Below are 144,179 nucleotides of genomic sequence, written 5' to 3'. Positions count from 1 at the left end.
ACATGTATTTGCAATGTTTTGGCACCCTAACCACTATGGTGCTTGTATTAAAGGGTTTTGGCATTTAGCTAAGGGGATCCTTCTGTGTTTGTGACATGGTGGCATAGTCACTAATTTGTGTGGGCCATCTAGTGTGGATTTTGGGTGGGGCATTCACTCCCAAGCACACAATTAGAGAGATTATGGTATAGCATGTGTATGTGGTTTCTCTATTGTGTTTTACATTGTGCAAGTCATAATTTTCAAGGTTTCTATGGCCCCTCATAAATATCCATAAAAGAAGGCAGAACCTATGCATGATCATGGGTTACAATACATGAGAATTTGATGTGAAATTAGTGAGGGGGCCACTTCTAAGGCTCTAGTAGCTGCCCCTTGGCCCATGTCTAGTGTCACAAGAGCCTCTAGTGAATGCATAGCTCATTCCACAAGAGTCGCTAGGGCCCCCACTAATCAACATTTGGAAATACTCCTTGTCAAGAGGATGCATGCCCATCTCACGCAATAGATATAAAGGGTGTCACGCATTCAAGTCTCTAAGGTGGGCATGACTAGCATCCCTATTGGCACACCACATCATGATAGGTTGATTGGAAAAGAACTAGAGTTGGACATATTATAGGATGTCGTTGATACATTTATGGTGAGGTAGAAATCCAAGCCTCCATTGATGCCATTGTGAATATTAGTGCCAATGAGGTCATAAGGGTTGTGGGTGTGCAAGTTTAGAAGTTCAAGGATGTGTTTGACCCTCTTGGACAGGAGATCTCTCTGGAGTCTCCCCTACTTTTTCTTCCCTTTCCATCTCTCCCTTGACTTCATGGATAATGGCCATCAGAACCCCTCCAAGCCCTATCATGGATGCTTTTAATGCTTGCATTTTCCAGTCCAATTTGGTTGTGGTCCAATTTGCACGTCTTTGGCTCGATGATAATGCACTGTGGTGGCTGATGATTCAATCGTTTTCTAGACGTAGGCATTCAAATTTATTTCATCTAGGATCTTTGCTACAATACTTTCAAGCATCAACACTAAGATCTAGGCCATGAGGGTGTTGTATCAATGACTAGAGGATAGGGCGTGCACCATCTTTGCCTGATGCAATTAGACGGCAGGGTCACGGATGTCTGCTAGACTAATCCCATCATTGGTGTGCATCTTTGTCTTTAGCATCTTTAGCATGCCATAAACGTCCCTCTTCCATCTCTTTCCCTATGTGTTGGCCAATCCTAAACCCTTCTCCACTATTTCAAGGCTAAGCATAACTTCTATCCTTTTGGGTAAGCCTTCCTGACGGTTACCATGCCACTATTCTTTCTTGCATCGAAAGTTCTCAAAAACTCTATGCACCTCACCTTCAGTGGTCAACCAACCTTCTCTATGTATCTGTGGAGATTGTATTGATTGACTATTTGTCTCACCCTATCTTCCTTGTTGACCAACTCTCCCGAATTGCTGGCACTACAATACTTTAACTAGTTGTAGACTTATGTCTCAATGGTGGCCAATTGATACATGTTCTGCTCTTCCTCTCTAAGAACGGAATTTTTCTTGTCATCTCGAGTTCCTATTATGGCACAAAAACTTACAATTAGTTCCTTCGAGAGTACCTTTTGCAAAAAATGAAAAATTTTAAGAACAAATGCTATGGAATGATTCAATGCTCCAATGTGGAATTGAAATTTTTTATACTTTGAGAAATCCACACATTCCAAGCACGAATTCCATTTAAAAACATTCTTCAAGTATAAGTTCCCTTTATTCGTCCTTTTTTGGTTTTGAAGTTCAATTTGAGATTCTAAAGTTCAAGTTCTTTTCCACCTCACCCCCTCCCCTTTGGGAATGATGAAGATCCTTCCTAGGATTGGAGGATGAAGGGTTAAGGGCATTAAGCACCTACTTGTTGTGCTTTATTTCGTCATGAGACAAGCATAGAACTGTGGGTTATACTCTAAATGGATGTGACGGTCCATATTTTGAGGCCTAATGCCTATGTATGTAATGTAGGTCAAGACATCGGTAAGGAAGTCACTAGAGTTCATCCTACTAGAGACATGCACTTCTTCCTTGGTTAGGAGTTGATCCAAATAGGGATGGGCCATAACATGCTCTTCTAAAGGTGGATTGTGCATGATGGCCAATACTCTGAATGAGGTAAGAGCCACCTAGGTTGGATCGTACTCACAAGTTTTGATTGCGCATCTTTGCTTAGTGTTGGTCATAATTTGGTAGCCCTCTTACTTCCATTGAACGTGGAGAGAGTACCATTTTTGCATAAAGAAAGAGTCAAACTTGGCCATCTGTTTCAACTCTTCTAGTTCATGGGTTGTTGCAAAGACTTTGCTCTTGCTATAGGAGGTGAGCAACCGCTATTTGAGAGCTTGCTCTCAAGAAATCTTATTTGGCAATCAAGTCCTCGGCTACCTCAAGGATCTTGACCAACATAAATTCATATTTCTCCCAAGTGCAAGGCAAGGAACATACTTCATTGCTAATGGCTTGTCAAGGAGGCCTAAATCCAACCATTCGTAGCTTTTAGCAAATGTGGTGAAGGTAGTGTCTAAGCATCTGAAGCAGGTGACCAGGTTGTCCCCCATATTCACTACTAGGTCTGAGGCCAAAGTAAGGATAGATCTCCACTTATACGAGGGTCTAAGGCCTACAAGAGGTTGGCGCTTAGTTGGACTGGAAAGCTTAGCTATTGAGGCCTGCCTCATGGACAGTTTCATGGGGTGTTGTGCAATGGACTAGTCTTGCCACTTAGTTGATGTGTTGCTCTCTGCTTGTGGAGCAATTGGAATCGTAGATGTGTCAGGTTGAGTTGGTCGGATGCAATGGGCCGCGGTTTGTGGATAGACCTATTGAGACTTGATGGGTTTGGTTCCTTTTGGGTCAATTCATTTCTTATACCTAGTTGGCTTACAATCTTGTGGAGATGGATTAGAGGGCGGTGGTTGAGAGACACACATGCCACATGGTCTTGGGCAACCAAATCCAAGTATTGCCTTCGTCATAGCCTTGAGTGCACAATAGGGCTTTGGGCACCCATCGTAGCTTGATCATTTCATGGGTTCTTGTAGTGCCAACTGTGTCTCCTAGGCCTAGGGTGTGAGGTTCTAAGATTATGAGTTCATGTGGAAGGTGGATGCAATTATTGTTTTGGAACCCATTTGAGTTGTTATTTAGTGGTTTTGGGTGCACTTGTTGGTGGTTGCAACCAGTTTGTTGTGGTGGATCAAGATAAGTTATGACCCCCCTCCCTAGGCTTGGCACTAAGTTGCTCTACCATGTCAAGAATCGCGTGGTGGGGAGACTTGCTTGAGCTGCTGCACCAAACACACACTGTATGCACAAGAGAAAGCTCACTCAAGAACACAAGAAGAGAGACGGAGGCCAAAAACGTTTTCTTGTTGGTTTCTTCTTCTTCTTCAATACACTATACAATGTACACAAAGTATAGATAAGATACAACATAAAGGAAAGTGGCCTACTAAGTCAAACAGTGCATAACCGACTACACAAATCGACTGGCGTTATGTCCTTGCTAGTTGTAGATAGGTGTAACAAACTAAATATAATAAGTGATAAGTCAATGGCCATGTGAGTATCATAATGATCACCAATGTGCTAAGTGTAGACGTGCGGACTCATCTAGCCAAGCGGTCCATCATCAATGTCTGCACTTGTTGAGCTTGCCATCTCAACACTCCCCCTCAAGCTCAATTCTATCTTTGCAACTCCAAGTAAGCTTCGAAACTTTCGAAGCTTCTCTATACCCAATGCCTTTGTGAAAATGTTAGCTATCTGATCCTATGTGCTGACATATACCAAGTCAATCTCGTGCAAGTATCTTCTCTCTCACAAAGTGGTAGTGCACCTCAATGTGTTTTGTCCTAGCATGGAACACTGGATTCCTAGCTAGCTGTATACTGCTCATGTTGTCACAATGAATGACAATTGGACCATCTCCCTGCATGTCCAAATCACCTAATAACTTTTGCATCCATACCACCTCACATACTGCCATAGCAGCACCTTTATACTCAACCTCTGTACTCGATAAAGCAACTATAGGTTGCTTTTTGCTGCTCCATGTAACTGTTGCACTACTAAGGGAAAACACGAATCCACTTGTAGATCTTCTGTCTGACATTCTACTAGCCCAATCTGCATCTGTGTATCCAAAGACCTATACGTCCTTACCTACCTCATAAAAAAGTCCATAATGTAAAGTGGACTTCACATGCCTCAATATACATCTAGCGGCATCTAAATGAGGCTTTCTAGGCATCTGCATAAACTGATTGACAAGGCCAACAGCATAGCTCAAGTCTGGCCTTGTGATAGTCATGTAGATCAAACTCCCTACTATCCTCCTAAACATAGTAGGGTTTTATATCTCAACCCCAACATCAACACTCAACTTCACATTTTGCTCCAATGGTACTAAAAGAGGCTTACATGCTGTCATACCATACTTGGATAACATATCCAAGCCATACGGCCTTTGCGATAGCCATATATCCTCATCACGTCTGATCACCTCAATACCAAGAAAGTATCTCAGCTCACCCAAATCCTTCATCTCAAACTTCTTCTTCAAGAAGTCCTTAACTTTAGCAATCCCATTGTCACTGTCACCTGTAATAATCAAGTCATCCACATAGATGACTATGATGACCAAACCTACATCTCCCTTTCTCACATAAAGTGGGTGATCAGCATCAGAAATACAAAATCTAATATTTACAAGATACTCTCCAATCTTGTTAGACCATGCTCTAGGTGCTTGCTTCAGCCCATAGAGTGCCTTCTTTAACCTGCACACATATGTGGAATGCTCTAAATCCTCATAACCTGCTAGCTGCTCCATATACACTTCTTCTTGCAATTCACCATGCAAGAAGGCATTCTTAACATCCATCTGCTGCAAACTCCAACCTTTGGCTGCTGCCAAGGCAATCACATATCTAACAGTTGCCATCCTAGCAACTAGACCGAATGTCTCTTCATAATCTATGCCATATGTTTGAGCATAGCCTTTTGCAACTAGCCTAGCTTTATACCTGCTAACTGAACCATCTGCATTATGCTTGACTTTGTAAACCCACTTACAACCAATATCTTTCTTACCCTTAGGTAAGGGTACCAAATCCCAAGTCTTATTAGCTTCTAATGCAGTCATCTCCTCATCCATTGCTGCATCCCAATGAGCATAACTAACAACATCCTCAAAACAAGTGGGCTCAAAATCCTCAATTAGTTTCACCATATAAGCATAATGGTGAGCTGCATAACCTTCAAAACCAAATCTTTCAACAGGGTATTTGACCCTACTAGATCTGCATACCACCGAATCACTCAATGTAGCCTTTATATTACTATGAGCTCTCTATACACCTAGTGTCCTAAATGAAGGAATGCCAAGCTCATCATCCAAACTCTCCGAACCACTAGAATCTCCATCAAATCCCAAATGACTGGTAGATGCATCGTTACCATCCAGCACTTTCTTCTTTCCTTTGTCCTTCCCTGCAACACTTATAGATCCACCTGAAGATGTGGGACTACTCCTTAGTCTCCCAGACCAAGGGCTCACTATAGGTACAGTACCAAATGATGTTTCTGGTCCACTAAGACTCTGTGATTCTTGTTTTTCTTTTTGCACATAGCTGTCCTGATCATTATCATCATCTAATACATCACCAGTAGGTGCATACCAACTGCCCATCTCATCAAAGATAACATCCCTACTCACTCTGAACTCGCCTATGGCAGGGTTATAACAGCAATACCCTTTCTGCTCTAAAGAGTACCCAATAAAAATATATTTTCTAGCCTTTGGATCAAGCTTCTTCCGTAGCTCATCTGGCACATGAACATATGCAACACATCCGAATACCTTCAAGTGCAATACATCGGGTTTCTTGCTAGTAAAGCACTCTTCAGGAGTCATCCCATGAGCTGCAGCTGTGGGAGTTCTATTCATAATGTCGATAGCAATATGGACAGTCTCAGACCAAAAATGTTTGGGCATATTCTTTTCAGCCATTAATGCCCGTGCAACTTCTGCAATATGCATGTTTTTTCTTTCTGCAACACCATTTTGCTATGGGGTATACCTGTAAGTAAATTGCCTCTTTATCCGATGAGTCCTCAAGCAGCCCCACTGAACTCATTAGAGAGGTACTCTCCCCCTCCATTTGATCTCAAGCACTTCACTTTTAAGCATGTTTCTGTTTCAATAGCTCCCTTAAAAGATTTGAAGTGCTCAAACACATCACTCTTTTCCTTCATGAAGTATACCCATAGCTTCCTTGAACAGTCATCAATAAATGTGACAAAGTATTTGATGCCACCAAGAGATACATTCTGTGTAGGCCCCTAAACATCTGTATGTACTACATCAAGTATGTTTCTGCTCACTTCTCTATCATGCGAGAAGGGTTGTCTCACCTGCTTACCAAACTGGCATGCTTCACAAACTTTATGCAATTCTGTAACTCTAAAAGAAGGCAACCCTGTAACCAATCCTCTGGACTGCATTAATTTTAGCCTTTGCATATTTGCATGTCCAATATGTTTATGCCATATTTCAATATCTGTAACTACTCCTTTTCCTTTAGCATACATAGCAACATCCATTGTAGGAATTCCAGCATCTAAAGTGAACATTCGGCCAACTCTACTTCCTTTTGTGACCAACCTGCACTTATCATTAAAGTCTTCTACAAAACAGCCTTTTGCATTGAATCAGACCTACAACCCTTGCTCTACCATTTGGCCAACAGATACTAGATTCTTTGTAATTGATAGTGTAATGTCCCACACCATGTATACGGCACAACTTAAATTTTGTTTTGATAACTACATCGAATAGTACTCTAAAGTTATACATTAGTAAGTTAGTTATGTTAGTAATTCCTTTATAAGTTAGTAAGTGAGTTAGAACTCTAAGGTTAGTGATAGATTAGTAATATAGTGGTTAGTAAGGTAGAATGGATAGGTTAGTAAATATTTTTTAAAAATAAAGAAAACAAAAGAAAAGAAAAAGATAAAACTTACCTGGTCGTCGCCTCACCACCAGCCGCAACGACAACTCGACGTGCTTCCTCCCATCATCACGGACGTCACAAGCATTGACATGACCATCATCATCATCATCATCATCATCATGCACATCCTGTCGTCACAGTCGGCTCACCAAACACTTGGCCATCATGTGGTTGTAGGCCGACCACCTGGCAGACCTGCAAAGATGATGCAAAGAGAGAAAGTGAGGGGATTACCCCCCCCCCCCCCCCCAAAGCCTATATAAGGTAATGATCCCCCTCCCCAAAACCACACTATGATCAAGGTCATCATCATGGCGAGCAGATGGAGAGAGAGGGAGAGGGAGAGTGGGAAGGTGGATGAAAGAGAGAGAAGAGGGATAATCATAGGGAGAAAGGTAGAGGAAGAGAGAGAGAGAGAGAGATGTGATTAGTCAAAGGCCTTGCTGCATTTTGGAGAGAGAGAGAGAGAGGGAGGGAGGGAGGTTGAGAAAGGGTGGAGCTGAAGAAGAATAAGATCTTGGCGGATTTCTCCACGATGGCATCAAAGCCAAGTATTGCGACGAGTCTCGATCATAAGTGGAGCCAGAGACATGAGAGATGCAGACGGAGAGGCAAGCATCAACTATGCCCCTACTCCTGCGAATCAAGTCCAGATTCCTCAAACTCTTGTTTTCTCTAGATGTTTATATCATCACACTTAAAATATGTAGACTCATTAACGTTGCACATAGCTTGCCATAGGAGTTGTACAATACCATCATTGAATATTTTAGATAATATCAATTTCATAAAGAAAACACATGAGGGATGGGCATGCCTTAAGGGATTATTGCAATCACCTTATCCATTGAGTGTTGTACTCAAGAGTTGCAAACATTACTTGGAAAGCTCACATGAAATAATAGAATAATGAATTTTGCCTAGGTTTATGCCACATGAAATGATAAGGTTTCCATAATAATTTACATAAAATGACGGACTTTCATCTAGTTTAGTGTGTGGTTAGTTGGTAAGACTCATCGTTTGCATCCGTGATTAAACTAAACACATGAAATGATAGTTTCTATTCACATGATGCATTTCCACTGATGCAGGGAAACTTGGGCTATACAAGTACCTGCATATTAGGGTTAATTACTCATTGACTAAATGTGAAAAGAGTTAAAGATCACGGATTGTATTAATGCATTAAGAATCCCAAGTGCGAGTAAGATGAGTCTGATTGGAAAATTCTGCATAGTATCGCACTAGGAAAAGTGTAAAGATCACATACATGTAGAACTTAGGTGGCTTGTAACTTGAAGCTCTACTTGTACGAAAAATAAGGATGACTAGTAAGATTACTAAGGGTGTTAGCTTTACTGGTTAGAGAAAGAGGTGTAAGGGATTGGGGGGTAAAACCCAAGGGGAAGAGCAAGTCAAAATAAGTTAACTTACCAAGAACATTTACTTGCATGATCTTGTTTGAGATTATTGGGATCTTGCCAAGTCGCAAACGATCCACGATCAGATGCTGGGAGCATCCGAGAAAAAGGAATCACACCTTAGCAGTTGGTCGTACAAACGGCCTCCGAAATGATCGTGATTGTACACTTAGGTACATTGTTTGAACTTCTTTGCTCAAGGAACTAATTCAAGGCAAAATACTTAACGCTTCAGGTTAAAAGCCTGGAGGGAGAGGCAGGTTTAGTTACCTCTGACTGTTTGCCTAGCCCTATCCAAGGGGGTTGTTAGCCGCACCGGGTATATGGACCTAACCCACCGCGAGAGATCTCTCCATGGGTGTTGCTTGGAGCGGGAGGCCTCTTGGGTGCCAAGGGAGGCTTTGGCTGTAAATTCCTTGTCTCCGGATCCCGCACAAGAGGCCGACGTGACTCGAGATGGGATCTCGAGACCCGTGTACTAGTCTACGGGTGGAACTTGGAGCAGCAATCCTATAGATTGCTGGGATAGCCTTTGGGCAGGATACTTGATGTATTCCAAGACTATGATAAATAAAGGTCAGATATTTGAAAAAGGAACTTACTTGACATTGTTTTTGTATCAATGCCTAAGTTACGCAAAGGAACCTGTGAATAAATTGATTAATTAAGGAAGCTACTTTTGCATGTCAAACATAATGTGGTAGGTAATTAGATAACTAAGCAAACCGAGGAAAGTGCAGTGGACATGACTTGGGTCCCCTATGGAAGGGTGGTCCCGGTTAGCTGAGAATTTTTCTCAAAAGATGTGATAACGAGACTATGAAGACCTAGAGTCAGTAGAGTTAGGATCTCGATTTATGCTGTTTTAGGGGAATGGAATGGGACTATGCCTTATGGGCAAAGAGGTTGAGCTTCGCATCCCTCTCGTTTCTCATTCTCCATGAACCAAGTGCAGCATAAATCCGCTTCGACTCTATTGTCCCTACGCAAAGTGGTTCATCTGGAGCTTGACACTAGCTACTCCCTAGAGACTTTACTGAAAGGAAAGAAACACTGATTTCAAGTCGATCTTAAGTGGAAACAGCCGAACACTTCCGCTCGGGGCAGACTCAGGAAGACCTAGATCGCAAACCCTGTGACATTCCTTACGAGTGCCAGGCGGTGCTTTCTAGACTCTCTTCCCGATGGGCTGCTAAGACGTGTCCCACAAGTGGACGAGCAGACACGTTGCAGATGGCACATGTAATACATCTGTTAGACTCTTTATCTAGTCGTCATACAAGGACAAGCGAACCTTTCCAATGTGTGAAATTGGGTGGCATGATGAATCATCACCCGTCTGCACATAACCCGGGTTTTGTAAGTCGTGCATCTCTCCAAACCATTCAACATGACTGGTCATATGATTAGATGCACCTGAATCGACATACCATACATCATCATGTGTCCCCTTTCCTATAACTGCATTCATCATATGCTGCATAACAAACAGATGCTCATTTTTGTCTTCATTCTGTCGTAAAGACGATACATAGTTTCCTTGCTGCAATTTACCACTGCGAATATCATCCTTCTTTGCATAGCAATGGGCACAATATGGCATGTTTTGCCACAATAATGGAAAACAATAGCAGAATTTTCAGAACGTCTATTTTGCCATCCACCTCTTCCTCTAGAGCTCTCCTTTCCTCTAAAGTTCCCTCTGCCTCCAGAAACTTGCATTTCACCAAACAGTTGATTGAACCTGTTTTGTTGGTTATCACCAACACATCCCATACCACGGCCTCTCAAAGAGGATCTACCACGTCTCCTTCTTGAACTCGAGTAAAATGCTTGAACATGTTCACCATTCCTTGTGCACTTTAAGTGGTTATGTGATGAAGTGTGTGAATTCAATCACAATCAACGCTGATCACACTCCCCTCGATTAATTTCAGCTAATGCTAGCTCTCCTATACAAGTGGCGGCCACTCGTACTAGTCCAACCTAGGTCCCTGCTGCTACATGATTGACGCATGGTCTAGAAGGTAATGGGTTCAGGTTGTCAATCTGGGCTGCCTCAATTGTGGTATGGTTAGTAAGGACCACAGTCATGCTCTATCAGGTATCAAGTATTGAGTCAATCAGCTCTATTACCCTATTCACTCACATAGGGATCTACTAGGGTGTCCTACAACTAGGGCTTGGCCCCTACAAGGTTTGCGAAGGTCAAAATTTACCAAAAATTGATGTCAATTTTCTTATCTGATTTACAGATTTTTGGTTCAATTCCCAAAATCAGATGTCCAATTCTGGGCTGTCTGATTCTGGACCGTGCCTAAGTCTGATTCATCCGAATTAGACAATCAAGGTTGTCTAATTCTAGACTAGTCAAGGTTTGTTCGATCGGACAATCCGATCCGGTCTAATTATGAAAATCAACAAATTTGGGGCAATCAAACGGTCCAATTTTGGGAATCAAACGATACGATTGTGGCAGCAAAAACAGGTATCAACTTGGTAAAAATCTGGCGCAATGCTCACAATGCTCCCTCTCAACCTCTAGCAAGCTCTAGGATCAAATAATAAGGAGTTAGCAATCAAACCAACTCACCTATAGCTCTTGAATGTGTTCAATTGCATCAATTGAAGCCCTCCTTGCCTCCCTATTGACCTACAATAACCTGTCCATCTCTCTCTCTCTCTCTCTCTCTCTCTCTCTCTCTCTCTCTCTCTCTCTCTCTCTCTCTCTCTCTCTCTCTCTCTCTCTCTCTCTCTCTCTCTCAAGCTCTGAATATAGGAATGAGCTCAATTTTCTCTCTATGTCTCTTAAGCCCCTTGTTCTTGAGTTTTCCACTTCCCTTCCTCTTAAACCCCTTGTTCTTCTAGTCTTCCACTCCCCTTCTACTCTCTTTTCTCTCTCAATGCATTGAAGCCCCTTTTTCGCCCTATTTTACCATATTTACAGCAATAACCCTATTGGTTGTTTCTCTATTTTTCCTGAGTTTTCCCTACCTAAATGCATCCAAATCACAAACAAAAACTCAAGCTAATCCAACCTACTTGCCTAAATCTTTTAAACCAAAAACTTACCTACAAAAGAGATCGGTGCTATCCAACTCACTTCCTACTTATCTCAAACATTGGTTCAGGGTAAACCCTACTCCAATGCTTGATTTGGAGCGCGTAAGTGCTCAAAGCTTGAATCTGTTGGTCCCGACAATGGAACCAAAATGTGAGAGCTCTCACTCAACTGCCAAGACTCATGAACCACTTGTTTCAAGCATTTCAAGCCAAGTGCAATGGAACCAAAATGTGAGAGCTCTCACTCAACCACCAAGACTCACGGACCACTTGTTGTTTCAAGCATTTCAAGCCAAGTCCAATGGCTACCTCTTACATAGCCATGCACCCTCTCACACCTGTGCGTATAATGAGCTTACCTTTATGCCCCATCAAGCTGCCTCCTCCCTCAAGCTCTTCGATAGCTCCATGATCCAAGGGGCAAGCTCAAGCAAGCTTGATCCTCAAGCTCCAAGCTCCAAGCTCCATTACTGCATGGAAGGCAAGAGAAGAGAAAAGAATGGAAGAAGAAGAAGAGAGAAGAAGATGGAGAGCTTCTCCACCACCATAGTCCCTCACCCTCACAGACTCACTCCCTCAATCCCTCACACTCCCTCTCTCAAGGACAAGCACAAGCAAGAACAAAAAGAGGAAGAAGAGAAAAACTAGTTTTTTGCCACATACAAGAATGAGCTTCTTCATTCACTTTTTGTCTTTTTATACATGCCCTACTCCTTTTGGGCACTCATCCCTTTTTTACATGACTGGCCATATTAGCCTAGGTCTTATTTCCCTATTCCCTTCCTATTTACATTGTTCCTTCACCCATGCCCATCTACCTTTACAAATTGCATAAGAGGGAGCTTGGCATTCTTTTACAAGGATTTAGGATGTGCTTTTATATTAAAAATGTGCATTTCTCCTTTTGCACTTGCCTTGGACTTTTAAGTTTGCTTCTTGTGCTTTTGGCTCTTTTTCTCCTATTTTTTCATTGGGCCACCTTTTTTAACTTTGTCCTGCATCTTTTTAATTTTCTTTGCATCGGGGTTAACATTACTGGGGTTAATAAGCATCCATACATTCAAGATCCATAGAGCATACATTTGGTGGTATAAAACCCAATATATACTCTTCACGCCCATAATAGCAAGGATAGAAGAAATAGAAGCATAAAATCAAAATAGAGCCTCAAGTGTCACCATAAGCATATCCAAGCCCATACATTAGTGCCAAGTATGTATATTAGCATTTATCGAACCCGAGAATCATATAAGCCTTCAATGCATAAAGCTTTCAAGTGAAATACTTACTATCCACTACAAACCTGCCTCAAACTTAGCAAAGAATGCTCAAACCTATCCAAGCAACATCTCTACATCAATGTGTAGGTATATGAGCATCAATGAAGCTCAAACAATGAACTAATGGACTGCTCCTATTTGTATTACAACAAACTATCCTAAATGTATAGGCAATTGCTAAGGTATGCAATTGCAAAGGAGGCTCCATTGGGTCCCAAACAATGCCCAGAGAGGTGCTAAACCTTTGTCAAATGATGTAGGAGCTACAAAGCTGCCAATGTTTGCAATAGTGCAAGGCATAGGAGTTGGAAAACTGGCATAAATCATGTTGATGATACTGCTAGTCATGTTTCTTGCAATGATTGCTATTGACCACTCACTGAGGCTCAAGCTCTAGAACAAGGCTCGATTGGAGGGAGCAATCGGGGAAGAAGCAGAAGAAATATTCATACCTTGGGAAGAAGAGGGCTGAACTACCATGGAGCCTTCAAGTTGAAGTGTTTTCTCAAGCTGAAGTAAATTGAAGGGAAGAACTCCTCAATTCCAATGCAATGGCTTTGATACTAGTTAAAGGGAGTGAGCCCTGAAGTGGAAGCACGGAGTGGAATTAAGAGTTATGGTGGAAGGAGCAAGAGCGAGAGAAAGAGACATAAGATGTGGGAACTCCAACAATTACAATGTGTAATCGACCTTCCCTTTATTCAAATGTCACTGAAAGAATAAAGAACGAAGTGATAGTGATGGGCGCCCACCAACCTACAAGGTACACATGTGCAAATAACTAATACACAGTGCAAGTACTGACAATCTAACTAATACACAAGTAGCTAGGCAGCACAGGTGCCTTTACCCCCAACAATGAATACATGAACTCTTTTATTTGATATGATGAAGAAGGGCACCCAATCCTTATGGATTACAAACACATTCCAATCATAATGTTAGGACAAGGCCACAGGCAAGGGCCAACATTCACTAGAGACCCTATTGCTTATTGGATGTGTGGGCAAGTGGGACATATCTCCTCAAGATACCAATTGAGTCAAGAGTAAGCCAAGGGAAATGAAGTGGATCAACACTATTTGGAATGCAAAATTACACACATGTATTTCAATTGTCCACATCGCAAGGCAAATAGGCCAAGAAATGAAGAAGGCAAGCTTAATTTAAACTCAAGAGCAAAGGCCTCTCCTCGATTCCACAAATTACTTCAGTGTCTCTAATGTAGAAAGTGCCACCACAACATTGCAAACTACCAAGGACACTATGGCAAATAATCATGCTTACCTTGACCCCATTTACTTGTTAGCTACTGTTGAGAAAGTCAAGAATGGATAAAAGCAACATAAGATGAGTTACACAGAGCTAAAATCGATGAGATAATCAACCTATCTCACATGCCCAATGCAACTATTCGAGCAAAGATATAGCAATGAGATGAGATTACGATTGAGCCACAAACTAAGCCACAACCCATGGAATAAGATGCTTCTCTTCTCATGATGCAAGTTGATCGCAATACCTCTATGGAAACTTTAAACCCTCCATATATGCTACACTCACATCAACCCCAGGTTAATACTCCACTCGAAACCCCACTTAAAGGTAGTCCCATGATTTGGCAAGGATTGAAAGTTTAGGTAGAAGTCACAAATCATGGTCGATCCCACCATGTTCCAAAGTCTCGTCTTAGTGCACCTCCAACCTTGAGTACTTTAAGGGTCAACACATTCTAGGAAGGAGTTGAGTGGCATGCATGCCTCTTGTGGAGACCCTTGGAGACACCACGCATTGAGGCATTATAGTAGACACATGAGCTAGCGTGAGCATAGTTAACCATAGCATACTCCAAGCTTGGGGCAACCCACCTATTGAGCCAATGCACTTCAGAATAACTATAGCTAATGAATTCAAGGCTCGACTAAGAGATTAGCTAATCAAAATTGTTAGAGTGTTGTTCAAGGTCAACTTCATCATTATGAAAGGAGTAGACTACACTTACTGCTCAGCCAACCATGGATGCACAATGTGTGTCTCATCTGGGGCAATGGTCTAGCCTTTTTAGGCAATTAGAAGAAGGCCATTATCGCATTGAAATGAAATCTTAGAAAACAATCCTTGTTGACCTGAATACAATCTCAACACTATTAAAAGGTGATTCTAATGACCCTTCAACTGCCTACCATTGGCAAGATATATTCCCTCTCACGAGGATGAGCAAGATTGGATGCATATTCTCACTATCTTAGAATTGCCATTTATAGAAGACTTGGAATAACAATCAACACATGAGCGCATGAGTCTGAGAGATGCACTAGAATCTACAATCCTTACACTTGAACCATCCATGGGACCCATTTTAGTGCCTCTCTTCATGATGGCCCCTAACTTAGCAGACTCACCATATTCTGGGGCTATCCAATCCCAATAGATTCGACTTGCATTGCATAAGATCCTAAGCCAATGGAGGCATGTTTTCACAAGTGATCCGATGCTAATTTGACTATCTTCAAAGACCTTCTAAACAACCCCATATGGCAATGGACATATTTTGCACCAAGTCTTATTTCATTTTCACAACAACCTCTTCATGTTTGCCAATGCAAGAGCAAGGCATAGATGTTGAAGAGGCAAGTGACTCTAAGGATTATTTATAAATTCAGAATAATGAAGACTCTAATTCAAACTCTATGGATTATGACACCAATGGCCACACTATTGAGCAAATGTGTTTAGATCATACACCCTCACAAGTTGAAACATTTCTCATTGATACCGAAATCATGAGAGTGACGTCTGAATTGTAATTGCTAGATTATCTCAAAATTCGCAATTACAAACAAAATGGGCATTAGAGTGATAGATTATGTCCTAACCCCAAGGTGTTCCAACCAAATATGACTAAGAGAAAGTCCAAGAATATACTACTACTAACTTTGATTCTAATTTAGAAGGAGATCATGATTCTGACCTAGAAATTCCACAACCACCACAAACTCTAAAATCTAAAACTAAACTTCCAATCCATTTGAGAGGAAAACACTTGAGGTATGATGCACGTAATGATAAAGCATAATCTCCGATAGAAGAAACCATGTGACTTATCACCTCACTTCACGAAATTTACTAAAAGTAATTGACTAATTGCATTACTTGGAGCTAAGTGCGAAGGTATGTCCAATGAACCTATTAAGGGACCAGTGAAAGCCATAGAGGTGAATATCACCAAGCTTGAGGAATCCCCCAAACCCATATATATTGCTAAAGACCTCAGTGAAGAGGATGAGGCATGGCTTGTAGAATTGTTGAAAGAAGATTAAGATGTCCTCACGTAGAGCTACTTTGACCTTAAGGATGTACCAGTACAAGTCCTTACACACAGGATTCCACTCAAGCTTGATGCCAAGCCTTGCAAAAAAAAGACCCTATTCCATGGATCCTCTCTATATCCATCATGTCAAGGAAGAGATTGAGAAATTACAAAAACCAAGATTTATCTATGAAATCGAGCATACAAACTAGGTATCCTTAATTGTTGTGGTACTCAAGAAAAATGGAAATAAAAAGCTGAATACTGCAAATTTATGAGACCATTATCCCCTACCCTACATAGATCAAATGATTGAGTGAGTGGCAAGGAAGGGATCTTATAGCTTCTTAAATGGATTTTTAGGATATAATCAGATACAAGTCCACCTAGATGACAAACCAAAAACCACCTTTGCTATGGAGTGGGGAGTCTTTGCATACATTGTCTTGTTGTTTGGACTAACTAATGCACCTACAACTTTTCAAAGGCTCCTATGCACTATTTTTTAAGGCATGCTTAGGAAATGGCTCGAGGTGTTCATGGATGATTTTCACATCCATTCCAGTTTGGGAGGAGTACCTTAAGAAACTCAGGCTTGTCTTTGAGACATGTCAATAGTATGACTTGTCCCTAATCCTCTAAAATGTCAATTTTGGGTAAAGCATGACATCATCTTGGGTATATTATATCCACAAATGGAATTTCCACTAACATCATCAAGGTCAAGGTTATTATGAACCTTTGTCCACCCATTAATCCAAAGGGGATACAATGTTTTCTTGGCCATATTCGGTACTATTGTTGCTTTTGCTCAACTATGCCACAATCGCTTAACCACTTTATAAGTGACTAGTCACCCAGGCATGGACCAAGGAATGACAAGCCTCTTATGGAGCATTGAAGAAGGCTCTCATGAGACAGCACCCATTTCAAGAGCCCAAATTGTACAATCACATTTCATGTACACATTAATGCTTTGAGGATTGGAATTGGAGGAGTGTTGTGCCAACTCGATGAATACAACATGGATTTCCATGTCACATTTGCCAATTGATAGCTCATCGAGAATGAGATAAATTGCTCGACCACAAAATGACAAGGTTTAGCAATGGTTTATAATGTCAATAATATTTGTCATTATTTACTTGCTATGCCCTTCACCTTCTTTATGGACCATCAAGAATTGCTTTATCTTGTAAACAAGCCTTGCTTTGCAACTAGACACATTGCTCGTTGGCTCCTCTTACTGTTGGAGTTTGACTTTTTTGTTATTGTATGAAAGGGTGTCTAGTTTTTCTTTCTATGATTCCATTTTGTTATGGGGTACACCTCTATAGATAAATTGTCGCTTTATCCCATGAGATCTTAAAAAATCACTCAACTCATTAGAGAGGTATTCTCCCCTCCATCTAATCTCAAGCACTTAACTTTCAAGCTTCTTTCTGTTTTAATAATAGCCTTGAAAGTTTTGAAGTGCTCAAAACATTCACTCCTTTCTTTCATGAAATACACCTAGAATTTTCTAAAGAAATCATCAATGAATGCAAAAAGATACTTATTGCCACCAAGAGATACATTTTGGGTAGGCCCCCAAACATTTGTATGCACAATATCAAGTAAATTCTTGCTTACATATTTGTTGTATGAAAATGGTTGCTTTGCCTATTTCCCAAACTGACATGCTTCCTAAACTTTATGTAATTCTGCAACTCTGAATATAGGTAAACTTGTAACTAACCCTTTGAATTGCATTAATTTTAGCCCTTATAGATTTGCATGTCCAATATGTGTGTGCCATCTTTCAATATTTGCAACCACACCTTTTATTCTAGGATACATAACAACATTTATAGCAAAGAATTCTAGCATCCAAGATAAGTATGCAATCAAGTGTACTTCCTTTTGCAACCAACTTACACTTATAGCAACATAACAACATTATACCAAATAATTCTAGCATCCAAGGTAAGTATGCGACCAACTGTACTTCCTTTTGCAACCAACTTACACTTATAGCAACATAACTGGTGCACAAATCGAATGATATATGTGCGCGTAGTGAGCATCAAAAGGTCCCCAAGAACAAAAGAACTCTACTTTTGCACAAAAAACAAGAGAGAAGACTTGCACGACATGAAGCAAAATACTAATTGGGTACAATCTCCCCCATGCCTCGCATGAGCGCTCCACAAAGCATGTATTTGATATATTATTCATCTCCAATCTCAAAAAAGAGCCCAATTTACAATTAGCACGCTTTAGCTTTTGTGTTTGCTTTTGTCACACTAAAGAATTAAAGCTATTGGACGTCCAAAGAGTCGGGATGTGCCCAAATACAATGTCCAATGACAAATATTTAAATCGTGCGTCCATGCGCATACAAAATAATAAATAAATGTCAAGCGCTTCAATAAATAAGCGCGTCATAATAAATATTGGTGCCACGCCTAAGATGCGCGCCCATCAAAAATGATAATTTTTTCTAAATAACTTGAATACACATTATTGCCCACCAGTGCTTCCCAATGCCACCACTGCCTGCTCTACACATCAACTGAAGCATTCACAATTGTTAGAAAATAATAAAATTAAATCGACAAAAGTGAAACCTAGCAGTCTTCAACTACAAAATAAATAAATTGGTTAGAACTCAATCCTAACCTTAATTTATTATGAGTGCGCACTCTAAACTCATAAACATCCATTAATTTAAATATGTATTTTATGGAATCACCCGCTATGGAATCACCCACTTGCACATTAAATTAACAAGACGCCCGAAAAGGACAGGCGTCCCCATTAACTTTTCGCACAAGGAATCCACCTTGCGTATGAGCCCCGGCAATCTACCACAAAACCTCACAGAATCCACTGTGGAATATACTTGTTTGCTAAACCTATTGACAATAGTCCAAATCATGTTATGATTAGCTTTAGTGTTAGGCAAACCAGTGATAAAATCCATTGAGATCTGTTCCCATGGTCGTTCTGGAATTGGTAAAGGCATTAATAAACCATATTGTTTACCATAGTGTTGTTTAACTCTTTGGCAAATTAAGCATTCAGATACGAAGTTAGATACATCAGATTCCATGTGTGGCCAATAAAAATCTTCAATCAGTGTATGCAAAGTAGAAATAATTCCTCTATGGCCTTGATATGGGGGACAATGAATTTCATGTAAAACAAATGATCGAAATGGAACAGTTACACATAATCTTTTTTCATAAAACATAAATCCATCAGTGTAAGACAATGAATCAATGGGAATCCAGTTATTTGCAACTAATTTATTCCAATCATCTTGAAAACTAGGGTCTTGGTCATAAGTATCTTTCATAGGAAGAAGAGAGTCAAAAGATATCACAGAAATATTATGGATAGTCTGTCTTCTACTTAAAGCATTAGCAACAGCATTCTCTTTTCTAGGTTGATATTTTATGAGTGAATGAAAACTTTGAATAAAAGCAGCCCATTTAATGTGTCGGTCAGATATTTGTGATTGACTAAGGAGATGTTTGATGCTTTGTTAGTCAGTTTTAATCATGAATTCAGATCCCATTAAATAGTGTTTCCATTGACATAAAGCCTGTACTACATCTAGCAATTCCTTATCATAGGTAGAATACTTAAGTTTAGAGGATTTAAGTTTGCAGCTAGAGTAGGCTATGGGATGAGAATCTTGCATAAGGACTGCTCCTATTCCAGATCCACTAGCATCAATGACTACTAGGAAAAATGGTCTATTGAAGTCAGGTAATTGCAATACAGGAGCATGAGTTAAAGCATGTTTTAGTAAATCAAAAGACTTTTGTTGATTGTCGGACCAATGATACACAATGCCTTTCTTTAATAATTTTGTCAAAGGTAATGCAAGCAATGAAAAATTTCTCACAAATTTTTTGTAAAAGCTAGCAAGACCTAAGAAAGAACGTAATTCGTGTACATTTTTAAGTATCGGCCACTTCAAAATTACTTCTATCTTTTTAGGGTCAACTTTAATACCTTCAAATGAAACAATATGTCCTAGGTATTCAATTTGTGTTTGGAAAAAATCACTCTTTTCCAAATTAGCATATAATTGATTCTCTTTCAATAATTTGAAAACCAAAGATAAATGTTCATAATGCTCGTTCTCATTCTTACTGAAAACTAAGATGTTATCAAAGAAAACAATGACACAATGCTGATGCTTCAAAAATATGTGATTCATCATACGACTAAATGTGGCTGGTGCATTAGTTAAACCAAAAGGCATAACAAGGAATTCATAGTGTCCAAATTGTGTTCTAAATGTAGTTTTGAATATATCATATGTGTCCAATCTTACTTAATAGTATCCAAATTTAAGATCTATCTTGCTAAATATTGCAGATCCTTGTAGCTTGTCCATAAGATCATCTACCCTACGAATCAAATATCTATCCTTAACAATGATCTTATTTAGGGCATGATAATTGATGCACATGCGATATGTATTGTTTTTCTTCTTCACTAATAGGACTGGTGCACCAAATGGAGAACTACTAGGTCTAATGAGTCCTCGGGTTAACAATTCTTCAACTTGGGCTTGAATTTATTTCTATTCAATTTGGTTATGTCTATATGGTGCTTTACATGGTGGTTGTGAGATCCAAGAATTAGGTCTATTTTGTGATCTTTGGGACATATAGGTGGTAAGCCAAGTGGTAAGTCAGTAGCAAAACAATCTTGAAATTGTGAAAAAAATTTAAGATGCATCTAATTTTCTTTAACTTCAATTTCATTCGCCCATATTAAATAGGATTTGCTACCTTTTCGTAATGCACGTTTAGTCTATGTATGACTAAGCAATGGAAAATTATCGAAAGTGCGTATACCATGCAATATGATTTGTTTTCCATTAGAATGAATCTTCATTGAATGCGTGGAATAATCTATATCGGGATTGTACAGATGACGCCAAGGCATTCCTAAGATAATGTCACTAGATTGCAAAGGCACAACTAAGAAATTTCTACGTTTAACATAATTACCAATTGTAATTTCTAAGTCATGCACTTCTTGTGTTCCATTGTATCTAGTGCCTAGGAATGCAGCCTTGATGCGATAATGTGTAGAAACACTATGTAAATTCAATTCTTTGACCAATTTTGAAGAAATAAAGTCGTGTGTGCTCCCATCATCATGTAAAACAGTCTTTTTCTTTACCATGCACAAGACATTTCCTCGTTAATAAAGAATAGGGATTTGGCATATCTGGTAAATTATCTGAAGTAGTACCGATATCGTCATCGTCTTCCGTGAAATCTGACATTTCTTCATGTTCTTCATCTTCTGTCACTCCCAAATAATTGATGTGTACAGTTTTTTGGATTGACAATTGGCCTCTAGATGTCCAAGTTGATGACATTTGTAACAAACTATGGGTTTGGCTTTAGACACATTATTGGTAATAGCGGGAAGTTTAAGAATGTTGGGATTTTGCTGGAAAGATGGATTAGAGTTTGGATTTGTGTTTGATGGTACAGCAAGGGATCGTGTCCAAGATTTACGGAATGAAGATGGAAGGAAATGGTTTTGATTGAATCTTCGAAAATTTGAATTGAATTGTTTTGAACCAAAGTTACCATTAGTTTGAAATTATTGTGGTCGCTTCTCTCGTCCTCGAATTTTGTTTTCAATGTCATGGGCCAAGGAAATTGTATCTTCAAGAGTCGTTGGCTTGAACATGTTGATCTCTGCATAAAAATGTCCAAGTAAGCCAGACATAAACTTGCGTTTATGGGTTTCCTTAGGTACATCTTCAAGCATTCATAGTTACAATAAAGCATTCCAAAAACGCTCGGTATACTGTGAAATAGGCTCACAATCCCTCTGGTGTTGCAGAAGTTCCCATTGTTTGATTGCTTTTTTGTGGAATTGGGGTGGAAGGAAATTCTGCAAAAATTTCTTTTGAAAAGTCTCCCAAGTAGTAGGGCAATCAATGCTCTTGCAGACAATATTCCACCACCATAGGGATGCTCTATCCACTAGATGATTAGTGACACACTTAATTTTATCTTTCTCAACATACTATTCTTCATGGAAATAATCATCAAATTGACTTATAAAAGCAAATACAATCTTTTCATCGCGTGACCCATTGAAAGTATGAAATTTGAAATTTCTTTTACTTATCTTTGTTTCTTTTCGAATAGATTGCACTTCAAGTGTTATATTGATCGTACGTTGTATAAGATCTTCAGATTGCGATCCATCTTGGTCGGCGGTAGATCATTGCAGATTGGCCAATTGAGCTTGCAAAGTTTGACGTGCTCTTCATTCCTCTTGAAGCTGCATCATAATCAAATCTAGTTTTTGCTCCATCATTGGTTTGGGTAGGTCACCTTTAGTCATAAAATCTTCCATGGTTTGATCGGAACATCTTGCAAAATTCCAAAAGGTCTCACACACTCGAAATCTTTTTAGCGGGACGAGCGTAGCTCAAAGTCAGGTTTACAAGGCTTATTTCTTCTTCTTTTTTAATGGCTTTTTGTAGTATTTCTTCTATGCGGATGCGGAATTTGATATCATGCTTGTCTTCCAAGAAGATAATTCATGCATGCAGACTGCATATAGTAATCTGTTTGTTGGAATTTGACTCTGTCAATCCACATGTGTGAACAGGGGCTTTGATGTAAGTCAAAACCCATCCAGGACTAACTATATACGAACAGTCGCTATGGGAGAGGTTGAATCTTGAGATTTTAACCTTTGTGACTTAGTAGACTTGAAGCTTTAGTAAGCTTAAAGCTTTAAAGCTTTAACTTTTTTGAAAAGAAGCTACGCCGAGACGAGAGTATGTTGACGTCGACGTCGCCAGCGAATACAACCTTAAGCTTTTTATTAAGCTTAATAAGCTTTGTAATCTCAATTGAATAGAAGTTACTTATCTCATTTTCTTTGAGAAAAAAACGTTTTGCAAAGGAACTTCCCGAGTGGTCCTCTGCCTGTAGAGGCCGGTCCTTCGCGATCCAACAACATAGCAGGGGGTTCTTCATTGCCAAGAACACGTTGGTATTAATGGATTGCCACGAGATTGACTGTAGAGCTCGATCGTTCCATGAGCTCTGCCTTCGCGTGAGATGGTAAGCGATTGAAAGCTCTCGATTTCAGCTTTGCTTTGATACCACTGGTGCACAGATCGGATGTTGTATGCGCACGTAGTGAGCGCCGGAAGGTCCCCAAGAACAAAAGAACTCTACTTTTGCACAAAAAACAAGAGAGAAGACTTGCACGACATAAAGCAAATAACTTATTTGATATATTATTCATCTCCAAGCTCAAAAAATAGCCCAATTTACAATAAGTGCGCTTTAGCTTTTGTGTTTGCTTTTGTCCCACTAAAGAATTAAAGCTATTGGGCATCTAAAGAGTCGGATTGTGCCCAAATACAATGTCCAATAACAAATATTTAAATCGTGCATCCATGCGCATACAAAATAATAAATAAATATCAGACACTTCAATAAATAAGTACGTCAAAGTAAATATTGGCCCTAAGATGCGCGCCCATCAAAAATGATAATTTATTCTAAATAACTTGAATACATACTATCGCCCAATGCTTCCCAACGCCAACGCTGCCTGCTCTACACATCAATTGAAGCATTCACAATTGTTAGAAAATAATAAAATTAAATTGACAAAAGTGAATACCTAGCAGTCTTTAGCTACAAAATAAATAAAATTGTTAGAACTCAATCCTAACCTTAATTTAATACGAGTGTGCACTCTAAACTCATAAACGTCCATTAATTTAAATATGTATTTTGCGAAATCACCCGCTATGGAATCACCCACTTGCACATTAAATTAACAAGACAATCGAAAAGAACAGGCGTCCCATCGACTTTTCGCACAAGGAATCCACCTTGTGTATGAGCCCCAGCAATAAAATATCATTTTACGAAATCCACCGCAAAACCTCACAGAATCCACCGTGGAATATGCCTCTTGGCATCAATAACAATATTTATAGACTTCCTTTTGCAACCAACTTACACTTATTATTGAGGTCTTCAACAAAACATCCATTTGCGTTAAATCTAACGTGCAGCTCTACCAACTGATACTAAAATCTTTGTGATGGATGGTACATGTAAAATATTTGACAAAACATTTGGCAAACACTTTATCTAACTATCATGCAAGGATAAATAAATATTTATAATATGTAAAATTGGATGATACAAATTATCACCCATCTCTACATAACCTAAACTTTGTAAATCTTACATCTTCCCAATTGATTCAACACGGTTGGTCATATGATTAGATGCACCTGAATCATCATACCATACATCATCATATGTCCCCTTTCTTATAAGAGCATATGCTACATGACAAATAAACATTCATCTTTGTCATCATTTTGTTTTGAAGACGATGCATAATTTTCTTGCTACAACTTGCCATTGTGAATATCAATCTTCTTATCAAAACAATGGTCTAATATTCGATAATAATGATAGATAATACCAAAATTGCTAGAACCTTTGTTTTTCCATCCACCTCTTCGTCTATAGCTTCCCATTCCTCTAGAACTACAAGGCCTCCCAAAAATTTTCATGTCACCAAGTTGTTGATTGAATCTATTTTACTGGTCACTACCAATATGACCCATACCATGACATCTTGAAGAGGATTTACCATGTCCCCTTCTTGAACTCGAGTAATTCACCACTTCTTTTAGATGATTCATGCTACATCTTGATCTCTTCAGTGATCATGAGAGAGATCAACTCACCAAAACCTAGAAGCATATACCGTACATACACAAAAGTAATAAAAAATCTCTAAGGTTCTCATTATTAAGGCCACAAAAAGTAGATAAATTTAAATCATCATCATTAGGCATTGCATCAACAGCTGTTAAGGTATCTACAATGCTTTTCACCTTCAAAATATACTCACTTACAAACAACTTCCATTTCTTCAAGATATTCAACTCTTGGTTGAGTTGAATTTTCTGTACTTTTGTATTTACTAAAAACATAATCTCGAAGATTGTCCAAGCTACATGTGAAGTTTTTGCATTTTTTATATGCCTTAACATAGTGTTATCATTGATTGTAGATAACCAATACATTGCCTTTTTGTCTTTTGCATTATATTCTTTTCATGACTTTAATTATTCTATAATCTCACAAGATTGCTTAGCTCTGGTTTGTTTTCTTCACATGAAACAAACTCATAGAGATCTTTTCCAATAAGGAAGTTCATTAGATGGAAAGTCTATAATGGGTAGTTGTTCTTATGTAGCTTCTCAAAAATTGGATTTCTATTGTTCTTAACCATTATAATACAACTGAGTACCGAACAACAAGCAAAGCATCTATAACTATTCATAAGATGTGCATAGCAAAAACTGGGTAGCTTTTTCACTAACTACTCAATAATAAATACAATCTGCAACTTGTTTAAAGATAAACCTTGTGCTTTCTTCTTGATAGATACCTTAGAACTTCTAGATTTGAAATGTGTAACATGTGTACTAGAGAACGATTAAAACAACTAAAATTACAGTATAATCTAAACTTGTTGTCTACAATTTAATGGAGCTAAAAGTGGGTTCAAAATGCTTAAAAATGTTCGCAGATAGCCAAAAACACAATGTGAAAATCCTAAATGGCAAATTTATAGAATATACAACGTTCTACTTGCTCACCAAATCTCACAATAATTTAAGATTTTTGTTTGGCCTTGCTTCTGGTGTCTCCATAAGTATTATCTAAAGTAAAGAGAGAAAGAATGGGAGAGCTTCTTACCAATTGCTTGCTTGCTTAAATCCTTGCTGATCCTCCTTCACTTCAACCTTCAAATTTAGCCTCTATTTGTGGCCCTGCTTTAATACCATGTCACAAATTGTGTGGTGGGGGGACTTACTTGAGATATTGCAGCGTATAAGACACATAAGAGGAAGCTTACTTAAGAACACAAGAAAGAGAGATGGAGATTAAAATGTTTTCTTGCTAGTTTTTCTTCCTTCTTCCATACACAATGCAATGTACACAAAGTATAGATAAGATACAATATAAAGAAAAGCGGTCTACTAAGTTAAATAGTGTATGACTAACTATACTAATCGATTGGCACTATAACTATGCTAGTTGAAAGTAGCTATAACTAACCAAATATAATAAGTGATAAGTTAGTAGCCATGTGAGGATCATAATGACCACTAATGTGCTAAGTGTAGACGTGTGGAACTATCTAACTAGGTGGTTCTCATCAATATTCACATGTGTTGAGCTTGCCATCTCAAAATTAACACGCTACATTTATTTGTATTCCAAAATATCAAATACTTGTCATTTGATTTAAAAATCCCTCTAAAATTTTGAGTTAAGGTTTTCATATGTGCTACTGAAAATGTTTTATGTGCTTGCAACATATTGATTTTCGTGGGGGCTTTGGGGAGGGGATTTAAGGATCTTTCCAAAACCCATGAAACTCTCTTGTCACATAGGTGGTTCCCAATTTCTCTTCAATATCCCCCTATTTTTTCAAAAACATCTCGACCTAGATGTGTCTTTGGAGAACCACCTCCTAATATTGGAGGGTAAGCACTTACTTCATCATCTTGTGCTGCTAAAAAAAGGTTTTAATGTTGATGATTCCATACCTAAGGTCCCACTAAGCGAATCTTATTGTAGTGTCTATCGATGGCGATGAGTAACATTATATGAAGATCTCCACATTTGAATAGGATTTATATCAATTTATCTACTTACACACATTTTCTTGAGGAGGTTATGTATAGCACCAAGCACTTTTGCCATGCTTTTTTTCCTCACAAACATGCTTCTTTTCCTCACAATCACCTCATTAGCCTCACCATTGTACCCACCTCACTTCATTTGAAGCACCACAATCAAGCCCCTTATTGCCTCCGTCCCTTGTGCCTTCTTCGTTTGTGCCTTGCTCACAACCCTCACATTTGAAATCCTTAGTATCAACAACAACTACTTGTCACCGTCAATGTCATCAAACTTATTATGCTCTAATTGCCAATTTCCATTTGAGATTTAACCTTGGTGCATCTTTGAAATGGTGCTTAGATGGTGAGCAATGGGCATGGCATCTTTTGAATGACATTGAAATGACAAATCACGACTTGAAAGCATAATAGTTTAAAGGCTTTTTAAATTAAAAATGAGAGGTTTTTGTGGACCCCCATATGAACATGTTTTATTTATTTTTGAAAACCTGGAACTTGGCTCAAAAATGTTCCCATTCAAAAACCCAACATGAACAACTCCAAAAGCAAATTGCAATGGCTGTACACCTAAGTATAGGGAGATCAGTGTTAGGATTGACACGTAGTCCTACTTTTCACGGGACATTTTCTCTTGGACCTTACCATTTCCATTGGCATGGCAAGTTTGAACCTTGCCAATCCATTGTCAATTATTGTAAATTTATGCTTTTCACACTAGTATGATTATAGACATAATTATAGTAAAAAAATATAAACAACAATTACAATTGAAAGCACTAAGTATATATGCCTTATACTGATGTTCGTACTACTTTATGACATATAATATGAAGCAAATAACATGACATAAATATCCAATGCAATTACAAGTAATGCACCATTTTCTTGTTACATGATACTATACTAGTGTTCTGTGCACGCGAAGCGTGCACAGAATGCTAGGCCTCTTCGTGGCAGCTTCGCTGCCTCAAAGCAGCAAGCGAAGTTGTCGTGATATCACACGGTGCTCGACAATCTATTTCTCATCTTTCTCTCTCCTCTTTTTCCTCTCTCTCTCTCTCCCCCAAATTCCCTATGTTTATTTTTTTTTTCTCTCTCTCTCTCTTTCTTTGCCTTCTATTTTACTTTATTTTTTCTTTTCTCCTGGTTCTCTCTCTCTCTCTCTCTCTCTCTCTTTTCTCTCCCCGCTTTTCTTCTCTCTCTCTCTCTCTCCTTTTATTCTCCCCCTCTCTCCTCTCTTTTCCTTCTCTCTCCCTCTCTTTTTTTTCTTCTTCTCCTCTCTCTCTTCATTCTCTTTTTAAATTTTTTCTTTTCTCTCTCTCTCATCTCTTTTCCTTCTCTCTTTCTCATCTATTTTTTATTCTCTCTCTCTCTTTTTAAATTTTATCTTTTCTCTCTCTATAATTCTCTCTCTTCTTCTTCTTCTTTCACTTTCTTTACCCCCCCCAAGTCTTTCTTAAAGTATGTAAATTTTATCTTTTCCCTATATATAATTCTCTCTTTATGTTTATATTCTCTCTCTTCTTCTCCCCTCTCTCTCTCCGCCCCCTTTTCTTATTCTCCCCTTTCTCCTAATTTTTCTTTTTTTCTTCTCTCCCTCTCTCTCTTTTAAATTATATCTTTTTCTTCTCTCCTCTCTCTTTTAAATTTTATTTTCTCTCTCTCTCTCTCTCTCTCTCTTCCCCCTCCCCCCTCTCTCCTCTCTCCCTTCCTCTCTCTCTCAAAAAATATTTAAATTTTAAAAAGAATTTTCTATTTTCTCTTTTTTCCCATCTCTCTTCGTCTTTTCCTCTTTCTTCTTCTTATTATTCTTCTTCTCTCTCTCTCCTCTCCTCTCATTTCCTTCTCTCTCCTCTGTTTTCCTTTTTTTTCTTCTCTTTAAATTTTTTTCATTTCTCTTTCTTTTAAATTTTATCTTTCCTCTCTCTATAATTCTTTCTGTGTTCAAATTCTCTCTTCTTCTTATTTTCTCTCTCATTTTCTTCTCTCTGTCTCTTTCTCCCGTGTCTCCTCTCTTTTCCCTTTTTCTTTCTCTCTCTCTCTCTCTATAATTTTTTTTCACTCTGTTCCCCCTCTCTCTCCCTCCCTCTCCTCTTCTGTATATTTCTCTCTCTCTCTCTCTCTCTCTCTCCTTATTTTAATTAAAAAGGAAGTTTCTCTTTTTTTTCATTTCTTTTAAATTTTATCTTTCCTTTCTTTATAATTCTCTCTCTATGTTCAAATTCTTTCTCTATAATTCTCTCTATAATTCTTCTTCTTATTTCCTCTCTCTCATTTTCTTCTCTGTCTCTCTCCTCTCTTTTCCATTTTTCTTTTCTTCTCTCTCTCTCTCTCTCTCTCAAATTTTATATTTCTTCTCTCTATAATTCTCTCATTGTGTTCAAATTCTTTCTCTTCTTCTTCTTATTTTCTCTCTCTGTCTCTCTCCCCCTCTCTCATCTCTTTTCCTTTTTTCTTTTTCTGTCTGTCTGTCTCTCTCTTAAATTTTATATTTCCTCTCTCTATAATTCTCTTTCTCTCTGTTCCCCCTCTTTCCCTCCCTCTCTTTTTTTTTTTGCTCTTTCTCTCTCTCTCTCTCTCTCCTTATTTTAATTAAACAAAATGTTTACATTAAAAAGTTTAATCTAACACAGAGAAAGAGAGAGAGAGAGAGAGAGAGAGAGAGAGAGAGAGAACCTAGGTTCTACGCATGAGAGAGAGGGGGGAGGGGGAGAAGAAAAATGTTTAATTAAAAAAACTATTCTCTTTCCTCTTTCTCCCCTTTCTCTCTCCGTCTTCTTCTTTTTATCCTTCTTCTTCTTCTTCTTCTTTTTATTCTCTCTCTCTCTCTCTTTTATTCTATCTCCTTCTCAAAGTGTGTAAAAAACTATGTTCAAAAAATTTTAAAGTAAAAAAAGCTTTTAAAATATTTAATTAAAGAAAAGTTTAAATTAAAATATTTAATGAGAGAGAGAGAGAACCTAGGCCTTACACATGAGAGAGAGAGAAAACCTAAGCCTTGCAATATTTTCAAAGGGGATGGGGAAAAGAAAAAGAGAGATTATAAGAGAGAGAGAGAGGGGAATGGGTTTTAATTTAAAAAAGGGAGGTGAGAGGGGGGGGGGGGGGAGAGAAGGTCTTAATGAAAAAAGGGAAGGGGAAGAGAAAATAAAATATTGCACGTGAGAAAAAGAGGAGAGGAGGGAGGGGGTTTTAATTGAAAAAGGGAGGTTTTGAAAAATGGGTAGGTTCAGAAAGCCCTATGGAGGTTTTGGGCTTTCCAAACTATAGCTAAAATAATATAATAATAAGATGTTCTAAATTGCTTTCAATTTTGGATGGGTATTCTTCATTATTACCAATCTATAAACATTTACCCAAAATATTTACACTTCCATAAAGATTGACAATTTTCGGAGTTGGACAGGATGGGTTGGAAACCCTTAGATGGGTGGATGCTCGTCAAATACTAATACTACTAATAAGACTCAGAATCAGCAAGAAAAGGTTTCTGATTTCCTTCCTTTGCACGGGTATTATTATAAATTTGTAGCGAGGGGCTCTCTTTACTGGCACGTGCTTGCGTTGCGCCTGACACGTGTCGCGTACTGATAGGCTTCGGAAGCGCAGCCGTGTTTGTCGTTGCACGCAGCTTTTCGAGGAGTTCGGACTCCAATGTCGACTCTACACAGACGCCCTCGTGAATCGTCGTTTACGGCGTTTACCCTCCCCGCGATCGCGATCTCATTGGCTCTAAATGTAGCTTCCATCGCAGCTGCCTAAGCGTGAACCATAGCTGATCCAGACGCGGATTGCCTGCATGATAAAGAGGACATCAATCAAGTCAGCGGAGAAGAAGTGTAGCCAGGAAAAAGGACGACACACACAGGAACCGAATACGGAGACGAAGAAACGCATCTGCAAGTGCAGGGAGTTGCAGATTAGTCCATTGAAGAGCAGGGCAGGAAATAAGGCCAAATAGGAGGAAGCAGAAGAAAAGACCACCGAGAATATTATATCGCAGGAAAGGGAACTGCAGATTGGTCCATTAGAGAGCAGGGGAAGGAAGTAATGAAAATTTGAAAGCAGAAGAAGGGAAAAGAGCAGAAACGGAGAGGGCCGCAAATTTGTGGAGCTCTCTGTAACACACGATTCGTGGTTTGTTGTACTGAAGAGGAGTGGAAAGTGCTCATTCGATGCACTTCACAAAAGAAGGCGACTTCCCGAAGTAGAACACGAAGAAACAACAAATTGGCATACTTGAAAGGACAGACCAGCGAATGTGTGGTGCTCCCTGTATCACATGACGCATGGTTTGTTGCACTTAAAAACAGTGGACATTATGCTTTTGAAAGGGATGAGACAGGTTAGCCTGGTTGAAGGTGCTGTAGGAAATGCAGACACAAAAATGACCACTGGTTCTGGTGTTTCATCAGAGAACCTGATAGGGCTTATCCTTGCCCTGCTGTCTAGCGTTTTCATTGGCACGAGCTTCATTCTCAAGAAGATGGGACTCAGGCGAGCTGGTGCATCTGGAGTTCGGGCAGGTAGATCTTGTGGTTTGAACTTATTAATTTGAATATTGCTTCTTCTTGAGAAAGGAGAAGTTTAGTATTTTCTGTTGTGAATGATGTGAGACAGATGTCTTGCCTTTAGCATTAAGATATCTTATGTGTTTGGCAGGAGTTGGGGGCTATTCATATCTATATGAACCTCTTTGGTGGATTGGCATGATAACAAGTATTCTCTATTCTCCAACAGTTTTATTAGATCAATTGGTTTCAAGCATATTAATGTTCGTAAAGAACTGATTAGACACACACACACATACACACACACATGTACACAAAGAAAAATGGCCTATGAGACAAAGAAATGAGTACTTCTGAACATGTCATCTCGACTTGAGAACAACAATGAAAATGAAAAATGACCAATCATGATGACTATCTCTAGAAATTTTGTACCCTCCTAGAGGCAAGAATATCTATCTTGGGGTGGCCCAAGACATTGAGCCCACTAAGGGAAGGTACTTTTCTTTGATGGTAAGTGATGATGGCTCAAATTGGTGGAAGGTAAGGATATCGAGCGCATCGATGGGATTGTGGGTGCTATGCTCTATGGAATGTGGTTGATTGGTTTGCTGTGACCCCTCAGACGTGGATGATGTGGTGGCACTATTGGAATGGTAGCATCTAGTAAGCTAGCTTTGGATCTAGTGTTGAGAAAAACTGTAAGAACCTGTTGGCTCATTGACTTTATCTTTGTCTTTGTCCTGCTCCTCACAAGCTTCTCTTTGTATGTTTAGAGCTCGAATAAGTACAATCCTAGGCATCTTTGATCCTCATACACCATCACCTTGGAGAGGCCCAAATCGCTATCAGAAAAGGTAATGGAATCTCCCTCTAACCTCATAATTTACAATACATCTATGAATGAATTGCTCCTTAGACTCAACTTCTAGTTGGTATAACTAGCATGCATGCATCCTCAGACGTGTATACTATCCTATCTCAATCCAAAGTTGGTGTGACAATGTCCATATCTATTTGTGTATCCCATGGGGAGAGGTGGATGTCCATGTATGCTGGCTTGAAAATGAATCTCTTTATTGATACATGTAAGAAATAGTGCTGATATTGTGCCAACTTCATACCAAGGGGCTTTAGGGGGTCCACTCATGTATGATCTATGTTAATCTTTATAATATTTGCCCTGATAACATGATTGTGCTCTATATGAGTGACATCTAAGTATGGGCAATCTAGACTGTACTGTAATGGTGGGAGTGCATCCATCTCTAGTCCATGTGTCCTAACCATTACTGCATCTTTGTATGCCAACAATGTGTGTCCCCACTCTTTGCTAACTGTCTAGAGGAAGTCGATGCCAATCGCAGGTACCTATATTTAGAGAGCTCCCATATTCTTTGCAAGTAGGTTACTGATTGAAATAATACCTTTATGACCACAGGTGTTGCTTCAATCTTTTCTCTAATAATCTCATGGTGTACTGATGGTTTGCTCTGTATTATGTGAGTAATCATCATCACTAATGGCTTCTCAATACTCTTCTACATCTTTTTGCAAAGACTCGACCCCCATATCGGGGATGTGTATGGCAAGGCTGGGTTAACCAATGTATCAAATAGTCACAGTTTAGTCCAGGGTTCCTAGAATTGAGTATATGCATATTTTTCCTCAAGTTCTTCCAATTTTGCATAACCTCTTTTCAACCTTGCACTTGGTGCATCTTACAATGAAAATGTGGGTCTTGTAAATGTGACCCCTATATACACATAAGATCTAGTGTACTCAACCTTATTTCCTCCAAGAGTAAAGCTATGCGAGCAAAGCTCACACTTTCTCCCCATCATCTATCCACAGTTCGAGAGCTCATTAGTATAAATATTGTGGGATTAGCTTGCTTCTCTTTATCGGATATGTAATGAGGCATGTGTTGTTTACCTCTGTAAGCAACTTCAAGACCTTTGCATAGGAGGTTATATTAATACTTATCTTACAACTATTTGTGGCAGTGCACAATGAAAGTAGATCATGAACATGAGAGAGAAATAATATATATTAACGTCTACAAAAGGCCAAAATGACCTATGAGACCATGAGTTACAATCGTGTGTATGATGGTACAACTGTCTGGGTAAAATATGTATGTAGCACAAAGCAAAATAAGAAAGGAAACTAACTATGGCTATGTGTAAAACATAGAGCTCTATCTAGTAACAATGAGCTCCAAATGGTACAATCTCATGTGGGTATGGAGGATCTAGCTCTAGCCCGAGCAATAATCCCCTGTATCCGCCTATGAAGGTGTCATTGATGTCTGTGCCGAGGCCTAGGACGTCTGGATCGGCTAAGCTGAACAGCTCGATCAATCAGTATTCCTTGTTTGTGTGTGGACTGTGGCGGTGAGAGAGGCTCTCGTGTGAACTGTGGCTGTAATTGTATTGAAGTCTTTTGAGTCTCCTTTGCAAAGAAGTCTATGAGCTGCCTCTGTGAAGGGCCTCGATGTCCTGGAGCAGCTGTACTCCTGAGGCGCATGTCACGAAGTTGTCGCATCTCAAGAAGAAAGAGGCCAAGGCATCGTTGATCGGTAAAATCCATGACTCTAGATAGTGGTCCAAATCCATCTCTAAAGAGACAGTGGAAACGATCATGGACCTCATAATACGCTGGGCAGTGGCAAATATAATGCTCCTCTGTCCCTGGCTCTAATTGGCATATCTGGCATATGCGCTCCTCTGGTGGGATGGATCTATATCTACCAGTCTCAATCTCTAGCTAATGTGAGGAGGTGCGCAACTAGCCAATAGTACATTTGATCCCATGGGAAAGGTGGGTGTCCATGTATCTCGGGCGAACAATAAATCCATAATCTGTAGTATGAAGGAAATGCACACAGTAGAAAGCCATCTTTGTCCCTAGCTCCTGCCTTGGCATCAACCACGTCTGTTTGATATCCAACTGGGTAAGATCCATCCTGATGATCTTGCGGATCTCTAACCTGCTCAGATCAAGAGATGATGCATCAAGGGAGTACTAGAAGGGGGGTAACTTGTCCATGCTAAATCCATGCAGCTTAAATCAAGCCGACATCTGTGCATACCAACATGAAGTATCACCCTCTCTGGCAAGCTGACTGGAGGACTCAAGGGCCAACCGTGCATATCTGTGTCTGGGTAAGTCCCATAGGCTATGTATGTATGCGACCGATCGGGTGAGGGCCTCTACCACAATCGGTGTAGCTGCTAGCTTAACTCTAATGGTCTCATGTGGCATTGAGGCCTTATATCTTGTACCTTTCCTTTGCTAAGTCTGTCAATGGCCTCTGGGACCATACTTTCTGTAAAGAAAGTGGTGGTCTCTGGACAAGGCTCAAGTGGGTCAAGAAGAGGTGCCTGACCCTCCACAGTATAAAGACTAGTTGCATACTCCTCCCATACAGCGGGGGACATAATAGGTGTGGTCGGGCAATGCTCTTTGAAAAGCCTCCAAGCCTCTCTAGAGTCCTGGCTCAAGAATAACTGATATAGGTCTTGCTCCAGCTGGGCCAAGAATGTTCTCTTCTTTCGCCGTTTGAGGCGTCTAAAGAGTATTTGTGCCTGTTCGTGGGTAGTGGACCCCAGTGCTATCTCTCTTTGTAGGCCTGCTCTGGTCTCATGGCACTCATCATCATACCAGGTGTTTCGAGGTCACCCCGGTGGAGGCTTTCTGTGTGGGTCGTGAGTGTGGAAAGGCTACACCTGCAGCGATGTGTAGGGCCTCATTGAACTGCTGAGTCAACTCCTGTAGTGGAAGGTCGGGGTTTGCATCATGTAACAATCTAAGGATCTCTGCCTCATAGGTATCCTCTGTCTCCCTGGAAAAGAGGTATCTCGGGTGCCGGTGAGCTGCATGATGGATCTGCGTATCAGTGAATTGGAGGTCGATGGTGAATGATAGGTAGGCATGATCCATTGCAACTCCGAGAAGGCGTGGGGATACTGAGAGGTCGTGGATGTGAGATATCAGCATCGGTGGGGTAAGAACATAGTCTACTATGCTGGCACCATGTTGGTGAGGATAACATGTGAAGGCGCCGGATAGGGGGTATCTAGCTAGGCCATTAAGAATGGCCAACCTGTGTGTTGTGCCCATCTCCACAAGGTATCTCCCATATTCGGTGACTTCCCCCATATCCTGAGATGTCCTCTCCAGCTGTAGCTCTGACACATCCTGCTCCTGTAGCATCTCCTTAGATGCATCAAAGAAAGACATCTGATGGGAGGCTATCCTAGCATTAAAGTCTCCTAGTAAGATAACCTCTCCCTCCTTCGAGAACTCCCAAATATCCTCATCCAAAGCCACATATGGTGATTGCCCCTTGGGTGGGGCGTATCGGGACGTCATAGGGGGAAAATAGAATATGGCAACATACAAAGTGCGTTCCTTACCACGCACTCTCACCCGCATGTATCTGGCCTGCTCATCTCTGCGGACTACCTGGATCATCTGCTGTAGCTCCTCCCTGAATAACACTGCCACTCCTCCTGACCCGCGATTACTGTGGTTTGTGCGTGTCTCCTTCCTGCAAGCTGACTCCCACCTATAGCTTGTCACCTGTGGAAGTGTAGTATGTGGTCCTTGATGTGTCTCTGAGTAGAACACTATATCTCTCCCTCTGAATGTCTTCTCAAAAGCTCCCACATCCAATCGGAGGGCTCCATTACAGTTCTAGATTGCCACTGCAAGGCTGGTCCCATAGGTCCCATAGGTCTCACGCCGTCATTTGTGGCACCTCTCCATGACTACTACTCTCCCTTCTCTGTAGAAGGCGAGTTTGCCCTCCTCCCTGTCTGCCTTAATTTTTGGCATGCACTCCCTCATGTGGGCTAGTTGGGTTGGTGTGAGATCGTCATCACACTGGTCCCCTTCAATGTACGGCGTTGAGCTAGGAAGTCTCTCCTAGCCTCCATGGTGGGGAAGCGGAGAATGAGTGCATGCTCTTTTGAGCTCTCTCTTTCTGTGCTTTTCTTGCCCACTCTCCACAGAGAGAGAGAGAGAGAGAGAGAGAGAGAGAGAGAGAGAGAGAGAGGGAACATATTTGCATTGATAAAAAAGGAAAATGTTGAATACAAGGCTCCTATAGACAGTCCTTGCATGCTGCTATTCTTCGTCAGTGAGGGCGCAATAGCGAGATGGGATGGCCATTTTCTAACTTATCATCCCAATTCTAACCTATCCTTGAACCGTCCCAATCTTGTCCCCTTGTGAGAGTGGTAATAGGGGATGGCAATTCCTGTTCCCAACCCCGTTCCTATTTTTGTTCCCAAAACCTGTCCCTTGTCACTATGAAGGGCACCGAAATGTGGTAGTAGAATGCTGAGATGGCAGGCAAAAGTTGAGAGAATGGGGACGATCTGATGTGTCATTGATCAGGTTTGATAATCATTATGCATCCATTGGAGACGGATCTGGAGTGCTGTACAGTTGAGAGAGTGCTGAAAATCAAAGGGCGGCAGGCAAAAGTTGAGAGAATGGGGACGATCTGATGTGTCATTGATCAGGTTTGATAATCATTATGCATCCATTGGAGACGGATTTGGAGTGCTGTACAGTTGAGAGAGTGCTGAAAATCAAAGGGCAGCAGGCTGGTCGCCAAAATGCAGCAATTTGGAGGTTGAAAACTGGTAAATGCAGTAGTGTACCACCGCAATTGGAGGCTGAAATCTGGTCATTGAGACTATAGGCAGCAGGACGGCAGTTGAGAAAGGTGTGTCAGATGCTGAATGGGCTTGCATTGATGAAAACACCGGCTGACTAATGTGTAGGAGATGATTGAACAGCAAGGCAGCCTGCACAACTTGAAAATGCAGGTGTTTGGGGCTATAGGAGTAGTTGCCTGGTCAGCCATTGGAGGAGGTGCCGAAGGTGGAAACCTGCAAAACAAGGATGGGTTGAATGGTGGGTAGTGTGTCTATGCATAGATGAAGAGGGATCCTCCCAAATTAGGGTTTTGCTTATGGGACATAGAAACTCTCTAAGACCATGCACCGTTTAATGAAACTAATTACATGTTTAGGGGCCCTTTTAAAGAGCTAATCAATTTGTAATGCATTTTTAGCTTAACACCCCTTCCCAAGCCCAAAATTAAAACCAAGAAGGGTTTGAAAGAAAAAGCTCAAGCCCATTTTGCCCCAAGGCATTCCATCCCAAAGTAGCTAGGGCATCGAACAAAGGGTGCTTGTCAGTTGCCCAATGGCCTACCAAGACTATAGAGGCAATAGTTATCTTACCAAGGGAACCCAAGTGATCACTCTAGAGAGGTCAAGGTATTGGACAAAGGGTGCTCATTGGCTACCGATTGGCCAGGAGGGTTTTTGTGAGGGTGTGTCACTCTCTTTTTCCTTCTTCTTTGAGGTGTATCATTCTCCTTTTCCTTCGAAAGAAGAAGACTGACCATTGGCATCATCGGAAAAGTGTGCAAGAGGGGGGTTCCCCATGCAATAGGACTAGAGGATAGAGAGTAATGCACTTGTGGGTGTGTAATACACATTGTAAAAGGGTAGCATTTTTGCTAATGATGTACAAGGTGTAGAGTAGTATGCTTTTGAGTGTCTAGTGATGGCCTAAAACCTTGACAATGATCTATTGTAGGTCTAAAGTAAGAGTTTAGATAGAAATAAGAGAAATCTAAATGTGAAGAGAAGGTGGGAGGGAAGAGTAGGAAATGTGGAGGTGAATGGGAAGCACCAAATTCACACTCCAATGAAATAAAAGATGAAGGATTACCTTGTTGTGGAACATCTCTGAGCATACAATCGATCCCTGCATAACTGAAGGAGCAGCATAGATATAATCAGACTCACACAAAAATGAACTGTATGAACTTGCCACTGGGCTTGATTGCGAAGAGTTTGAACTTTCGACTGTGTCTTGAGTGGATAGTCTTTCCTCAACTGCCTGGGAGGTGATTAGTCTCGTTAGTGGAGTGTTCCAATTGAGATATACCTTGTGAAGGAGTATGAGATGAAGAAAAGCTAGGCCGTTGTGAATGATCCCTAAAAGAAAATCTAATAGATGGAGTATTATCCTCCAATTCAAGACCATAATACTTCCTCAGGGCTTCCATTAAAGAGGTAGCATGAGAAAGCATCAAAGGATCTGAAGATGGAGTTGTTTGAGCCATTGTGAATCAATTACATATCGTTGTGTGTCTCACACAAAACCAAGCTCTCCACGATAGCCACAAGATACTCTTTAGAAGAGCACCGGCCTTGATACTGTTAGAGTGAAGCAATGTGGAAGTGAATGACCGAGACAAAGAGGGAACAGAGAGAGAAGAGAGAGAGAGAAAGAGAAAGTGAAACATAGAAAATCTGTAGTGAAGAATGCTGTATAAGGTTGCAGAATTATACACGGGTGCAGAGAGAATATTTGCGTATGTCTCCACTTCGAAGATCTCAGTCTCCATGAGCCCTGAGGCAGTCTCCATGGTCTACAGCTTGAAATATGTGAGACACAACTTACAGAAGCTGCTGGAAATAAAGCCTATAAAGAGGCTGAAAATAATGCCCTAGATAATGCAAGTTAGTTGCAATTAATGCAACCGACTCGACAACAACTGTCCGTGTTGTCCAATTTTTGATGAGGAAAGGCCAGGAGGGTGCTCAACATAGATATCCTTCTTCAAATCTCCCTGGGTTGTCTCCGTACGTAGTATGGACTGATCCGTACGGTACGGTACGGTATGTATCCGTACGATTTAGTACGAAAAAATGGGCACTTTTTGGCCACTCTCCTTTAAGCCTACAACTTTCTTTTTTTCTTTCTCCTTTCTTTTTTTTTTCTTCTTTCTTTCTTATTTCTCCCCCAAGCCTCTCTCTCTCTCTCTTTCTCAAGCTTCTCACACCCTCTTTTTCTCTCAAGTCTCTCCTCTCTCTCTCTCTCTCAACCTTCTCTCACTCTCTCTCTAGCCTTTCTCTCTCTAGTTGTACTACTACCACGTACGAAAGGTTTGATACTGTACCATACTTTAGGTACCGTACCTTACGTATTAGTACCATAAGGTACCAACTTAATGGATACATCTTTCCCATTTGAATTGCACTCTGGGACGAGCTAAATGCTCCTTATATTAATATGATTCTCCCATGAGATTAGGTTATTTGAGATTCAAACAATTTCTCTCAATCTTCTCTCTCTCAAGCCCACACTTCTCTTATTTGTATGATTATGCATGTATGATGTATCCACTCCCATCTATGTAGTTATAAGTTGTAGATAGCAGTAGCGCATGTTGCGCATGCAACATTTGGTTTTGGCATGTTACCCTGAACCCTCAAGTACTCATCTTACATACTCTAATAGCATTGCTATTTAGACTTGAAATATCTATTCTATTATCTTTAGTCCAAAATAATCAAGTTATTTTTTTTCATACTAATATCGTACCATACCTTATAAAATTTTAAGGTTAGTACCGTATTTTATCATACCGTACCGTATCGTACCTTTCGTACCTGACAACTATGAAATCTCCATTAAGGGAATACAGACTTCACATCAAGCTGATAAACCTGCCATCTCCTATGGATGGCTAAGGCAAGAATGGCCCTACTGGTAGTCTCAGCTGTAGGTGCAAATGTGTCATGGAAATCCACTCCTAGCCATTGCATGAATCGTTTTGCAACAAGTTCTGCCTTGTGCTTATCCAAAGTGCCATCACTATGATACTTGGTCTTAAGGACCCATTTAACGCCAATCGGCTACTTAATGAGCAGGCCGAAGCATGAGATCCCAAGTGCCATTTTGCTCAATCACATCCAACTTTTGCTCCCTAGCCTTTTTCCAATGCTGTGGTTGCGAAGCCTCCTTCACAAAGGTGGGCTTCCTATCTTGCATAGCATGAGATATCAAACAATAGTTAGTATAAGCAAGCTTGTTGGAGTGTGCTTGGTTCCTCTAAGATCTGTGCAGGTCGTCTTGCAGCTGCCACTCCTCAATAACTCCCTGTATCCTTGCATCACAGAGTGTATCATGGGCCCAAGGAAGAGGCCAATACTATCCTCACTACTACGCCTTTGCTGAAGTCTCTAGAATGTCCATTGGGGTAGGCTCAACAAGTGAATCTGGTGGTGAAGCAATCTCTTTTTCCACTGATGGTGGAGCCTCAAGAGACATAGGCTCTAAAGACATTGGATGAGGTGCTCAACTATCACCTGGATCTCCAAGTACAGGATGCTTAACATCTCTCTTTGCAATGGAAAGCTCCATAAATTGAACACCCGGACTCATGTATACCTCCTGTGAAACGAGATCATAAAGCTTGTATCCTTGTGATTGTGAGTTATAACCCGTGAGAACTTGTCGTTTGGAAGCCGGCTCAAAGTTATCCCTATGTTTCTTTGGGATATGAATGTAAGCATCACACTTGAACACCTTGAAATAATACACATTTGGCTTTTGACCAAAGTAAGCCTCAAAAGATGTCATACAAACCATGGCTGATGGAGGGGATTCATTAAGGATGTGGTCAACGATGGCCATTGCTTTGGCCCATAGACATTGAGGCGTCTATTGTGTTCGTAGTCTAGTCAGCTCATGTGTGAGTCTGGGATATGCCTGATATTACTGGGTAATTTAGGCATTTTATAATGGTCATATGAGTGATTATTTAGGCATTTATTGCTGGCTGATCAGCATTAAATGCTGGCCGACCAGCTGCCATATTTTGGGCCTATTTATTCTGTGGCTCCTCCTCCTCTCATTCAGTTATCATCATTCTTCAAGTAGTCATCCTGTTGGAGAGAGGAGGTAGTGCTGGTGCCCACACAGTCAGTGACTCACTGTTGTACGTGTCATTCTCGTGTTTGGTATATGGATTCCATTTCCTAAGCACATCTTTGAGTTCTCTTCTTTTGCAGTGTTCTTTTGTTCTTTTGTTCTTCTGTCTTGTGTTCAGCAGTTTATTTCATCACTTGTCTATGCTTCCATTACTGCACCACTTCTAACGTGGTATCAGATTGTAGGATCTAGGTTTGTGCTGTGATTATTCTGTTGATCACAGGTTTTTCTTCCTCCTGCTGATCAGGCCTGCATTTTTCCGACCAGCAACTTGTGTTTTCAGCCTGCGCTTGGCTTTTAGCCTGCAATTGTCAGTTTGCTGCATTCAATGCTACACCAGCTTGCGTTTTTGGTTTTTTGCCCCTAACTGTGACTGAGCGATTGTTTGTACAAGCCGTTTTTGAATGGTTTTTCTTCATTTTGCAGCAGTTGGCCTTCGTTTTTGATAATACTTTTGTTTACACTGCATGTGAACTCTCATTTTTTAAAGTCTTTGCTGTTGGTTTGGCTGTATTCTCTCTCTGTATACCCTCTATCCTTTATCTTCTCTTCTTCTCCTCTCTAGATGGCTCCTCCGTGCACTTCTACAGATGATTAGTTACATGGATTTGACTATCTTGTGCGGAGTGCTGTGATGAAATCTTGGTTTGTGCAGAAGTGGATTTGGTACATTGTATGTGGAACTATTCCTTGCCCTTAGTGTCCTCCTTTTCCTCTTCTCGACGATTTTGATGAGGACAACCATGAGGAAGTTGTGCTTACATGGGATTCGGATGATGCCTGTGCGCACTACTTTGATGTATTTCTAAAGAAGTTCTACCGGTGGTTACCTCTTGTAGGACATCCCCAGAGATATGGCCGAAGCTTTAGATGTTGTAGGAGGCACCTTCCCCTATGCATGCTGTGACTCTTTATGGATAGCTTCAATAGATGAAGTTTGAGTCCTAGGACACCATTAAGTCATTTTTGCTTTATGTTACACAGGTACAGGACTAGCTTCGACACATGCAACCTACCCTTCGAAGGGCACATCTTGTGGATACGGTACTCTACAAGCTTCTCCCAGAGTTTGATGGAGTGGCGAATGCTTTGAGGGTGCATACATCCTCTACACTTGTGAACTTTACAATACATATGTCCTCAATGCTGCTTGAGCATGAGACATCTTTGCATTTACAGGGGAGGCTCTCATCTCATTATGGCGGATCCAGTGAGGCCTTTATAGCTTCAGAGAGGGGTGACAAGAAGAAGTCGAAGGCCTAGTGTTATCACTGTGGTAAGAGGGGCCACTTGTAGAAGGATTGCAAGGAGTTAGCAACCTCATAGAAGTAGAAACAGCAGGATGCAGCCTCCTTTGACGTGTCCTCTTCCTCAAACTCCGACTCCGATTCTCCAGCCAAGGAGCAATTCACGGTGCGGAAGGGATCCATTTCTTCAAATTGCGGAAAGGGCTTGATTGCCCCTTCCTTAGAGTTGCTTTCTAGTTTAGATGATATGATCATGCCTCAACTCTCCGATGCCAGAGGGAGTGTGAGAGGGTGGTGAGATGGGGCAGGCGTGCCTCATCTATATAGGTATACAGGTGTATAGGTTCCAGAGAGGGACGTTCGTGATGCACCGATCGAAGTCTTGTAGGTTCAAATCTTGGAGCTGGGATTGATGTCCAGGTTCATGATGGGCTGTTTATTTGATAGAGAGTGGGCTTGGCTCCTAGTCTTGAGTTTACGTGAGGGGACACTTTGGTGGTCTTGGCCAAAGGCGGGGAATCCATGGTCACATATGTTCGGAGGTATTTTTGACAAGATAGTCTTGTATGCTATTGTGAGACATTGTTGACAGACACTAAGATCTGTTATGACTTTTCTCTATTTTCAAGAGTTGGTACGATTGACATTAACCTCAGGTTCTCCTTGAGGCACCTTGGTGGTGGCTTGATCACCCACTACTTGGGTATCCATGGTTCTACTCTGGTGGTTCTTTGTTGTATACAATTTTCATTATATCATTGTATTGTATCAGGTCACCCATGATCTAAGAGAGGGTGTTAGCAGTCTAGTCAGCTCATGTATGAGTGTGGGCTATGCTTGATATTACTAGGTAATTTAGGCATTTTATAGTGGTCATATGAGTGATTTTAGGCATTTATTGCTGGCCGATCAACTGCCATATTTGGCATATTTTGGGCCTATTTATTCAGTGGCTTCTCCTCCTCTCATTCAATTATCATTCTTCAGGTGGTCATCCTGTTGGAGAGAGGAGCGAGTGCCGGTGCCCACACAGCTAGTTACTCACTGTTGTATGCGTCATTCTCGTGTTTGACATATGGATTCCGTTTTCCAAGCATATCTCTGAGTTCTCTTCTTTTGCAGTGTTCTTTTGTTCTTTTGTTCTTTTGTCTTATGTTCAACAGTTTATTTCAGCACTTGTCTATGCTTCCATTGTTGCACCACTTCTGACATACTAATGCTCCATCATAGTTTGCACTATCTTGATCACATTGCGATTCTTTTGTTCTCATATGTCATTCTCTTGTGTGTTTTTGTTGGCAAACTCCTGGTAAATGCCATGATTTGCACAAAACCTAGCTAGCTCGTTGGAGACAAACTCCCCTCCTTTGTCGGAACGTAGGGTTTTGAGTTTCCTACTAGACTTGTTTTCTTGAAGATCAACCAATCCTTAGAGTATGAGAATGCTTCCGACTTCAGCTCCAAGAAATATGCCCAAGTAATCTTGCTAAAATCATCAACGCTTAGCATAAAGTATGAATTCCCCTTAAGAGACTCCATTTGCATCGGTCCACATAAGCCTGTTGAAACAAGCTCTTAAGGGGTACTTAGCCCTATGTGAAACCTTGCTAGAAATCGCATCTCTATGGTGCTTGCCATGAATGTGAGATACACATGGCGGGTGTCTCACCCCAATCTTTGGCCATCCTCGCACAAGCTGACCATGAGGGGCCTTTTGAAGGTACTCATAGTTGAGATGGCCAAACTGAGCATGCTATAGCTTGGTCTGAGTCTTTGAAGAGAGAAGAAGAGAAGTAAAGGCTGCTGAAGTCCATATCTTATAGACTTCATTCTCCTCACGACTTGCACAAAGAACCTATCGAGAAGTGCCGTCAAGAACTTGGAAAGAGTCCTTACCAAACTTGACCCTAAGATCAAGAGCACAAATCTTGCTCGTTGAAAGAAGACGGTATCCCAAACTTGGGGTGGTGCCCATTTGGAATCAGTTGCATATCACCTTTGCCTTTGAGAGGGATTGAAGAGCTGTCACCTATGAGAATTTACCCATGCATTGGATGCATACGAGAAATACCATCTAAAGAAGAAGTCATGTGGCGGGAAGCGCCACTATCCACAATTCACTCACGAGGTTGGTGTGAAGAAAACTACTAGGTTTTGCATTGAGAAAACACATGTACGACCACGACAGAAACACAAAGAGACAAACAAAGACACAGACACAGAAAACAAAACTCAAACCTTAAATGTAAAACTCAAAACTCAAACACAAACAGAAGAAGGGAGAGAAGAACACAACTCTGAAGTGAATGAATGTTGTAAATGAATGTAAGAGTATACAGTGTGCTCAAAGGGCAGAGCAATGTCAGAGAGTGACATCCACCGGAGACGGATCCCAAGTCTGTGACCACCAGTTAGAGTGTCTGAGGAGGTAGATGCTGTAAACGCAAGTGATAGTAGATGCTGATCAACAAACACAAACAATAGGAGTGTGTGTGATGGCTGGTGGTTGTCCCAGACAGCAAACTTAGATCTGAATATGCCGTAGGATGATGAACAGCTAACGCCTAGGCTGCACAGGTGCAAACGCAGGCTGAAACAATGTCTGATGTGGTTGATGATGACTAGATGATCAGATCGTAGGAGATGATGATGTCGCCAGCAATTGACGTCAGCATGGATAAAGGCGCCAGCAGAAGGAGCAAACACAAATGGAGTGGCAGTAGTCATGAGGGTTGGACAGCCACGTGGAAGGAGGTTGATGGCTGAAATCTGCACTGGAGTGAGAAACCTGCACACAAGGGATAGACTGAATTGGGGTCAGCTTGTCTATTTATAGATGTTGAAGGGTGCCCCCAAAATTAGGGTTTTTGGGAGACCATTGAAACTCTCTCGGACCGCTTCCCTTTTTAGGGTTTTTGATTAATTAAGTGTGTTTTGGGGCTATTTAAGGATGCTAATCAGCTGAAAAGCGTGTTTTAGCTCAACATTCCCTCTCAGGCCCAAAATTGACCTGAAAAGGTTAGGCCAGCCACTTTGATTTTTACTTACCCCAAGGCGTCCCATCCCAAAGCAGCCAGGGCATCGGACAAAGGGTGTACGGCGGCTGCCCAGTGGCCTACCAAGACTACAAAGTTAATGGTTATCTTACCAAAAGAGTACAAGTAGTCACCCCAGAGAGGACATGGCATCGAACAAAGGGGGTGTTGAGCTAAAAATGCATTAGCTTTACTTAAACAATCCCAAAACTTGCTTAATCAATGAAAAACCTTGTTTATTTAAAAGAAACATGATCCTAGAGAGTTTCTGTGTCCCATAAGCACAAACCCACTTAGGAGGGCCCAAACTTTCTATAAATATGTATGCTGCCCTCCATTCAACCCTCAATCTTGTTTTTGCAGATTTCAGGTGTTTCAGCTTGTTGCCCACACCCCGTCATGGAGGACATCTCAGCCGAAGCTGTCCATTGCTGTCTACATTAGTTGGTACTTGATTTCTAGCCCTCTTCTCGTAGTTTGGAGCTGATCCCAGCCAAGCGACTGCTGTTCTTGCACAGACCTGTGCCGTACTGCCTGCCACTTCATCTGCAGCAGCCTATGTTTGGCAGTTTTCTCTCTGTTGCAGACTGTCTTGCTTGCATTTTTAGTATTTCTCTCTCCCGCAGCTTGCAGTTTTAGTATTTCTCTCTCCTCACTGCTGTCTGCATCAGATCCAGCTTCTCACTGTTGCGTTTACTGGTGTTCGATATCCGGAGGCTGCCTTGCTGCGATTTGGGATTCGTTCGGAGTACGACACACTCTTCAACTCATTACTCCTACCTCGATCCTTGAGTTACAGGAGTTCGAGGTTCAGTATTTATTCATTGTATAGCGTGTTGTTGCATGAGCATTGTATATTCAGTAGTTATACCAGTTCAGTTATTTTTTGTGTTCATCGTCTTTGAGTTACCCTAATCCTAACTGTGTTCTTTTATTAGTCTGTGCTTTGTCGTATGATTGTTATTTGTGTTTTTGTGTCAGAGGATTTCTTTACATGGTATCAGAGCCTGGTACTCTCTGAGAAACCTAGGCCTTTGATCTGAAAGCTCTTTGCAAGAAGCAAGAACAACAGTAGGTTCAAATGACTTTGAATACATCAACACCAATTCAGTCTCCAGGGCAACCTATGTCGAGAACCGAGCGAGAGTGGGTAGAATAGCTTGCTCCACAAAGTTCCGATATGGTGGAAGACACCTTTGACAATACAGAAGAAAAACTATACAAGCTTTCCACTGAAGAATATAATGTGATCATGGACTTTAGACGAAAGAAGATTGAGGAGCTCGATCGAAGGATTGTCCTTCAAGAGAAGCTACTCAATGAAGGTATGCATGAATTTCTCTCTTTAGATATTGCGCATAAATCTGATGATATTGTAGGACCGTTGAGACCTCCCTCAGGGATGGGCCCCCCTATTGGAGAAAGAGATCCAGAGTATGTTCCATTCTTTCATCCTCTTCTGTCCACTCCGGTGCAAGGTACTTTAGATTTGTCTTTTGTTTCTTTGCCTTTTACCTCTTTTGCTTAGCAATATATTGGTAGAAATCATGAGGAAGATAGAGTATACTCAGTTGACTACGGAAAAGGTTTTCCTGAAGACCAATTCTTGTATGTTAACACACGTTGTGGGGATTATAAGAAAAAGCTAGGTATCTCTTATTCTATCCTTTCTGCTTTTCAGTTTTCTTCTTAAAATTAGAATGAATTTGGTGTTCCCATTTCTACATTGCACGGTGCATTATCATCATTATCATTTCATTTTCAATCTTTAAATGTTAAAAATGAACAAAATGCATTTGCACCTTTCATACCATAAATTCAAAACCTACCCATCCCACCATATTCTTCCGCTGCTTCCCCACTTTATTTCACACAATTTACATTCCCCTATCAAACATCTCATGTTGCACATCACACCGCATCGGGGGGTTATGAAAATATAGACACCGCCTTTAGGACCTCATCCTTTCTTCCATTGGGTGGTGTTTCACCTACTTCTTACACATTTTCGGGATTATTGCAGCCTGGGTATCCCCCTCAGTCTCTCCCGAGTATGGATCAGTTGGTACTACAGCTTGCCTCTATAGCATTACCTAGTGGATCTCTTGATCATGTTGCTGTGCCCCAGCCGAGCTTTGGACATGGCTTTTGTGTCCCAATGCCTCCACCTTCATCGGCACCTTATGGAAACGTTCATGTTCCAGTGTCTTCGTATCAATCAGCACTCATTGGACACTTCCATCCTATTTCTGCCTACCAACCTTTTCCCCTTCATTCTTCCTATTAGACACACCCACCACCACCATCTTATCCTCCACCTCCATCTTATTCCACTTTTCCGACACCTCATGGTTTCACCTCATATTCTACCAAGCATGCTTTCAATGATAAGACTCATTTTAACAGGTCAAACTTTCGATTTCGATGAGACATGTCATTGACTCGCAGAACCTATGGGATCTTGTGTAGGGATTGGAATCCCAAGCCGATCCCGCACTTGTTGCATACGAGGTTGTCCACTCATGGAAGGCTAGGAATGCCTCTGCTATTGTTGAGCTGATTTAGGGCTTATTGCTTGAGTTTCACTCTCAGCTTCAACATTTTGACTTAGCATCAAAACGATGGGCACACTTGATTGACCGCTATGCGGCTCGGGATAGGACCCGTCGTATAAATCTTGGCCATGAGCTCCAACTCTTAAAAATCACTCATTGAGATAACTTGAAAGTCAAGTGGCTGAGTATCGGCGACTTCTTGCCGAATTCTCCACTACGGGGACTCCCAAGTTCTGTGACGATCAAGTCACATTGTTTTTGAACAAAGTTCCGAGGAAATATTTCAATTTTGTGGAAGGTATAGTTTCAAAGCCTACCATGCCTACTTTCTATGAATTTGAGTATCAATTGTTGCGTTACGCACGGTTGTTCGATCAATTTCATCTGAATTTTTTCTCAGAGAGGGCTCTTGTTGCTCATTCTCAGAAGGGGCAACAAGAAGGGCAAACAAAATCAAACCTCCACTCAAAATCAAAAACAAAATCCATCCGGGAAATCTCAAGGAAACTTCCAGTCACAACTCAAACAAGGGTGGCTGAATCTACCTAAAAAGAATAGGTATTATCAACATTGTCAAAAGGTTGGTCATTTTGACGATGAGTGTCGCTTAAAGGCCAGAGGCACATCACCCAAATTTAAATCTTAGACCCCCGCCCCTCAGTCGGGCAACCCCCAACAGGGGAGGCAGAGCGATGGTAAGGTGCAGTTCAAAGGTCAGACTCATACTGCCACCGCTTAGCTATCTCAGTCGACAACATTCTCAACTCTAGAGGGTTTGTCTGAATGGTCTGTAGAGGCCCACATCGTCTCCATAGAGACCTTCGATGTGAGTCTCATCCACATCTCTGAGTTGCCTTCCGACAAGGTTATCGCAGAGATCCACTCATCACAGCTGAGCACTTCAGCTCTTGCTTGGATTGTGGACAGTGGAGCTACACATCATATGACTCCTATAGAGGACCATTTCCATATCTGAGCCCTTGTAGCTGGGCGGGTCCGTGTAGGAAACTACTCCTCGGTCAAGATTCATGCTCATGGTAGCATCAGTTTTCCCTCTGACAAGGGTCCGGATCTGGCTTCGCTGGACAATGTAAATCGTGTCCCTGCAGCTTGGGGTGAACTTGTTATCTATTCAGCAGCTTTGCCAATTGGGGCAAGTAGTTTTCTTTACAACGACCATAGTCAAGGTCCTTGACTCTCAGATTGGTTTAGTTATTGCTCGCGGTGAGGCATAGCTTAATGGCCTTTATCACATGACTCACTTTTTGACCAAGCTGACAACCGAGGGATCCGTGTTCCATAGCTTCCAGGCATTAGCCACATCTTGGGAGCCTACGAACAATGAGCGTCTTTGGCACTTTTGCTTAGAGCATATTGCTTATGACTCTCTTTATGAGTTATCCCACTGTCAGCTGGTTGAGGGTCTTCCCCGCCTAAAACTAGCTCGCGATATCTGTAAAGCTTGTCAGCTCGGAAAGCAGCACCGTACCTCATTTCCTCAGCAATCCTCACACATCGTGCTGAGGAGCCTCAGATTGATTCATGTTGATCTTTGTGGGCCGACATCCACTGTTGCCTTGAGTGGCCGCTATACTTCTTTTTGATAGTGGATGATCATTCTAGATACATGTGGGTGTACTTTCTCAAGCATAAGTTAGATGCTTTCACATTTTTTTCTACTTGGGTGCTATTGGTTGATAACCAGATTGGACGTCGTGTTGGTTGCATAAGGAGTGATAGCGGTGGTGAGTTTATCTCCCACGAGTTTTCCGAGTTTCTATTGAAGCATGGCATCTCTCGTCAGCTCACCTCTACTAACTCTCCATCTCAGAATGGAGTCGTAGAGCGTAGGAACCGGACAGTCATGGAAATGGCATGCTCTATGCTATTTGCTGCAGAGCTTCCTGAGTGCCTTTGGATTGAGGCTGTTAACACTTCAGTGTACATTCTCAACAGGTGCCGGACTGTGGCTCTTCTTCAGAAGACCCGGTATGAGGCAATTTTTGGCTCTCGGCCTGTCATTTTCCACTTCAGAGTCTTTGGGTGTCGTGTCTACACATATACGCTTGATGATAAGATAGGAAAGCTCACTCCCAAACTGATCTCCTTATTTTTGTCAGATATTCCTTTGAAGCGAAAGACTATCGTTTATTTGATCCTCGGAGAAACAAGGTGATCATTAGAAGGGATGTTGTTTTTGACGAGAGGGATATCGTGCAATCCTCTGCATCGAATTCAGATCCTATTCCTCCTTCCACCTCATCAGAGATCGTGCCTACTGAGCCTGGTCTACTTTTGCTCCTGACATTACTGTAGATTCTTTATCTTTTAGGCTCCCTCTGTGAGACTTGTTACCTCACTAGTACCAGGAGACCATGCGGAATTTGGGGATTCTACCACTAGATTCCACTCCGGAGGGACCTAGAAGATCTGCACGGTTTGCTTCTTAGGCTTCATTTGCGTCGCTGTTTATAGCCGATTACATAGTGCATTTTGAGCCGGATATATGACAGGAGGCTCTTCAGCACCCTCAATAGTGAGAGGCCATGGAGAAGGAGCTCGAGAGTATTGTCCGAAATGAAACTTGGACATTGGTGGATTGTCCAAGCCACGAGAAAGTCATCGGGACAAAGTGGATTTTCAGAACCAAGCTAAAAGCTGATGGGACTTTAGATAAGTACAAGGTTTATCTTGTTGTGCAAGGGTTTCGACAGAAGCATGGCATTGATTATGAAGAGACCTTTGCTCCTACTGCGCGGTTGCGGTTGCTTCTCGCGCTAGCCGCTCACTACGGTTGGCCGATATATTAGATGGATGTCAAGAGTGCCTTCTTGAATGGTTTTTTGGAGGAGGAAGTCTATGTGGAGCAACCACCGGGCTTTCCTTCAGGGAACCCGAGGGATAAGGTATTCCGCTTGCAGAAAGCTCTTTATGGGTTGAAGCAAGCACCGTGCTCTTGGTTTTATAGGATGGATGAGTTCTTACGGACTCATGGATACCATTCTACCCCTATTGATCCAAACTTATATGTTCAATCTACTGCAAAGGGGGTCAGCTATATCCTACTATACGTTGACGACTTACTCATCATAGGCTCAGATTCCGCTGCCCTAGCAGACATCAAGGCAAAGCTTAGTGCTACTTTTGAGATGATAGACCTTCGTTTGTTATCTTATTTTTTGGGGATGGAGGTAGTTCGGTCCGGGGGATATATTTTTGTGTCACAACAGAAGTACGCTCTTCAGCTAGTGGAACAACATACTTCGGATCAGACACGGCTAGTGTTCATGCCTCTTGATCCTATTGTCCACTTGTTGAAGGATACCCTAGGACAACTCTTCGATGCACATACCTATTGGTCTGTTGTAGGAAAACTTCTTTAGTTAACTCAAACTAGGCCAAATTTAGTTACTCAGTTAGCATACTCAGTCAGTATTTCACAGCACCTAGGATGTCACATTGGATTGCATGTCTTCGTATGTTGTGTTATTTATGGTGTATTTATTCTTATGGCCTGACATATGGTTCTGGTTTATGTTTGTAGGGGTACACTGATTCTGATTGGGCTGGAGATCCCAACACCCGGTGTTCTCATGGCGGCTATCTCTTTACCTTGGGCACGACTTTCATTTCTTGGTCAAGCTGTAAGTAAGAGACGGTGGCGGCTTCCACGGCCGAGGTTGAGTATCGGATTCTATTTGATGGCACCACCGAGGCCATCTACCTGAGGAGTTTACTGACGGCACTTCATTTCCCATGTGACTCTCCCATCGTTGTCTACTGCGATAACCAGAGTGCCATTGCCCTTGCGGGCAATCCCATCATTATACCACGGACTTGGCATGTGGGAGTCTACTTCCATTTTTCCAGAGAGCAAGCTGAGCTAGGCACTATCTGCCTCGAGTTTGTACCTACATCCGACAATTTTGCAGATATTTTGACCAAAGCAGCAAAGCGGTTAACCAGCCGGTTTTTCAGTACCTGTTATCCAAGATCGGTCCCCTACTTCTTCACCTTGACCCGAAGAGGGTGCTTCCCTCTTGCTTTTCCTTCCAATTTGAGAGGGGGCGGCTTCTACTCTTGCCAGTGACAGTGATGATGCTTACAGTTTTTTAGACATTCATTCATTTATTCCTTTGTGTTGTATTATGGACCTTTGTAACTTCATCCGCACTGTCTGGATGATATGATTGTAAAAGGGCGCTTGGAAAAGTCAACAATTTCCCTGCGAGGGCATTGTCCAAGTGGCATCGTTGCATTGCATCTTGCGTGAGGATGACCTCTCGCATTGCCCTTTGCATTACCCCATGCATTGGCATTCAGTTCATGTAAACATACATTTGTGTGCATTTATCCCTTTTCGGTCTTTTGGAGTGGTCAACTCCAGATCCACCATATTCGTGGCATTACCCATGGCAGTCTCCAAGGCAGTTTTTCCTTAGCTTGCTTGCTTGCTTTGCTTGTCTTGCTTGCTTCACCTATTTGCTATATCCATACTTTAGCCTTATTATTCTTCACCGACACCCAATAATGGTAGGGAAGTATGCTTGTTTTGTGAAGGTCTTGGGTCTGGCTATCCTTTATCATTCTCCTTTTTGGGGCACGGATACTCAATAGGACGAAAACTGATTTGAACCCCCACTAAATGCTAAATCTATCAAAAAAAAAAAAAAACAGTCCATAACTGATTCCATCCACCATTGTAGGGCTTGGTAGGCCACTGGATAGCCGACGTGCACTCTTTGTCTGATGCCCTGTCCTCTTTGGGGTGATCACTTGGGCTCCCATGGTAAGATAACCATCGCCTCTGTAGTCTTAGTAGACCACTGGGCAGCCGACGCGCACCTTTTGTCCGATGCTTTGGCTACTTTGGGATGGGACGCCTTGGGGTAAAAGATCTTTCTCGTGGCACCGTTGTTAGGCGTGAGAGGGGCTGTTGAGCTAAAAATGCATTAGCTTTACTTAAACAATCCCAAATCTTGCTTAATTAATGAAGAAACCTTGTTTATTTAAAAGAAACACGATCCTAGAGAGTTTCTGTGTCCCATAAGCGTAAACCCACTTGGGAGGGCCCAAACTTTCTATAAATACGTATGTTGCCCTCCATTCAGCCCTCGATCTCGTTTTTGCAGATTTCAGGTGTTTCAGCTTGCTGCCTACGCCCCGTTCGCGGAGGATATCTCAGCAGAAGCTGTCCATTGCTGTCTACATCAGTTGGCGCTTGATTTCCAGTCCTCTTCTCGTAGTTTGGAGCTGATCCCAGCTAGGCGACTACTGTTCCTGCTGCACAGACCTGCTATCGTACTGCCTGCCACGTCATTTGCAGCTTGCGTTTGGCAGTTTTCTCTCTCCTGTAGGCTGTCCCACCTGTGTTTTTAGTCTTTCTCTCTCTCCTGCAGCCTACGTTTTTAGTATTTTTCTCTCCTCATTGTTGTTTGTATCAGATCCAGCTTCTCGCTACTGTGTTTGCTGGTGTTCGATATCCGGAGGCTGCCTTGCTGCGATTTGGGATCTGTTCGGAGTACGACACACTCTCTAGCTCATTACCTTTGCCCTGATCCTTGAGATACAAGAGTTCGAGGTTTAGTATTCATTCACTGCATAGTGTGTTGCTGCATGAGCATTGCATATTCAGTAGTTATATCACTTCAGTTATTTTTTGTGTTCATTGTCTCTGAGTTACCCTATTCTAATTGTGTTCTTTTATCAGTCTGTGCTTTGTCGTATGATTGTTATTTGTGCTTTTGTGTCAGAGTATTTTTTTATAGGGTGCACGTCGGTTGCTCAGTGGCCTACCAAGCCCTACAAAGATGGATGGAACCACATTGAACTTTTTTTTTTTGGGTTAAAAGCGAGTTAAATTTTATGGGATGCGACCGATTGACTAACAGTGATAGAATGACCCAGAAGACGGGAGTAGGGAGAGTACACCGAGCACATCACAAAACAATAAAAGCTAACCCATCCACTCAAGGATGTCGATGACGAGGAAAAACGGGTGATGAGGTATCCATGTGATGGAGTATGGTGGTGTGGTGACAATAGCCGCCAGTGGAAAACAACTTAGGATCCACTCAAGTGGTGCTCTTTACAATGAGATACAAAGTATGCTACATGTTGAAGAATGTTCATGTAGCAGGTGCCACTTGGACAGTGTCCCTTGTGGGAAAATTGTTCACTTTTCCAAGTGTCGTAGTACCAAGATGATGAAATCATGCAATGCAAAGGGTAAGGTACAACAGGGGGGGAGAAGTCGATGTTGAAGATAAAGTGCTAAAGCATGTAGAATACCAAGCAGGTTAGGAACCCCCTCCTAACCTGGATGTGCGAGAGTGCAGCGGTGCGGAAGCGTAAGACTGAAAGAGAGAGAACGCAGAGAGAGGAGAGAGAAAGAGAGAGTGGAAGATGAAGATCTGCTGTATAAGTGTACTGTATACAAAGATATGCAGATATGTACACGGGCGCAGTGCGCTGGACTGCGCGTCTCCACCTTGACGATGCAACCTGCTGTTCACCTCGAAGTCCGTTGCAGTCTGCATGATCTCCTGTCTGAAATCTGTGAACAGAGACGGAATCTGCACGTATCTCCAGCCTGGAACCTGGGTACAGAAGTGTGTGGGCAGACTACTGAAAACTCGGCTATAAATAGCCAGAATCTGGGCGATCATAAATGGCAGGTCAGCTGCATTAAATGCAGCTGACTGTATTGGTACAGGTCGGACTGCCACGTGGCAGTCCGACTGTACAGTCCGACTATACGGCCAGTCTCTGTTCCGCTAACACCCCCTCTCAGAGCTTAGGCGGGGCAGAAACTTGAGGGATCTGGAATGTCTCCGAAGTAGAGCCTGGGGAAGTGCCTTCGTAAACAAATCCGCAAGATTGTCCTCCGTCTTGCAGTACTCCACAGTGATGGTCTCATCCAGAAGCTTCTCTTTGATAAAATGGTACTGGATCTCTATGTGCTTCGTCCCGGCATGGAAAACAGGATTCCGTGCCAAGGCAATGCAACTCTCATTGTCGCATTGTAGCAAAGTAGGACGAGTCTGGGGGCAACCAAGCTCCTCCAACAATCTCCGAAGCCACACAGCCTCACATGTGGTGGAAGACGCGGCCCGATACTCCGCCTCAGTAGGACGAAAGGGCTATCGTGGGCTGCTTCTTGCTACTCCATGAGATAACACCTGCACCCAAGGTAAAACAGTAGCCTGTAGTAGACCGCCTGTGGTCCACATCACCAGCCCAATCCGAGTCGCTCCAATTTGCAAGTACAAGATCTGAACCACCTGTGCCTGCTGGATAATGAATCCCTAAATCAGACGTCCCTCTCAAATACTGAAGTATCCTCTGGGCAGCCTGCCAATGCACCGTCTGAGGTTCACTCATGAACCCCGCCAAGAGCCCAACAGCAAAACAAAGATCAATGCGAGTGTTGAGGAGCCAAATCAATGATCCAATCAACTGACGATAGCAGGAAGCATCCGCCATAGGAGAAGCTGAATGGGAAGTGGCCTTCCAGTTGGATCCATAGGAGTAGAAAGGGTCCGACAATCCTCCATCGCAAAAGAAACCAAGAGCTCCTGTACATATCTCTGCTGAGAGATGAAAATCCCCCTCTGAGATTGATAAATCTCATGGCCCAAGAAGAAATGGAGTAGACCCAAATCCGTCATCTTGAACGTTCGATGTAAAGCTGCCTTCGTCTCTTTGACCTTCTGTGCATGATCACCTGTGACAATCAAATCATCAACATACAACACAAAAAGCACACAACCAGCCTCGGAAGTGTGAGCCTTGTGCTTGTTCAAAGAACCATTGCTAAGGTACTTGGTCTTGAAGACCCATTTGACGCCAATCACCTTCTTATTCGGGGGGCGAGGCACGAGTGACCAAGTGCCATTCCTCTCAATAGCCTCCAACTCGACTTCCATAGCTTTCTTCCATGGTGCGGACTGTAAAGCTTCCTTCATGGAGGTGGGCTCTCAATCCTGCATAACACGGGTCATCAAACAATAGTTTGAGCAAACAAGCTCCGTAGAATGTGCCTGGTGCCTCCGTGACCGCCGCGGACCATCCTGTGGTCCCCACTTCTCAGGGACCCCCTCGATCCCTGAATCACGGAGTGTGTCACGGGCCCAATGAGGAGGAGGCCGGACCTCTCCTCGTCTCTCTCCATCAGCTGAAGACTCTGGAATATCCACCGGTGGTAACTCCTCGGGGGTGACCGGTGGAACAGTAGACTCTGTATCGGAAACAGAATCGGAATCAAAAGGCGCGGGCTCCAAAGGAACTGTCTCGGGAGCCCAACTCTCCCTTGGATCTCCAAGAACGGGATGCTCCTCACCCACTGTTACGGCCGGAACCTCCACGAACCGCACATCTCGACTGGTGTACACATCCCGCTTGACGGGATCATACAAACGATAGCCTTGGGACTGAGAGCTGTAGCCAACAAACACCTGTCTTCGGGAAGCTGCTTCAAATTTATCATGATGGGCCTTGGGAATGTGAACATAGGCATCACACCCAAAAACCCTAAAATAAGAAACATCGGGCTTAGTCCCAAAGTAAGCCTCAAAAGGTGTCATCCTATCAATGGTCGAAGTGGGGGATTGGTTAAGGATGTGGATTGCAGTAGCCACAGCCTTGACCCACAGAAACTGAGGTGTCTGTCGGTGCTCCATCATGGTGCGCGCCATCTTGATCGCACTTCGGTTCTTCCATTCAAGAATGCCATTTTCTTGAGGAGTGTTGGTATTAGCAAACTCCTGGTGAATACCTTTATCTGCACAAAAACGAGCAAACTCATTAGAAACAAATTCACCACCCTTGTCAGATCGCAAGGTCTTCAATCATCGGCCTGATCAGTTCTCCTCAAAGAGAAGCCAATCCTTGAAGTGGGAGAAAGCCTCTGACTTCAACGCCAAGAAATAGGCCCATGTCATCCTGCTGTAGTCATCTACGATCAACATGAAGTACGAGCTTCCTCTCAAGGACTCGTTCCTCATAGGGCCACAAAGATCCGTAGATACAAGCTCCATCGGTGAAGTAGATACAAGCTCCATCGGTGAAGTAGACCGCCGCAAAGCTTGGTTGGGAATCGCATCCCTATGCTGTTTCCCACGAATGCAGGAGAGGCATGGCTGCTGGCTCACCACTATGTCCGGTAACCCTCGAACAAGCTGTCCACGTGACGCCCTCCGACGATAATCATAGTTGAGGTGACCAAACCGAGCATGCCATAGCTCTTATTGTGTCTGAGAGGTAAGAAGAAGAGTAGAGAGGGCGGTAGAAGAATTCAATTTGTAGATGCCGTTCTCCTCATATCCTGATGAGAGAACCTTTCTGGACCCACGATCAAGGACTCGCACCGAATCACTGTCAAACTCCACCAAAAGTCCAAGGGAACAAATCTTATGAACTGACAATAGATGATACCCTAAACTTGGTACATGCAAGACCTTTGAGGTATGGGTACCACCACGTCCATCTGGAATAAGCTGCATCTCACCCCGTCCTGCAATAGACACCGAAGAGCTATCTCCAATGAGAATCTGCCCACGCGAAGGTCGCAACTGGGCAACACCATCTGATGAAGGAGTCATGTGCCGGGAGGCACCACTGTCTACGATCCACTCTCGAGCCTGGGGAGTTGTCATCGCAGCATCAGAAGCATTCGATGTAGAGTCCTCAATGACAGCTAGATGAAGAAACGCAGCTGATGAGGGTGCAGCCATTGCTCCAGAATCCTTCGTGTCCTTCTTGTTGGTGTCCTTCTTGTCTTTGTCAGGGCAATCCTTCTTCCAATGGCCGGTCTTTCCACAAATATGGCATGTGGATTCTTTGTCCTTGTCCTTGTCCTTCTTTGACTTGTTATCCCCCTTCTTCTTCTTTTGGTCCTTCCCCTTCTTCTGAGAGGCTTGACCTGTCAGTGCCTCCGACTTGGAAGCATTCTGTCCCTTCAGTTGTTCCTCTTGGTCCAAGACCATAGGAACCAGCTCTTCCCATCGAAGAGTGGACTCACGCCCCGAAGCAATAAGGGCGGAGTAGAAAGCACCGAATCGTGGCGGCAATTGGGACAAAAGTGTGATCGCCATGTCTTCGGAGGAAATCGGCTTCCCTGCATTCTGAACCTGCATCTGAAGCTGTCTAAGCTTGTTGATGTGCTCCCGCAACGAGGAAGACTTGTTCACGGACAAGGTCCGCATCTGCACCTCCAAAGAAACCCGCTTCATAAGGGTCATCCGGTTATACATCTGATCAAGCTCCAGCCATATCTCTCGAGCCACCGTCAAGTGCTTGATGTGAGCTATCACGGCTGTAGTACAAGACAGAAAAAGAAAGGAACGAATCCGGGCATTCAGTTTGTCCCAGTGAGACTGTGCCTTGACCAACTCTGCACGAGCATCGGAAGAGAGTTTGGACTCATCTCTCACCGAGGGCCAGTCGATCTCCTGTACAAGCTCCGCCAAATCGTAGGACTCAAGGATGGCCAACATCATCACGTGCCAGATGCGGTAATTGTCGCCATCGAGCTTCTGATCTACGGGAAGAGCCGGTAAGACATGCACCTTCTGGTCCATGATCGTTTGGAACTCCAAGTCAATCTCTGTAGACATCTTCACCTGTAATGCCTTTACAAATGCAAAAGCAGCCCCTTCTGACTGTGAAAACGCAGCCTGCTAGGGCTCTTCCGCGTCCCGAAACTTCTTCAGCCGCCGGAGGCGATGAAAAAGCAAAACTTGCACTTGAAAGCTGAAAACTTAAACTTCCTCCTTGTCAAACAGCAGTAAACAGCAGCAAATCCACCACTTGGACTCCTTTCCCGCGCACCCACGCTCGCTTCAGCCTTGTTCCGAGGCGCAGCCCTCCTGCTTGCCCTTAAACGCTGAAAACGCAGCCTTGTGTCGCGATGGAAACTCCTCTTTAGGTTGGTTCTTCACTTAGTTAGCCCTTCTACACTGCTCTGATACCATGTTAGAGTGCAGCGGTGCGGAAGCGTAAGACTGAAAGAGAGAGAACGCAGAGAGAGGAGAGAGAAAGAGACAGTGAAAGATGAAGATCTGCTGTATAAGTGTGCTGTATACAAAGATATGCAGATATGTACACGGGCGCAGTGCGCTGGACTGCGTGCCTCCACCTCGACGATACAACTTGCTGTTCATCTTGAAGTCCGCTGCAGTTTGCACGATCTCCTGTCTGAAATCTGCGAACAGAGACAGAATCTGCACGTATCTCCAGCCTGGAACCTGCATACAGAAGTGTGTGGGCAGACTGCTGAAAACTCGGCTATAAATAGCCAGAATCTGGGCGATCATAAATGGCAGGTCGGCTGCATTAAATGCAGCCGACTGTACTGGTATAGGTCGGACTGCCACGTGGCAGTCTGACTGTACGGCCAGTCTCTGATCCGCTAACAGGATGTAGATACCGAAGAAGGAAGAGGAGCCCGATGTCGATCTTCATGTGGTGCCGAGAACCATAAGGAATGGACGAAGATGAAGTGGATGAAGCACAATGTTGGAAGAGCAAGGTAGAAGTCACCGCTATGATAGCATCGAGAGAGATGTTGCACGATCCATCTCGGGGGGGGGGGGGGGACCTCCATGCTTGCTGGAAGAAGAGCAAACACTCCTAGGATGATGAAACCATGAAAGGAATGGTGTGCATCTCCATGTCTCTAGCCAAGGTAAGATCAAAGTAATCTGCAAGTTAGCCTTGCACTGAAAGACATAACCCTGCAAAAGAGATGAGAATCTGCAAACGCAGAGGTCAGTGGTGAGATGCTCCAAAGCAAAACATAACAGAGAGAAAATCTAACTGAAAAGACAATGCAATGAATGTGTATGTGTGTGAGTAAATGCAGCGAAAGACTTAAGAATGGAAAAAAGCTAAGAACAATGAATCCTATGGGCTTGACTCTAAGAGTGCGAAAGATGGATGCTAGACCGACCTAGGGTATCCTAAAGGACCTAGAGACATGCTAGTCTAAGAAGGTGTCTACCATCGCGTACGTCCAGTAAGCAGGGCTCTACCAAAGGAATGCCTGATGAGGTGGAGAGGAAGGGGAGATGGATGCATGAAATGCAACGGGGTGGGGACCTATAGACCAATCAGCGAGTCCCTTAGGGATAGTGAAAGAGATTGTTTGCTAAGGTTGTGCTCGGGCCACATGTCTAGTAGCAACAATGGGTGCTGAAGGAGCAGATAAAGTAGGAGCGGAAGGCGTAGTCCTACTGAACTGTGCAGTCATAGCGGTTGGTTGAGGTTTTTTAGGTGGAAGACCTTGGGCCTTGGAGCGACACTCCTCGTCCACATGGCTTGCTCTCTGGCAGTGTGTGCAAAACCGGTTTTTCTTAGGGTGTTGCTGCCAGATAGGTCTAGATTCTTTGGTTCCATTTGAGGAAGAGAAGTCACCCTTTGATTGGCTTGCCTTTGCATCTTGCGAGTTCTTGCTACTAGTGGTTTTCCCTCTCAAAGAAGAGGCAACCAACCCCCTCTGCTCTGAATAAGACTGTGATGAGGATTTTTTGTGGACTTGATTGTGCAACCTCACGTAACGCAAGAACTGACACTCAAACACGTAGAAGGTTGGCAATCGAGGTTGTGAGATGATGTGCTGAATGAAATTGAAGTATTTTTCGGGCAACTTATTCAAGAAGAACGTAACTTGATCGTCATGTGACTTTGGAGAGCCAGTAGTGGCGAACTCGGCCACCTATATTTAGCTAGCTTGACTTTTAGATCATCCCCTTCCTTAATAGAGCTCTTGAAGCTCAAAGTCGAGATTTATGCGCCGAGTACGATCTCGGGCCGCATAGCGGTCGAGAAGAAAACTCCAATTCTTTGACGCGAGCGAGAAGTGTTGTAATTGAGAGTGAAACTTAGGAAGTAATCCTTGCATCAGCTCAACATTGGTTGTGGCATTGTGGGCTCTCCATTGATGGATGTAGTCAATGTGAGTTAGTCGACCGGCATAGGCTCTAGACCAATAACGAGGTCTAAAGACATTGAGACTCAAGCACTTCTTGCATGAAATTCGACCAAGTGGTGAAATTCGACCCGTTAAAACGAGTCTTATTCGTGAAGGCATTCTTCGCCGTTGCAACAAGAGTGGTAGTGCTCGAGGATGGGTATTGTGAAAAAGTGTAACGGGGGTAAGATGGGGGAGTGGAGTGCACTTGGGAATGGGCCCCAAAGTGCCCACCAAGAATGCGGGGAGTGTGCAAGGTGGATCCATAGGTAGGGATGGGTGGACTAGGCATGGGCATGGTAGCCACATGAGTAACCCAAGGAGGTGGAATGGGAACATGTGGAACAGAAGATGGGAATCCCTGCGTAGATGTAACCCAAGGAGAGTGTGAAGGTGCACCATAAGTGGAGGATGGAAACCCCTGCATTTGAGTGGTCATGTGAGATGTGAGGCTGGGGATAGTAAGGGATCCCATCACAGTCGTCCCAGGTGCTATGGGTGTGCTCATTTGTGGAAAGGGGAGAGGCATTGTATTAAAGGGTGGCATTCCCCCTAACAAAGTACCATGGTGCAAAGAGGTAGAGAATGGGGTAGAGAAGGAGAAGGTGCTAGGAGCGGAGATGGAAGATCCAACCCCTAACGTGTGAGGTGGATGTGGAGTGTAATCGGAGATTTTGGAAAGATGATGAGAGGTAATCAAGGTGTGATATAGAAGAGGGTGGGATGCGAGGGAATTGAGAAGTGTGTGTTACATGCTTAAATGAAACAGAAGCTGTAGATGTACTTGAATTTTGTTTGCTTCGAGAGCCCCCTCTATTGAAGTTTACATAGGCAAAGCCATCCGGATCCTGTACCTCAAAAGAAGAAACAGGCAAGGGTTTTGATTCATGCAACTCAAAAGGATTGTACAAACTTGACATTGGACAATCCCTCACCAACAAACCGGTTGATGTTGAAGGGTGCCCCAAAAATTAGGGTTTTGGGAGACCATTGAAACTCTCTTGGACTGCTCCCCTTTTTAGGATTTTTGATTAATTAAGTGTGTTTTGGGGCAGTTTAAGAATGCTAATCAGCTGAAAAGCGTGCAAAAACACAAAATGCTAAACGCAAAATGCAAACACAAACACAAATAGAGAAGAAAGATAACTTTGAAGTGAATGAATGAATTATGTAAATGAATAAAAGAGTGTACAAGATGCTCAAGGGCAGAGCTGTCCAATAGCTGATGGCTCTCATGGGAGCAGGCTGAGGGAGGTGTCGATCTGTGGCGTCAGCTGAGATGAGGCTGAATGTGGAAGGACAGCAGGGTGGGAACCAAAATCCAGGAGTCTCTAGGGCTAGAATTGGTAAATGCAGCAATTTAACTGCCTGAAGATGATCACCAAAGGGAATCCATAGATCAACCTATTTTTGATGTAGATATGAACAATGTACTTATTGATTTGAGAGCAAATATTGAGAAGTCTAAGACTATGCCAAAGTGGTTGGTGCAAATGTTACATGACGGTAAATTGAATGCACGTTTGTCTAGTCATACTTGTTTTGGCTTTCATTGTGCATCGGATTGTTATGTATACACCAATTGTTTCTAATATGTATGATGAGGATGACCTTGTTTGTTTCGAATATGTGTGATGAGGATGAGCTTATTTGTTTGTTTTGAAGAGACATACATTGTATCATCAACTATCTTAATATCTTTTGATTAAGGACTTACCACAATAGAGTCACTTTTTCAATCACTTCAATCAATCTTTTTGTACCGATGTATCACAAATCATGAAATTTAGGATACTTTGTAAGTGACAAAAGAAATGCTGGTGAATATATTTGGAGAGTGCCCCTGCCGTCGCTGCCTCTTTGGGCTGAAGATGCATTTAGGCCTATTTGGAGGAAGGTCTACAAACTTCACACCTTTGAAGTCTATGTTCCACTTGGTTCATGTAGCAGATTAAAACAAAGGTTGTCTTTATGGAGAGGTTCAGTGAGAGCGTTGGGAGTGCGAAAGGTCTTGAGGAAAAGGAAAAATTGCAATCGCTGTGTAAGAGATGTGGAGTAGACTTTGATAATATCATCATTTCCCTTGGACTTGTCCTGGTTCATGGTCACTACTTAATCATTGGATTGCATAACTCAAATGCAGATTTCCTTACACAAACATTGGCAAACACTCTTGGCTTTTTGTAGATTCTTTTTACAGTGTTTAACCTTCCCTTCCCTTCTCTCTCCATTGAGAATGCTGATTGTGTCTTTCAATACACTTGCACCTTGTGGTTTCCCACATAGTAGCATTTTCATAAAAAGTGTTTGGATGTTGTACGTTCTGTAGGTATGTCATGTATGTGTGCATGTTGTGTGTATTTAGGGAAGGCTGGAGGAGGGTAGGAGGAAAAGAATGAGGGAGGAAAAAGGGAGGGGATGAGTGCGAGGATTGAATTGTTAATGATAAAAGTAATGACCACTTACAACTAATTTGGTTTATTTTCTTGCCATTTTGCAGTGATTGTTGGTGAAGTTGCAAACTTTGTAGCCTATGCATTTGCAGCCGCAATTTTAGTGACTCCACTTGGTGCCCTTAGCATTATCGTAAGGTGGATTTTAATTTCCTGCCTCCAGGGCAATTAAATAGTATAAAAGAAAGTCGTTACAACCCAGGTCTAAAGTCCAGGCACAGTAAATTTTGTGATTCTGTACCTTTCACACAGTTTAGTTATGGAACTCAATTGCCATGTGTTCTATTGTTGGGTTTGGTCCTCACGTTATCACGGGCAGTGCTAGCCTAGCTCATGTAATGTTGAAGGAGAAGCTGCAGAGGCTTGGAATTCTGGGTTGCGTGATGTGCATTGTAGGCTCTGTCATTATTGTACTTCATGCTCCTCAAGAGCGTTCCATTGACTCAGTAACTGAAGTTTGGCAGCTTGCAATACAGCCTGGTACTGACATGCCTAATTTTTCTGTCAAGAATTACAAAAGTTTCTAGTGTTGTAGCAGGCTTACAGATAAATTTACAAGATTCTAATTTTGTTGCACTTTGTACCAGCATTTCTCCTATATACAGCATCGGTTGTTGCTGTGGTGTTGGTCCTAGTGATCCACTTTGCTCCAAGATGGGGACATACACATGTCATGGTGTTTGTTGGCATCTGCTCATTAATGGGTTCGCTCTCTGTAAGCAGCTGGATTTGGTGGTCCTGTTTGGAAAGTTTCAAGTTCAGAAAGCAAGAATAACAACCTATGTTTCTTCTTACAGGTAATGAGCGTCAAGGCTTTGGGGATTGCTATCAAATTAACATTTGAGGGGCAAAACCAGTTCACTTATTGCGAAACTTGGATCTTTGTTATGGTTGTCATAACGTGCATACTTACCCAGATGAATTATTTAAATAAAGTAAGTTCACTTTGTAACGAATCACTAGTTTTGAAACTGTACACTGATTATATCCTGAGTAAACTTTGTGGTGGTATCCAGGCTCTTGACACTTTCAATACTGCGGTTGTATCTCCAATTTATTATGTCATGTTTACATCTTTGACCATTATAGCCAGTGTCATCATGTTCAAGGTAGTGTCATCTGGCAAAATCAGGCTATGATTTAGGTCAGTGTACAACTTGAAACCTGACCTTGTGCTACATTCATTTATTTTCAATATACAGGACTGGGATGGCCAGAGTGCTACAAATGTGGTCTCAGCAATCTGCGGCTTCATCACAATCTTGTCAGGGACAATTCTTCTTCATGCAACAAAAGATTCATCTAATGACCCTAGAATCTCAGGAATGAGTAAGCTCCTTAAACTCTTTCTTCATATATTTGAGTTGTCTGTTGTATTTAAAATAGTATGTAAAATATTGTGTCAAACAAAATTTCTTAATTTAAGCAAAAATTAAAAGAAAAATGACATGTATCATCTTTTTCAAGCCCAGATATAATCTAAAGTAACTGTATGATGCTGATATTGTGGGTGCTGGAGCGTGGAATTGAAGTGACTTGATGCTTAACTTCCGGTACTTTCCATGATCTTATATAAACAGTGCACTCCTTGAATGGATAGGAGGGTGCTGAAAAAATGTAGTGCCACTTGGTGGAAAGTTTGGTCCAAGAGTGGAGGTTCGTAGGCATTTGGATCATTTTCAGTGACCTTTTAGTGGTCAGACAGTAGGTCAGGGTTACCTTGTGTGCTGCAAGATTCAGTTTGGATTAAGGCATTCCTCTATACACACTCTTCACTTAGCTAGAGCAATGTCCTTTGATGCTGATTTTATTCTGTGCAAAAGTGTGTGACTGCTTTTCTGTTCCTTCTTTTAGATGTCATCTGCTCATGCAGATTTCCAGCACCCTACCCAGTGGTTTATCTAACACACATATTAGAGGAGGCACTTTGGAGCAGATCATTCCTTTGTATACTTGTGGCTTGAGTTTCTCAGTCTTCAAGACCTGAAGAGCATTTTATAGGAGTCAATTCTTTTCAGTACCTAATAATGCAGTTGTTATCACTAAATGTATGATGTAATTCTTTTTTTTTGTTTAGGATTTTGAAATAATGAATAGAAATATTAACAATGGGCCTTTTGACCAACCAAGCAGACTCAAAGGCAGGTAGAAAGCAACACAAGAAGTGAGAAGGCTACAAAAACATAGGGCTACAATGATAGAATGGAATCACAAAGTGCACATAACCAAGGTGGTGTGGATGATTTCCATCTGTGGAGCAACTACCTCTTTGAGGATTACTCCAGCAGAACCCATGGAAGTAACTTGCCATAACAATAGTCCTCACACACGGCCCGCATGAGCATGGATAGCTGAGGCCAAATAAAAGTTGAATGCATTGCATGTTCGCACATGACCAGTCCAATGCAGAAAATGGACACTTGCAGTTGAATTGCAACTTGCCCAAAACCCAAGAATGGATGATTGTACGTGGACATGTATCTAGAGTCCAGACTCCATACTCAAGAAATGAAACCCCAAACTTGTCTAGCAATTGGGCAAGCAACAAAGAGATGAATAGGAGCCTCATCACATTAGCAAAGGAATTAATAAAGGAGGAGTTTATGTTTGTAAGACCAGCGTCTAGTTTTTGGGTTGCAGTGTGTATGAACATAGTATGCTAGGTTTTGCACAGATAAAACATAGTATGTATGAACATGATTAAAGCACGACAGAAACACAAAAATGCAAAAAGAGGAAAAGTATAAAATTCGATGATTGAATGAATGATGTATATGAATGAATATACAAGATGATACTGATGTGATGCTTAAGAAGCACAGATGTCCAACAACCAGTGACTCTCGTGGAAGTGGGCTGAGGAAGACTGCCAGAGACTGTTGCCCTGCGTACAAATCTTGGGTGCAGCAGTACCACCAAATGTCATGGAGATGCGGCCAAGTGGACCAAGGCTGATGTCACACAGCAATGGAGGGCTAGTTGGTCTGATGAATGTTTGAAAAACTGATGCAGAATGCCATAAATTTGTAAATTTCAAAAGCACCATCTGTTGTTGGTTAGGAAAGTCTAGTTAGGCCATGGTCTCCCTTAAGAGTTCCAATTTATCTTGTCATAGGACTTCTTGAAATCTAGAAGCAATACTTTGTAGCCTTGAAAAATGTGAAGGTGTTGTTCAGGCCTGACAAAGCTATCTGTTCACCATGCATGAAGTCTAGTAGAAGGGGATGCAACCTACTAATGTATAGATAATCTTTGCTAGGGCCTTATAGGCCATTGAGAAAAGAGCAATGGATGGTCATTGGGCTAATATCCTACCTATTCTCCTCCTGAGTCCCACCCCTTGGGAGGGGATAAATAAGATGAGTTGAGAGGCTCTTAGATACTCGCTTTGAGCTAAATCTTTTTTTGAAGGTTGCTAGTAGGGGAAATCTTCACCTTCTCTCCAAAGGTGAAGAAGATGTGAAGATATGCTAGGGGTTTGCATGGAGAACACGGAATGTATGAACATGGCTAAAACACAATAACTTAGACAAAAACGCAAAAACACAGTATGCAAAACACAAAATACAAAAACACAAATAAAGAAGAAATATAACTCTAAAGTGAATGAATGAATGCTGTAAATGTTGGGAATAAAGGGCCACTGTGCCTTTTATACCTGCTCGGGTCTGAACACACACTTAGCTCTTGTACTTTACATACAACTATCACAAAAACCTAAAAGAGGTACAACTCATTGTACCCACACATCGTGCATCTCCCTCACTCTCACTCTCTACTGCTGCTCACTCACTCATACACTCTTTCTTCACCATTGCCATCACTGAACATTGCATCTCCACTATGCACCTGTCACTTCAAACTAGTATAAGATTTGAAGGTCATTGCGACTGCGCTTCTTGGAGCTAGTCCGAGCTGTGCCAACAGCAGGTCATCAATTTGAGTCAGGCACAGGGTGCAAGCGCAGGACATAGGTCACAAGGAGCTGTTTGGTGTAGGTAGGTGACAATCTTTCCAGTCAGTTGTAGCGAGCGCAGGTTACGTGCAGGTTATAAGGCAGTTAGGCGACAGGTTTCAGCGAGGTCAGCGTAGTTCGCATGCAACCGTTGACGGTCAACCTTTTTTATTTCTCAAGAAATCACGTTTTTAAGAAAAAAGGTCCATCCTTTGTTAAAATTTTGGGGGCTATCATGCGCATATAAGCATAGTTTGACAAATCTGAAAGATTGAACTTGCATTTACGCTTGAAAATTGGGGATTTTGGCTTATGCTTGAAGATTTTACCTGGCTAAGTAAAATTTATGGAGTTTGTATACATTCGGGTCTTGTAAATTGGGGCTTTTCATGTAATTGTGGAAATTGCAGTGGGACAGGTGCAATTTCCTGAAATTTTGACACATTGGACCCCACACAATTTGGGGATTTTGCAAAACTTTTGTCAAATTTGGTCTTGGTACGTACTTGCAGTGCAGTTTCTATGCAAATTGAGTACATTGGACTTCAGAAAAATTTGGGGCTTTTGCAAATGAAATTTTGGCAAAATTGGCTTGTGCAATCTACTCAAGAGTTATGTTTGATGTAATTTGAGCAGATAAATTTTGGGGCTTTTGACCGTATGAGTCAAATTTGTGCTTGTGGATGCATTCGGAGAAGAAATTGCACCTAAAATTTGGGGCTTTTCCATGCCATTGATGTATTAGCTCGTGGCACAGTTGCAATTACTTGTGCCTGTGGATGCATTCGGAGAAGAAATTGCAGCTAAAATTTGGGGCTTTCCCATGCAGTTGATGTATTGGCTCGTGGCACAGATGTAATTACTTGTGGTGTGCTCTAGCACACATTTTATGACTCTGAAAATTGATTTGCAGATCTGAAATTTCTGCAATTGCTGGTTTTTCCATTGCTGGTTAGGACTTGCTTCGTACCTTGGTCATTTGTGTGATAGTTGGGCTTACATTTGTTGGCTTTTGAGTCACTTTCGAGTTGTAAATCATGGCTGGCAGCAATGATAGCAGCAATCTTTTGCACATTAAGAAGCTTGAGGGTGCACACAACTTTGCTACATGGCAGAAGCAGTGCTATAATGTCTTGGTGCAAAAGAAACAGGTGAAGCCCATAAAGACAAAAGGGATAAAACCAGCAACTATGGATCCAGATGAGTGGGATGAGTTAGATGAGCTTGCACACTCTACCGTAGAGCTTTCAATGTCAGACACTTTGCTCTTCAACATAGAGAAATTGAAATCTACTTAAGATATGTGGCAAAGACTCGAGGAATTATATGCTCAGAAAAGTGCAGCAAGCGAGGTTTATTGGTTGAAAATATTGATGGACTTTCATATGAAGAAAGGTACAACCATGTCTGTACATTTGAATGAATTTAACTCTATTTTCAGCTAGCTGATGGCTTCGGAGTTCCACATTGATGAGGAGTTCAAGGCAATATTTTTGCTATGCACTTTGCTTGAAAGTTGGGACACTTTTAGGATAGCAATGAGTAACTCCAATGCCATGTTGTTATATTCAGATGTGGAGAGCTCTTTACTCATGAAAGAGATAAATAGACAAAATATTTCAGCAAACAAGTCTTTCAATGCACTACACTAGAGGTAGATCTCAACGTAAGGGTACTTTTGAAAACAAAGTATGCAACAAGTCTCGTGGAAAAAAATGTAGAGTGCCATCATTGTGGCAAGAAAGGGCATTTCAAGCAAGATTGCTTTAGGTGAAAGAAAAAGAAGGGCAAGGGCAAAAGCTCTGATGATAGCAGAGATGAGAAAAAAGACATCCAACATGCAATGAAGAGCATTGTGAAGATAGAGGAAGTCAATGTAGTCAGTCATAAGAGTGATAGTGGTACTGATATACTCTTTGCTTCTTCTTTTAGTGCACAACCATTGATTGCAGATTCTGATGATGACATGCACACTTAGATTCTTGATTCAGGTGCTTTATTTCATGTAACACCATACCACGAGTGGCTTTCTGACTACAATGGTGGTAGGCATTGTGTTGTCCACCTGGAGGACAACTATGTATGTGATATTGCAGGGATTGACAGTGTACAGTTGGTATTTCAACATGTTTCAGTGTTCACTTTGCATAATGCAAGGCATGTATCTCAGCTCAAGAAGAGCTTGATAAGCATAGGGCAGCTAGATGATGAAGGCTATCACACCACTTTTGGGAATAGCAAATGGAAGATATGCAAGGGATCTAAGATTGTTGCTAAAGGCTCTAAGAGTGATACTTTGTATCCATTACATGTATCTAGTGTGCATGATCATGTTGTCACCATAACTGAGCAGCCAAGTGTGTCTTTGTGGGTTGTGTCACATGAGTCAAACTGAAATGAAAGTGGTTTCTCGTTTGGGTTATTTGCCGTGTTTGAGGTATGTTGATTTTGACCATTGTGATCATTGTATATTCGGTAAGTATGCTCAAACATCACATAAAAAGTCTATTTCATTAAAATCTTCACCCTTAGAGTTGATACATTCAAATGTATGTGAGATGCCTAGGTTGCCTCTAGGGGAAAAGAAATAGTTTATTACATTTGTTGATGATGCCACACGTAAGGTATGGGTTTATCTGACCTGCCATAAAGATGAGGCATTGGATAAGTTTAAAAAATTCCTGGAAGTTGCTGAAAATATGACAAGCAAGACATTAAAGAATCTTCACTCTAACAAGGGTGGAGAATATGTGTCCAAAGCCTTTCAGGTCTTTTGTGATAGTAAAGGGATAAAGAGGGAGTTTAGTGCCCCTTATAATCCGTCCCAAAATGGTGTTGCAGAGCGTATAAATAGAACTATTCAGGAGAAGGTGCGTACCATGTTGTCTCATGTTGCATTACCTCATGGATTTTGGGCAGAGATTGTTATGACAACCGTACACTTGATAAATCGGTCACCAAATAGGTCTTTGGAGGGAGAGTCCCTCAAGAAGTGTGGTCGGGCAAGCCATCTTTGTATGCACACTTGAGAGTGTTTGGCTTTGAGGAATTTGTACACATATGCAAGGAGCAACAAATTGGAGCCAAAGTCCTATAAAATGCATTTTTCTAGGTTATTGTGACAAGGGTGAAATGGGGTATAAATTATGGGATCCCGAGAAAAGAAAAATTGTATGCAGCAATGCCGTTATTGTTGTAAATGCAATCCACACTCGCTAGAGAAAACTAGCTCACTATCGGTGCAATGATGATATGTTGAGACTAGGTTTGAATCCTATGCCAAATGGAGGAATATTTCCATTATTGGATAGATTGGAGGTCATCCATCACCTCAAGGTTTTGGGAGCTAGATGGCTAGTCCAATTATGGGAAACTTTTGCTTAAGCGTGCATTGGTGTGAATAGTACTAGGATGGGTGACCTCTCGAGAAGGGGAGATACAAGGACCCCCACCTAGTTTCTAACTTGGTATCAGAGCTCAGGTTGCTGAGCTTGGATGGCATTAGGATCTCAACCAAGGTATGGCTTGAGGGGAGGTTTTGGAAATGCAATTCATACTTGCTAGAGAAAACTAGCTCACTATTGGTGCAACGATGATATGTTGAGACTAGGTTTGAATCCTATGCCAAATGGAGGAAGATTTCCATAATTGGATAGATTGGAGGTTATCCATCACCTCAAGGTTTTGGGGGCTAGATGGCTAGTCCAATTATGGGAAACTTCTAGTTAAGCATGCATTGGCGTGAATAATACTAGGATGGGTGACCTCCCGGGAAGGGGAGGTACAAGGGCCCCCACCTAGTTTCTAACTGTTATCTTTTAGGAAGATCGCATCCATAAGTAGCTTGAGAAGACTGAGGAAGCCAGAAGGCTTGTGTTCTGAGGAATAAATACTTGTAGGACAGCAAAGAGTGCTTGATATACAACAACAAATACCTACTGTAAATGGCCCTTTAAATGCATGGAATGATGTGAAATTGATTAACAAGTAGGTGTCCATGATATATTGTTGAGAAACCCTTTACCCTTCACCCACAGTTTGCATTTTTGTGTTTTTGCGTTTTGCGTTTAGGGTTTGTGTTTAGGGTTTGCAGCCCCAAAAAGGGGCGCTATCCTAGACTGACTGTGCCTATTTATAGGCCACTCTCTCATTCATTCCTTACGGCTGATTCATTCAGTCCGTCACCTCTTCTCTCTAGCCTCTCCACTACCCTCACACCCCTTTAGGAGGACATTGTTGTTCGTGGTTCGTAACTTCGCTGTCTTCATCATCTTCCTTGTGCTATGGCACACTTGTTCCCTTGTATCACATTCACTTCATGATTCAGATCTTCATCATTCATTTCATCTGAGTTTCTTCTCTCTTCTCTTCTCTTCTCCATGTTTGCCGAGTTCACTCCGTGTTCCTCCCCGCAAACCCTATTATCTCGCTGGTATGTCATCTTTTGACATATACCACAGTTTTAACAAGAAAATGTGCCATTAGAATAGTTAAAATAGGACAGCATTCTAAACCATTTAAACAGCAAGCTCTTAATGCAAATTTGCAAGTTGAAACAGCAAACACTGATCATTGGGTCCGTAGGTCGACTAGAAATACCAAACAGCCAAATAGGTTTGTTCTTGGTCCGAATTATGTTGTTGTTTATGTCATGTTGATAGATTGTGGTGAACCGTCATGCTTCAAGGAAGCAATGATAGAGAGGAGAGCAAAAACTGGCATAAAGCTGTATTGTTAGAGATGGAATCTCTAAAGAAGAATGGTACTTGGGATTTGGTGCATTTGCCCAAGGGACAAAAAGTCCTACCATGCAAATGGGTTTACAAGATGAAGGTCACTCCCGGTTCTTTGCCAAAGTACAAAGCACGACTTGTTGCAAAAGGATATAAGTAGGAACATGGGATTGAATTTAATGAGATCTTTTCCCTTGTAGTCAAGATAACTATTTTGTGAACCATATTGGGCTTGGTTGCATGTGAGGATATGAAACTCATATAGATGAATGTTAAGATTGCTTTCGTACATGGTGATGTGCATGAGGACATATATATGCAACAGCTAGAAGGTTTTGTGGCCAAGGGGCAAGAAAAGATGGTATTAAACTCAACAAAAGCTTATATGGCCTGAAATAGATACCATGTGAATGGTATCATAAGTTTGATACATTCATGCAATCTCAAGGATTCAAAAGAAGTCAAGTGGATCATTTCTTATATACCAAGAAGGTAGTAAACTGTAGCCTTATTATGTTGGTTTTGTATGTAGATGACATGTTGATTGGTAGTAGGGATGTTCATGCTTTGGACACATTGAAATAGAATCTACACAACAGTTTAGCGAAAGACCTTATCCTTATGGTTTGAATGAGAGAAATTGAGAGGTTACTCCATGTAGACTTGCTAATCTAAATAGCCATTTATAAAGGCACTTTTGATATTCACTTGATAGAGCGGCCAACTATGGTGAGTGGCTAGTGCAACTAATAGGCGGAATAATATTAGTCGCACAATCAGAGCAAAGGTCTCTTCATAGTCAACACCGTGTTTCCGTCGAAACCCTTGCACTACAAGGTGAGCCTTGTACTTGTTTAAAGTCCCATCAGCCTTTAGTTTAGTCCTAAAGATCCACTTAGTCCCAATGACCTTCTTGTGGCCAAGATGTGATCCACCAAGCTCCATATGGACTATCATTTTCCTTTGTAGGGGGCATTGTTGCTTAATTTCTATTGATATATTTGGGAGATAAGTTATCATCATGAATTCTCTTTCTAGAACACATGGCTATGCCAAAATGTATAGTTTCAATTTTTGAAAAACCTAGGAAACAACCCTTTGCAAAGAAACCTCCGATCTTTGAGGAAATGGTGGAAGAAGTCATTGATCCAAACTAGGCCTAAACAAGAGAAGTTAAAGAGCAAAAGAAAGATGAAAAGTAGCATTATTTTGGTACTTAAATACTATTGCACGAGAGTATCTATTGGTTCCAAAACAACCCAATTGAACCCACCCTCTACGTCAAGAAGGAAGGGAGATTTGATCATCGTCATTCTTTATTAGATGATATTCTGCTTAGTGGACCAAATGAGAGAAAAATTGTAGATTTCAAGGCTGAATTGCAATTTTCTTTTGATATGTCAAGTATGGGGCTGCTTCACTACTTTTTAGGGATTCATGTCACCCAAAGCAAGCATGGTATTGTTATGTCTCAGTCATAGTATGTCCAAAAGTTGCTAGTAAGGTTTAACATGCAAGACTGTAAACTTATGAGTACACCTATGGAAATAGGGTTGAAATTTTCTGTGCATGATGGGAGTGATCCATCAAATGTTGCTATTTACATCTAGGTTGTTTGTTGCCTCATTTGTTTGTGCAGCCCTCATCACAACATATAGTATGCAATATCATAGGTGAGTAGATACTGTCAGAGTGCAGCGGTGCGGAAGCGTAGGACTGAGAGAGAGAGAACGCAGAGAGAGAAGGGAGAGAAAGAGACAGTGGACGATGAAGATCTGCTGTATAAAGAATGCTGAATACAAAGATATACACGGGCGCAGTGCGCTGGACTGCGTGTCTCCACCTCGACGATGCGACCTGCTGTCCACCTCGAAGTCTGCTGCAGTCTGCACTGTCTGCTGTCTGAAATCTGTGAACAGAGACAGAAAACTGCACAGCACCGGTCTGTAATCTGCGACAGAGAAGAGTGGGCAGACTGCTGGAAACGTCGGCAATATATAGCCGAAAAACTGCCTGAAATGGGGCGCCAGAAAATAGGGCAGGTCGGCTGCATTAAATGCAGCCGACTGGGCTGCAGGCAGTCGGACTGCTACGTGGCAGTCCGACTGCATAGTCCGACTGCACAGTCCGACTGCACAGTCCGACTGTGCAGCCCAGGCAATCCTGCCTGCCTGGCAATGATCTCTAACACCCCCTCTCAGAGCCGGGGCAGGGCAGAAGCCTGAGGGATCTGGAATGTTGCCGAAGTAGAGCCTGAGGAAGCGCCTTCGTAAACAAATCCGCAAGATTATCCTCCGTCTTGCAATACTCCACAGTGATGGTCTCATCCAGAAGCTTTTCTCTGATGAAATGGTACTGAATCTCAATGTGCTTCGTCCGGGCATGAAAAACAGGGTTCCTTGCCAAAGCAATGCAACTCTCATTGTCACATCGCAGTAATGTAGGATGAGTCTGGGGGCACCCAAGCTCCTCCAACAGTCTCCGAAGCCACACAACCTCGCATGTGGTGGAAGACGCGGCCCGATATTCCGCCTCAGTTGACGAAAGGGCTACCGTGGGCTGCTTCTTGCTACTCCATGAAATAACACCTGCACCCAAAGTAAAGCAGTAACCTGTTGTAGACCGCCTGTGGTCCACGTCACCGGCCCAATCCGAGTCGCTCCAACCTGCAAGTACGAGATCTGACCCATCTGTCCCTGGGGGGTAATGAATCCCCAAATCAGACGTCCCCCTCAGATACTGAAGTATCCTCTGAGCAGCCTGCCAATGCACCGTCTTAGGTTCACTCATGAACCCTGCCAAGAGCCCAACAGCAAAACATAGATCAACCCTGGTGTTGAGAAGCCAAATCAAAGACCCTATCAACTGTCGATAGCGGGAAGCATCCGCCAAAGGAGAAGCTGAGTGGGAAGTGGCCTTCCAGTTCGGATCCATAGGAGTAGAGAGGGCCCTACAATCTTCCATCTCAAAGGACACCAAGAGCTCCTGAACATATCTCTGTTGGGAGAGAAAAATCCCCCTTTGAGACTGATAAATCTCATGTCCTAGAAAGAAATGGAGTAGCCCCAAATCCGTCATCTCGAACGTCCGATGTAAAGCTGACTTTGTCTCCTGGACCTGCTGTGCATCATCACCTGTGACAATCAAATCATCAACATATAATACAAACAGCACACAACCATCCTCGGAAGTGTGAACATACAGCTGTGGATCGGCCTTGGACCGCCGATATCCCAACTGAGACTGGAGGAACGAATCAATCTTCTCGTTCCAAGCTCGCGGGGCCTGCTTGAGACCATACAGGGCCTTCTTCAACCTGTAGACTTTCCCATCTGAAGAACCAAAGCCAGGAGGCTGCTCAACGTAGATCTCCTCCTTCAAATCACCATTCAGGAAGGCCGACTTCACATCCAACTGATAAATAGGTCATCTCCTATAGCCAGCCAAAGCAAGAACAGCTCTAATGGTTGCCATACGAGCTGTGGGGGCAAAGGTGTCATGACAGTCAATCCCTGGGCGCTGGGCAAAACCCTTAGCAACAAGGCGAGCCTTGTGCTTATCCAAAGTACCATCACTGAGATATTTGGTCTTGAAGACCCACTTGGCTCCAATCACCTTCTTCTTCGGGGGGCGTGGCACAAGTGACCAAGTGCCATTCCTCTCAATAGCCTCCAACTCAGCTTCCATAGCTTTCTTCCATGGGGCGGACTGTAAAGCCTTCTTCACGGAGGTGGGCTCTCGATCCTGCATAACATGGGACATCAAACAATAATTGGAGCAAACAAGCTCCGAAGAATGCGCCTGGTGCCTCCGTGACCGCCGCGGACCATCCTGCGGTCCCCACTCCTCAGGAACCCCCTCGATCCCTGAATCACGAAGTGTGTCACGGGCCCAGCGAGGAGGAGGCCGAACCTCCCCTCGTCGTTCTCCATCAGTAGAAGACTCTGGAATGGCCACCGGTGGTAACTCCTCAGAAGGATCCGGTGGAACAGTAGACTCTGTGTCAGAAACAGAATCATAATCAAAAGGCACAGGCTCCGGTGGAACTGTAGAAGGAGCCAATCTCTCCCCTGGATCTCCAAGAACGGGGTGCTCCTCACCCGTTGAAGAAGCCGGAACCTCCACAAACCGCACATCACGGCTAGTATATACATCCCGCTTGACGGGACCATACAGTCGGTAGCCTTGGGACTGGGAGCTGTAGCCAACAAATACCTGTTTTCGGGAAGCCGCTTCAAATTTGTCACGGTGAGCCTTGGGAATGTGAACATAGGCATCACACCCAAAGATGCGAAAGTAAGAAACATCTGGCTTCGTCCCAAAATAAGCCTCAAATGGAGTCATCCCTTCCACGGCCGAAGTAGGGGATCGATTAAGGATGTGGACTGCAGTAGCCACAGCCTCGGCCCACAGAACCTGAGGGGTCTATCGGTGCTCCATCATGGTGCGCGCCATCTCGATCACACTGCGGTTCTTCCGTTCTAGAATACCATTTTCTTGAGGAGTATTGGTATTGGCAAACTCCTGGTGAATTCCTCTATCTGCACAAAACCGAGCAAATTCATTAGACACAAATTCACCTCCCTTGTCGGATCGCAAGGTCTTCAGCTTCCGGCCTGATCGGTTCTCCTCAAAGAGAAGCCAATCCTTGAAGTGCGAGAAAGCTTCTGACTTTAGTGCCAAAAAGTAGGCCCATGTCATCCTGCTGTAGTCATCCACGATCAGCATGAAGTACGAGCTCCCACGCAGGGACTCATTCCTCATAGGGCCATATAGATCCGTAGATACTAGCTCCATCGGTGAAGTAGACCGCCGCGAAGCTGTGTGGGGAATGGCATCCCTATGCTGCTTCCCCCGTATGCAGGAGACACATGGCTGCTGGCTCACCACTATATCCGGCAACCCTCGAACAAGCTGTCCACGTGACACCCTCCGAAGATAGTCATAGTTCAGGTGACCAAACCGAGCATGCCATAATTCAGACTGTGACTGTGAGGTAAGAAGAAGAGTAGAGAGGGTAGTGGAAGACTTCAGTTTGTAGATGCCGTTCTCCTCATATCCAGATGATAGAACCTTCCTCGATTCACGATCAAGGACTCGCACAGTAGAACTGTCAAACTCCACCAAAAGACCAAGGGAGCAAATCTTATGAACTGAAAGGAGATGGTACCCTAATCCTGGTACATGCAAAACCTCTGAGGTATGGGTGCCACCTCGTCCATCCGGAATAAGCTGCATCTTACCCCGACCTGCAATAGAAACTGAAGAGCTGTCTCCAATGAGAACCTGCCCACGCGAAGGTCGCAGCTGGGCAACACCATCTGATAAAGGAGTCATGTGCCGTGAGGCACCACTGTCAACAATCCACTCTCGAGCTTGGGGAGCCGTCATTGTAGCATCAGAAGCATTCGGTGAAGCGTCCTCAATGACAACTAGATGTAGAAATGCAGCTGATGAGGGTGCAGCCACCGCTCCAGAATCCTTGGTATCCTTCTTCTTGGTGTCCTTCGTGTCTTTGTCAGGGCAATCCTTCTTCCAATGGCCAGTCTTTCCACAAATGTGACATGTGGAGTCTTTGTCCTTGTCCTTCTCCTTGTCCTTCTTGGACTTGTTATCCCCCTTCTTCTTCTTTTGGTCCTTCCCCTTCTTCTGAGAGGCTTGACCTGTCAACGCCTCCGTCTTGGAAGCATTCTGTCCCTTTAACTGTTCCTCTTGGTCCAAGACCATAGGAACCAACTCTTCCCACCGAAGAGTAGACTCTCGCCCAGAAGCAATGAGGGCAGAGTAAAATGTACCGAATCGTGGTGGGAACTGGGACAGTAGTGTGATCGCCATGTCTTCCGAGGAGATCAGCTTCCCCGCATTCTGAACCTGCATTTGTAGCTGCCTTAGCTTGTTAATGTGTTCCCTTAGCGAAGAAGACTTATTGACGGACAAAGTCCGCATCTGTACCTCCAAAGAAACCCTCTTCATCAGGGTCATCCGATTGTACATTTGATCAAGCTCCAGCCATATCTCACGAGCCACCGTCAAGTGCTCGATGTGAGCGATCACGGCTGTAGTGCATGATAGAAAGAGAAAGGATCGAATCCTGGCATTCAATTTGTCCCAATGAGACTGGGCCCTGGCCAACTCCGCACGAGCATCGGAAGAGAGTTTGGACTCATCTCTTACCGAAGGCCGGTCAATCTCCTCCTGTACCAACTCCGCCAGATCATAGGACTCAAGGATGGCCAACATCATAACGCGCCATATGCGGTAGTTGTCGCCATCGAGCTTCTGATCTGTAGGAAGAGCCGGTAAGACAAGCACCTTCCGGTCCATAATCGCCTGGAATTCCAAGTCCATCTCTGTAGACATCTTCACCTGCAATGCCTTCTCAAACGCAAAAGCAGCCCCCTCTAACTGGGTAAACTCAGCCTGCTAAGGCTCTTCCGCGTCCTGAAGCTTCTTCACCCGCCGGAGGCGATGAAAAAGCAAAACCTGCACTTTTAGGTTGAAAACTCAAACTTCCTCCGCGTCAAACAGCAGTAAACAGCAGCAAATCCACCACCTGTACTCCTTTCCTGTGCGCCCACACTCGTTTCAGCCTTGTTCCAAGGCGCAGCCCTCCTGTTTGCCCTTAAACGCAAAAAACGCAAATTTGTGTCGCGATGGAAACTCCACTTCAGGTTGATTCTGCGCTCAGTCAGCCCTCAAACACTGCTCTGATACCATGTCAGAGTGCAGCGGTGCGGAAGCGTAGGACTGAGAGAGAGAGAACGCAGAGAGAGAAGGGAGAGAAAGAGACAGTGGACGATGAAGATCTGCTGTATAAAGAATGCTGAATACAAAGATATACACGGGCGCAGTGCGCTGGACTGCGTGTCTCCATCTCGACGATGCGACCTGCTGTCCACCTCGAAGTCTGCTGCAGTCTGCACTGTCTGCTGTCTGAAATCTGTGAACAGAGACAGAAAACTGCACAGCACCGGTCTGTAATCTGCGACAGAGAAGAGTGGGCAGACTGCTGGAAACGTCGGCAATATATAGCCGAAAAACTGCCTGAAATGGGGCGCCAGAAAATAGGGCAGGTCGGCTGCATTAAATGCAGCCGACTGGGCTGCAGGCAGTCGGACTGCCACGTGGCAGTCCGACTGCACAGTCCGACTGTGCAGCCCAGGCAATCCTGCCTGCCTGGCAATGATCTCTAACAGATACATGCACAATCCAAGGACACTATATTGGCAAGCTATTAAGTGCATTTTTGATATTTGCAAGGAACATAGTCATATGGTTTGTTATTTCCCGAGGGGAGAGAATTGCAAGTGTGTGTGTACATTGTACAATGATTCAAATTGGGTTGGTGATCACAATACAATGAATTATACTATGATACAAGGGAGTATACACTAGTGGATATTGTTTCTTTCTAGGCCAATCACGCATTTCTTGGCTAAGCAAAGACAAACCTATTGTGGTACCTTATCTTGTGAAGTTATGTATAGGGTAGCTTTCATAGCAACAATCAAAAGTGTTTGGTTATGCAATGTATTTGCTGATCATTATGTTCGCTTAGAGGAAGCCTCTTTCATTGTTTCTGATAGTGCAAGTGCTATCACATAGCATGGAATCCAATGTCTCATGCTCATATGAAACACATTGAGATACATTATCAGTATGTTAGAGAAAGATCACATGCAAGGGAGATTAGCATGATCTATATTTCCACATAGGAGAACATTGTAGATATTTTCACCAAGACATTGTCACATGATAAGTTTGAGGAATTTCAAAAATCCTTAAACTTGATATCGTTTGGTGATTGATTCACTCCTTATACATCATCACATTGGCACTGCAAAGGGTGCTAGAATAAGTCAATTTAGGGCAGTGGCCAACGTTTTAGTATGTGGTGTAGACACATCCAAGTTAGAAAGTTGTGTCACTACTTTTAAAGTTAGTTTAACTCCAATTAAGCTAGGTATAGGTCAAACTTACTTTATTGTACTTCATTCTATCATTCTAGTACTTTCATCTTTTGAGTGTGGGATTGTTGCCCACTCCATCTCACTGTCTTGTGTTCGCTCTTTTTTCATATCGAGTGATTATTTTATATCAAACGACTAAAAAGTGCAAAAGTCACATAACTAAAAGAGCATAGAGAAGGACAAAAGTCAGGGCAGGGTCACTGAAGAGACTACCCGACGCCAAGGTACAAAATCATCTTTGGTCAAGATATCAATATGTCGAATAAGATCAAATTGCCACCACTGAAGAAGTCCCTCTAGCTTTGCAAGATGACACTGGATACCTGAGGCAACAAACAAAAATGAACTCATTACGAGTGACTCAAATATGCTAGCAACCCTAGAATTTGAGAAAGTGAAACAAACTCTTTATATGAGGTTGCATTGGACCATGATGTTTAGTCTTGCCAAAGACCTAATCAAAAGGATGCATCCTAGTCCCCACCACAACATGCCAAATTTTGGAAAGGAGGGCCCAAATTTTCTGAGCAAAAGGACAGTAGATGAATCTATGATAAGAAGACTCAACTATACTAGTACATAAGAAACAATTCCCATTGGAAATACCCCTGTGGTGAAGAGTTGATGCAAGGGGAAGACCACCCACTAGAGTTCTCCAAATAAATATATTACATTTGAATGGCGTCTTATTGATCCATCCCTCTAGCACTGTCAGTTTCCACCAGGCTTTAGATTTGGGCAATCCCGAAAGTGCATTGTCTTTGTGCTGGTCAACCATGAGCGATCTCTGATAATGAGATGATAAATCTAATTAACCAAAGAAGATTGAAGACTCAAATACCTTGCAAGGTCCCAACCTAGCCAAGGACAATTAGAATCTAGGGCAAGAAAGGGTTGCTAGTCTTGCAAAAGTCTAGAGACCTTGCCCCAAATATCACGGGTCCCTGTGTGAAAAGACATCAATGTTCTTGGAGGCAAGAGAGTGGCATCAGCCACACTGAGACTAATCCAAGGTAAGCCATGCGATTAAACTTTGGTCTCTACCTTGATTTGTTCTCTCTTTTTTTTGTAATAGGTAATTGTATTAATTATGAAATAAGTACAAGATTACATGATTACAAGATGTAGATGGCTATAGGCCATCATGCATATGCTTGCTTTACAAAAGAACAAATAACTAAAAGAAGTACAAAAGTTATGGCAAGGAAGCAACAGAGATTGCTGTATGCGAAGGGCCAAGTCCTCCTTGGAAAGGAGATCGGTGTGTTGAATAAGGTCAAGTTGCCAATGTAGAAGACCTTTTCGCTTGGTGAGGTGAGATTGCACCCTAGGTGTAGAATAAAAAATAAAAGCATTCCGAGTTGTCCAATTATTCTAGCAACCCCAAAAATAGAGGAACAGAAACATAATCTTCATATGTCGTTGTGCTAGAGAAGCGTAAGCAACAACCCAATCAAAGGGGCGTAGTGACGTGCCAACCACATCTCGCTAGATAGCAGATAACAGGGACCAGATCTTCAGTGTCAAAGGGCATGAAAGAAAGTGGTGGTGAGAAGAGAAGCGTAAGCAACAACCCAATCAAAGGGGTGTAGTGACGTGCCAACCACATCAGATTTTCCGGGTCAAAGGGCATGAAAGAAAGTGGCGGTGAGAAGTTTATGTAGTGGAGAGGAAGAAAACACATGCATAATTTGAGATGTGGCATTTTGCAAGTTCCGTGGTGATAGGCAACTCACCAACCACGACATGCCAAAGGAAGACTTTACTTCTATACGGTGTTTTATTGAACCAAACCACCATGATAGTCATTTTCCACCAATGCCGCAATTTGTGCACACCCTAGACAGTGTTGGCTTTAGTGACAAGCCAATGGTGGTCCTTAATCATAAGATAGTGGTTCTTAATCGTGCTAGGGTTAGATTAGGAAGGAGGGTAGGGAAGGGCTCTCTAGGTTGCAATGACGTCAGAAGGTGGTCCTACAACTCCTTGTAACCTTGAGAGGCGTGAAAAAGGCTCGTGGCGGTGTGGAAGGATATCAACCCCCATCGAGCCACTAGAGTGGCATCAGAAACTGAAGACAAGCCTAGTTGTGCCATGCTATTAAATTTAGGGCAAGCTTCTTGCTTCCCATCCCACAAAATCAGCTTGGACATTGCTAGCAATTCCATCTAAAAAGAGTTAGTGGCCAAATGATCCTCCACAAGGTGCCACTTGGCCTTTTGAAGGACCAACTTCCACGAGTAGACGAGCCAGGCAAGTAAGAAGGAAGAGGATGAGGAAAAGGGGGCATCAGCATTAAGAGCTTGCCACCAAGAAGTGTGAGTGGTCATGTTACCATGAACGACATCTTGATTTTCCAAAAAGAACCGAGCGACAAAGACCCATGGGTGGTTGTCACCTGGTTCTTTTTGAAAAACCCCAATCAACACATGGTAGGAAAGAGAGACCACCGAAGAGCAACCATGTGAGTGTGTGCATTCAAAATAGCCCCACCCCCCATACTTTTAGGGGTGCAAACATGGGTCCAAGAGATCCGTGAGATACTTGCATGTAATGTGCCCTTTTTCCATAGCATAAAGTGAATTGGCCCAGTAAGAACCCTTGAGGTGAAGGCAATCCAAGGCAAAAGTGGCAAAAAATATGTGAGCGTAGGAAGCATAATGGATTGTGCTACTTAAGGGTGAACATGGAAAGGCTAGCCCTAGGATTTCGAGTACAAAAACTTTGTCTCCAATTTCAAAGAAATCCATTGCAACAATTTCTTGGACTAAACATCAATGCTAAGGGGGTAACCCAAGTGCCGCACAACATTCCCACGGGGGATCACATCCCTTGCAATTGCAAAGATTGTGGATCTAGTTTAGTATAGTAGATGAGGGAGGATTTGGTTGCATTATTATGATGACCAAAGGTGGCCAAAAAATTTCCATATATCCAATGCCTTGTGGAGGTTCTCTTGTTTTGCTTTGAGAATCGTGAATGTGTCATTTGCTAGTGATTGGCCCACAAAAATGTTCCTCAAAGGGAAAAGAGACCAGCAAGCTGTCCTGTAGTGATAGTGAGAAAGCATGGAAAGGACCAGATGGGTCGCTAGGGAAAAGAACAAGGGGCTCAAAGGGCAACCCTATTTGATTGATTGCGCTAGAGTGAACGACTCAGTGACCCCACCATTCAACATGATGTGCTAAGAGGCATTCGTATTGGTTGTGTATCAGGCAAGATGTGCGTGGACCAAAACCCATAACTTGTATGAGCTTCGCTAGAAAAGACCAATCCAAATAACCAAAAGCCTTTGTGAGATCCAATTGAATTAGCATGACCTCCTGCTTGGAGTGCTTTGCATAGTCAATGACTTGTTGAACATTCAATACATTGTGCAAGATATTCTAATCCTTGACAAATCCATATTGTTTAGGGTGCACGAGTGTAGGGGGGTGCTTGTTAAATCCTTATTGTTTAGGGTGCGCAAGGGTAGGGAGGTGCTTGTGGAGGTGAATAGCCATGACTATAGTGAAAATCTTGTACAAAGATCCCATGAAAGAAATTGGCCGCCAATGTTTCAGCATCAAGGGTGAGGACACTTTTAGAACCAGATTAATGACCCCCATCTTCCATGAGTTAGACATGATTCTAGTCTCCGAGATCTATTGGCACATGGTTGCCCAAGGTTTGGCAAGAGTGGCAGCGTAGAATTCAAAAAACTCATTAGCCAGGCCATCCCATCCTAGGCTTTTGTCCTTGGGAAGATGTAACAAAACCTCCATTACCTCTCCCTTAGAGATGTCTTTGTCCAAATCGTCGTGCATATCTGGCGACGCTTGGTCCCTAACCAAGGCATAGAAAGCTGAACAGACCTGGGTGGTTTGCTGAGTATGAGGAGAGGAAGTACCAAGAAGGTCAAGGAACTATTCTCTACACATATACACAATGGACTATGGGTCTATATGGGATTGCTGATTACATTTTACAGGAAGGAGATAGAGGAGCTCCACTAGCTGGCACTTGGATACCTCTTCTATTGTATGTAGATGACATTGTATTGATAGCTGACTCTCCAGAGGGTCTACAGAGACACTTGGACGCATTACACTCCTATACTTTGGACAGTGGGCTTTTAGTGAACCTTGGTAAAACCAAGGTGATGGTATTTAATACTACACCACAGTGGGTCAGGAGATCAGCGCCTAAATTCACATATGGATTTGAGGAACTGGAGTATGTGGATTTTTATACATACCTGGGAGTCTTATTCGTAGGGCCCACCTTTTCTATGCGAGAGGCAGCAGACACTAGACTAACTCGCGGATACACAACACTAGGTGGTTTGGAGAGGATGTGCTCACAGGTGCAATTCCAAGAACCCCACACCAAGCTATGGCTCTTTGATACACTGGTCACATCCACACTACTTTATGGAGTACAGATATGGGGGCCCAGTCTTGACCACTGTAGCAGATCAGGGCGCACTTATGACGGATGAAGATCGATGGAGAAACCCCTAGTGTCCATGATATCCAGGATGATCAGATGTAAGGCCTCAGTGCTACATGAGATCATCAGAGCCGAGCTAGCAGCTACACCGATTGTGGTAGAAGCCCTCACCCGATCGGTCGCATACATACATAGCCTATGGGAATTACCCAGACACAGATATGCACGGTTGGCCCTTGAGTCCTCTAGGCAACTTGCCAGAGAGGGTGATACTTCATGTTGGTATGCACAGATGTCGGCCTGGTTTGAGCTGCATGGCTTTAGCATGGACATGTTACCCCCCTTTCAATACTCCCTTGATGCACCATCTCTTGATCTGAGCAGGTTAGAGATTCGCAAGATCATCAGGATGGATCTTACCCAATTGGATATCAGGCGGACATGGTTGATGCTAGGGTAGGAGCTAGGGACAAAGATGGCTTTCTACCGCGAGCATTTCCTTTACACTACTGACGATGGATTTATTGTTCGCCCAAGATACATGGACACCCACCTTTCCCCTGGGATCAAATGTACTATTGGCCAATTGCGCATCTCCTCACATTAGCTAGAGATTGAGACTGGCAGATATAAATCCATTCCACCAGAGGAACGTATATGCTAGATATGCCAATTAGAGCCAGAGACAGAGGAGTATTATATATGCTGCTACCCAGCGTATTATGAGGTCCGTGGTCGTTTCCATTGTCTCTTTAGAGACGAATTTGGACCACTATCGAGAGTCATGGATTTTACCGATCAGCGATGCCTTGGTCTCTTTTTTCTTGAGATACGACGGCTTTGTGACATGCGCCTCAGGAGTATAGTTGCTCCAGGACATCGAGGCCCTTCACAGAGGCAGCTCACAGACTTCTTTGCAAAGGAGACTCAGAAGACTTTAATACAGTTACAACCACAGTCCACGCGAGAGCCTCTTTCCCTGCTATAGTCCACACATAGACAAGGAGTATTGATTGATTGAGCCATTCAGCTTAGCCAATCCAGACGTCCTAGGCCTCGACATAGACACCGACGACACCTTCATAGGCAGATACAGGGGATTATTGCTCAGGCTAGAGCTAGCCCTCCATACCCACATGAGATTGTACCATTTGGAGCTCATTGTTACTAGATAGAGGTCTATGTTTACGCGTAGCCATAGTTAGTTTCCTTTCTTATTTTGCTTTGTGGTACATTTTTTGCCCAAACAGTGGTACCATCATACACATGATTGTAACTCATGGTCTCATAGGTCATTTTGGCCTTTTGTAGACGTTAATATATCATTTTATTTCATTTCTCTCTCTCTTTTTTTTTTCGTAATGGATGTTATATTTATAAAGTACTAAACAACAAAAGAGTTACACAAGTCACGGCAAAGACGCAGAGGAAATTGCCATATGCCAGGGAAGTAAGTCCTCCTGAGGGAGTAAGTCAGAGTGCCGAATGAGATCTATCTACCAATGCAAGAGACCTTTAAGCCTCGCAATATCAAAGAGAAAAGCATTCCGAATGGTCCAATTGTGCCAGCAGCCCCAGTATCTAAGAAAGTGAAACAAGATCTTCATATGTGACTGTGCCGGTGTGGGGTATTTGGGCCGTACAAAAACCCAATCAAAAGGGCTTAGCGAGAAACCAACCACTGCTCGCCAAACCGCTGACAAGAGTGACGAGATTTTCTTAGCGAGAGGGCAAGAAATAAATCGATGACGGGCCGATTCCACACTGGTGGTGCAAAAGAAACAATTGCCATTGGAGATTCGACGCTTGGAAAGGGCTGAAGCAAGAGGAAGACCACCAATCATCACCCTCCAAAGAAAGACCTTGCATTTGAAAGGTGTCTTGTTCAACCAGCCCTCCATCACAGTTGCCTTCCACCATGACTGAGATTTACGCAATCCCCATACAGTATTAGCTTTAGTAACCAGCAATTGATGATCTTTAATCAGAAGATGATACACCTGGTTAGCTGAGGCTTTTTCCAAATTCAGCCGACCTGCAAGGTCCCAGTCCTGCCAGGGACGATCCGAAGCAAGGGCATGAAAGGGTTGTCTGCTCTGGAGCACCATCAAAAGCTGTTCCCATAAATCACGGTATCCACGAGGGATCCTGAAAAGCCTCCTGGCTATACGAAATGATATCAACACATTGCGACTGGCAAGGGTGGCATCTGCAAGCCCAAACGTGCCATGCGGTTAAATTTTGGTCCGAGCTCATGTTTGCCTTCCCAAGAAAGTAATCGCGAGGCTGCCAACAATTCCAATTGAAAAGAGTTAGTATCTAAGCGGTCCTTCACTGGATGCCACCGAGCCTTCTGGAGAACCAATTGTCAGAAGTGGAGCAGCGGTGGAAGCATAAACATGTGCTGAAATAAACTGCTGAAACACAAGACAAAAAGAGAAAAGAAAAGAACACGATACAGATGAGAACTCAGATGTATGCACGGGAAATGGAATCCATATATCTGAACATGAGGCAGTCGCATACAACAGTGAGTCACTGGCTGCGTGGGCACTGGCACTGGCTCCTCTCTCCACAGAGTCTGCAGATGGTGAAGATGAAGTGACTGACTGAGGAGGAGCCACTGAGTATAAATAGGCTGAAAAAGTGGGAAGCAATAATGCTGGTCGGACAGCATTTAATGCTGGCCGACTGGTGCATAAAATGCTCCACTGGCATAAAATGCCACACCAGAAAAATACCTAAAATACCTAATAAAAATACCCAGCCCAGATCAAGCTCAGACTCACACATGAGCTGACAAATACTCTGCTAACACCCTCTCTCAGATCATGAGTGATCTGATACAATACAATAGTACAATGAAAAGGGATCAGAAACTATATAACATAGAACCACCAAGTAGAACCATGGATACCCAAGGAGTGGGTGATCAAGCCACCACCAAGGTGCCTCGGAGAGAACCTAATGTCGATGTCGATCGTACCAAACACTTGAAAGTAGAGAAGATCATAGCATGTCTCTGTGTCCATCATCAATGTCTCGCAGTAGCATACAAGACCATCCTGTCAAAAATGCCTCTGAACATAGGTAACCATGGATTCCCCGCCTTTGGCCAGACCGCTAAAGTGTCCCCTCATGTGAGCTCCAGACGAAAGCCTCCCACTCTCTGTCAGATAACCAGCTCAGCATGAACCTGGATGTCAATCCCAGCTCCAGGATTTGATTCCGCCAGATTGAAGTCGATGCGTCAGGGACGTCCCTCTCTGGAACCTGTGCACCTGTATAAAAATATAGATGAGGCGCGGCTGCCCCATCTGAACACCCGCTCATACTCCCTCTCTGGCACAAGAGAGTTGTGAGGGATGACCTCATCACCACCACTAGAAAGCAGCCGAGGAAGGGACCACCAAGCCCTTCCCGCAATCCGAAGAAGAGGATCCCTTCCGCGCCTGGGACTTCACCTTGGTCGGAGGATCGGAGTCGGAGTCTAATGAAGGAGAGGACTCATCGGTAGAGTCAGCATCCCGCTTCGTCGTCTGCTCCTTCTTCCTGGAAGCCGCTAACTTCTTGCAGTCCTTCCGCAAATGTCCCTTCTTGCCACAGTGGTAACAATGGGCCTTCGACTTCTTCTTCCCGTCACCCCTCTCTGAAGCTACATAAGCCTCACCTCCATAATGTGCCGGAAGCCGCCCCTGTAATCTCAAGGATGCCTCATGCTCAAGAAGCATCGAGGTCATATGTGTAAAACTGACAGGAGTCGATGATGTCTGCGCCCGCAAAGCATTGGCCACTCCATCAAACTCCGGGGGGAGCTTGTAGAGAACCGTCCCAACGAGATGCACAAACCAAGCTTTCATGACAGCACTCCATGTGAGATAATCAAGTCCATGTAACTTATCATCAGTGGAAGTGCACGGAGGAGCCATATGGAGAGGATAAGAAGAGAAGTAGAGAAGAGATGGAATTTAGAGAGGAAACACAGCCAAAACACAAGCACAGACTACAGAAAAAGAGAGTTCACATGCAATATAACCCAAAATCTGATCAATAGAAGACAAAATCTGCTGCAGAAAGTCAAAAAATCAGTCAAAAACTGCCAAAAACAGAGAAAACGGCCTGAAGTAAAAGTCACCCAGCCACGAGAGATGCTGAATCAGCAAAACGCAGGCTGTAAACTGGAGAAAAACAGGTAGAAAACTGTCGCCAGCAGCTGCAGATGAAAAACGCAGGCAGCAGAGGGTGCGGAGGCAGCAGGCGATGGCAAAACTGCAAAAAACGCAGGCTGAAAATAGCCCCAAAACAGGTCGCCTGGCTGCGACAGCAGTCGTCTGATCAGCAGGGGTACAAAACAGTCCTGAAATCAGCAAGAAAACACAGCAGAAACACAAATCCTGAAAATTGATACCATGTCAGAAGTGGAGCAGCGGTGGAAGCATAAACATGTGTTGAAATAAATTGCTGAAACACAAGACAAAAAGAGAAAAGAAAAGAACACGATACAGATGAGAACTCAGATGTATGCACGGGAAATGGAATCCATATATCTGAACATGAGACAGTCGCATACAACAGTGAGTCACTGGCTGCGCGGGCACTGGCACTGGCTCCTCTCTCCACAGAGTCTGCAGATGGTGAAGATGAAGTGACTGACTGAGGAGGAGCCACTGAGTATAAATAGGCTGAAAAAGTGGGAAGCAATAATGCTGGTCGGACAGCATTTAATGCTGGCCGACTGGTGCATAAAATGCTCCACTGGCATAAAATGCCACACCAGAAAAATACCTAAAATACCTAATAAAAATGCCCAGCCCAGATCAAGCTCAGACTCACACATGAGCTGACAAATACTCTGCTAACACCAATTTCCAGGAACATACCAAATGAGCAAGCAGGGATGAAGAAAAACTAGAAAACCGAAAATCTGCATTAAGAACATGCCACCAGGAGCTCCGAATTTGGGTATTACCATGCACAAGCCCGTGATCCTCAAGAAAATAACGGGCTATAAAGACCCACGGGTGATGATCCAAGCACATGGCACGAAAAAGAGACCAACGAAGTGCCAGCATATGAGTTTCAGCATCCAAAATAGCCCCACCACCCATGCGTTTGGGGGCACATGCATGCGACCAAGAAATCCATGAAGTGCCTGCATGCAAGGAGTCCTTCCATAACATGAAACGAATGTACTGAGTAAGAGCATTCAATGTAGTAGTAGTCCAAGGCAGCAATGGCAAGAAATATGTAAGCATTGGTAACATAATTGTCAGAGCCACTTTGAGGCAAACATGGAAGGGCCAAGCCTGCGACTTCCAATACAGAAACTTAGATGCCAGTTTCTGTGAAATCCACTCTAGTAGTTGCTTTGGCCGAACATCAATACCCAAAGGGTACCCAAGATGCCTGACAATGGAACCACGGGGAACAACCATTCCCTGCCAGTCCAATGACTGCAAATTTGACTCCGTGCAACTGAGAATGACTGATTTCAAAGCATTGATGTGAAGACTAGAAGCATGATCAAAGAGAGTCCAAACATCTAATGCTTTGCGAAGATTATCCTTGTCCGCACGCAAAATCATAAAGCTGTCATCAGCCAAGAATTGACTAATGAAGTGCTGTCTAAAAGGAAGAGACAATCTAGCCAACTGAGTAGAAGCTGCCATATGAGATAACATCGAAAGAACTGGATGAGTCGCAAGGGCAAAAAAGAGAGGACTCAAAGGGCAACCTTGTCTCACAGAGCGTGCAAGGACAAATGGCTCGGTAACACCACCATTTAGCATAACTCACGAAGAAGCCGCAACACTAATGGTGTAGATCAAACGAGACATCCGAGTACCAAAGCCCATAGTAGACATAAGTTCTGCAATGAAAGACAAGTCTAAATAATCAAAAGCCTTTTCCAGGTCCAATTGAATCAACACCACCTCCTGATTAGAGTGCCTTGCATAGTCAATAGCCATTTGCACATTTAAGACATTATGCAGAATGTTTCGGCCCTTAATGAAACCATATTGAAGAGGATGCATAATGGCAGGAAGATGCTTATGGAGCCGATTCGCTATCACTTTGGAAAAGATTTTATACATCGAATCCATCAAAGAAATTGGTCATCAATGTTTCAACATTGACGGCGAAGGAACATAGCCGTCAATGGTTTCACCAGTTGGGTAGCAAAAACCTCAAAGAATTCATTGGTGAGACCATCCCAACCGGGACTTTTGTCCTTGGGCAAGTGTAATAAAACATCCATAACCTCCGCCTCACGAATATTTGTCTCTAAAGTAGTTTGCATGTCATGTGGAACCTGATTGCGGACCAAATCATAGAAAACTGAGCGAGCATGAGTAACTTGGTCAGAAGGTGAAGGAGTAGAACCAAGGTCTAGAAAATAATTCTTGCACATATTCACAATAGTTTGAGGATCAATGACCATTTGACCTTCTGCATCCTGGAGTCTAGTCATATTCTCTCGAGCAAGAGATGCATGTAGAACTCGAAAGAACTTATGAGTCTGACAAGCACTATCTTGCAAATTCTCAGTTAAATTTTGCAATTTGGCCTGCTGATAAGATTTCAACTGAAACTGTTTAATAAGATCAGCCAAATGCATAGCAAGTGGCAGCAGAAATATATCATCTGGAGTCTCTATCAGTAGAGAACGAACCAAAGCCAGTAATTCCTCCGCTGCTTGTCGACGCCGCCGACAAAGAGAGGCATGATGGATCCCATACTGCCGAACAACCCGCTGCACATTAGAGAGCAATCGCTCAAAAGAAGCATTGCCCTCAGAGGAGAAGTCCAATAAAAATCTATCAATCAATTGCTGCATATAACCCTGAAAGATTGAATGCTTCAAATAAGACGAGTTGAAATGCAAAGGGAGTCTATCCAGAAATTGCTTAAAAGGTGCAATGGGTTGTGCAAGCATCTCTAGCTGTAGAGAAAAATGGTCCAACAAGGCATGTTGCTGCAACACTTTCATTTCCAGCATCTCAGGAAGAAAAGCATCATCCTGTATGATGTACATGTGGTCCAACCACGACCATGTAGTTGTATACTACGCAGAATGAAAAGCAAACCCTATAGAAGAAGGGTGTAGCCATGACCAGAGATCTTACTTAAGTACGGCAAGAGCAAACGCATTCCACAGACGGCTTTCCGGAGCGTCCATCACCGAATGCTTTGATGTGGACTATGAAGAATCAACACACATATTAAAATCCCCCATAAAAAAACCCGGTCTGCCAAGTGACAAGGAGGTCTGCAAAGTATTCCAAAGATCTCGGCGGGATAAAGGGTCATTTGGAGCATAGAGGCCAAGTAACCATAAGATCTTTCCTTCAAATAAAACTTCAACCACTACAAAACGACCATGTACATCATTTTTAATAAGAACCGGCTGATATTTCTCATGTACAATCATAAGCACACCAGAATAATGCATGGCATGTGTCCCTGCATAAAACAAGCGAAACCCATGGCAATCCACAACTTTTCCTGCTTCACCGTGACTCTTGTGCTCAACAGTACATAAGACATCCCACTGATTCTCATGCAATACAGTCCACATGGCATGTTGCTTATTGTGAGAACAAATGCCTCGCACATTCCACGTGGCTATCTTCATGTGTATTCAAAAAAGAAAATCAGGAACGAGCCTCATCCAAAAAATCAGCTAACACGGCAAAAGCGTTTTGACGGCCAGATTTAGAGGTAGACGGTGTATCCACTGTCTTGGGGATGGAACGGGGATAACGACGATCCCATGGGGTAATCACATTACCTCTAGCATCAAAAGCCAACTTAGCAGGTGGGCCCTTCGGACCGTCCATATATACTTTCCTAGTAGGCTGATTGCGAGGAGTAGAAGAAGCCATAGCATGAGCAATGTGCTCTGAAGACAGCATTTCTTTCCTGTGCATATAAGTACGCAAGGATTCTTGTGAAGCATTAGGCACAGTATCCGCCATGCCAGCATCAAACCTTTTACCTTTTTTGGCACGTACATCTACCCAGTCATTGCCACGGAAATCCAAGCCCGAAAAATGTTGTTTACCTTTATCCAAAACTTTAGGTGGCTGGGTTGCATCCTGCAATGGAGCATCAAGCACCATATCTTCCATGGGAGGCAAAACATGCTCAGCATCTGAATTCAGTTGCTTCATTGGGCATTCAGCCATAAAATGCCCTAATTTTCCACACGAAAAACAATGCCCTGCAAAGTTACCCCATTTCAAACGAAAGTGCAAAGGATGCATGCTAGAGCAATTAAGACGTAACCAAGCAGGCCTTTTCCGAGCAGTGTCCCATAACATACACAAACGGTTACGATTCATGGCCCTTAGGCTAGGGGGAACCAAAACAGTGCCCACAACGGCCATGGCATCCTTTAATAGTGACCAATAGATAGCTGGACAGTTTTCCACTTCAACCCACACCAGGCATTCACTTTGAAGCAGGTGCTGAAAATCTGCCATTGGGCGCCATGGCACAACATGGACCAAACGGCGATCAAAGAACAATGGCAGTTTAGACAGCAGATCGGCACGATGCTTCTCAGATTTCAACAGCACCTCATAAAAGCCTCAGGGCCCAACAAAAATCTCTTCAACACACTCCCCTTGTAGTAGACTTTGTAGCCACTGGCGAATATGGGAAAGCACTGGGATCCTACTAGTGAAGAAGAGTATAACAGCACGTTCATAAAACATTGAGAATGAGCGCAAGACATTTTTCGGGTCCACAGTGGCTTCCAGAACATCTTTAGTTCCAGAGTCAGAAAACGCTTCATGATTATGTTGAACATAATCACCAAGCAGAGTGTTGGCAAACTCCAACAAATGCTCCCGGTCGACATCTTGAGAATCCACAGAATCAGAAGCAACCTGAGCATAAGAACGTTCCTGAGGATCCATTGTATCTTCTGAAGTATGCTTGGTGCGTTTGCCTGCAGGCTGGAAGTCAGGACTAGGGGGCATCTCCTCTGTGCAAGGAACCATATCCCCTGGTTCCTTTGTATCAGAATCCGGACCAAGGGCTGCCACCGTTTGGTTGATAAAGGCCATATCCAGACCAGCCATGTTGTATCACCACTTGTGCAGGTCAGATGCAGAGCCACGATCTGCAAGTAAGACGACCTTCAAGCAGGGTGTGCTGAAGACTGCCCGGACAGCAGGACTGTTTCTGCCTAGGACAGAGCTGTCCCTTCTCCCAACGTGGCGTCTGTGTCTCAGGAACAGATCTGGGCGCCACACAAACAGGTTGCAGGCGTGCACGGGCAGAGGTTGCGAAAGGCAGGTACCGATGACAGGTTGCAGGCGTGCAGGGACAGAGCTCACAGGATGACAGGGAAAAAGCAGAGCTCATGGAAGGCAGAAACGGTGCAGGCCTCTCTCTCTCTCTCTCTCGGAACAGGGCGACACTGGAAGGAAGGTTGCAGCCAGTTCGCGCTCTCTCTCTCTCTCTCTCTCTCGCTCTCTCTCCACCGCCTCGTCTCTCGCTGAGGCCATCTCTCTCTCTCTCTCTCTCTCTCTCCATTTCCAAAAGGCAGTGCTTGGCTGCCATATGATGATGAGAACTGGTCTGTGTTTGCAGGCTTTGATGTGGCACAGAGGTACACTAGAGCTTGTGACTAAGGCTGTGAAGTTTGGCATGTTGCCTTACCTAGGCTTACTTATTAAATGGCCTCACACTGCAGCCTTCTATCCAACATAAGGTAATGGTAGAGCTTGTGACTAAGGCTGTGAAGTTTTGGCATGTTGCCTTACCTAGGCTTACTTATTAAATGGCCTCACACTGCAGCCTTCTATCCAACATAGGGTAATGGTCTGCCTGATGAGCAAACTCGTGGCACTGGAGACACTGATTAGGCTGCCTGGTGAAATAACTTGTTGCCTCACTGTTGTGTTGCTTGCCATGATACGAAGGGCCTTAGGTACCCTGCCACTATTCTTAGGTTGAAACCTAGACCCTTGGACTGATGGTTGCATGTTCAAATGAAGTTGGAAGCACTGTTTTAAAGGGATGTCTAAAATCCTTCACTAAGTTGCAGAGCATTGCTAGCCCTTGGAAGAGGAGGCTGGCTAGTACTGAGGATATTTGTGGCTAAGACAACTTTTTGAAACTGTTAAATCTGTGTACAGGGCATCATGTAGATGTCCCCTGTCATGAAGATTATTGGGGAGTTATCAACTAACTCCTATGCAGCCATTGAGGAGGTAAGCCTCACTATTAAGATACCTGAACTCATGAGCATGGCCTCTGTGATGCTTGAGGTGCCAATGAGGTAGGGTAGAATGTAAGGAATTGTGAAGCTGTGTGTGGGAGGGATTTCTATTTACCCTGATTTGGAAACTGTGTGCCTGGAGCTGCTATGAAAAAGGGAAACAGCACGTACTGCTGGCAACAGGGCAATGCCACCAACAACCTGCAGGTGGGTAAATGAGGGAAAAGAGCTGCATGGGTAGGGGAGGGGTAGGAATAGTGTGGGCAGAGAAACTGGGGGAGAAGAAGGGAAATGCAGGTGGGGGGAGGAGAAGGTTGTGGGAACAGGGGAGTAGGAAAAGGAACAATGTGGGTTGGGGGAAGGTGGGAGAGCAGCATGGACAAAAGGACAGATGGTCATGAAAAGTGGGGAGACGTGACTCGTAATAGACCTCGCACATGAGGTACCACGAATAAGGAGACCATGGTAGGTACTTTTCTGATGTGGCAGACCAGCTCTAGTTGAACAATGCTCTCCCCTATAACCATGGGGAATTTCTGTGTTCATGGTCAAGGTGAACAGTTGACTGCAGCAACCATGCCACATGCCACCCTCTCAGTTACCAAATTATCTTTATTGGACTTAAAAGGACAAAGCTGTGACCCAAAATCAGTGACTTTCATAAATTTTCCTTACCACCATGTGTGCCCCAAAAAAACTGTCCATGAAATGCTGTGGTTTAACTTTGTAGGCAAATGCTGTACCTCGTGTGCGAGGTCTATGAGGGGGGAGGTGCTGGTTCTGTGGCGCACAGTTTATGGCAGGAGGGGGTTTTTAATGGTCAAGCATTTGGGTGTGTGCTAGGACAAAGGTCTTGCCATTGTGTAATGGAACTGGCCGTTAGTGAGTGCCAGAAATGGCTGCAACTGTTGGGTCATCTTGCTTGGTTCAGCTCATATGTCCCTTCTCACTGCAGTGGTATTATTGCATTGCAGCATGTGCTGCTGCATTTTTATCTTTGGATGCCTAGCAACTGCTGCCATGAGGTTATCTGTTGCTGTATGAGGTAGCTTTAGGCCATCATTATTCACCACAGGGGACCTTCTTTCAAGGGCCCAGGCCCCAGTTTCTGTTATACTGTTGACATGCTGCCTGTCCCAGGCAGAGCATCCTGGAGGGTCGTAAATTTCAGCTGTTCAGAGTCTTTAGGTTTCTAGTCCTCAGCTCACATAACTTTATTGGTTATAGCTCCTTGGACCCTTTGGCCTTTTGAAGTTCATGCAAGTTTTACCGTTCTTTGTCATTCTGCAGTGAGAAGAATCCCTTAAGTGAACAGTGAAAGTGTTATTTTATGGACGGATGAATGATTCACAGAATATCTCATTATGTTGAATGGCTTCAATGCTTTTTGCAGGTATTTATGCAACTTTGTCACCTTCGCTTTCTTCGAGGCTTACTAACGGTGCTGTAGAAGTAAAGTGTACAGAAGAAGATGGGCTTCCTGGAGCAGATATACCCCTGTATCGGCAGGAGCTGTTTCTCTCTTCTTGATTAGCAATCATTGTTGGGTTATACCCAATGTCTCTTTTGCATCTGTGAGAAGTCTTGTGAATTCTGTGATCTACAAATTCTTTCTGAAACATTGACCTTTGTCTCATGAGAACATGGAGGTTTCTTTTTGATAGTCCGGATCAAGGACTGCCTTAAAGACGGTGTCAATGCGAGTGCTGTCCTTCTATATGTGGAGCTGAGTATTTTTTACCTCTCAGTTTCTCTGCAGTAGCAGGACCGCACAAACATGTTGGTTGCAGGACATTGCGCGAGTGGAAAGTAGCAACGGCTTTGATTTTCTTATGTGGATGTCTGCATATGACTTGCAGTGGCCTTGTACAGAGCATGTTGAGAGCTCATTCATGGTTTGCCTTCAATATTAAATACAGATAGAGCGTGTATTTCTTCATAAGGTGCTGGATAATGGACCCTTTTCATCAACATACTCTTGGTGTTGACATCTCAGACCTCAGCAACGCTTTCTTGCTAATAAATGTTGTAATGATTCCATACATCAATTGATGTAGATGAGTGGTTTTGCTATTGCAGGCATGCAAATCTTTTCCTTGTAAAGCTTGTTGAATTGAAGAATATTGAATGTACAAGTGGCCTTCAGCTAGCATGTGAAAGCCAACTAAAAATAGATAGCCAAAAAAGCCACATGGTTGGTAGCACGAATGAAATCCCATAAGAGGAGATTAATTATAGTTATAATAATTTTAAGTAGTTCGAGTGTTGCTTGATAAGGTCCTAGTTTGATTTTTAGTGATTAGTTGTAATTTGGTTGTTAGTGATTAGTCAGCGCTTAATTGTAATAGCCCCAACAGTAATAATTAGTTTGTTTCATGTAGATATTTAGTGATTAATTATACTTTTGTTTAGATTAATATCTAGTAATTAATTATACTAGTTTGTGATTGATTATAATTACGTTTGTCGTATATTATTTGTGAGAAACGAGCGAAGATAGTTTTCAGCACTTAAAAGGGTCTTTATGTATCATCATTAATTGTATGGGCTTTTTGCACGTGCAGCTTAATGCCATATTTTAAAATCTTTTTCTCCTTTGTTCATTCAAAATTATTTTCATTTGTTTGACATTCGAGTTTTGGATTTGGAAAAAAATAACGTCTATGCTTTTGGCTTGTAAAAAGCTTTTAGCTTGTAAAAAGCTTTTAGCTTTCGTTTGGCTTTAGCTTTTACTTTAGGCTTTTGTCATTTTGTTGTTCTAGCTTTCTTTTTTTCTAATAAATAAGCAATGATTGTAATTGTGTCGCAAGGGAAGAGTTATCCACTTTCTGTGTTGCTTGCCATGTCGCTAGAGGAGAGCCATTGTATCCATCTAGGTTAGTTTGTTCGTTGCCATATGTTCATGGAGTTTGTCTATGTAGTGACCCTATTTGTTGTGTCCAAGCTAATTGTCCTTAGTTTGCAGCTATCATACATTGTTGAATAAACAATCCTTGTCCATTTTCAATTTGATTGTTATGCCCTTAGTCATGTGTTGTCAATGTGTCCAATATAGCTGTGTCAATGTGTTGAGTATAGCTGTGTAGTTGAGTGTCACTGCCATGTAGCCAACATTGCCATGTAGCAATTTTCGTGTAGCTAGTGTTGCCATTTGTGTATTAGTTCGATTAATTAGTTATTAGTCATAGTTCTAGTTATTAGTTATACGATTAATTATTAGTTATAGTTCTAGTTATTAGTTATAGTTTGTATTTGCAATTAAATAAATAATTAGTTCATTATTAGTTTGATTAATTAGTTAGATATTAGTTAATTAATTTGGTATTAATTACATTAATTGGTTAGCTTGATAAGTTACATTGTTCTAGTTAGTTAAATCTACTTTGTAATTAGATTATATAGACTAGATTGAACGATTAAGTAGGTCATAATTAATTACATTATAGATAATTAGATTAGATTTTAACTGTACGATAAAATAGTTCACGATTGAATGATTAAGTTAGTTTACTTTGATTAGAATAATTTGATTGCTTAATTCGTTAGATTAGATTGATATGATTATTTAATTCATTAGATTAGTTCAATTAGATTGGTTAATTTATTAGATTAGTTAATTTCATTAGATTATATGAATTCAAGCAAACTAATTAATTTGATTAGATTACAATAATTTCATTACAATAACTAATCAATTATATTAGATTAATTTAATTCATTAGATTAGTTAATTAGTTCCATAAGATTACATTAGTGCAATTAATTTAGGTACTAAATCATTATTTAATTTCTTAAAATTACATCAATTAAATTAAATTAATTAATTTGATAGATTAAAACAACTTTATTACATTAAGTAATTCATTAGATTAGTTTAACTAATTAGATTGGTTCAATTAAATTAAATAATTCAATAAATTAGTTAATTGGTTTCATATGATTACGCTAGTGTAGTAATTTAAGTATTAAGAAATTGCTAATTTTTAGTAATAATTTTAAAACAAAGAAATTAATAATTTTAAGTACTTGAAACTATTTAGTTAGAGTATTTAATAAGTTTTATTACAATTAATGTAATTTTAGTGATTTATTATTTGATATAAGTATTAGTTAGTAAAAATTGAGTGTGATCTAGTATATTAAGGTGTAGACTATATTAATGTTTAGATTATAGTTTAATTTGATTAGCTATATTAGGTTAGATTACAATTACATTATACAATATCTAAGTTTTAGATTATATTAAGGTGTAAGTATAATAATTAAATAATTATTAATTAATAATTTTAATATGATTTGCTATATTAGATTACTTTACGAGTGGATTATATTTAGTACTTAGTTAAATTTAGTAGTCATTAATTTTCAATTGATGTTTGTATGTGTGTGTGTGTGTGTGTGTATGCATGTGTGGCAGATAATGTGAATGTATATGTAGTTATTTGATTTCTTAGTTATTATGGTTAAATTATTCAACATTGGTTGTCATTTTTTATCATCAAACAAATATTTGTTGTACTTAGAATTGATAGTTTGTTGATTCGAGTTCGTCTCATTATTGTAGAGTTCACTTTACCAAAGGCAGTTTTAATCTTCATACATAGAATCTTTCACAAGGTTAGAATCAACATTTTTACATTTTTATCATAATCAACCCCTTTTCATTATCATCGATAGAAAAGTTGAATCTTTCTCAAAAGATGAGGGAATGATACATTCTCCCATAATTATAAAACGATGAAGATACATGTGCCAACTCTTCGACATACGACTTGTATAGCATGTTTGTGTTATTTTTTAATACTATTTCTCTTTTATAAAGTTAGAATTTCAATCCCAATCAAAATGTGTTTTAAAAAAAAGTCAAAAATAAAAAAAACATCTCACTATGATCAACCAATTTTTTGGTTTTCATTTTATGTTTTGCAATGTGCTCTTGATCAACAAAACACGTCAAGCTTTATGACAAGTTTTCAACTAAATTTAATTAGCTCCAAAAACTTGCAAGTATTATTCATATAATGCAAACATTAAAATAGACGATATTCCATTTTGCTTAGCTATAGTTTAAGACATTTTTCGATTTTTTCAAGCATTCAAATTAAGATGCAAGAGTCCATCCAATCATGGAAACATACCATTCTAATGCATCAATATGTACTTGGACCTTACTAGGGTACACAATAGTAATGGACTCCATGCAAATTCCAAATCATAGGTTGTCATTACAATCTTCTAGGAAAAGGACAACTATGGCTTCTAGAAACATAATACTAAAACCATATGCTACAAGTTGGTATGATATATGTAAATCTGAATTATCTTGGGCAACATAATGTGCAAGCATCATTGGCACACTAGGAATATGTTCAACTTGTAGAGTAGTCATAATGTATCATCAAACTACAGCTTCACAAACAAGTAATAGATATATAGAACAAATACAAGTTTTGACAACTTTGTCATGCACTATCCTCATTCTTACATGCCAACAAATCACAGTTGACAATGTAGTGTGGCAAAATGTGCATCGTGTCATGCAAATAAAGGCCAGAATAAACACATAGTGCCCTTACTACTAGACTACACAAACAATATTTTGCATGTTGAATCATTACAACTATAGCTTCTAAGCATCATTGATGTCTCTACCTCACTCTTCAAAACAACGACAATCACAAACAGAACATTAGATCGACGATCAATTCTTGATAATCTATTAGTCTATTGGAATGATGCATTGCTTGCTCATCCATCCACTAGACTTAACTGGACAACGTCTATCATTGTTGATGTATTCATGTTTAATATGATGCATAATCTAATTATCCAAACATACAATACAATAGTGAAACATTCGCATTAAAAGATAGGTCTTTGCATCCTCAATAAACAATCAATTGAAAGGATTTTAGAATTGCCCACACAAACAAAAAATGAAGTCATATATCATAATATTTTATAAACTAAGACAAGAATGTGCTATTTACAAACAATACAAGTAGTACTTGCTTGCAAAGAGACATTGACAACTACAGTGAATAAAATTTCAAATAAGGAAGTTGTTAGGCATATACTTCGCTATAGCATTCTCGCATCGATATCAGGGTCCCCTTAGCATCGGTGTAACTTGAAGGACCTTATTACAATGGTAGATGTATGGGGTATACCTCACATTTTTCTTATGTTCACTACAGATGAGGTGACTAGTATAAGGTGGATTGAGATCAATACATTGGAAGCCATTGCAAGGTAGTTCAATCTAGAATTCTTATGCAAAGATTTGCCATGTTGAGTGCACTATCCTATTTCGTTCTAGGTTCTATCTATGGTTCAATCAATACATCATTGGGAAAGTCGCTTGTATAATATGCGTGCAGCATCATGTGATCAGGTACAAGATTCAACACAGGGGCTCATTGCACGCACATGTCATCCTATGGTTGCATGAGACAAGCATTGATAATACAACAAATGAGATCTACACATATATTCTATGGAATGATGATCGATGTAGTTCAACACAAAAACTAAGAGCCCTTGTCTTGGCAAAACAACTTCATAAGTGTTATCGTGCTTGCTATATAACTAGTACTAGCAGCCATGGAAAATGCAAGTGTACGGGTATCCATTTTCTGTACACAATAATCTAGAACCAACAATAGACCCTAAAACACAATGATACATATACTACCATCCCAGAGATGAGCACCATATTGTTGTGCCATATCACCCAACATTATTGGTCTTGTGTGGGGGCCACATGACCATTCAATGAGTAACAAACTCATCTATCTCATTCTACCTGTTAAAATACACAATGAAAGATGAGCTAACGGGTAGATTGAACATTTAGATAGAAGATGCCAAAAGACTAGGCCAGCAAGACTTAGATTCAAATTTGCAAAAACTAGTTTTCACCACATTACTTTTCAAGCCAATATCTCCCACTCAGGTAGCCTTGAACTACATACAAATTATGATAATAAGAAGAAGTGAGGTTGTTGAATACATAGACATCTCCCCTGCTAGCATACAACAACAAAAATTGACAACGATAGGAAATATCATCATGCACCCCTTGACCTATACTGTGTCCATCATGCTTTGACAATGTGACATTCTACAAGTACCACAAAAACTATAGCAACACCAAACATTTATATACATCTAATCTCAAAGACAACATACAAGATCCTTACGGAAATAACATCCAGCCTCACAAATACTAGTACGATTTATCAATTTCCATCCACGCCACCAAACTAAAGGATTGTTCTTCAATACATTATTGCAACGAGTAACATTTAGGTTTGAGGACGAGCTAATAAAAGTGACAAAAATACAACACAATCATACTACATAGATTTCCAACTCCATGATCTCATTGTGAATGAGGAAGACCTCAAAATGTATGCTAAGTATACACAAAGGAATTTACTTGCATTAGAATAGACCCACCAGCTAATGAATATGATCATCCAAAAAATATCATTCATTAAAGATAACCTAGTAATATTCACAATAGCCATATCATCAATTGGGCATTATAATAATGTTGCATCAAGGAACTAGGATGTTGCATCTAACAAAAGAGTTTAGGACAATACATGGTAGTATCTTAACAGTAGAACGTCAAACGGTCTACAACCAACTCATCTTTACAACATCTGGCTTCCACATTGTTACTTGCACACTAAGCAGTGGGAAAAGCTTCCTGATATGTTACTACAGTTACAATCTCATTGCTAGGAATAAAAGTGAGTTGCTAATAGCAAGTATAGGAGCAACCTAGATTGTCCAGCCTATCAACCACGATCGACTACTAATTTAAGATACCGATGACAACAATATCTTATATCATTGAAAAAGATGAATGAGTAGTACATCACAATAAGAGAAGCAGACACAATCATTATCAGTGAGATGTTGATGTTGACACGAACATCATTTGACATAATAGTACACTGGATAGTTAGCATATGCAAAGGCTCTCTACTCAATCCTTGATGAAAAGCTCGTGATATTGTTCAATGACCTTGCACAATTGCCACTAATTTGCAACCATCGGACTGAGGTCTGCCAACAATGTCACATTATCTCGTCAATATATTGGACACATGCGCAATACCGTACCCTCCACACTTTAGTCCACCGACATGCTCAAGACCAGACATTCCTACGATTCCTACAAGTGATTAGGCACTAGTATCCAACCAAGGAAGATATATGACAATACCTACATGAATGTATCATTAACAAGAGAGATCCTAGACATTGTAGATGAGAGAACAAGGATCATATGCACACATAAGAAAGATATCGAAAAGTATAACAAGCAACTATTGCATAAATACTACGCATCCAAAGAGATCCACATGATCAAACTTTAAACAAACATAGCTGAAGAGCCGATACTGCAAGGGAGTGACCATAATGATAACAAATAATATTGATCTTACTATAGGTGTCACAAATGGTGCCACACGTAAAATCAATCATATCGAAAGAATAAATGATGAAATAATCTTCGAAATCCAAGTTACGATCCAATTGGCCAACCAACTACTAACATTGCAACATAGCAAACACCAATGCAAGGCACTAAATAGTAAGTGGTACCACAAATCGACATTCTCAATAACACTTGTGTAACCAAAGGGAAAAACTTATGTATAGTTGGACTCCCATATCCATCTGCCTTTGCGCACGTGCACGCACACACACACACACACACACACACACACACACACACACACACACACACACACACACACACACACACACACACACACACACACACACACACACACACACACACACACACACACACACACACACACACACACACACACACACACACACACACACACACACACACACACACACACACACACACACACACACACACACACACACACACACACACACACACACATCTTAGTAGAATTTAGCATATACCACAACAACATGACACAACCCAAAAACACCACCTCCACTTTTTGCTACACATACGGAAAACAAACAATTTTGTTGTTCTTTTTCCAAACATTATTGCATGTATTAGAATCCTTTCACATATACTAACATGATTACTTTTTGCTCTTTTCTACAAACAAACAACATTTGCAAACACAAAGATGACTCTAGATTAGGTACACACATCACAAATATTACTACTTAGAAAATCTATTTAAAAAAAATATAAATACATGTAACGACATTGAACTTTGCACATAGATGTTCAAACTATACAATCAAAATCATAGAAACACATAACAACAAATTGAGCACCATCTAGTTAACAGATAATGGTGTAGGTATTTGACAACAAACAAGATGAGAATGGGAAACATCTCTAGCCATAGACTATCGACATACATCCACGGCCTTGCAAACTTCACCAATCTGTAGAACTTGATGGACACATCTAAGTGTATACTCAACAACAACTCAACTGCTTGGAGAACAAAACAGAGTCACAAACGATACAAACATTGTTATCATATTCAATACTTTCTTTTTTTTCATAATCTAATCCTACTAACACAAATACATCTCATTGGCAGGACTTCTAAAACACACATTGACAAATTCGAACTATAATATGAGGATATACACGATGATCCACTACAAATAGTTGTTATCCAAGTCTTATTAGACACGAGAACAAATGGGATCTCCACATATACAATCGAAATCCTACATATTACGGGTTCAACATCTTGCTCGAGGCTCTGGTAGAAGTAAAAAAACAAGAAGTTGACATCACTTTTAAAAAAATGGAAATGAACAAGTACACTCATGACCGTGAAAGGCCTACTATGACCATTGAAAAGGTCACATACTTACTCAATACGGACATCTACAATCTTATTCATGGCACCTAAAGTGATCCATTTAGTGCTATCATATACCTCACATGTAAGTACTCAAAACATAGCTTCTTTAAATCTCACAATATGTTTAACCCAAGGGAAAAAACTTACTCTAACAACATTAACATTCCTTGAAAAAGAGCAAAATCCAGCAAATCAACAAGAAAGTATACTTGTAGTAGTACCAAAACACTAATCTTAACTACTACAAATATTGCCACCAGCTCAACCACACTTACATTATCCAGCACCAACTCCAAGCAATACATATTAGCTAAACCAAAAGTGACAATGCAAGGAGACAAGAGCAAGTACGTCTTCCATAGCATTAGATGTAAACAAAATGGAAAGGTCTATATAGGTCACATGATGAACATTGAAAAAAGACTCTAATAACACAAAATAAAACTTGTCAAAAGGAAAAAGAAAAAATACATTCAAACCTACCAAGTGTTTAAATGAAAATTTGAGGTTAGCATCAAGGCAACAACCAACAAGCTAGAAAAGGCTAGGAACTTGGAGCAATATATGATTCAGGAAAAAAACGCTATTGTAGGCTATAACAATCTATATGGACATCCAACAAGATGTAAAAAATATCACTTTTGAAGCGAATAAACTTGATTTAGCATAGTAATATATTGTACATGATCTATTTTATGCCGCTCCATACTAAATAAATAAGTACCATTATCCGACTTTACACTTCATCCATGTCTTTCAATTTGATTTTATTTTTCAAGTACATTCATCGCTCCTTGAACTCCAATAAAAAATTTCAACCACCTTCAACAAATTTTCAAATTCTCTTTGATATACGTGAATAGAATACCTTACCATAATTTGATGTTCTTCCTTATAGATGATTGATAAGACAAAAGCAAAATTTTAATGTTCACCATTCATTTCTTAACAACAAAAATTTTAGCATCCCTCTCCAAAACATTCAAAATTGAAATACTTGGTTACATGTGTCAATCTAGTTATCTCATTAAAAACTCATTAAGCCTAATTAAAGCCTTCATACTCCATGTGGAGGCTCCATTGCATGTAACTAAGCATTTGGGCCCTGGCTCATCATGCAAGTAGGTCCAACGTTGAGGATGAAGCCATGGAAGACCTTGCAACTAAGGAGAGTAATGTAGAGGGGGAGGTCATGATACAGTCACACAAATGTAAGAGGAGTGAAGACGAAACTGAGTCTATTGAGGCTATTGAAGTTGGCTACAAGGAAGAGTGTTACCAGTTGATGGGGGTTAAATTGCAAGATTCCTAATGCGAATATGATCTTCAACTTGAAGAAAATCTTTCGGTGGTTTCATACATACTACAATGTTGCGTAGAAATATGGAAGAACGTCATGATGGTCAAGCTAAGAAAATCATGCTAGACTCTGGCAAGGTTTCTAGCAATGTTTTATGCTTTAGTTTAAGAGTGGAGTTGGTCTTTTTTGCTGGTAGGCCTCCCAAAGAAATGGAGACAATTGCATGTTTTGATGCATTCCTCAAGTCGACAAGCCAAGTTGAACTAATTTATTATGGAGGTAAAGGGTTTGGCGAGTCTTCTTTTTTGTTTTGTTTTGTGAGCCAAGTATGCAGAACCAGGTTGGGCAAGTGCTATCACAAGACCGAACCCTTAAATCTCTAGTTTCATTAGACTATACTACTTATTTCCACTCCCTTTGAATGATATCTCTAGGGAGACCAACATTATGCGAGTGGGGATATACATTAAGCACCCCATTTACGGGCCCAGGTAACTCAAGACTTGAGAAAGGATCACCCTAGTCCTCACCTAGTAAAATGGCTTATCTAAAGTGTCATGCTCATCTTGGACATTGGCTTGTAGGAGGAGTCTATCTATGCAGGCTACCACTAGACCTCGAAGGCTAGTGGTAGCTTGTTTCGATGAAGCTAACCAAGCGGCAAGAACTAAGCATTTTAGAAATAAAGAGGCTACCCAAAAAATTCTATGTCATCATGTCATATATTTATGGGGTGTTCCATTGGGGTTGAAATTTTAGAACTTTCAGCATCTCTTTGGAATATGTTACTAAACATTGTGAGAGGATTGGGTAAGCCCCCATGTTTGGCCCTTGGCTTAATCCTTTTAGGAAGAATAGAGTATATGTGCAATGGAACTCAGAGGAGGAAAAACCAAATTAGATGGACATGGACATTATTCCCTAGAACTACATTGGAAAGCTATTAAGTGCATTTTGATATTTTCAAGAAACATGGTCATATGGTTCGCTAATTACCAAGGGAGACTTGCAAATGTGTGCTTACAGTGATTCACATTGGGTTGATGATCACCATACAAGGAAGTATACTATGATAGAAGGGAATATACTAGTGGATATTGTTTCTTTCTAGGCCAATCTAGCATTTTTGGGCTAAGCAAGAAGCAACCTATTATGGCTACCTCATCTTATGAAGCTATGCATAGGATAGCTTTCATAGCAATAATTGAAAGTGTTTGATTATGCCATGTATTGGCCGATCATTATGTTCACTTGGAAGGACCCACTCTCATTTTTTCTGACAGTCAGAGTACTATTGTAATAACATGGAATCCAATGTTTCATGATTGTATAAAACACATTGAGATCCATTATCACTATGCCAGAGAAAGATCACATGGAAGGGAGATTAGCATGATCTATATTCCCACACAAGAGAATGTTGTAGATATTTTCACCAAGGTGTTGTCATGTGACAAGTTTGAGGAATTTTGAAAATCCTTAAACTTGATACCTTTTGGTGATTGATTTAGTCCTTGCACATCACCACATTGGCACTAGAAGGGGGTGTTAGAATAAGTCAATTTAGGTTAATGGCCAATGTCTTAATTGTAGTGTGGACACATCTAAGTTAGGAAGTTGTGTCACTACTTTTAGAGTTAGTTTAACTCCAGTCAAGTTAGGGATATGTCAAACCTATTGTACTTTCATTCTATAATTCTAGTACTTACATCTTTTGAGCGTGGGACTATTGCCCACTCCATCTCATTGTCTTGTCTTGTCTTTTTTCTTTTTTGGTAATGAGTGATTATATTATATCAAATGACTGAAAAGTACAAAAATCACATGACTTAAAGAGCACAAAGAAGTATAAAATTTAGGGCGGCAGGCCCACTGACAAGACCGCTTGATATCAAGGTACTAAATCATCTTTGGCCAAGATATTAGCATGCTAAATAAGATCAAGTGACCACTGAAGAAGTCCCTTAAGCTTTGCAACATGATGTTGGATGTGCAAGGCAGCATAAAAAATGAACACATTGAGAGTGGCCCAAATATGCCATCAACCCCAAAATTTGAGAAAGTGTAAGAAAATATTCATATGAGGTTGTGACAGACCATGATGTTTAGCCATCAATCAAAAGGACATATTCTAGCTCACCATAACATGTCAAATGTTAGAAAGGAGGGTCCAAAATTTTTGAGCAAAAAGACACAATACGAATTTGTGATATGGGGAGAATCAATTATAGTGGTACAAAAGAAACAATTCCCATTGGAAATACCCCTAGAATGAAGAGCTGGTGCAAGGGAAAAACCACCGACTAGCATTCAAAAGTGAATACCTTACGTTTGAATGGTGTCTTGTTGATACATCCCTCAATTACTCTATCAATTCACATTCATTTTCTTATTTTTTTGACACTGAGAGACCCATTCATACTTGCTACTATGTTGCACAAAAACATGGAGGAATGGCATGATGGGCCAACTAAGAAAATCATGTTGGACTCTAGCAAGATTTGTAGCAATGTTCTATGGTTTAGTTCAAGAGCGGTCTTGGTCTTCTTTACTAGTAGGCTTCCCAAGGCAATGGAGGTGAATGCATGGTTTGATGCAAGCCAAGTTTGAACTAATTTATTATGGAGGTAAAGGGTTTCACAAGGTTCTTTTTTAATTTTATTTTGTGAGTGAGGTATGCACAACCTGGTTGTGCAAGCACTATCACAAGGCCAAAGCCTTAAGTCATTAGTTTTTTAGACTACATTACTTATTTTTACTCCCTTCAATCAATATCTTTAGGGAGACCAGCATTATGCTGGTGGGGATAACCACCTAGCACCCCATTTAGGGGCCTAAGTAACTCAAAACTTGAGAAAGGGTCACCCTAACCCTCACCTAGTAAAATGCCTTATCTTGATGGGTCCCTACACAAGGAGTGCCCTACCCATCTTGGACATTAGCTTGTAGGTGTCCATCCTCGTGGCCTACCACTAGACCCTTAGGCTAGTGGTACCTCATTTTGGTGAAGCTAACTATGTGGTGATATTGGAAGGACTAAGCATTTTAAAAATAAGGAGGTTACTAAAAAAGTGCTCAATCAAGGCACAAACTTCAGTGTTGATCTTGTTTACATCATGACTTGGGAGCCAATCAAAATGCAGAAGGATTCTCTCCATTAAGGAGTGTTCCATTTGGGTTGAAATTCTAGAACTTTTGTCATATCTTTGGAATACATTACTCAAAATTGCAAAACAATTGGGCAAGACCCTATATATCTTGTTGTTTGCTAATCCTTTTAGTAACAGATTCTATATTCCATTAAACTCAAAGAAGGAAAAACCATATTATATGGATTTAGATGTTATCCACATTCCTTTCAAACCAAATTATGTGGACTTGGACCATATTTAAAAATCATCTTCTTATGACATTAGAATTGAGATATTTAAACTCAGAAGGGTGGTGGTCAGATAATAAATGCTTGGTGGTCAATCCTAGGCAGTATGTGCAAACTCTTAAAGAAGGAGGAGGAATGTGCCAACATACCTCTACCACCCTAGTCCTTATTTCAAGCCATATGCCACTCAACAACTTGGAGTTAGAAGTTCTCATGAAGGTTTATTCTATTAGAATTGCTGGCCTTGTTTTTAAAATTGAGAAACTTAGCCTCATCTTTAGCAAAAAAAGTAATTCTTGATCTCAACTACATCTCACCACAATTCATCAAAGGCATCTATAGAAGAAGGAGGAGGGATAGCCTTGTAGCACTTCAATTATATGTTGATCATTGGATTACTGATCAACCTCAAGTAGGTAACATATGTAGGATCTACTTTCTGAAGCTCTATCAAAGGGAGCAATGATGTGAAGGAAGATGCAATAAATAGGTTGCTAGAAGTTGTTCCCATTGTCATCTTGGAGTTTGAAAATCTTAGTCTCATTTAATCTTTCTCTCTTGAGGAGTTGGAGCAAGCACTAAAGGGGTCAGATTGAAGCAAGTATATCAAAGGTGTCTTTGTTGAATTCATAAAGCATAGTCGGGGTATTAATGGTTAGAACATTTTTACTCTCATCATCAGATATTGGTAAAACTGGGAGACTTTCCTTCATCATGGCTAGAAAGTATCATCATACTTGTGCCAAAGCAAAAACAATGCTTGTAGCTAGACTAGAAGCTTGTCTCACTTCTCAACATAGTCTATAAGGCATTCACTAAGGCTATATCTAACAAGCTCATGCCATTGTTTGAGAAGCACATTAACAACCATCAATTTGTCTTTATTAAGGGGAGAAGTATTGCAAATAATGTTGTAAATGCCATGGTGGTAGTTGACTATGCCAAGTCAATCAAGCAGGAGGTAGTATTCTTGTAGTTGGACATTGAGAAAGCCTTTGATTGAGTGACTTGGCATTACATTGAATAGGTGATGGGGTTTCCCTCAAATGGGGGTGGGCATATAAAGGTGTTGGGTGGGTTCATTTGCATCTTCTCCATGCTATCATCCACAAATAGTGTTGTTGTTGAGTTACGGCCAATCAATGTCGTCAAAAAATTTCATGAAAAGGGGCTTTGTGTAACTCCTTGTGGCAGAAGTTGTGGGAGTTGCTCTGTACTTTCCTTGTCCATATTGGAATACAAAGGTTGGTGCTTGCTTTGACGACTTCACACATTCACTTCTAACTAATTGGAGCGGCTAACTCAAGTTTTCTTCCTTCATGGAGCTCTAGATGGCAATGTCAAACAATGTAGATATTTCCTTCCAAAACCTGGCAAGCCCTAGTTGCAAAATCACCCAATACTTGCCCACTTCTAGGGGCTTCACTAGTAATGATCCCTTTTTCTTTGGCCGCCTATGTAGAAGCACCCCATTCATATTGAATACGATTGATTTTCGGGTTGTGGGAGGTAGCTGTACATGCACACATGGAAGGGTGAGCACCCATGTATTGATATGACGAAAAAGAACACTACATTACAATCAGATATTGTACAAGTTTACATAAAAATGTTACATTTTCTTTTAGATATCCTCCATCTTTGGTGAAGCGATACAGACATGCAATCAGTCTATTGGAATTTAGCACTATTGATGCAAAGTCACCACACCCTGCATTGCAATCTAAAATGGTGTCCCCTTCTTTAAGATATGTTTGCAAGAACGAGCTCTAAAAAGCCCTACCACATTGCATGCCACCTACAGTATTTGGTGGTCATATATCTTATTAGGAATCTACTAAATGTTTACAAAATATACCAATAATAGTTTAACAACATTGGATCTCATATTGGCCTCTCATTGGGGATCCTAATGTATCTCGCACCCACTCATTTGCCGTAATGTCATCTTTTGTGAACTCCGAAGGGATGATTCCATTGTAAGAAAAATTTGAACGCATGTACGCTAGAATATATAGCACATGTACCTGCATTTAAAGATTGAAATACTAATTGTGGTAATTATACTCACTAAATGGAGCCAACAAGTGTGATACATAAACACTATCTAGCATAAACATATCATGACTTTAAAACTCTCACCTCTCTACCTCTAATGACACATACAGATGTCTCGCAATGAATAACATGTGCCATGCGTAAGGCCCAACACTTCTGCCCTGACTCCATCCGTCGGTATCCATCCTCCACAACGTACTTGTTGATAAGCTCTACCATGGAGTGTGTAGTGGCAAGGAACAATAACATCCCTGCATCCTCGAGAACACGATCATCCAGATACATGGCATTGGTTGACTCTTCCTCAGTATGGGAGTTCCATGGCAGAATTCCATCCCCCAATCCATGCACGACACTATCTTTAGGGAGACGAACCACTATGATATCGCATGTTGTATTTGTGGTTTCTTCGTCAACCTTGACCATCTTGTTTTGGTTGACCTCCTCCAATGCCTCTACCAATCGAGAGAATGCCTCACTCGGTTGATCATTTCGCATCATAGTGGCATGGGAGACACCAACTTGCAAGGGGTCTTCCATAGGGCTTTCAATGTTGTGGACCTCTGGACATTGACTCCTTGATTAGTAACATATTCTTATTATTGAATGTTAACGATAGATAATATTCTTCTTACATGTTTGTTTACCTACATGTGTGGTTGGAACATCTTGTACCATTGTAACTTCGTGGGAGACAATGTCTTGCAAGTGGAATTCCATGTCACTTTTAGTATGGCCCTCTATATGATGAATTCATCATTAGCAACATATTTTTTGTTCAAAATTTTATTGTAGATAGTATTATTGAGACACATTAGTTCACCAGTGTTTGTGGATGGCACATCCTCCAACATTATAGGTTGAAAATAAAAAATTGTATCCCCCTCTGCAAAAATACAGACCATTCTTATTGGCATTGTATTGTGGGAAAAAAAACCACGAGTCACACTTGTTTACCAGCTGCCACGTCCCCTAGTATGGCTAGTCCGTGTTCTTGCATTCTTTCCTTTCCTACGCAAGGACACACATCACTATTAACATAATATAATGATAGATTATTTTAAAGCTCTAACATCATCCAATCATGACATGTGTGGAATTCATGAGCATCGATTCGTTACCTCTCTGCGCACGCGCCACGTCCGATGTAACCTCAAATCCAGGACACTCAATTCTTCTACCATCTGCATGTTTAAAAATATTTTTAATGTTACTTTGGTGATGAATAAGAATTACGTGCCTTCACATCATGAGTTTTGTACAAAAGCAAGCTTGCCATCTTGGTGTTTTATAATACATGTGTCATTTCCATGTGATGCCTCACTGCTTCTCATCATTGTCGTGCATCTCTCTATAGCGGTGTGTAAGGTAACACTCTCCACAACAAGATCTGGAAGAACTTGTTATATCCTTCTATCCATGCCAATGTCACGAACCTCCTCAATGATGCCTTCCATTGCAATTTTCTCTTCAATGGTATCAATGAAGGGGGCTACATGGTTTGGTGGTTACAATTCATATTCAAGAAAATATTTTTACTGGAGGGACACAAGAGATGTCTTGGCTATAGTACTTCAAAACATCAAACCTTTTAGGTGTGGAGAAACCAAATTAATCGGTGATGAGGGCCGATCTTTGCTTGTTGACCTCTCTTCAATGATATTGGATGTGCGCTTGCTCTTGTGTTTTCTTTTTATAGTAACCGCACTACTAGTATCAGTTTTCTGTGAACCCATCATAGTCTCTTCATTAGGAGATAACAAAGTGCAATATAATCCTAAGAATCCAACTCATTTCACTTACCATGCCTCTCGATCCTTGTGTCTCTTGTGTTTTTTTTTTCCTTGAGTATTTTTGGTATATACTTTTCTCATTGGAGGGGTATTCATCTTCTAGATAGTCGAGGAAAATATGGCATCTTTGATATACCTCCTCGTCCCACTGTTGCTCTATTTGTGGTAATCCTCATACATGCATTGATCCTCATGCATGTTTGCCCAGTCCTCACACTCTCCTAGCAGAGTTTGTATAGCCCTCCTCTCCATTTGCCTGTACATGAACCTAACTTGCAAAGTCAGCATTACAAATCTTGAATGGATTAGCAAGATAGCACCACAAACATGCTACTAAAGAAGGATATTGTCAACTATCTATACAGAAGTCTCCATCCTGCCAACTTTGTTGACTTCTGTGACTCTATATCTTCATCTGGCTTGAAATCATGGAAGACAGTGTGAAACATTTGCTCTCTATGCTTTCTCTTTATCTCCTGGGTGTATTGGAAGAACAAATCGTGTTCCATTTGAATGTTATAGTAGTCCTCCCCACTCAAAAGCAATCTTTTCCCCCCGTCTTGTGGCCCAAAATGTCTCTTGTCTTATCCAACTTTGAAATGGTGCATTTCCATCTGCTCGAATCAAAGATATGTTGTTTAATACCAATTCATCAAACTTATGATGCACACAATTTAGATGAACAAGAATAACCTATGTTCAGGCATGCCCATCAACGTTCGAATTTTCGTGTCACAACTCTCCATGGCCTTCAATATCTACACGATCTGCCTCGTTTAGCTTTGAGGATGACAATGTGTATACTCTCTCCTCATTCAATACACCCCTTGTCTTGGAGCCCCACTCAAAGTATGAGACAGTTCTACATTGACAAAAACATTGTTACTTTGGACAAATGTAGTTTAAGTACATATAGATGGCAGGTACAAAGAGGTAGCAACTTATTGATACCACTTCTCTCCGAGACCAGGGTCTATAACTCTTAGAAAACGTCGAGTTTTCTTGATGAGCTTTTCATTGACATTATAGTACGTCTCACCCCACTTGGTTCTAAACTTAGAGTTAGAGAGCTTTGTCCGTTTCTGCTCGATCGGTCACACTGCCATATCATACTCATCTTGCACTTGGTAATTAGGGACAACATCATTGCATTAGGAAAAAATGCATCAGGAAAAACATTGTTAATATAGCTTGAAGAACTACCTACCTTCCACATAATGTGGGCCAATGCAATCAATGGTGCCTTGTACCATGTGAGAATGGGTGCCAGCTTTCTATGCGCTTGCACCCATGCCTTTGCCTCATTAGTTAGCTTGTCAAAAATAGTTTCATGGTCAGCCTGCCTTAGCATCCTTGCTTCACAAACAAGGTCTGGATATGAGGTATAGACAACCCCCTTTTGTGCTAGCTTGTGTACATTCTATATTAGGATCTCAAGAATATGGTCCATTGCATACTTGTTTGTACGAGAAATAGCTGACAAAATCTCCCCCTCTGCCAAACTTTTCACTTTCACAAGGCGACAGTCAATGCGCATATGTTGCCTTGGATTATTTGGAAAGGTTGTTGCAAACAATCAATTATGTTAAGGATGATGTAAGAAACAAACACATTGTAGAATGTTAAGGTCATACGGTTTAGAGCCACTCACATGTGCGTATCTCATTCATCCATGCTGTTAGCCGATGGTTACCATCCCAAACATTAAACATGCAATTTGACAAAAAGGTCCAATCGGTGCCGCTGATTTCTGCCTCGAAGTCCTCATGCTTCTTTAGCCAATGGGGATCCCACTTAGTTCTAATCATATCATCAACCTCCTTGCATTGGTGTCTTGGAGTCTCTAATGACACTATGAATATACCCATCCCTCTAACATACCCATTGCTAAAAAAGATTTTCGAGAGTTGCTTGTACCTCGATGTGACTTGTCTAATTGTAGGCATGGAAACCAAATGACATAATGGGATGGGTGGAAAAGGGGTGGATGTCTGCATCTAAATGAGATGATGAAGTAATTAATGTCCAATAAATGTAAATAAATAAAAACCATAATCTAAATCATGCTGTTATCTCTTACAAGCACTCACTGTCGTCAACGTTTCCAACTAGTCTTTTATGTATGCTTGCACAATACGTTTATCGCAAGTGACTATGAGAGTGGTCTCGCTAGTTGTTTCACTGGCATATGTCATGCACTTCTTTTCAGTTCTTTGTGTTTGATTCTTCTTGGGTCGCGTACAGCCATGCCCTTGTTGTGCGCTAAAGGACTCGATGCTTTGATGGTCATTGCTTTCCTTGTCAGTATCACTCTCTGATAGTACGAGCTTTCTCTTGCCCTTCCTTGCATGCATCATCGAAGCATGCCCATCTTCTCATGATGTCACTCCTTCCCCACATGCAATTACAACGGTTGCTTGTAGCTTGGTAGAAGTCAATGATCGCGTTTGTGTGACTCTTTCTCTTGCTCTTGGAGGGTGACTCCCCCCTCCTTGTGATTGCATGTTGCCGGTGACAATAGCCTATTGTCTCGTTGTAGATCGTGGAGGCAAGTCAAAGTCCTCCGGAGACTCGTCTGGTTGTCGCTCTCTTTCCTGCAAACAATGATTCGAAATAGGATAAGAGGGGGAGATAGAGCGATCGTAACAAAAATAAAGAGAGGATCTACTTACCGTCTAGTCAATTGGCCATTGCACAATTGCGTTTTCCTCAACGTCAATCTCAGTATTGCCTTTGCCACGAGCATTCACACCCCTCTGATGCACAATGGTGATAAGAACTCCCACTCGTCCAAGGAGCAAGCTTGGTGAGCGAAACATTTGTCGGACTAAACCTTTTGCAATCCTTTCATTGCCCTCGTAAAGGGTGACATGATCTTGTCTTTTGAAATTAGATTTGGCCATGACAGAGGGGCTTAGAGTTACTTCTTACATATATATTGCTTCCTCAATTTCCTGCCAATGAAATACAGAGAGAGAGAGAGAGAGAGAGAGAGAGAGAGAGAGAGAGAGAGAGAGAGAGAGAGAGAGAGAGAGAGAGAGAGAGAGAGAGAGAGAGAGAGAGAGAGAGAGAGAGAGAGAGAGAGAGAGAGAGAGAGAGAGAGAGAGAGAGAGAGAGGGAAGGAAGAGATGACGTTGGGGAGAGAGAGAGAGAGAGGGGGAGGGAAGAAAGATATGACATTGGAATAAGAGAGCGAGAGATAAAGCAAGAGAGAGCGAGAGGCAGATACAGGGAGAGAGAGTGAGAGCGAGAGCGAGGGAAAGAGAGAGAGATAGAGAGAGGGGGGAGGAAGGTGGGGGGAGAGAGAGAGAGAGAGAGAGAGAGAGAGAGAGAGAGAGAGAGAGAGAGAGAGAGAGAGAGAGAGAGAGAGAGAGACCCACCTTCATTTTGGGGCATCATGGAGTGGTCTAGCTCAAGAGGAGAAGCTAGCAATCAACATGGAATGCGGCGCCAGTTCATGTGGTTTTGTAATGATAGTGTGGACCATATATGGAACATTTGTTCTTCCATTCAACACACACCACCCAAGGTTCCACAAGTATGGCCAGTAGCATGAGGCACTAATTTGATCATAGAAAAAATCCACATGTTGGAGAGTGGTGGGTTTGTTTTACAAAAGGCAACACAAGAGGTAGATGTTAACGAGGCCTTGTGTAGACATCAGCGAGGTGTTTCATAGGCTACAGGGAAAAGGATAGACTTAGCATTGACTCTAGATGCAATTGTGAAGGGCCACACAGTGGTGAAGGCCTTGAAGCATGAGGTTTTCAAACTAGAGACAGCTAACTCAAGTGTCATGCACGAGTGTTATGATGTGCACATTGCAAAGAATCCAACATGTAATTGTCGGGATTTCGTGGACCGTGCTGTAGCAGAAGGAAAAGTGCATTTGGCATGCAAGCACCTATACTATGTGTACCTCTGAGTGTTTAGGATGGATGCAAATGCCAACAAGTTTATACACCAACACACACTCACTGAAGAAAACTTGCACATTGTATTTGGAAGCAGAAGAACTTTTCCAACACCACCTATATAGTGACCAGCAATGCAATGCCAACACTACCTCTTAGCACAACCGCATTTTATTTTGTTGAGAAGTCACCGTTGTAGAATCCATTTGGATGGCAAGCCATTGGTGAACTTTTCTCTCTTAATTTGACAAGCAAAAGCATGTTTCCCAGAGTTAACACAATACAAATGTACATTTGGATTGTTTGAATGAATTGTCTTGTATCATATTTGTTGGGGAGAGGAGGGGAAGAGAGGGAGAGGGGGAGGGGAGGGAGCTATCAATGCATTGAAATCAAAGTTCTAAAAACACCGAGTGGCTACCCAAGCATTCACATTATGAGAGAGAGAGAGAGAGAGAGAGAGAGAGAGAGAGAGAGAGAGAGAGAGAGAGAGAGAGAGAGAGAGAGAGAGAGAGAGAGAGAGAGAGAGAGAGAGAGAGAGAGAGAGAGAGAGAGAGAGAGAGGTGTGGGCCGTGGTGTTCCATTCTTTCGGGGTGATCGCATGAATGAATCTACGTTACGTGCTAGAGAGAGAGAGAGAAATTGTTTACATGAGATGGAGTGCTATTTGATCGAGTGTGCTAGAAAGAGAAAAAGAGAATAAACATGTAGAGGGAGAAAATTTGAGAGAGAGAGAGAGAGAGAGAGAGAGAGAGAGAGAGAGAGAGAGAGAGAGAGAGAGAGAGAGAGAGAGAGAGAGAGAGAGAGAAATTGTTTACATGAGATGGAGTGCTATTTGATCGAGTGTGCTAGAAAGAGAAAAAGACAATAAACATGTAGAGGGAGAAAATTTGAGAGAGAGAGAGAGAGAGAGAGAGAGAGAGAGAGAGAGAGAGAGAGAGAGAGAGTGTGTGTGTGTGTGTGTGTGTGTGTGTGAGCGTGTGTGTGTGAGTGAAGGTAGTGGTGGCAATTGTGGAGGTGGTGGGGATAATGGTAGTGGTAGTGGAGGTGGCAATAGTATTGGTGGCCGCCGTAGAGATGGTGGTAGTAGTGGTGGCAGCAAACGACGGTGGTAGTGGTGGTGGAGGAAGTTGTTGTGGTAGTGGTGGTGGAGGTCAAAAAAATCAAGGGGTGGAATAAGTGGACTATGTGGAATAAGAAATGGAGGTTGCCTAGAGAAGCTCACTCAAAAATCTCTTCTCACACGCACTTTGTAGATGACCTACTTGTGACTCTCAGATCTTGGAGGGAAAACATGGAAAGGAAAACTACATGAGCATACAATAGGGTTCACTATCATCCTTAGGAAATCCAAGTTGATCAGTGTAACAAAAGAAGACCTCTTCAAATTCCAATGGAAAGGAAACTCATTGGTGGATAGGGACAATCTATTCAAGTACTTATGTCTATCTATGGGGATTCATACTTTAGAAGCTAGCTGGTCCTCCTAGGTATTAATATTAGAAAAAACTGAGCTAAAAAATGGGCCTTTTTGATTGTCCAATAGGAAGGCTGGATGTTAACATCCATAGATTTGAATCTCCTCTCTCCAAATATTGGGTTTTCAATTAAAAGTAGAATATCATGGGATTTTAAAAGGGATGATGAATAGTGCACAAATTTTGAGTTTCTTTGATCTCATTCATTTTTCCTCTTTTTTGGAAAAATTTTTATTTTTCTTTTTTTCAATTAGGAAATTAGTTTAACCCAAATACCGAGCAGTAGACCACTTTTTCTCTCTTTTCCATTGTAGTAAAGCTCTCTAGTGAGAGTTATTAGGGTTTTGATCATTCCACTTACCTATGCAATTTCTTCTTCTTGTAGCTCTAGAATTTGGGTGAAACATAGGTGCCCATGTCTCTTTGTGTTTTCTCTTATTTGGTTTTTTTTCAATTAGGTTTGATGTCTTTTCTAAGTGTTATTGTTGTTTTCTTGTTTGCACATATTGTTTTGGGTAGGAGAGCACAAGTGATCATGTGTGTGTGTGTGTGGATTTTTTCTACTATATTTTAATACAACATGATGTTGATTCTAACCCTTGTTATTGTCTTATTGTAGAAATGATTTTGGGCTAGATTGTATAAGTACTCATATATCTCTTCCTTTCCTCTCTCACTCTCTCTTTGTTTTGCCTTTTCTATTTTTTTAAAAGTATATCTTTATTTTCTAACTCTTGATACTATCTTTTTATAGAGATTAATTGGAGCAAGATTGCATAGGTGCTCATTACTTTCTCTCTCTTTCTTTCTTTCTTTCTATTTTTTCATTTTTTGTTATCTTTACAGTAGGGTTTGATGCTAGTTCTAACTTTAGGATCAATTGTTTTTATAGCACTTAACACAAGGTAGAGTAAAGATTTTGTATCTTAACTTACAAGTAAATTTGCTATATTTTTTAATGCCAAAATTTATGGATTTAAATAGTTTTTTTAAATTGGGATTGATATTTTCTTTTGTCCATCATTTGCAATGGGTTTTGAATTCAATATTGTCTTCAATAATTAGATTATAGAAAAATTCACCCTATTTTGTGTTATTTCAATTCATGTAAATAATTAGTTATTTTTGTTAAGAGGGATTTATCATTTGAATAATTTGAAGGGGAGAAGCCAGACTGGAAGCACGAGCAAGCGCGAGAGAGAGAGAGAGAGAGAGAGAGAGAGAGAGAGAGAGAGAGAGAGAGAGAGAGAGAGAGAGAGAGAGAGAGAGAGAGAGAGAGAGAGAGAGAGAGAGAGAGAGAGAGAGAGAGAGAGAGAGAGAGAGTCAAGATGTGGGAACTTCAACAGTCAAAATGTCTGACTATCCTTCCATTATTCCATAGTCACTACACCAAGCAACATGACCATAAGGACTGTGAGGCTAACAAGGATGTTGTGTGAAAAAGTTAATATTTTAGAAAGATGAAAAGATCCATGCAACTGAAATAGGATTGCTACTCACTACAAATTTTAGAAGAGACCGTATGCAAAAGAGACTTGAGGATATATCTATGATGTAGAATGTTATAACCTATGGGCTGTAGCTAGAGAAAGTGCAAAACTGTAAGAAAGCATAAATTCAGTCTTATGCTTTACAAAATGTAGGAAAAGATATCATGGAAAAAACCAGATGGGGTTCACCTATAGATTCATATATAGTCTATGCATTTTTTGCATAAAAATTAAAGTGACAGTGATAGGAACCCACCTATGTAAAGTAAATACAAGTGACATAGGTACATGTGCCTTTACCCCCAACAACCTCCCACTTAAAGGAAAATGTATCTCTAGTGAGAAGAGAGCAAGAAAAATGTGGCAAAGTAAAAATGTACATAAGGTACAACAGGATGAGCAATAAATGTCATCTTATCCTACACTCATCGTCTTCCCAAGAAAGGAAAAATATTTCTATTGAGAGACTTTTAGTGAGTAGATCTATAGGATTCTCGTTAGTCTCCTAGCTCAATAGACTTATCCTCTATTACCTCCCTAATGAAGTGACAACACACCTCAATATACTCTATCTTCTCATGGAAGACTAAATTTCAACTAAATAGCACTCACATAATCCAAATGCAATGTAGGATGAACAAAAATACCAAGGTGTACCACCATATAGGCTAACCAAAGGGCCTCCTTACAAGTCTCAGTGGTTGCAATAGCACCTTGGATAAGGTCTTGCATTTTTGCACCCTAGATATCTAAGAAATAGCACCTCTAATAAATGCAAAGATATACCTAGAGGTGCACTTCCTACTATTTGGATGCCTTGCATAATTGGGTTCAATGTAATCCATGACTATAGTATCTTAGCCACCTTAGCAATGCATATATCTAGAGTGCCTTTTAGGGACCTCTTGATATCCTTCATAGTATTCCAATGTCATTGGCTAGGAATAGCCATATATCATGCCACAACTCCCATTGCAAAGGTGATGTCAGGGCAAGTGGCTATTATGGCATACATCAAATTGCCTAGTATGGATACATATGGGATATTGGCTATCTCAACATTCTCCTCATTTGATTGGGAACAATCGGCTAGACTGACTTTCACATGGGAAGGCAAAGGACATACAATAGGCTTAACATCCTTCATATGAAATTTCTTAAGTACCTTCTATATGTATGCATGTTGTGTGACAAGTAAAGGAGCCTCTCCCCTAGAGCAATCACACATGATGTGCATACCAAGAATATGTGAGACCCATGTTTGTCATCTCAAAGCTCTTGTTGAGTTGAGTCTTCAAAGTATATACAGCTCATCATGAGCTCTTTTAATAATTAACATATCATTGATATAAACTACCTTGTGAATGCATGAAAGCATCGAACTTATGGTATTATTCTCCCTAGGTGCGTACTTAAGGCCATAAAGCCTCTTTCTCAACTTGCATACTAGGTGTTCCCTGCCCCTTTCCATGAAGCCCTTAGACTACTGCATATAGATATCCTCATATAAGTCCCCATACAAAAATGTCATTTTGGTATCCATATGATAAAGTTCTAGATTTAACTGTGCAATCAAGGCTAAAACCAATAGTAGGGTAGTCATCTTGAGTGACTATAGGAGAAAAGACTTCATCAAAGTCAACACCATGCTCCTATATAAGACCCTTAGTAGCAACCAATTTGGCCTTGTATACTGGCTTGAGGTGTCTAGGGATACTCTTCAACTTATACACCCACTTGCATGGCAATGTAAGTTTTTCACTAGGCAAAGGAACCAAATCCCATGCATGGTTTTTTCATAGTGAATCTAATCCAGAGTGTATGGCTCTCTCCCAATAGTGACTATCGCCTCTCTGCATGGCCTCCTTAGAAGTAAGAGGCTCACTAGAATCTGTCACCATAATATAATACATATAGGGTGCAAACTAATTAGGTTGATGTCTATCTCTAGTAGACTATCTCAAAATAGGCTATAGGACCTATAGATCCTATCTAATATCATGATAATGGGCCATTGGAATATCAATTGTATGTTATCTAGCTAGCTATACCATAATTGCAGGCTGCTCCTAAAAGATCATCTTGTGTACCTTAACTACATATTCAAGCTGTGTATGCATCTTCTCCTCATGGAAAACAACATCATGGCTGCGCATAACCTTTTGAATATGTGGATCCTTTAGGCAATAGCCTATCTTGCTTACATCCCCATCTAAGAAAAATACATTTCGTTGACTTAGGATCCAACTTATTGTGTTTTTACTTAGATACATGGCAGAAAGCCTCACATCCAAAGACTCTAAGATGTGTATATGAGGGGGGTTTACCATACCATACCTCCTCTATAACTTGGCAACCAATAGTAGTGCATAGGGATCTATTTATCAAATGTATAGTAGTAGTAACTATCTCAATCCAAAAATATTGTGGTAAGCTTGCTTGGCTAAGCATAAAATAGACTCTTTCTTGAATGGTCATGTTCATATGCTTGGTAGCATCATTGTAGGATGGGTTGTATGGGGTGGTCGATTGATACTTAATACCCCTCTCATCACGAAACTACTCAAATTCTTTAGAAACATATTCACCCCACTGTCAAACCTTAGGCATATTAGCCTTCACTTAGACTAGTTCTCAACAAGAGCAAGCCAATGCTGAAAGGTGGATAAGACATCCGATTTTTGCTTAATAGGATGTGCCTAAGCCTTATGCAAATAATCATCAATGAATATAACAAAGTACTTTACACTACCCAATGTGATTGACAGGGCATGGAATCACATACATTAGATTGCACAAGAGTCAAAGGCACACCCATGCATGTAATGCTAGACTTCTAATAAGAACTGCATATCTGTCTACCATAAAGACATTCATCACAAAAAATAAAAATATTTATAATCAAGAGATGGAAGATACTATAAATAAGTAAGCATTTTCATTCCCTTTAAGGACATGTGCCCAAGGAGATTATACAAAAAATATACATATGATATGTCAGCCATAGCTAAAACATGGTCAAGGGATCCACATACAAATAAAAGGATAGAGGTTGCCATACTTGGCACCTCAAGCACAAACAATATTTCTATAAGTAATCTTCCATGTGGAATCATTAAAAGATACATAATAGCATGCATCATCCAACTATCTAGCATATAGAAGGCTTTTGATCAAAGTCGGTACATGATATACATTATGCAAAGTAAAAGAGTTGCTTGAAGAAAATTGTAGTTATACATCCCCAATGCTAATAATATCCCATGCCAAATCATGTCCTAGTTTAACAGAACATGTCATGCTATGATAGGACTAAAACCAATATCTATGTAGGGTAACATGGAAAGAAGTCATCGAATCACGTAACCAACACTGAGAATATGTAGAGAAATGTTAACTGAGAAGCATCAAGAAGGAAAGCTATTAAAATGTACTCATCATCTCTTCAATATTTACACATTGGACTTACTAGGGGCAATTTTGCCATCATCAGACTTTTCCTACACATTGCCCTTACCTTTCTCTTTGGACTTATTATTGTGCATCTTATGGCACTGTGGCCAAATGTAACCCTAATTCCCACAATAATGACATGTTAGAGAGGTCTTAAAACCATAGAAATTACTCTGAGATTATGAGGGAGAGTAAGACCTCTGTGAGTTTCTACCACAATGGTAATTACTGCTCTTACTATCATATTTTCTCCTTTTAACAATCAATGCATGAGAAGTGGGATGTATCTATATTCTTTCTATTTATCTCCTCTGTAAGTAAAGCACTCTCAACATCTTGGAGTTTCAATCCATCCTTAGGTATATTAGTACACATGGCAATATAGAAAGTGTTCCATGACTTAGGAAGTGTCACAACCAAGAAAAAGGGAGGTAGATGATCCTTAAACTCAATGCCCTATGAATTTTACTAGATGAAAGTTGAATAAAATTTATTCAAATTCATGGATACACTAGTCCCTTCCTTTGTGCAAAGGTTCATGAGTTGTTTCAACTAATACATCTATGAAGTAGGACTTTGCTTGTCATAAAGATTGTATATCTTTTCCAATAACTACTAGGCATTATTCCTAAGTGCCACAACATTGAAATAAATCTATTTAGACAATGATAGTATAAGGTTGGATTTATGTAGCTCACCCAACTCATCCCAATCATCATGATTCATGCCTTTGGGCTTTACACTCTTGGTTTTCAATCGCTTAACTTTCTTCTTTTTATCAATACTTATCATTACTTACATCTTCAAATAGGTAAAATTAGAGCTATCAAGATTTTTAGTATTAAAAATAGCACTATCATTTGAAGAACCAATCATAATGACAGTGTACCAATGCACAATCTGAGAGAATGGGTTATTATAAATGATTGCAAATCAACCCCAAAGCTCAACCAAACCAAGGAAAAAATAGGAGGAAATTCTAAAGTAAAAAGCTTTCCACCAACTACAAGTAGTGGATTTCCAAGTGTAATGGAAGAGTTATGCTATTTTCTTAGTATAGAGATGACTAGGGGACTTTAGAGGGCATATAGTTATAACAATGATAATATGTGTTGTACATGTTAAAGAAGTATAGTATAGTTGATTGCAAGCCTATTTCTATGGCTTTGGATGTTAATGCTAAGCTTAGTGTACATGAGGGTGACTTGATTGTGGAGAGTCAGTTTACCATAGAATCTACATTTGGATGCAGTGTGGCGCACATTGCACTATGTCAAGTCCACATTTGACTATGCCTTATTCTATGTGCAAGTGCACTATTGATTTGCATGATTATATAGATATATATTGGGCTGAGATCTACGTGTGGTTTTATATTTTCCTATGGCAATGCTATTATTACTTGGAGGAGAAACAATAGACAATTGCTGACAATTGCATTATCTATAGAAAGGTATTACAATTATAGCATGTGAGGTAGCTTGGCTATGCAAGCTACTTGGTGATTTGGGGATACAAATGGGCAAGAATGTTATCATCTACAATGCTAATCTTAGTAGCATTCAAATGGCTAGAAACTTAGTGTATTATGTGTGAACAAAACATATAGAGATCCATTACCATTTCATTCAGGAGTGGGTTCTAGTAGGTGATATTGAATTGATTTATGTCAATACTACACAAAGGATCAAGCTCCTAATATTTTCACCAACACCTTGGGAGCTTAAAAGCTTCAATGCTTTAGGACTATACTTGGAGTTCACAAGCTCATGTTGAGCTCGAGGGGGAGTATTGAGATGTTGAGCTCTACATGAGCTAGCATCCACTGCATGCCTTGGTGATGTGGCAATATATTAGATAACTCACTAGCATGTTAGGTGACAAACATATGGATACACCCGTGAATCTATAGCTGGACTACACCCATGTAGTCTACCCTCTTGGTTATGGCACATTCATTATGCCATGTCTTCTTTCCTTAGTGGATTCATACTACTTAGTGACTACATATACATACATTGTGATAGCTTCATATTAGTCTTTTATCATGTTGTAGACTTAGTTTTTTTTTGTGGAAGAAGAAGTAGAAGATTATAGTACTATCTCTCTATGTGCTCAAGTCTCCATTGCTTTTGCGTGTGTGCTCTTGGTTTCTTCACCTCTCTCCACTCTCTTGTGTGTTTTTAGAACCTATACAAAAAACTATCTCCTACTTTCTATTCAATGGAGATCTCCCGCAATTTCACAAATAATTCTCAAGAAAGTAGCCTTTGGAATGATGAGACCAAAGGAGCATTGATACTTCCTGATTTCTCCTAGGGCCATTGTACATGACCTCCACTTGTGTTTCTTGTGGGGATGTTGAGAAGGACTCCTCTCAACGTAGCTTGAGGAAGCTGGGGTAGGTTGAGAAGAGGGTAATCCACTGGTAAGCAGTGAAGTGTGGTTGTCCAAGATTGCATCTAAGCCAGTAGATGCTCCATTGAGCCAAATACAATATGGGGCATTAAGAGAAGCTCTTTTATTGTTACCTTAGACCTAGCCATCTTTCCTACACAATAAGATACCTAAAAACTCAATGAATAAGATAGAGTGAAATATTAATATATAGTACTTAAACTTTAATATAGAATGAAACATTAATATACAGTACTTAAGCTTTAAGACTCATTCACAAAGATGCAAACTCTCTTTTTTACTCTTAAAGAATAAATTATGCTTACATTAAATACATTCTCCATCTTATTATCTTAGCTCTTTCCAAACCCATTTATTGCCTTCCCAAAGTCTTGTTTCGAGTCACTTGGTATGATTTTCTTTGGCACTAAAGGCATCATAGCGCCATCTTTTAGTGATACAATATGATTCAATCATATCTACACATCTGTTTCATTAGCGCTTCCATTTTCTTTCTTCAATAAGAGCCGAGCTCTATCTATTACTATGATATTGTATAACCAAACTAGAAATTGGATCATTGGATTGTTTCCCTTCACCACTCCATCATGATTGATTTTTCTTTTATATGCACCATGTTGTCGTGCCGCTATGTAGACACAATGTGAAAAAACTTGGAGTGCATCATCATCTGGCTTTCTTATTAATATAGAGAGTAAATGCCAAATTAGTCATTAGTGTTAGTATCCATAGTATGGATAGTTCCAAAATACGGGATTTTTTGATAATTTTAGCTTATTTTTTATATTTTGGATATTATTTCTTGCAAATATCCTAAAAAGATGTAAAAAACTTCCAGAATAGGGTGATATGCAAAAAGCAAGTGGCTTTTCAATGAGTTTTGAGAGACCTCATGAAAAGAGAGGGACCCCCAAATTTAGGCAATGCACGATTGCAGTTTTCAGGCAATGAATAGTACTTCGGATTGGGAAGAAGAGGAAAGAGTGATCCAAGAGAATTTTGAGGTGTCTTAGGTTTTTATCCCTTTTCAGACCCAAGGGAACCATCAAATTTTTGTCTAAGCAGTAGAGAAGCTACTAGTGTTTGGTGCATGCTTTTGGTCTACTAGGGAGCTCCATGTGATCTAATGCTTAGAGATTGCTTCCAAGTAGTCTCAGACAAGGATCTTGTTTATCATCTCAAGTTCTATCAATACATAGTTCTTTGAATTATTAGGCTTTTTCTTTATATTATGTAAAGACTTTGGCATATTTGAATCCCTTTCCTATTCTTTTTCTTCTATTCTATCTCCTATTCTCTACTTCTCTCTTTGATCCCCAGTAGATGCAACCTTTTGACTAAACCCCCTCCAACATTGGTGAACTCGATGTGAAAGGTTGTCGAAAGGAAGGACAGGATGGGAGAACCTTCAAGCACAATTTCTAGTGATGTTTCGTAATAGTTAGTGCATAATATGAACATGTTTATGTAGGTACAATAACAACAGCAGGTGATGCAGGCTTTTGCTCAAATAGAAATTGTTGTGATGAATGCTCTATAAGCAGTAGAGTGTGAGATGAAGTTGTTTATTGGCAAGAATGTATTTGCATATTTACATACCTATACCCAAAATATAGAGTTCTTTGGGGTGGCTCAACTTACATGGAGTGTATTGCTAGATTGCTTCTTCTCCTTTTGGAATTTTACTTCCTTGTAGTAGTGCATAGAGGGAAGTAGCACTACATGACTGACCATCTCTCTCGTATCCCCACAGGAGAAGTGGATGGCCAAGGCATTGTGGATGAGCTGCCAGATACACACCTATTCCGCTTATCCAGTAAAAAAGATTTGTTTAGAGCTAACATGACGCCATATTGGGCAGATGGTATAGTTCAAGTGCTTGAGCACGGACTACCGGATTGACAATAGATAAAGCTCGACTAAGGCAGCTCATCCTAAAGATCCAACCATACTAGTTAATAGCATGCCAACTTTACAGGCTAGGACAAGACGGGTTACTGCACAAATGCATGTGTGAACATGAAATGCATGATGTGCTAATAGAGGCACATGGCAGAATTGCCAGAGGACAATTTAGTGGAGAAGCGACAACTTGCAAAGTATTGCAGTCCCAGTTGTGGTGGCCTACCCTTTTTCGAGATGCTACACACTTCATGAAACATTATGACGAGTGCCAAAGGACCAAAGTCTCGTCATATGCTACACCCCTGCTCTCATATGCGAGACGGCAAGATGCAAAAGCTGGTTTGACAAGCATGTCAAGCAGTGCAGCTTTGAATAGGGTGACTTAGTATTGTTATACTCAGTCAAAGGACAGAAGTAAAAGTTGAAGTTTTGGGGGCTAGGACCTTTTAAGGTTGGGACTATCAATCAAACTAGCAACGTAGAACTTGAAACCCTAGAGGGTGAAGGCATAGGCTTCTTCAATGGCAACCCCATAAAGAAATACTTTCCCACACACACCCATTGCATGAGCCCCCAATGCCAGCACCCCCTGTCCATGTACGAGTAGCCATTATCACTAAAATGGATGGTGAGGATGAGAAAGCAGTACCACTAGCCTACCTCAATATGACAGTCATTGCTAAGCACACATGTACCATTGACACATTGATAGATAAGGGAGCTAATTTTAATATCTTAACCCATGACCATTGGAACCAAATTGGAAAACCATAGTTGTAGCTCACTAATGCTAATATCACCCCTTATGGAGACCAACCCTACACACTTCTAGGAAAGTGCAAGGTTGCGGTTTTTATCGAGTCTGAGAGCATGCCGATAATTTTCTATGTGTTGCCCAACACTCAGGATGCAGGTATAGAATTGCTGCTAGGATGACGGACTTTCAAGAAGCATGCTCATTGCAATGTCGACTACGAGCCATAGCGCATCCACCTAGCCATGTGTAACATCCGCATAGTTACATATTTCAACAAGGGTGGTGTGACTCTTTCCAAGTCCACAAAGCCATCAGTATAGAAACCCACTACCAACTCTCAAGAGGGGGATAATGACTTGTCACAACCTATCCAGCCTCGAGGATAGCAACCCACTAGAACCACCACTAAAGCCCATGAATCCTAGTTCAAATGGGTACCTAATCATGAAACACCACATAGGAATAGAAACCCACAGTCTCGCAAGGCTAACCATCTGCACCCAAAACCTAGGATACCAATGCGGAACCATAAACATCGACACATGGTCAAAAGCCGCGATGGGTCCTTAAGACCTTATTGCGTGCGCAAGGCTACTATGAGGGTAACACCTAGATTTGGATGCTTAAAGCCAGAGTGGCCAAAGGCCCTATGCAAGCGCCTCCCTCAAGCTTGACCACCCACAACATCATGCTAGAAACACTTAAACCACAAACGAATCAGCCCGCTAAACCCATAGAACCTCTGAAGCTTAGCTCAACAACTTGAACCAATCCATTGCCCAAAATTGCACCTTGCTACTCACAAAATGCCTAGTTCTAGTGCATATGATGCCACTCAGATCTCAAATGCATCTAATAGCACGACAATTGCAATCACCACCAAAAACATCGGACGGGAAACCAAGCTCCAACCTAAAAATCAAACCACGCCGCAACCATTAATAGTTGAATTATCTAGTCCCCCGACCTTCGACCCTCTTATGAGTGATGATCAATTCTAACTTTGGCCCCCATAGACTTAGCTAAAAATATGGGAGATGACTTGATTGCTTGCCTCTAACGCTTGGGCACTACTTTCATGACCTTGGCTAATAGCTACGAATGACTAGACTTAGGCCTCTTGGAAGAACCTATAGCAACAGAAGTATGAACACTCCCTTGATCTTGGGAAGAGTTGGAATTTGTATTCATCAAGGCTTCTGAAGCAGCTTACGAATTAATTGCAACTGAGATATCCCAGGAGCAAGCCATCAAGTAGCATCTCATTATGTCTTATAACAAGAATACAACCCCAACCACAAATCAAGAAATAGCGGAGTTGGAACAGCTTAACGACCACGACTCCTCCTTCTTGCAGAAATTGTACTCTCTACAATTGTAATGGGAGAAAGCGGGGTACCAAATAATGACCAATGCTAAACAAGACACGCAATCAAGGCATCTGAATATGACCCAACCTATGTCGCTCCAACTTCCTATAGGGTGTTGACTTCTATTCGTAACTGACCCCTAGAAGAATACATTTAGGGACATCTGTATTTAGATCGCATCATCACAGAGGAGGAGTTGCATGTCGCTAGTCGAATGGACTCTGGTGACTTCTTGCTTGAGGTCCTCACTTATATTACGCACGTAGGCATTCGCCCTTTCGACATGGATAGCTATGCTAATCTGGAGTATAATCCGAATTTCTATGCCTAGCTCATGCAAAGGTAAAGCTCTCACATTATGTGCTGAATGGCCGTCATCCTCTAACCCTTTAATCCTAGGAAGGATTCTTCTCAGTGCAAAGAGGTGGAGGCATGGTGAAACAAACCAAATACATAACAAGAATCATAAAGGAAAATAACACATGCGGGACCTCAATGGTAGGACGTGATTGAGGAATTGACAATAAACTTGAAAGCAATGGACTTAGACTATTTGGAGGGAAAATTCTAGTTATGTACTAAAAATAAGTTTATCTACCAAGCATTAAGTCTTTTCTTTCAGTGAATAGCTAGGTGGAAAAGCACTAATAGCAAACCATGGCTTATGATAGGAGCTAAAGATGTCATAATAAGACCGAGCCCATCGCCTACCCTTCACGAAAGAGGAAAGAATGAACTACGACCTAACCCTTGAAAATCAAATGTACAACCAGCTCAGGTTTAGGAGCATCCACAACATCAAAGGGGTTGTGACTAGTGAGGAAGCTGTCAAGAGGATTGTGGATAAATGCAACCTCGCCACGTATATCGAAAAGTTTTGACCACACTAGTTGTGTGGAATTGTTGAGGACCTATGACCCTGATAAGGAGAGTGGGACAGTGTCCTTGGCAAGTAGGGAAGGAACCAGGTAGGTGTAGGTCCCGCTCAACAAGACCTTGGTGGAAAAGGCACTGGGATTAGGACCAAAGGTGGAGAAAAGGCACAAAAGAGACGTTTATGCCATGTTGGGGATGAAGAAGAAAATCGTCTTAACAAACGATGGCATAAATATCCAGGACATTCGTGACACGAAAACCATATTGCAAGCAAAGGTGATCCACACCCGCTTCTCCAGCCTAAGGTACAATTCGCTCATGCATAGAATTAACATGCCCATGCTGGAGAGCATAGCGGCTCATTCACTGCATGAAGTGGATTGGAACGGCTATGCCAAGAAAATCATAGACCAATCAGCTAGGACGCTAGCCCTTGGAACTAGGGAATCCCCAGCATCGAAGGGAATCAACAGGAAGAAGCCCTCAGCCAAGGCCTCATTCATAGGGTATGGAGGAGTTTTGGCCGCCCTTAGGCAATAAAAGAGGTGTAAGACGAAGAAGAGGGATTGGATGAAATGTCGGATAGGTCACCTTCTCATCAAGACAAAGAACAATCAAGTGAGAGGACGACAATCAATGAATAAGAGGGCGAGCAAAGAACTCAATCTAGCAAGAGGAAGGCAAGGACACCCAAAAGGAAGACGACATAGAAAAAGTAGGAGGAAGAGGGGAAGAGAAAGGAGGAAGATGATCTGCAAAAAGCCAGGAATGAGTCAAGAAGAGTGGAGGAAGAGAGGAAGAGAAAAGCCGCAGAACAAGAGAAGGAGTTTAGGAAGAAGGAAGAGGAAGACATTGAGCTAGCCAATAAAGATCAATGGAACAGTAGAACAAACAGGGTGAGATGGACACCTTGATCCCAAGGAGGAAGGAGGGGCCAAGCCCCAGCATTCAGGTGTCTAAAGACACCCCAACTACAGTGCAGAAAGGAAAAGGAAAAGCCCCCATCAATCCCATTGTGCCCCTCACGGTGCCTATCCCCACAATGACAACACTTCCACAGAGCACCCTAGTCATAGTAGATGCCACTAACCTTATGGCTTGGGTACAATATTTTGTCAACAAAGTGCTAGCTTAGTCAAAAATCACGGAAGCCCCAACTAGAGGGCAAAAGAGACTGTTAGCAGTAACAAATGCTGAGTCAAGGCAGGATCCTAAAGCGGCAAAAGTTAGGGGCCTCCATGACTCCCATCTCCACAACTGTGACGCCACCTGCTAACTACGACGACTATGTTGCACAGCTCCTCTCCCAACTAGAGAAAGCCAAGGAGGAAAAAAGAATAGTGGTGGCTAAGTTGGAAGCCAAAAAGGAGTCCATGACAGCCTTTCAACTGGAAAGAACTCGGCAGGTCACCACATATCAAAAAGAGATAAGTGAGTTGAAGGCCAACCTCAACATCAGGGAGAAAAAAGAGAAAACCTGGAGGCAACAACTTGAAGAGGAAAACCATGAGGAGTTGGTGGCGCTACGATAGTGCGAATATAGAATCTTGATACTGTATTACCAGGACTTGGAAGCCCAATTGCAAAGAGTTCAATCAGGCATGGAAGAGCTGGCTGAAAGGGAAGCATAGAGGAAACATGAACAAGAGGAGCATCACCTAGAAGTCAAAGACCTTGTGGTTAGAGCATTCCTGGAAATAGATGAGCAAGAGAGGTTGGAGAGAGGGATTGAGCACTTTGAAAAAGAGAAAGAGGAGCTCACTCACATGGGGAAGGAATGGGAGTCGATCATAACATCCCTAGCACGCAGGTAGGGGGAGAGCTCTATGGAGATAACTAAGAGAGTCAAAGAGTGGACAATCCACGTTAAAGAAAGAGCAAGGACCTTGGCACGCCGCATGGCTCAAGAAAAGAAAGATAAAACATTGGCAAAAAGTAGAGCAGAGGCTGCCCATATGAGCTTCCAAATGCAACAATGCACCTTCTTGAATACACTACTAGACGTCACCCAAGCAGAGGAGGGAGAGTCCATGGTGGCCGTGAAGAAGAAACTAGGAATGGATCGTAGAGCACTTAAAGCAGGACTATAGATACTGTCACAACCTTGTGAAGTTAGCTCAGGCATGGAATAACAATGCCACTATCTCCTATTGGCAGGCCTAACCCCACAGGAAGTGGACGCTCTCGAATTCCTTGAAGAAGAGAAACAGGAGCCAAGCTTGGAGAGGGAGGTGGATGCAAACTTTGTAATGGGATCACATGAAGAAGAGCTTGATCCACCACCTCCTTCCCCACAGCCTAAAAAGCAGCAACATGCAAACACCTCCGTAGAATGAAAGGCGGTATTGAGGGCAAGAAGAAAACAAATGGTGGAGGAGACAAGGAGAAAATGGAATGCCAAAGGAGTGAGGGCACCCCAGGCAACTATCCCACCATGCAAGGATGATGACGCGGAAACTTTCCACAGTGATCTTATAATCTGGGAGAGGCAAGAAATGTCAAGGAGCCCCTTCGATCTCAACTTCCAATTTCCCACCACCCTACAAAGAGTGTTACCCATCAAGGTGGTGGATGAGGTGATTAACATCGGCAGCAAGCTTAGACAGAGATGGTTGGAGGAAAGAGAGCAAAATCCCACATTATGGGCCACTGAAGATGGCGAATTTTGGTAAAATAAAGTTTTTGAGGTACCAAGGTTTGTGCCCCGCTACGAATGCCAACCTACATGGAGAAGAAGTGTCAGCGACACCAACCTAGATACTTGGATGGCTTTTTGCAACACTCAACCCTTTGAGAGGAATGACCCAACCTTTATGCCCTACCCTCGAAGGGTCGGATTGGATTTTGACCCTAGTGTTCACGATCGCTACAACTTCCCTATAATCTATAACCCTCATTGTACTATATATAAGGATGCCCTCGTCTTCACATCATAAAATATGTAGAATACCCTAATTTAATTCACTAATGAGTTCTCCTCATGCCCTAACCCCGCCTTTATTACTACTTGTAACTACCTTAGATTGCTTAGGATACTCCTTAGGCAATATCCCACTCCACAGGAGCACGGACTTCCTGTACTCCATTTTGATCTTAACGCTATAGATAGTTACGCAATGGCTCAACTAATGATGCAAGCTATCCTATTGCCTTCATTTCACTTAGCTCTACTAGAGGACATGAATGATAATTGCTTCACCCACTACAACCATCCATTCCTCTCAACTACCACCCTTCAAATCCACTGAAACCTTAAGGGGTATCTCCAAAGCCACCAATTCCTTAGTAAATCTATCAAGCCTCCTTTCCCACTTCACTCCCATGACGAAGGTTAAACTTCTATCATGACTATGTAACTTTATATAGACAAAAAAAAAAAGATATTATACATAGCCATCGCATGTTGCATATCGAGCATAGCCACTACACCTAGGGGTCCTCAAGTTAGGTACGTCTCATGGCTTCGGTCGCCAGCTCCATCCCTAACCCCCTAGCCTCATTTTGACCCCCCACGTTATGCCTAGGGTACATCAAGGGCAAGACACACCCAGAGGTAACACTTGCATGTGGTTAGTAGACCTGTCACCCTAAGCTCCATCCCACTAGCATGCGCACAATGCACCACATGACAAGGGCACACACCCATAGGTAATGCACATTTCTTTTCTTTCCAGGTACAAGTAAAGGCTCCACCATTAGCTTCAGAGATCTCATCATCCATGAAATGCCCTCCCCAACCTATGCCATGTGCCATTAGGTAAATCCCACCCAAGCAAGGGGCAAGACATGACAATCCTGATCAAAAAGTGAATGAAGAAGCTCATTTGGAATAGTGCAAGTGAACTTAGACACAGAGGGTTAAAAGGCGGATCCATCTAACACCATCTTAAATTTCAAAGACGGATTTTCCCCCACGCCATCCTCTAAGCATGGATCCATCTAACACCATTTTGAATTTCAAAGATGGACCCACCCCTCAAGATCCCTCCAAAACCAAGGATCATACCCAACGCTAGGGCTTTTCAGTTCCAAAAATCCCTCCAGTAGGTCCATAAATCCCTCCAACACCAGGGATCGTACCCAACGCATGGGCCTTTTAGTTCCATAAATCCCTCCAACACCAATGATCATACTCAATGCATGGGCCTTTCAGTTCCAAAAATCCCTCCAATACCAGGGCCCCTACCCAACTCAAGGGCCTTCCAGTTCCATACATCCCTCCAACATGTCCATAAATCCCTTCAATACAAGGACTCATTCTAAACTCAAGAGCCTTCCAATTCCAGAAATCCCGCTAACACACCCCCAACACGGTATGTCCACAACCTCAGGAACCCCCTGGCCACCCAGCACCACTGTCCCCCTGACCACCAACAAGTGACATGGGAATGGCACTCGTCTAGGAGGGGGGTAATGTTATCCCTTAGAAGAACAAGGAGGAAAATTGGAAAAATCTAAAGCAGAAGATAAGGCCAAGGCAAAAGTGAAATGGAGATGAAGGCGCACCAGGAAAAATAGAGAAACATAAGAAGTACAGAAAATTCCTAAATCAAGGAGAAAGGCACACAAGAAAAAGCGCAAGTCAATGATTTTGTAAAAGACCGCAAGGCCACCATGATTTATTTTAAGAGTGCTAGGCTCTCACTTGTGCAAATTGTAGAGGTAGATGGGTAGTAGGAAAGAAGCTAGGAAGATAGGAGGACAATGGAAAAAAGGGCCTAGCCGGCCATGTAAAAGGGGGATGACCACCCAAGTGGGATATTGGGCTTTGTATATAAGGTTCAAAAGATGAATGAGAGCTCATGGGAACTCCAACAGCCACAATGTGTGACCGGGCCTTCCTTTATTCAAACTATCACTTAAAGAATAAAGAATAAAGTGACGGTGATGAGCGCTTGCCACCTACAGTGTGCAGTGTTGGGGACTATTAGTGTAGTAATACATGGGTGGCTAGTCAGAGGTGCCTTTACCCCCAACAACCTCCCAATTAAAGGCAAATTCGTCTTGGTGAGGAGTGAAAAAGAAAAAGAAAAGACAATACAGTGTACACATGTACAACAGGATGAGGAAAAATGTCATCTCGCCCAATGCCCATCAATCTCCTGAGGAAGGAAAAACACTCAGTAGTGAGGCTTTTTGTGGGAAGATCGACAAGATTTTCGTGAGTGGAGATCTTGACAAGGTCAACAGACTTGTCCTCCACAACCCCACATATGAAGTGATACCTCACCTCAATGTGTTTCATCTTCACATGGAAGACCAGATTCTTGACTAGTTGAATAGCACTCATAAAATCCGAATGCAGCGTAGGTATAGAATCAATCTCAAGTTCATAAACCAAATGGCCCAACCATATGGCCTCCTTGCAAACCTTAGTGCCTGCAACATACTTGGCCTCAGTGGTAGAGAGAGTCGTACATTTCTGAACCCTGGACATCCAAGAGATAGCCCCTCTAGCATAGGTGAATGCACATGTCCTGCATAATCAGAGTTTGTGTACTCCACAAATCCTGTATCCTGGCTACCATAGCAAATACACATATCTATTGTGTCCTTCAAGTATCTCATGATACCGTTCACGGAATCCCAATGTTTCTTGCCAGGTGTAGCCATATAGCACACCACAATACCAACTTCAAAGGCAATATCTAGACAAGTGGCTATCATGGCATACATCAAACTACCCACCTCTTATGCATAAGGTATCTTGGCAATCTCGGCCCTCTGCTCATCTATCTACGGACATTGTTTGCAGACAATCAGCCTGTGAAACCTTCACATAAGAAGGTAATGGATAGCCAATAGGCTTCATGTCTTGTATGCGAAAACGATCAAGGACTTTATGAATGCACTCCCTCTGTGAGAGGTAGAGTAGTCCCTGATGCCTATCGCGCGCTTAATGCACATACCAAGAATGTGAGAGGTTTGTCTCAAATCCTTCATTGTAGAGCTCTTCTTCAATTGAGATTTAAGAGCATCCAATCTCATCATAAGCTTTTCCTGGTATCATCATATCATCCACATAAAGTACCAAAATAAGTAATGAGCCATCATGGACTGTCTTAGTGTAAAGACACGGATCCATAGCACTCCTGTTGTAGCCCTATGACAGTATAAAGGCATCAAACTTATGATACCACTCCCTAGGTGCCTTTTTCAAGCCATAAAGACTTTTCTTCAACTTGCACACTAGGTGCTCCCTGCCAGGTTCTGCAAAGCCCTTAAGCTACTCCATGTAAATCTCATCATGCAAATCCCCATGCAAGAATGCAATCTTGGCATCCATCTTATATATGTCCAAGTCAAGCTACGCAACTAAGGCTAACCAAGTGAAGGGGATGCAATGACAGTGGAGAAGGAGAAGAGGAAGATGCGGGAGAGAAGAGCACACACAATGTAGGTGCTGTCCAACTGAACTAACAGCCTTATTGCACTATCATATTATATATGAATAAAGAATGGGCGGTCACAGTATACACGGGTAGGCCCAGAGGCCTTTTACCCCAACAACCTCCCACTAAAAGGCCAATGTGGCTGGGGAGTGAAAACAAAGAAATGAAAAAGAAGGAAAAAGAAAAGAAAAAAAGACAAGGTGAGGAATCATAACATCTAACCCAACGCCCAATCGGGAAGCGAGTTGTGCAAGAAGTGTTGGGAACCTCTGCAGAAGAAGAGTCAAGCATCCCCGAGTCCATGACATCCAGGAGATGAGCAATCCCGCAGCTCCATATAATGGAGCAATCCAAGAATGCTTCTCATGAAGCAAGCACAACTCATTAGTGCACGGCTGTAAAGCATCAAAGTTGCGCATAGCATCAGCGTGGCGCATATAAGATAGCGAAGAGCGGTCAAAATCTCCAGAGTCAATCACTGAAAGAGAGCCAACATCCCGGACACTCGTCCAACGGCATCTCAAGACTACATGTGGCCTCAGCGAAGCGGAAGATTGACATATGGCTGGCTGTCTAGCTTGCAAAACTACAAGAAAATGGCTCTCATGAGCCTGCAAGGGGTCTAGCAACTGACCACCAACATCTTGACCCTGACTGCTATGCATAGCTATGTCATTTGGGCCAATAAGTGCCTCATTTTCAGCATAAACAGCTTGCTGTAATGGCACTGTAGCTGACGGCTGCGTATGACCTGTTGGGCATCCAAATCCCATAATTTGTAGGCCTTAAAGTCACCATCTCCATAACCAAGGAGGATACATCTATGTGTCATAGGCTCATGTGACATACGTATAGATGCTTGGCAGCCAAACATCCTCAAGTAATCATAGGAGGATTGCATGCCACTCCATGTCTCATGGGGTGTAATACTATCCAAGGTCAAGCACGGCATCTTATTAACCAAATAGACTGATGTCATAAGGGCCTCAGCCTAAAATCCATAAGACAACCCAGCTGTGGTAAGCATAGAAGCAACCTTTGCCTGTAAGGTCAGACACATGCCATGAGCAATCCCATAATACCATGGGCACAAGAAATCAATGCCATACTGCTGACAAGAGGTCCAAAAGCTGGGAGAGAGAGCATGACTCTCATAATCCATCTGCAAGCACCTAGGCTTGCTACCAGTAGAATCCATAAACTTGTCAAGCATAACTGCAACATCCTCAATCTGCACCAAGGGAAAAGCCCAAACACGATGGGTAGCATGATCAACAAAGGTCACAAAGTACAAAGCTCCACCAAGTGACTGGGAAGGCATAGGTCCATATACTGCACAATGGACAAGATCTAGAGGAGCATGCCTCATACGATTGCCATAAGCCAAGGTGGCTCTGAAAGGACCAAGAGTACAATTAGGGCAAGCATCAAGATCTGTAAGTGACATAGGAGGCAGCAATGAGTCTGAATGAGACAAGATAATGCCATAACAATGCATGTGGTATCAGAATAACTGCAACCATAGAATCTCCCACATGAGAGACATGCATTGGGTAATGAGAACCAACTCGAGAACATCTGGCCAAAACCAAGCAACCATGACAGATCTTCCATGACCTATCCTGAAGAGGAACAGAGTAACCTGCATCATGCAACTAACTGACAGAAATCATGCTTTTATTGAGCATGGGAACATGTAGAACATCCCTAAGCATAAGAGAAGTCCCATTAGGCAAAGCTAGGTATATGTTCCCTGTACCAACAATAGCATAAGTCTGCTCAAGGCCCAGATCAATACATCCATCAACCTCCATGTAAGAAGAGAACCATGCTCTATGAGGGGTAACATGACAAGATGCCATAGAGTCGAAAAGCCAATCAAAGGCATGGGCCTGATCATTGAGCAAGTAAGCTGTAGGGAAACTAGATGACAGGAGGACATGCTCAACTGCATCATCATGGGTAACTGCATGTACCTCACCACTAGAAAGAGTGTTAATGCCTGCTGCATCGCTGACTCTCTGCTCATGTCGAGTCCGTCTCTGTCTTTGCTACTCTCTAATTTGTCGAAAGAATTTTCTTTGAACATGCCCAAGCTTCCCACAATGGAAGCAAACAACATCTGAAGTAGAAGAACCTGTAGAAGATGACAAGGAATCCAAGTTATCATGAATAGGGCTATCCATAGCATCCATGGAGCTCAAGTAGTCGAGGGCTGTCCCAACATAGGGAACCTACTCATAAAGACAATCATCTGCTAGTACATTAGTGGTAGAAGAATGCAGCAAATGCTCATGAAACCTTAATGGATGGGAGGACATAAAGGCATCAATCAAGGATGCAAAAGCTCCCACTTGAAGAAGAGTCGTAGCCAACTGCATGACATAACCAACCACAGTACCGTAAAGTATAAGACATTTGTCATAAGAGCATATGATATTCAGCCACAAAATCAGCCCATAACCATATGCATATGCATAGCTCTGTAGTACATTGTGCCACCAAGGAACATCCAAGTCAAGTAAAGACCAAAGCATCCTGCAAGAGTCAAGCTCCAGGTGAAGCCCAAACATCTATACAACAACATCCAAATAAGTGGCTCTATAAGGTATATAATAGTAGACCATGTGCATAGACGGGTAAGCATACATAGCATCTGCTCTCTAACATGGAGGGGCAACAGGAGCCCAACTAGCATAAAAGCTAGACAACAGAGGAGCAAGAAAGCCATAACTATAAATCCCAAGCACTATCCAAGTCCACTGATCAGTAAGTATCCCACATATCAAATGCAAACAAGCAATCACAGCTCAATAGGCAACTGCCAAAACAAGGGAGCAGTTCACTGCTCAATACCTGTAAGTGCATCCAAGTAATAGCTAAGATCCATAATCGAAGCATCAAATCCCATATAGTATCTAAGGTCGTAACGGAAAAAGCCAAGTCAATGTCCAATTGCTCAAGGGAATACTCAAATGAATGTCGAGACGAGCTCAAATTTATCCCTCGATGATCAATACATCATAGCATAACCCAAGACATACATCCGGAACCAATAGGCATTAGTAGAAGCATCACATAAGCCATAGGCATACAAATACATGATGTCTCAGACCTGAAATCTATTGCAGAATATTCTGTCATCATCAGAATTTGGCAAATCTGATATCACCATCGCGTTCGAAGAGTGCCAAAACCCCAACTTAATCTCTTAGCTTGCCTGAATCGGGTTCCGAATGCCCAAGATATGACAAAAAGAGTGATTTTTGGGCCAGATTTTGAAACACGTGCAAAAAAAAAAAACATGAGCTGGTTGGGGGGTCTGCTATCCCATGTGTCAACAATGGGGCCCAAAGGGGACACAAATGAGGGCCAAAGAAGGCCTACACCAAGCCTCAGCAAGCTTTGATAGGCTGGAAGCAAGATCCAGCTAAAGGAAGCTCCAAGAGGTGTGAGCTATGGCTACCCACAACTTGTGAAAACCCTGTTGAGCTGAAAACTGAGTGAGAATGAAGATCTCATGCCTCGTGTGGAAGGCCGGGATGAGCTCTTGAAGACCCGCTCTGATACCAGTTGAAGGGGATGCGATGGCAATGGAGAAGGAGAAGAGGAAGATGCGGGAGAGAAGAGCACACGCAATGTAGGTGCTGTCCAACTGAACTGATAGCCTTATTGCACTATCATATTATATATGAATAAAGAATGGGCGGTCACAGTATACACGGGTAGCCCTAGATGCCTTTTACCCCAACACCAAGTGTAGGGTGGTCATCTTGACCATAGGAGAAAAGACTTCATTAAAGTCAACTCCATGCTCATGTTTAGATCCCTTAGCAACAAGTATTGCCTTATAAGCCAGCTTGGGATGTCCAAGGGTACTTTTGAGCTTGTACACCCATTTGCATGGCAAAGTCTTCTTGCCGTTAGGCAATGCAACCAAATCCCAAGTCATGTTCTTATGTAGGGAGTCCATCTTAGACTGCATAGCCCTCTCCCAAGAGTGGCTGTCACCCTTGTGCAGAGCCTCATCATAGGTGAGAGTCTCTCCTACATCTATAACCAAGACATAATGCATCAAGGGCTCAAATCGATCAGGTGGACATTTAGCTCTAGTAGACCGTCTCACTACAAGCTTTGCTGCATGTCTAGCATCCTATCTAACACCCTGGCCATATGTACCAATTGTTGCTGTAGGCTGTCCAACTGGCTGTGTAGGAGCACGTGGCTCCTCCTGGAATATAACCCTGTGTATCTCTACCACCTTCTCAGGATGCCTATACATCTTGTCTTCATGGAAGACTACATCATGGTTGCGGACGACTTTCTGCACCTGTAGATCCCAAAGGTGGTCATCCATCTCACCTGCATCTCCATAGCCAAGGAAAATTCATTTAACACTCTTAGGATCCAACTTAGTTCACTTGTCCTTAGGCACATGGCATAATGCCTCACATCCAAAAACGCATAGATGTACATAAGATGGAGGTTTCCAAGTCCATACCTCCTCTACAACCTGAAAATCCAAACCACTGGAACGTGATCTATTGATGGCATGCATAGCTATATTGACTGCCTCAGTCCAAAAGCTCTATGGTAGGCCTGCATGGCTAAGCATATTGCGTACACACTCCTGGATGGTTCTATTCATCCACTCAGCCAAACCATTATGGGGTGGGGTATAGGGGGCCGATCAAGTGACGCTTAATACCCCTCTCATCACATAGCTTCTCAAAGACACGTGACATATTCTCCCCCATTTTCAATCCTAAGGAATTTCAATATATGCCCAGTCTGATTCTTAACTAATGCAAGCCATCTCTAAAATAGAGCCAAGACATCTGTTAATGGGATAAGCCTAGACTTTATGCAAAAAATCATCAATAAACATTACCAAATACTTTGCACCACCCATAGATTGATATGGCATGGGCTCACAGACATTCGAATGTACTAATGCTAAGGGCTCACCAGTGCGAATCTGACCAAACTTCTTATGTGTATTCCTAGTCTGTTTGCCATAAAGACAATGCTCAGATGAATCAAAACATGAATAGTCAAGGGGCGGTAAGTATTGCAAACTAGAACGAATTTTCATTTCCTTCAAAGACATATGGCCCAAATAGGCATGCCAAAGAGATACATATGGAATGGAACCCATTGACAAAACATGGTCAACAGAGGACCCATTAACTACAAGAGGATAGAGGCTACCAACCTTGGCACCTCTAGGAAGCACAAGTCTACCATGTGTGATCTTCCAAGTCGAATCCCCAAATGAAACATGAAACCCAGCATCATCAACCTTCCCTACAGACATAAGAATGTGTGTAAGAGCAGGTACATGATGTACATCCTGTAACAGAAAAGTACCGCCAATAGAGAACTGCAGTCGTACATCCTCAACGCCAACAATAGCAAGTGACATGCCATCACCCAAGCAAACTGAACCAGAGATAGTGCAGTAGGAATGGAACCACTCACGGCATGGTGTAACATGAAATGAAGCACCAGAATCCAAAATCCAGCACTGCGCATACATAGAGTGAACCTCAGTCAACGACATAGCATCACAAGAACTAGCTGCAAGTATGTATTCCCCACATCGGAGTCATCAGTCTGCATGACATTTATCTCCTCAATTTTCACACTGGATTTTGCAAGCATAATATTGCAATTAGAGGACTTTTCCTGTGCTTTGTCTTTTCCCTTCTCTTTACACTTCTCATTGCACAACTCATGACACTGTGGGCGTATGTGACCCTTCTTGCCGCAATGATGACGTCACATTAGGATTTCTTCCACGAGACTTGATGTGCAACTTACCACACAACTTAAACCTAGACTTTTGCAAGTCTCTACCACATCCATACCCATGGTCATTCTTTCTACTACCATCTTTGCCTCTAACAGTCAAAGCATGTGACACACGAGAGGCATCCAAGTTCTTACGGTTGATCTCTTCCTATAGAAGATCACTCTCTCCATCATGCAAGTTTAAAATAGTAGCAAGAGAACATAAGGCCGTGCAGAATACATCCCATGGCTCACTTAGAGTCCCAAGCAAAAACAATGGAGTAATCTCATCATTAAAGGTAATTCCCTATGAAGTCAAGTTCTTGAGAATAGCTTGGAACTGGCTCAAATGAGTAGACTTTGTCATATTCTCCTTCATGTGCAAGTCCATAAGTTGCTTTAGCCAATACATCTGACTTGCTGGACTTTTCTTGTCATAGAGGTTCTTAATTTTATCCCAAATCTTCCAAGCACTCTGTGCTTCCTCGACCACATTGTAATGCATCTATTCAATGAGAGACAAGATGAGGGTGGACTTGCATAACTCATCAAGCTCATTCCATTCCTTATTAGTCATAGTTTTAGGTTGCTCGCTATGCATCCTTAGTGGCTTGATCTGAGATTTCTACACCAATACCTGCCAAACTTGGCTCTTTCAATAGGCATAATTCATACCATCAAGCTTAGTAATGTTGAAGATAGCACTATCAGTGGAAGAAGATGCCATACTGCAGTCCGAAATGTGCATACAGTTCAAAATTGCTTGTTGTTTTCTATTTGTAAACAACCAAAATACCACCAAAACCAAGGCAAAATGACCATGAACTAATAGCTTATGATACTGCCCACCAAGTATCATCAAAAGTACATAAAATCAAGATGATTCAGCATGAAAATTTCATGTCAATCCATGTATAACTGCTTGCTATAATAAACTACAGCCAAGTACAATGAGAGCAAATTGTAGGCAAAATGAATGCACCAAGTCAACCACTAACCGTCAAAGCATAACCAACATCAAGCGGGCATAAATCAGCATGTGACATTCATACGAACATCAAGCAAACACCCAAGCATGCCAAATGAATCCATCAGTAAGCCAATACACCCCTTGTGTAATAGGGCAAAGTATACACAACATTGGCAAGACTTGACACAAAGAGGTCTATGCTCAAGGA

General features: G+C 41.8%; 1 protein-coding gene and 2 pseudogenes across 2 annotated transcripts; 2 read left to right on the top strand and 1 right to left on the bottom strand.

The window, feature by feature from the left end:
• Nucleotides 1-30,425: 30,425 nt before the first annotated feature.
• On the top strand, nucleotides 30,426-96,977 carry LOC148022818 (putative magnesium transporter NIPA4). 2 transcript variants are annotated; one of them, XR_015693546.1, is made up of 10 exons: nucleotides 30,426-31,402; nucleotides 31,539-31,595; nucleotides 63,508-63,598; nucleotides 63,780-63,940; nucleotides 64,048-64,175; nucleotides 64,258-64,395; nucleotides 64,477-64,569; nucleotides 64,663-64,789; nucleotides 64,933-65,013; nucleotides 96,177-96,315. XR_015693546.1 is itself a non-coding variant. In XM_087695741.1 (9 exons), exons 1-9 carry the CDS (start codon nucleotides 31,159-31,161, stop codon nucleotides 96,311-96,313), a joined length of 1,176 nt encoding a protein of 391 aa, XP_087551867.1. In that variant the 5' UTR covers nucleotides 30,432-31,158; the 3' UTR covers nucleotides 96,314-96,977. The 2 variants fall into 2 exon arrangements, 1 of the variants encoding a protein (XP_087551867.1); XM_087695741.1 differs by lacking the exon at nucleotides 64,933-65,013 and having other exon boundaries at nucleotides 30,432-31,402; nucleotides 96,177-96,977.
• LOC148022820 (uncharacterized) lies at nucleotides 34,624-40,903 on the bottom strand (annotated as a pseudogene).
• Nucleotides 84,053-85,062, top strand: LOC148022819 (uncharacterized; annotated as a pseudogene).
• Nucleotides 96,978-144,179: the final 47,202 nt, after the last annotated feature.

This window comes from Lygodium microphyllum, chromosome 16 (genome assembly GCF_053477565.2).
Source record: "Lygodium microphyllum isolate KBCC chromosome 16, Lygodium_microphyllum_v1.1.10, whole genome shotgun sequence".
Lineage (NCBI taxonomy): Eukaryota > Viridiplantae > Streptophyta > Polypodiopsida > Schizaeales > Lygodiaceae > Lygodium > Lygodium microphyllum.
The sequence above is the reverse complement of the archived record's forward strand: the minus strand, read 5'-3'. Positions and strand labels throughout refer to the sequence as shown.

What these genes read in the sequence shown, in the direction of transcription:
- LOC148022818 (XM_087695741.1), top strand. Translation starts at nt 31,159, where the DNA reads ATGACGCATGGTTTGTTGCACTTAAAAACAGTGGACATTATGCTTTTG. An exon ending in TGCATCTGGAGTTCGGGCAG is followed by an intron (nt 31,403 to 31,538) that starts GTAGATCTTGTG and finishes TGTGTTTGGCAG; the next exon opens with GAGTTGGGGGCTATTCATAT. An exon ending in AGATGAATTATTTAAATAAA is followed by an intron (nt 64,396 to 64,476) that starts GTAAGTTCACTT and finishes GGTGGTATCCAG; the next exon opens with GCTCTTGACACTTTCAATAC.